This window comes from Budorcas taxicolor, chromosome 7, assembly GCF_023091745.1.
Source record: "Budorcas taxicolor isolate Tak-1 chromosome 7, Takin1.1, whole genome shotgun sequence".
NCBI classification, from domain to species: Eukaryota; Metazoa; Chordata; class Mammalia; order Artiodactyla; family Bovidae; genus Budorcas; species Budorcas taxicolor.
The window spans coordinates 3,591,188-3,735,366 of NC_068916.1; the positions used below are offsets into that span (position 1 = coordinate 3,591,188).

General features: G+C 42.7%; 2 protein-coding genes and 2 non-coding genes across 13 annotated transcripts in view; 2 read left to right on the forward strand and 2 right to left on the reverse strand.

The window, feature by feature from the left end:
- The window catches only part of HNRNPH1 (heterogeneous nuclear ribonucleoprotein H1), a 9,039-nt gene extending 1,615 nt beyond the window's left edge, over nucleotides 1-7,424 (forward strand). The window contains exons 2-13 of one of the 9 annotated variants that reach the window (XM_052642483.1): nucleotides 324-479; nucleotides 690-833; nucleotides 2,314-2,452; nucleotides 3,402-3,580; nucleotides 3,659-3,730; nucleotides 3,787-3,920; nucleotides 4,064-4,199; nucleotides 4,597-4,656; nucleotides 4,749-4,838; nucleotides 5,490-5,582; nucleotides 6,034-6,083; nucleotides 6,676-7,424. In XM_052642483.1, the coding sequence (XP_052498443.1) occupies nucleotides 324-479; nucleotides 690-833; nucleotides 2,314-2,452; nucleotides 3,402-3,580; nucleotides 3,659-3,730; nucleotides 3,787-3,920; nucleotides 4,064-4,199; nucleotides 4,597-4,656; nucleotides 4,749-4,838; nucleotides 5,490-5,582; nucleotides 6,034-6,083 (1,253 nt within the window). In that variant the 3' untranslated portion in view covers nucleotides 6,676-7,424. Of the gene's footprint in view, nucleotides 1-196; nucleotides 480-689; nucleotides 834-2,313; nucleotides 2,453-3,401; nucleotides 3,581-3,658; nucleotides 3,731-3,786; nucleotides 3,921-4,063; nucleotides 4,200-4,596; nucleotides 4,687-4,748; nucleotides 4,839-5,489; nucleotides 5,583-6,033; nucleotides 6,084-6,675 lie in introns of those variants that run through there. The other 8 variants (XM_052642484.1, XM_052642479.1, XM_052642480.1 and 5 more) reach the window with 8 other exon arrangements.
- A 2,545-nt stretch (nucleotides 7,425-9,969) lies between these two features.
- On the reverse strand, nucleotides 9,970-76,167 carry RUFY1 (RUN and FYVE domain containing 1). 2 transcript variants are annotated; one of them, XM_052642843.1, is made up of 18 exons: nucleotides 75,894-76,167; nucleotides 61,863-62,036; nucleotides 60,402-60,519; nucleotides 56,649-56,750; nucleotides 54,954-55,077; nucleotides 50,542-50,603; nucleotides 46,930-46,995; nucleotides 41,333-41,402; nucleotides 37,431-37,532; nucleotides 36,457-36,573; nucleotides 35,911-36,078; nucleotides 24,319-24,416; nucleotides 18,496-18,615; nucleotides 17,734-17,863; nucleotides 16,084-16,178; nucleotides 13,493-13,541; nucleotides 11,736-11,813; nucleotides 9,970-10,543 (listed from the first exon to the last, which is right to left on the reverse strand). In XM_052642843.1, the coding sequence occupies exons 1-18, from the start codon at nucleotides 76,165-76,167 to the stop codon at nucleotides 10,397-10,399; spliced, it is 2,094 nt and encodes a 697-aa protein (XP_052498803.1). In that variant the 3' UTR covers nucleotides 9,970-10,396. The 2 variants fall into 2 exon arrangements, with proteins under 2 accessions (XP_052498803.1, XP_052498804.1); XM_052642844.1 differs by lacking the exons at nucleotides 18,496-18,615; nucleotides 75,894-76,167 and having other exon boundaries at nucleotides 61,863-62,019.
- LOC128051828 (small nucleolar RNA SNORA11) lies at nucleotides 64,319-64,449 on the reverse strand. The gene has a single exon (XR_008199758.1). It is a non-coding gene; the product is annotated as a small nucleolar RNA SNORA11 (small nucleolar RNA).
- Nucleotides 76,168-132,367: 56,200 nt separating the features above from the next.
- LOC128051874 (U6 spliceosomal RNA) lies at nucleotides 132,368-132,470 on the forward strand. Its single transcript, XR_008199791.1, has one exon. It is a non-coding gene; the product is annotated as a U6 spliceosomal RNA (small nuclear RNA).
- The last annotated feature ends 11,709 nt before the right edge of the window (nucleotides 132,471-144,179 follow it).

Consider the following 144,179-nt stretch of genomic DNA (forward strand, 5'->3'; position numbering starts at 1 on the left):
ATTGAAAAATGTGCTGAGGAGTTATTAAAAGTATGTTTAATGGACACACATGAGTAATGAGTTGGAGATAAGTTCGGTAAGAAACTGCTTTGAATATTGGATTTTCTTGATGGATTGGGAATGTGTTTAGGGGAATAAAGTTTGGTCATGAGAGGAAAACTGCTTAATTACTAAGACAGCTTAGGAGTTAGTAACAATGTTGTTCATTCTAGGTTTTGCAAATGACTTCCTTTGTAGTGGGGGTATGTATAGGCATTTTATCTGTATCACCCAGAGGTGGTTTTTCGTTTTAAATTCTGTATTAACGGTTGTTTTCTTTCCAGACTGCAAAATTCAAAATGGGGCTCAAGGTATTCGTTTCATCTACACCAGAGAAGGCAGACCGAGTGGAGAGGCTTTTGTTGAACTTGAATCAGAAGATGAAGTCAAATTGGCCCTGAAAAAAGACAGAGAAACTATGGGACACAGATATGTTGAAGGTTTGATTTACGTTGCCCTAGTAACAGTAAATAAAACATTAAACAAAATAGAAATCTATCTTACCCCTTCTGAATTTTAGGTATTTGACCGCATGGAAATGGTCATCTAAGAGTTTATGGCAGCTCTTCCTAGATTATCTAAAGACCCAGGAAGTCTGAACATTGTTGTGTAACTTTCCGAAGTTGACTAATTCTAAGCACCTCTTTCAGTATTCAAGTCAAACAACGTTGAAATGGATTGGGTGTTGAAGCATACTGGTCCAAATAGTCCTGACACGGCCAATGATGGCTTTGTACGGCTTAGAGGACTCCCCTTTGGATGTAGCAAGGAAGAAATTGTTCAGTTCTTCTCAGGTATGTAGTCGTGTTTGTTGTTGAGCAGTGAGTTCTGGCTAGCAGCTGGCAACATGTGATTGAATAGACTTAAAAGTTGAGAAGCTTAGATATTTAAATAGGTTGTGAGTATATGCAGATGTTTTCTTCTTCCTGGAGACCGTCAAATAATTTAAGCTCATCTTAAAGGTGGATTTAAGCCCATCTTAAAGGTGGATTAATTATTTCCAAAATGCTAACTTTGCTTATATTTAGTATTGTAGTTCAGAGTAGATCTTTGAGGATTGTCCTCAACAACTTAACTACTTTCCTCACATTGCTGTTCAGCAAAATGCTTCACATTAAAGGTAAGATCCCTTAACAGATTAGTGTGTTAGGCTGCTGTAATTTATGGCAGGAGTCTGTATTGTAAGACACAGTAGGTACTGGGGCCAGAAATGTCTCTAATAATCTCATTCTGTTTATGCAAGAAAAAAATAGGGAAACAATTAGTTTTAGCCAGGGAATTAAACTTACTGAAAGGAAGTGTAGGTTGAATGTAGTCTTAGTATCTGAAGTACAGAAACTGTTTTGAAATTGTTTTGGGCCTAAAGTATTTGAATGTTTAGCAGAATGTTAGAGCATATATTTTAAATATTGTTGCTTAATATTCTTGATGTTATAAATTGGAATTAACAAATCCTTTCATGGTTTAGTGTAGTATGTATTAAAATTTTGACTATTAGATATGTATCAAGTCCTAATGTTTTGCCAGAATTTTTGAAATCAAGTCTATTTTTACTGTTTTTGTCTAAATTGGTGAGAATTGAATGCTATCTGTCAACATCGTTAAATATGAACATAATTTCATATCTTCTAGGAAAGTGCTTTAAGTCCTTTTTGTAAGCTTGGGAATGTATCCACGGAAAGGATTTTTCATAGACGGAATTTCCAGAAGTGAATCATACTACTATTAGAGAATAAGAGTGCATGATTGTGCTGTGTTAGATCAGTTGTTTGTTGAAAGCTTAGACTGTATGTTTGTCAATTGTATGACTAAGCAATGTTTCAATTTGTATATAAAATGTTTAAATATGTAATTTTTTAAAACTGAAGTTCCACTAACTTTAAAACATTGAAAAATATGAAATGAGGTAAAAGGTGTATCTTTGAATTTGCAAAACTATTGTATTTAATGCTTGAAAATGTGTATAATTCTTGTATAATTCAACATTAAGTTGCATAGATAAATAAGTGTTCTTAATTGTTGAATTCTTAATGCATCCTGTGTTCAAAGTGTTTTCTTTTATACCATGTCATGGGATGTGTTAAGAATTGAGTTATAGTTTGTAATAATGGAACTTCATATTACTGCAATGCTTTTTTAAAGAGTACTTGTTGAAAGCATACCATTCACCTAAAGTTAAAATTCTGGTTTATTTAAAGCTATAAGAAGAATCATTTCTGGGCTTGTGATGTTAATATTGCCCCCCTACTGGGGTTATTTGTCCTTGGGTTGAAGGGTTGGAAATCGTGCCAAATGGGATAACATTGCCGGTGGACTTCCAGGGGAGGAGTACGGGGGAGGCCTTCGTGCAGTTTGCTTCACAGGAAATAGCTGAAAAGGCTCTAAAGAAACACAAGGAAAGAATAGGGCACAGGTGGGGATGGATGGTTGGTTGGATTTGTCACTTTTCTTATGGTAAACAATTAAATCCATATTCTCTCTGCTTAGAATCAAGGGAAAAAAATCTGATTTCATAGTCTATTTGATATTTTGCCACAATTTTCAAACTTTTCCAGTGTCAAAAGTCTGATAGTACTTTCAGATTAAATTTTAGATTTTGAAATTGTCCCCAGTTAATTTGATCTACTTCACAATTTTGTAAGATTCCTAAGTAACCCCAGTCAGTGGAGTTGAGAGACTATGGTTTTAAAAATGTTAATGCAAACCTGGCTTTAGCTGTAATAACACCCACCTAGTAAATTAATATTACCATAAGAAAATGTGATACTTTCTGATCTTGTTTTAAAGTTGAAATGCAACAAACTTTTTCTTGCTGTATAAATATTCTGCATATGTATTAATAAGCATAGCTTTCAAGAAATTGTCACACAAGGTTTTATATTCTCTTTGCTTGTGACTATTTTTCATTGAAGCATGCGCTTACCTATGCTGATTCCTACTAAAAGCATAGGCTGGGGAATTTATTGGCGGAAGGATATGTGTAGTGTGGGCTAGACTGTTGGTGGAGGCTGGCTTTTTAGCCCACTTGCTATACATGATGCCAATGGATTTAAGACATGAAATGTTGAAAGTTGAGTGGAATTCTTTCCCTCCTAACACATGTACAGTACTCCTCTCTACCCCTAAGGTTGGGCGCTCTGCCTCAGAGGAGGATGTTTTTCTCCTATAAAGTTTACATTAAATCTTAAAATTGAGTGAATTTCTGGTCATTGCCTATGCAAATATAAGAAATCTGGCTTTAAATATTAGTCAGTTTCATGGCTATGACTTCATTGTTTTCTTGTGTAACTAAATACCTGTATGAAATGAACTAATGTTTTCTCTCCCTTCCCCACCTCCCTTCCTCACGAACAATGCTTTAGGTATATCGAAATCTTTAAGAGCAGTCGAGCTGAAGTTAGAACTCACTATGATCCACCACGAAAACTTATGGCCATGCAGCGCCCAGGTCCCTATGACAGACCTGGGGCTGGCAGAGGGTATAACAGCATTGGGCGAGGAGCTGGCTTTGAAAGGATGAGGCGTGGTGCTTATGGTGGAGGTATGTAGACTGCACGTGTCGTGAGGCCTGTTCTTTGTGAGTGTTTTCATGTGGTGATAGTACTTCTCGTCTTTTCAGGTTACGGAGGCTATGATGACTATAATGGCTATAATGATGGCTATGGATTTGGGTCAGATAGATTCGGAAGAGGTAAGGTAAGAATTGAATTTCTCTTCTGAGGGATACTTACACTCTTGTTCATCTAGACCTCAATTACTGTTTTTCAGGAATGTCTGATCACAGATACGGGGATGGTGGCTCTACTTTCCAGAGCACAACAGGACACTGTGTACACATGCGGGGATTGCCTTACAGAGCCACTGAGAATGACATTTATAATGTAAGTGGAGGACGGGTTGGTGCATTGTCTATTTCAGTATAGCAGTGAAAACGTGGTGGTTCTACTTAAGTGAAGCAGCATGTTAGAATTTTGTTTCTTATAACAAGGTTTGATTTTGATTCTTTGAAATACCTTGTATTTAGTTTTTTTCACCACTCAACCCTGTGAGAGTACATATTGAAATTGGTCCTGATGGCAGAGTAACTGGTGAAGCAGATGTCGAGTTTGCAACTCACGAAGATGCTGTGGCAGCTATGTCAAAAGACAAAGCAAATATGCGTAAGTGTGATTTAAGGATTTTGGGGTCTCTTTACAGGTAGTTGTGTGACTAATGATTATAATAGAGGAATACTGAGGATGTGAAAATTTTTTAATCCAGTGATAGGGTTCTGTGGATCTTTAAAAAGTTCTTGGGTTGCTGTGACTAAAACGAATTTGATAAGTTAATTTGATAAGAACACTGACTTAAGGTATATGCTTGATTGACAGACTTAAGCTATTTAGATGAATGCTTGACTGCTTTTTAAAACCTGCATGAATTAAATCACCTGAGAACAAGCAGCTAGGATTTTTATACTAAAAGTAATAAGTTCACAGATCTACTTATAAGAACTTAAAAAGAGCTTATTTTTCTTTAACCAACAAATGTTTTCAAACTTTTTTTTTCTCATTTCAGAACACAGATATGTAGAACTCTTCTTGAATTCTACAGCAGGAGCAAGCGGTGGTGCTTACGGTAGCCAAATGCTAGGAGGCATGGGTTTGTGTAAATATCACTTTAGTGTCTTTTTTTTAAGCTAACCTTGTATGCCTTTTCTCTCATTTCAGAACACAGATATGTAGAACTCTTCTTGAATTCTACAGCAGGAGCAAGCGGTGGTGCTTATGGTAGCCAAATGATGGGAGGCATGGGCTTGTGTAAATATCGTTAGTTTTTTTAAAAACCAAAACATTTATATCTATATAAGTGAATTTATATAAGTTATTTATAAGGGGTTTAGCAAAATTTAGGCAAAGAAAAGTTTTTATTTGAATAGTATGCTTTAAATGTCTGTGAGTTACGTAAAATGCTTAGAATAGATAAGTTGGTTTGAAGTACTTTTGGGGGAGGGGACTGTAGAAAGAAATTAGTTGAATTGTAAGTATGAAGTATAAGCCTAAAATATTTAGCAAAAAAGCACAGGATTAAAATAAATGGTTGGGCTTAATTAGGTGTTCAGTGATACCTGTGTATTGAAACACCCTTATTATATGGAATCATGGGGGGAAATCCCATTAAATCCAATTAAGCAGTTTCATAAGGTGTTGTCAAAATGCCTCTACTTAAGGAAATGTGGATTCAGTCCTGCTATGTGTACTTTTGGCCTTGTGGTTTTTAAGTGTTTGCCTAGCTCATACGATGGATAGAAAGGTAGTCTGGTCATAGGCAGTAGGCAGAAGGCGGTACAGCAGGCTCTAGTGGTACTGAGATCAAGACTGGAAAATGATAGATCTAGAATTGCAAGCCGGGTACCACCAGGTACCACGCTACATAAGAAACAGGGTTCTAATGTTGTCTTAACTTAACAGCAAACCAGTCCAGTTACGGTGGCCCGGCTAGCCAGCAGCTGAGCGGTGGCTATGGAGGCGGCTATGGTGGCCAGAGCAGCATGAGTGGATACGGTAAGTGTTCTTCTTTATATACTTAGAATGAGTTTCAGGCAGGTTTCTTTAGTGGGGAATGTTCAGGCTCCTTTCTTGGTAAAATTGGGCTATTAAATGTATGTTCTTGATCCTAATATAAATATTCAAATAGTTTAATTTTCAGAATCAATCATTGGGAGGGGGAAGTATTCTGTGAATTCAAAATAGTCAATATTGCAACTTTGAATAATGTTGAGCCAGAAAACATCTGCCTCCGTTTGTTAAAACATTAAAGTCTTTCTCTTTTTCTGTCTTTTTGTTAGCAGTAAGTCCATGTTAGATGGAGGGAAAATTTAGAGTGGTGGTTGGGTTCAAGACCGTATTTACTAGTCAGTTAACCTAGGATTGGTTTTATTAATTAATTTTTTCAGTTGGTCTAAAGAATGGTGATTTTGGTATTATAGTCTTACCCTACAAAATCCTTTTGCAGACCAAGTTTTACAGGAAAACTCCAGTGATTTTCAATCAAACATTGCATAGGTAAATATTTTCTCAAAAAATATAATTTAAATTCCCAATAGCAAATATTGATATGTTGTAATAACACTTTCTATAGCAGTCAATGGCTCTTACTTAACTCCATGGAGGCTGCCATCTTGGGCACAGTGAGTTGCCTTTAGTCCAACCTTGTTGTCTCACTTCCTGCCCACCATGAATAGGAAAAGCAAGAGATTGCCCCTGTGCTCCCTATTCACACATGCCATTCGATGGACACATTGTGAATGTTTACGGTAAATTCTTTTTAAAATGCTTTGTTTAGCTTTAAAAACGACATGAAGTAATTCTGCAATTTTTGAAAAACACTAGTTTTCCTTTAAACTTTTTTCAACGTTGATCCTGAAGCATCCAAATAAATGGTAGCACAAGAGTCTGGCAAGTTGGTACTGCAGAGAAAAGGGGTTTATTGAGACTTGTTTGCAGTCGGGAGTCCCTTTTCCCAAACATGCTTCTCGCCACTTGGACAGCAGCCATTTGTACTCGTATACTTTTTAAACTTTTTTTTGGAATGCTGTATTTTAGTTGACTGCTAACCTGATGCTTATCCTGACTTGTCCAATCGATGTCTTTGCAGGCAGCCCAGGAGCAGTGAGCAGCAGCTACTACAGTAGTGGAAGCCGAGCATCTGTGGGAGTGAGCGGAATGGGAGGGACACCTAGCATGTCCAGTATGAGTGGGGGGTGGGGAGTGTAACCGCCCCTGGTCACTGCCTCTTGGTCAGCGTTTTTTAAAAGAAAAACTTAAGTTTTAACCGTTTTGCAATACAAGCTTGTGATTTATGCTTACTCTAAGTGGAAATCAGGATTGTTTTAAAGACTTAAGGTTCAGTATTTTTGAACACATTCATCTAGGATGTAACAACTAGGTTGAGTAAACTATTACTGTTAAATAATTTTTCTCAAGTTAGTTCTATTGTAGGATGTACTTAAGCAGTAAGTGTATTTAGGTTAAAGCAGTTGAATTATGTTAAATGTTGCTCTTACATCACATTACATTGAACACTGTCTGGATGCATGTTGAAAGACATGCTTTTTTTTGTAAAACTCAATATAGGAGCTGTGTCTACAATTAAAAGTGAAACATTTGGCATGTTTGTTAATTCTAGTTTCATTTAATAACCTCTATGGCACGTAAGTTTAAGCTTTTTTTTAAGTTAATGGGGGAAATTTGACACGCAATACCAATACTTATAGGATTTTGGTCTTGGTGTTTGTATGAAATTCTGAGGCCTTGATTTAAATTTTTCATTGTATTGTGATTTTCCTTTTAGGTGTATTGCGCTAAGTGAAACTTGTCGAATAAATCTTCCTTTTAGAAACTGCACTTTGTCTGGTCTGTGCTTCAGTGTCTTGTGGACTGTTTCTTGGTGCTTTCTTGCTGCCTGGGGCGTAGGTGAACAGTGGCCTGCATCTCTGGCTGTGGCAGACAGGCTTGGCAGTTGTGGCTGTTGTGTAGATGTCTTCAGACTTTTCCTTCCAGTACAACTGAAGGTAAATTAAGCTTTGGGGTCCCGTGGAAGGTCGGTATGTTTGGCCTGGCTGCACAGGATGTGATCTGAATTGCCTTTGACTTGCTAAGCACTTGCACAAGGCCAAGGGGGAGGCAGAAGTGTCTTCTGTTATGCTCTGCATGTCTGTGGAAGCCTTAGCATGGCTGAGTAAGTGCCAGAGGCAATCTTGTGGCGTCTTTTGAATTTTGCTCCTTCTAGAAGGAGCTAGCTCATAGAGGACTTTGAAATGAGATTCAGTCTTTTGTTTTTGCTTCGCTCCTCAAGATCAAGTCTGCTTGGGAGCAAAATTACTTTATAAAGTATAAAGCTATCAAGTATTGAGAACAAATGATTACTTTTAACTCTAATTGAAATCTTTATCCATAGGTAAAACTCAGTGTCATTTGCTAGGAAGGTAGTAAGCAATACAGATACAGTTCTAGAATTACCTTCAGACACTTAACACTGGGAATTTGGGAATTGCCACTCATTCATCATCCCCCTAATGTAAACTGTTTGCTGCATGGAGGTTAGAATTCAGAATTGGAGCTGTGAACAAAGGCTTGTGCTGTTCAAAGCCATTTTTATTTGCTGACAGTGCTGAAGCGGGTGGTTAGTATGGTGAATGTAGAAAAACTGCTTAGAATGACAGCATTTCTTGACGATTGCAGTTGGCAGTGCTGCACAGAGATACAGTGAAGTACTCTGCGTATCCTCTTGCCCTTCCACATGCTCTGAAAACTGGGTGCATACCTTCAGTTGGGTTGGGGATACAGAAGTATTCTAATGTTTTATAAATTGTCTTCTGCAGGCTTGGAGAGAATTTTCTGGGGGTGCACTGTTCTAAACCTAGTAATGCCCTTGAGATCTTTACTTGGTCTGTGTCCGGGGAAATCAGGCACAAGGAGAGTGTTCCTTCATCTTCCCTAGACCTTTAGGTTTTGGTTTTTTAACAAGGAACATCTTTGTTGAAACTTGAAAAAATGCCTAGAAATATTGTGTTTGTTTGGAACACTGTACTCCATGGACCAGCATCTTCACCTGGGAGTTTGTTAGGAATGGTCAGAGTCTTCAAACTTGGTGTCATTTATCATGACCCTTAACCTTCCACAATCTGCATTTAAGCTGGAGAAACACTGCCTTTTATCTGTCCCTTGTTTGCCCAAGTAAGGGAAAGTTTGCCAAACCAGAAACTCAGGGTTCCAAAGTTCAGTTACATAATGGATGTCTTAAATTTTTCTCCATGCAGCTAGATATTTAGTATCTGGCACAAGCACCCTTTGTGAGTGGTGCTTGGGGCATGGGGGCAGGGTCAGGTTTTAGAAGAAATCAGGATGATGAAGTGAGGTAGTGGTGGGAACTGTCAGAACTGTCTTGAAGCAGGAAGGTATCCTGTTCCCCTCCCGTGTGCAGATAAGACAGGCTGAGAAGTGACAACCTAAGGCTCCTCGGCAAGGTGGAGTAAAAATTGGGCACACTGCAAACAAGGCACAGATCTAGTGCTAGAGCAGTTGGCGGGAGGGTGGTATGTCGACTTCGGGAAAGTTGCACCCTGAATGAGGCTAACAAAGCTGCTCAGATTAGGGTAGGGAAGAGGAGAAAGTCCCTTTCTGCTGCCATGTGCTTCCTTAAATAGGACTAAAAGAATCTGCACTTTGGAATGAATGTAGCTTTGAAGCAGGGCACACGGTTTTGGAGGCTGGTCACACAGATCTGGGACCTAAGGTCACCGAATCTTCCATGTTTCCCATCCATAACGGTGTATTTAGCTGAGCGGATGTGGAATCGGCTAGGCTGTGGGTGTGCCTTGTGCTAGGACAGAGTACAGAAGGAAGAGAGCCAGGCTCTCAAGCAGAGGCTGGACAGCCAAGGTCAGAACACTGGTGGGAGATGGCCTCGGGCACTGAAAAGAGGCCTTGCCTACAGATGGGCTGACCTGATTGTGTTACAGTACTTGTTAAACTTCTGTAACCTGAATACTCAAGGCCATTAACTGGTGGAGGGAAGTTAGGGGTGTGTGTGTGTGTGTGTACCCTGAAATCCAAAATGACTGCCTGGCAGGTGTTTTTCTATGGGTGCCTCCATCTGTAATTAACTACACTAACTCCCTATTAGAGAAGGGAAGACATTCTGAGCTTTGGTGAGATACTTCCTCTAGGCCTGTTGATGAACTTGAACAGCTCGGCTTGTCCTTTATTCATCTGGGCAGCAGCCTGCACCCCAGAACCCAGCAAGCTCAGGCCTCTTCCTCAGATGCAGCCACCCTCACTGAGGGCCTCTAGTCCTGAAACGGGGCTTGTTCTGGGCATCCTGTGAAGCTGACATAAGCTTCCTTATTTATACCAGAATGGAAAATAAACAGTTTTATTGCAGGGCTAATGATGGATATTCACAAGGGTGTGAATTCTTGACTCTGAAGCAGGGGAAAGCATGCTGGAGTAGGAGGGAGGAAAAGGACCTGATTACTACAACTAGTTGGGCTGTTGCAAAAGAGGTTAATTCTTTGGAAATTGAAAAACGATAATAGCAAAATCATGAAGTTAGATCTGAACCAAAGCCGGTGGTGTCAAGTGAGAATTTCAATCCAGAGGAGTTGATTCCGTACAGCTTGGAAAGGAGAGGCCTGTGTAGCTTCCAGTCCTGCGTGCTGCGTTCCAGAGGGCCAGCAGCTCAGCTTGGGAACCAACCTTCCAAGTCCCGGACCAACTCAAGACCCAGAGAGTTTGGCACTGTTCTGAGGCTGCCCACAGGCATGAAGGTAGGCTGGCAGCTGGTCTAGAAGGCAGGCCCTGCGGAGGCCCCTGCCTTAGGAGCTGGTGGAGGAGGAGCACCGCTGAAGGAGCAGGGTGTGGCAGCTGTCGCACACGCGGACTGGTCTGGGGTAGGAGGGCAGGGCCAGCTCATTGCTGGAGCACGCGTTGCAGAAGATGTGGCCGCAGTTCCGGCAGTGGTGCTGGAGGGTGAAAAGCGGCAGTTACCGGCTGCTGTGCTGCCTGGGCCTGCACACCCACTCTAGCTGACCAACCTTTAAAAGCTTAATACGCTACCATCCCTCCTCCAGAGGCTTGTATCATTTTGAAAGGGGTTCTTGTAGACCTCGTGTTTCCACATTTCTGTTCCTGGAAAATCGGAAGTGTTGGAGGGGGTGTCCAATGGCATGAGTAAGGTTCTTTTTCTTTGTGTTTATTGGACTTGACAACTCTCAGTGAGTTGGTAGTCAATGATACTTCAAGTGCCTGGATATGTTCCCTGTAATTGCTGCATTCCATGGTGATGACCCAAGGTTTCTTTATCCAGCCACTCATGCTGCTACTGCTAAGTCGCTTCAGGCGTGTCCGACTCTGTGCGACCCCAGAGAGGGCAGCCCACCAGGCTCCCCCGTCCCTGGGATTCTCCAGGCAAGAACACTGGAGTGGGTTGCCATTTCCTTCTCCAATGCATGAAAATGAAAAGTGAAAGTGAAGTTGCTCAGTCGTGTTCGACTCTCAGCGACCCCGTGGACTGCAGCCTACCAGGCTCCTCTGTCCATGGGATTTTCCAGGCAAGAGAACTGGAGTGGGGTGCCATTGCCTTCTCCAAGCCACTCATGAGAAGTCCTTTAATAAAGGCTCTCTATTTTGTGTGGCATCTCTATCTTGCCCTGCCCAACTGGTCAATCAAGGCCTGGTCAACCTTGGACTGAAAGCTAGGCCCAAGATCACGTGTTCCTGGAACCTGAAGGCGGGCTACACAGGCGGAGGCAGATTCGCTGGACGCAAGTGCCCTGCCCAGATTGCCACCGGGATGCCTGTCTTAAGACTAACTGCCCATAGGTTCCTTATAGATTCTGGTTTTGCCTAACTAGGCCAGATTTTGGTCCTATTGCTCTCAAAGAATTTTCAGCTTATACACACACACACCTAGACCACTTCTGCAAACAAGCAGCCCCAACTCCCAAATTACTGACAGGACTGTGGTGGAGACAAGGCCTGTGCTAACGGGCTGAGGTCCCTGACGGGGGCAGGCTGGGAAGTCATCTGCCAGCAGACCAGTCAGCATGAACCCAATGCAGCGGGCCTAGTCCTACGGGCCTTCTCCAGAACCAGGGCCCAGGCCAGGTACCAACTTAGTCCCTGGGCGAGCAAGTGGAGGGCTACCCCACATACCTTTCTCCGGGAAATGGAGAACTCCTTTTCACACTGCTTACAGTGTGTTGCTTCATCGTCTTTCAGCCAAGTATGGCCCTGAGGAAGAAAGAACACACAGTCCTATTTTATGGCTTGGCTCCTGACGAGCCTTTAGCTATGTTCATCCTTCAGCCCAGCAGCCACTGTCCCTAATAGCGCCTGGTTTGCCTTTGAGGGACTGCCTCTTCTCCACTAGAAGTGGTCCCAGGATTGTCCCCCACCCTGACCACAGCTGGAGCTCATGTGCTGCAGCCTGCCTGTCCTGGGGCTTCCTTGTCTCCGCAGGTTGCCAGATTCTCCAGCCTCGCATTAACCTGAGACTCCTCCACTCCCTAAGGCCGAGGTGATCAGAATCAGGGTCTGGTGCTTGTAGCTCCATTCCTGGCTGAGACATTATCCAAACTGCCCCCTAAACTGGCAGGAGGAAGATGGGCCAACCCTGGTTGCCAGACCAGAAAATCTGTGACAGCAGTCCCCGCTAAGAAAGAAGGGCAACGTGCTGCGGAGACAGGAGGTGCTTCTCCACACGCACTGACGTCCTGATTCTCAGAGCTTCCTGGGGAAGCAGAGGAGGCAACTGAGGCTTAGAGAGATGCCTTTCTGGAAGTCTTTCTAAGGGAAAACCGAGATACGCGTTTGCTCGGCTCAGAGACTGAGCTGTTCGAGGGTCAAGCGCCCCAGGCACCTTAATGGCGCCGTGGCTTCTGCTGACTGTCGCTTTCTTGATGACGCAGAGATATGACTAGGAGGTGCAGCACAGCCCCACCATGCTTTCAGCCGTGGGCTCCACCGCTCCAGGAAGCTCCAGGGTCCCATTTCATGACTTCTATCCTCCCTCTAGCACTGTCAGCTGACATTATGTGCAAACACTTATTTACATCTGCAGGGGACAAAAACAGCTCACAGCAATGACATCTAAGGAGCTTTTCAGTCTACAAGGGAGGCTAAAATAAAACTGATGTGAACTGCAAGTCCAGGCTGCTGTTGGTTGCTATGACAACTTGCTGCTTCTAACCTGAGGCGGGCTGGAAATCTAGTGCCTAGAGACAGAAGGGTCTCTGCCCCAGCGTGCGCTGCAGGGTCCCTTGGGAAGAGGGCTGTCTGTACACTGCTGCCAGAGCAGAGCTCAGGCCAAGGGTGAGAAACTCCTGCCCTCTCCCACTCCACTCTTGGCCTCAGCAGGCTAGCTCCGCACCACACTGGGCCACCCGGCCCACATGTCCCTGCTCTCTTAAGTGGCGTGTGCCGTTCTGCCCTCCCCAGAATGGTTCGGAAACGTGGCCCAGCTGAGGGCTTAAGTGGTCCCCGGAAATGGCCCAGGGCACTTTAACGGGACAATGTGGCCTCTAGCACCTTACCTGGAGGGAAAGGTCTTACTCTGATCATTAAAAAAAAAAAAAAAAAGACAACCTGGATCTCTTTCTACCACGTTTCATTTCCTTCATTAGGGCACCTATGATCTAGGTCTAACGTCAAACTGCAGCTGATGGCAGAGAGACCAGAACCAGAGGAACTTGATTCCTCCAGGACCAGTCCAGGCCCTGCCGCTTGTCCGCGCCACCATCTCAGCCTAGACACACAGTTCTAGGCAGCGTTTTCTTATCTGTAAATAAGTGATGGGAGCCAGGACTCAACCGCATATTCTCACCTGACTGCTGTGAGAAAACCTAAGAGCATGCTAAGAGCTGGCTGATAGCTACCAGTAGTGGTTCTTAGTAACATTAATAGTCCAGTACCTTCAGTGCCTTATTTACTTCTTTGATGTCTTCCATCTTCAGCTTTGACCTTAAAAAAAGAGAGAGAGAAATTCATAGCCTCACTAAGAGAGACTTTCAAGCTCTCATGAAGTAAATCGACAGTCAACTTTTTGGCTTTGTGAGGGCAACAAGAGGAACGTGATAACATGAGTTCTTACAGAATAACTTCTTCCCACCTTTTTACCATCCCAGAGTTATCTCACTGTATTGGCTCATGTCTGGGGCGGTCTTGAGGCTGAGCCTCTGGACTGAATCTGGCCCAAGATATACGCTATTGAGTTGCGGCAGGGTTTTAAAAGGCTTTGAAACAGTTACAATCATTTAACACCTGAGAATGACCTCATCAAAGCCCATGTTTCTGGCTTCTCTGAGCAACTGTTCCCGCCTGTGACATGTGCGAGGGGCAGGGGCACTCCCTCGCCAGGTGCGGGACCCCTCATCTGTAGGCCCCTCTGCCCCTCCTGCTGCCAGCTCTGTCTAGAACAGCCAGGCTCAGGGGGCACGGTTGCTTGTTCTTGTCCCATTCTCAGTCATTAATGGAAGAATAATTCCTTAGTTCTCCACATAGAAGACAGGACCGAACATGGTCTAAAATGGCAGAACTGAGCCAGATAGAGCAGAACACTAAGTGTATGTCAAAGCCCTTCTTGAAGAGCTGAGGTTAGCTTAAACTGTCACCGGATTCGCCTAGTCTAAGGGTCAGAGAGGAAGGCTCTAAGTCACAGGTTAGACTTCTAGGGAAGGACAAGGAACCCAAACATCAAAGCCTTTGAAAGGAAACACCCTGTGGCCTCCAGGAATGCTGGCAGGGGCTCCTCCCCTCCCCGCCCGGCTGCAGAAGCAGGCGGGTAGACCGACAGGGCCAGAGGCTGCCCGAGACACAGAAGAACTTCCCTGGGAAACACGATTTGAGCATCCAGATGTGTGTCTGCAGCTGGTGGAGGCATCTGACAGGAGGCTTTCCCTTCCCTGTTGTCTGGTGGGGGCTTGTACAAAGGAGGGAACGGGGAGAACCCGCGTCTCGCTGGCAGCGCTGACCCGCCCCGGCTGTGAAGGGCACTCGGAAGGTGGAGGCTGCCTTTCCAAGGGGTGCAGGGGTGCCTTTCCAAGACCAGCCTTTGTCTGCTTTTCTGAGGCCTCTGCCTTACTTACTAGGAGTGTCTCTCTAACTCTGCCGTTTGTCCAAGGTGAAGAGGACAGGCAGGAGAGAAATGGGACGAGCCATGTGAGAAGTGGGAGGGCGCCCTGAGGATGCCTCCCTCTCTCTCTAAATAACGCTCGCATCCAAGAAGCGGTAGCATGTCAGCGTCCACAGCTGGTTCTCAGTTTCAGGGAGCGCTCAGAGCTGGCCGGTGCTCTCTGAGAACTGCCCCCAGGCGGGGGCGGTGCACGGCAAGCTCCGCCTGAAAGGGGGGTAGGCAGCCTTTAGGAGAAGGGACCAGTGGCCCTAAGCTGGTGTAGAAAGAGCGGCTGAATGGGAAAGGAGGGCAGATGGGCAGCATCATCACATTAAACTACTGAAAAGACCACCTTTTCATCAGAGTCATAACATTCTTCCTTATACTTTTGTGGGCCAGCCCACCGCACTGCTTGAGGCCTTCCAGCTTTGCAGACAGAAAGCTCCCAAGCTTGTGAACACCTGTGCACTACTCGAGTGTGTCTGATCTCCTCTCCACTGAGTTTCTGTCTCTGGCCAGTGTGTCCTGCTTCGGGCCTGAGCCAGGCTCTGCTGCTCACTGAGTCTGCACCAGGACTCAGGTGGGCCGTGAGTCAACCTCGGATCTCTGTGGAGGGACAGGAAAGAGGAACTCTCGCTCCTCTGACAGACAGCCCTGCTGGGGGCCAGGCCCACCTGCAAGGCAAGTGACAGAGAGGTAGAAACTGACTCCTGATGATTTTTTTTGCTTAAGCCAGTTTGAACTGGATTTCTGTCACTAGCAACCAAAAGAGCTGTGACTTGAGAAAAAGCAACCCACTTTGTTTAAAAATGCAACAGTCACACAAATGGGCAAGTTCCACCGCCCGCGGTGTGACCTACCAGACTGTCCAGAACAACCTGGCAGGACTGGGACGTCAGGGAGGAGACCTGTGCAGTCAGAGGGCAGACGGAGCCGCAGGGTGTGCACTCCCGCAGTATCACCCACCCGTCGGAGGCAGACAGACAGACTCTGGCAGATGCGAGTTTACAGGCTCCAGGGAGGGACGCGGTCGCCAGACTTGTACTGTGGCGGGCTCACAGTCTCAAGACACAGCACTCCCTCTGGAGCTAAACACACAACCCTCTTATCTGGTTCCCCTGCGACATAGACAGTTTGTGACCGTAAGACTTCCTTCCGGTCACTAGAAAAGGGTAACCCAAACCAGTGCTGTGTCCCTGAAGCCTGACTTCCTGGGCAGGGGGTTCCCCCTGAATGGCTGGCAGGCCTCCCTGATTGCCCTTCCCTCCTTGGACAAAAGGACACAGGTTTGCAGCTCGAGCGGTGCAGTGGGCGGGCTGGCGCGACTCTCTAGGGGGAGGGGGGCCCGGTGGCCCTGATGCGGGTGGCAGACAAGGGGAGCGGGTTTCTTACTGGCTGAGGTGCAGACCCATTTCCTGGAGGGCTTGTTCCTGCTCATCACAGATCTTCTGTAACTCTGCCTTCTCGTCCTGGAGCTCCCGCAGCTCCTAAAACAAACAAACCAGGTGCCTGACACAGAACTCAAAGTCCTTTTTAAAAAAAAAGGTTTAGTCATCACAGTGACAAGCAGGTCGGAATGGTTCTTTTCTTTTCCTATTTTTCACTTTGGTCATGTTGCATGGCATGCAGGGTCTCAGTTCCTTGACCAGGGATGGAACCTTTACCCCTCTGCAGTGGAAGCATGGAGTCTTAGCCACTGGACCACCAGTGAAGTCCCTAGAAACAGTTTTGTTGTATCAGTCTCATTCACAACAGGGTTATTTCGAGAAACACTTGCGTGTTTCTCCAGAATGGACAATTGGAAGAGAAGCGCTTCATGAGTGGCTCTGCAGTGTGGAATGTGGGGCAGGAAACATTCAAAACAGATTGGCACCGTGCAAAAAAAGTTATTCTGTTTCTATTAAAAGTCAGATTTGTATCAGGGAAAGCTAGTTTATAGGATAAACTGTTTTTTGGAAAGAGCTGGTCAAAATTTTCTGAAAATAAATGAGCAAGGCTGATGAAAGCCAAGATCTGGGATCTCCTTCATGGCCCTGAGGGTGGCAAGTCCTTCCAGGGGCCCTGAGCCATGGAGCGAAGCTCAGCGGGGACAATGCTGATGACTGTAAACTGCGGTGAGCGCACCGTGGACACAGGCTGGTGAGGGCAGAGACGAAGACCCGGAAAAGTAACTTGAGTGGTGGGCAGTTCCCACCTCAGCCACCCCTTGGCCTTCTGCCCCGGAGACCGTTTAACAAGGGCTCACAAGGCTTCCCAGTGAGGTCAGATATGCTGTTTCGTTCCTTTTGCAGGGTGTGTGTAATTCAAATCTTAGACCAAAGTATTCTGAAGTGAAGGGGGAGTGTTCCATCATGCAGAACTTTCTAGAAGTCCTTTCCTCCCATCTCTGAGCTTGAGTAGCTCCTGGAAAGCTCTCTCCTCACTAGCAACCCCCATGCTGGTCCTAGCAGGCTCTCCCATGAGGGACTCTAGGTACTCTCCAACAGAAATCAAAGGGCTTTTACCTCAGACTGCAGTGGTGCCTGTTACCGTGCTCAACAAGACAAAACCCGTATCTGGGAACCGCCCCAGCGGCACGGGGAGGCCGTCTGGGGTCGCTGCCTAAGCCCTCCTTCCTCTGCTGCCACACCTGGGGCACACAGCCCCTCTCTGGTCTTTCACCGTGACGGTCCCTCGCACTTCCTGGCGGCTCTGCACGGCTGGCCCTGGCCCACCATCCAGTTCTCTGCCTGACTGTCACTCTCTTCCCAGGCCACCCTCCACCCCAGTGTGGGGACACGCTCCTGTTTTCTTCTCTTCGTAGCCCTCAACACTGAATCTCTCTGGTTTGCTCTCTCTGTGTCTTTTCCTCCTGAAGCAGAGGCTCCGAGGATGTGGGAACAGGGTCCCAGACCCAGGGCCGGTGTGTGCACAGCGGGGACAGGCTCTGCAGCCACAGGTTGAAGAGCCGTGCGTGCGTCTCACTTGCTGGCTGGGAGGCTCTTGGGCAGGAGTTTCTGGAGATCTGGAAGCTCTTTTTCTCCCCAAGACAGCCCACCTTACCTTTTTTAATCCTTCTACTTGTTGTAGCTCTGCTCGGAGTAAAGAGGAAGTGTCTTTCTCATGCTGTAACTCTCGCTGAAGAGCTTGTCTTTGTTCTTTTTCTGATTTCAGCTCTTTCTCTAGACTTGCGCTGTTTTTGCACAGGGAACTTGAGTTAGTTTCAATGAGAGATCTTCATGGAAAAGCACAATCCACAACCCGAGTCACCACATCAGAGACAGGGGATTCACAGCAATGTGAACTGTGATGTGAGCATACAGACCCTTCCACAAAGCATAGAAATAAGGCTCCCGCTCCCCCAGGGCCATCTGCACCTCCGTAAGAAAGACCAGGAGCATGCCAAGGAAGGCAGGCACAGGCACACATCTGACAGTTACACAAATGGAAAGGGAGGGAAAGAGCGCTCACACTTGTGGCTGCACACAGAACCTACTACTGAGATGGAGATATTTATTCTGCAACACTCATCCTGCTTTTTAAAGGGGCCAGCTAACAGTGGAGGATACTGGGGGGCTCGGGACAAGGAGGAAGCTACTAAGGGGTGGGGGTGAGTTTCAGTTTAATCCTGATGCCTTGCTCACCAGCTGAGTAGCCTTGGGGACTATACTGAGCCCCCATGAAGTCATTTTTCTCATTTGTGAAGCGGGGAATAGACACTTCATCTCTCATCCTAGTCCTAGCCTTGTAGGGGCCCCACTTGGGAGATGGCCTCCCCAGTCCTTGCCACACCACGAAGCCACCCGCTGCCTCTGGGGCTCCTACCACTGCTCATGCAGCTGGGCAAGCTGCTGCTGCAGGGCGCTGCTCCTCCCACCGAGCTCCTGCTGCAGCTTGCGGCTCCGCTCCTCGGCCCCCTGCCTCGCGCTCTCTGAGTGCCGTAACCTAGGCCAGAGGAACCAAATACTTGAAAGGAAAAGACCACGCCTCACATTTACCATGATTTTTGCATATCTTTGCTGGCTTTCATTTTTAAAAATTAATATATGATAAAATTGACTCCTTTGTGTGTATAATTCTATTTATACAGGTATAAATTCATGTAAGAATTACCACAATCCATTCTAACAGGTGACATAGACTATTTCCATCACCCCGCAAAACACCTTACCACTGCCCCTTTGAGTCACACCTCTCCACCCCAAATGTCATATATTAATACACAGAATTATATTTCACACAACCTTTTGAGACTGGCTTCTTTCTTTCAGCATATCTTTGAGATCAATCCGAGTTTTTGTGTGTATTAGTGGCCATTCCTTTTTATGGCTGGGTAAAATTTCACTGGGTAGATGACCCGTTTATCCATTTGTTTGATGAAAGACATCTGAGTTGCTTCTAGATTTTGGCAATTATGAATAGAGATGCTGTAAGCATTTGTGCACAGGATTTTTTTTTGTGAACATGGGTTTTCACTCCTTTCGAGCGAACAGTCAGGAATGGGATTGTTGGACCATATGAGAGGAGCATGTTTGGCTTTTTGCAGAGACTATTTTCCAAAGCGCATTCCCACTAGTAACGTACGAGTGCTCCGGTTGTTTTGTAGCCTCACCAGCACCTGGTATTGTCATTAAAAAAATATTTCGCTGTTCTAATATGTGTGCAGTGGCATCTAATTGTGACTTTAATATGTACTTCCCTAATGGCTAATACTGAACAATTTTTAAAAGTGGAAATATAGTTGATTTTGGGAAAAAAGTTATGACCAACCTAGATAGCATATTAAAAAGAAGAGACATTCCTTTGCTGACAAAGGTCCGTCTAGTCAAAGCTATGGTTTTTCCAGTAGTCATGTATGGATGTGAGAGTTGGACTGTAAAGAAAGCTGAGTGTCAAAGAATTGATGCTTTTGAACTGTGGTGTTGGAAAAGGAAGACCCTTGAGAGCCCCTTGGACTGCAAGGAGATCCAACCAGTCCATCCTAAAGGAGATCAGTCCTGAATATACTTGGAAGGACTGATGCTGAAATGCCAGTACTTCGGCCACCTGATGTGAAGCACTGACTCACTGTAAAGCCCCTGATGCTGGGAAAGACTGAAGGCAGCAGGAGAAGGGGATGACAGAGGATGAGACGGTTGGATGGCGTCACCGACTCAATGGACATGAGTTTGAGTAAACTCCAGGAGTTGGTGATGGACAGGCAAGCCTGGCGTGCTGGAATCCATGGGTTCGCAGAGTCAGACATGACTGAGTGACTGAACCGAACTGAACAAGATATTGAATACAGCTCCCTGTGCTATAAAGTATCAGAAAATCACCGTGTTTATCTAGTTTAAAGTGGTATAGATCTATTAATCCCATTCTCCCAGTTTATCCCTCCCCACTTTCCCATTCGGTAACCATAAGTTTGTTTCCCTGGTCTGTTTCTGTTTTGTAAATAAGTTCATTTGTAACATTCGTTTTTTTTTTTTTAGAAAGTGATATCATATATTTGTCTTTCTCTAACTTATTTTACTTGGTATGATAATCTCTAGGTTTATCCATGTTGTTCCAAATCAATATTTCGTTATTTTTTATGGCTGAGTAATATTCCACTGTACATATGTACCACATTTCTTCATCCATTCATTAACTGATGGACACGAAGTGTGCTTCCATGTCTTGGTTATTGTAAACAGTCTGCTATGAACACTGGGGATGCACATGTCTTTTTGAATTAGAGCTTTCATCTTTTCTGGATATACGCCCAAGAGCGGGACTGCCGGATCACACGGCAACTCTACTTTCAGTTTTTTAGAGAATCTCCATACTGTTTTCCACACTGGCTGCACCAATTTTTCATTTCCACCAGGTAGAGGAGGGTTCCTCTTTCTCCACACCCTCTCCTGCATTTATCTGTAGACTTTCCACGTTGGCCCTTCTGACTGGTCTGAAATGACGCTTTATTGTAGTCTTGATTTGCATTTCTCATAATTAGCCATGTTGAGCATCTTTTCATCTGTCTTCTTTGAAGACATGTTTATTTAGGTCTTCTGCTCATTTTTTTTTTTTTTAAATGCAATAATGTCTCAACTTTTATTGGCCTCCTGCTCCACAGGGCACACTGCTTCTATTGATTCAATGCCTCGAAACTTCAGCGTCTGAGGCTTCAGACACCACTTTACTACCCACAAGCCTGAGGGTGGTGGTCTTCTGGATGGCTTGCATAGAGTTGCTGCTGTCCAGAGCATCATCAAGACTGATGTCGTCCCCATTTTCCAGCAGGTGGCAGGAGGTGTTGATCTCAGCCTCTAGCTTGACCTTGATGTTCAGCAGGGCCTCATATTCCTGGGTCTGGCATTACCCCTCTGCCTCGGTCTGGGCTAGCTCTGACTCCAGGTGCAGGAGGACCCCGATGGCCTGCTCCATCTGCATGGCATATCGGGCCTCCACCTCCCTCAGGCTGTTTTCCAAGCTGGCCTGCAGATTTCTCATGGAGGCCAGGTTGATCTCCAGGGACTAGATGGTATCTCTGCTCTGAGAAAGTCATCTCAGGAGCTCCTACCTCAGACTGTGTCTAGTGACCACTGTGGTGCTCTCCTTGATCTGCTGGGACCAGTACTGGTCTGGCTCCTCCTGGTTCTCCTGAGCCAGCTCATTGCACAGGGCCCAATGTCTGCCATGATCTTGTTGAGGTCCTGAGGTTTGAGGGCATCCAATTCTACGGTAACCCAGAGTTGGCAGTCTGGTTTTGCAGACCCTTTACTTCCTCCTCATGGTTCTTCTTTATGAAAAGCAGCTCCTGCTTGAGAGCCTCTGTCTCAGTCTCTGGCTGAAGCTGGGTGACACAGTGTCATCAATAACCTGCCGAGTCTGTGGATGTCACTTTCAACAGACTGGCGCATGGCCAGCTCTGCCTCATACTTGACTCTGAAGTCAGCAGCAGCAAGATGGGATGGGGCATTGTCAATCTGTAGAACGATGCGGGCATTGTCCACAGAATTTGGAAAAATCTGAGCCCCTAGGTCCTCAATGGTCTTCAAGTAATTCTGCCCCACCCCCCCCGCCACCACTTCCCTGTCTCCTGAGAAACCTATATGCAGGTCAAGAAGCAACAGTTAGAACCAGACATGGAACAACTGATTGGTTCCAAATCAGGAAAGGAGTGTGACAAGGCTGTATATTGTCACCCTGATTATTTAACTTACATGCAGAATACATCACACAAAATGCCAGGCTGAATGAATCACAAGGTGGAGTCAAGACTGCTGGGAGAAATATCAATAACCTCAGATATGCAGATGAATCCACCCTATTGGCAGAAAGTAAAGAGGAACTAAAGAGCCTCTTGAAAGAGGAGAGTGAAAAAGCTGGCTTGAAAAAGATTAGAAAAACTAAGATCATGGCATCCAGTCCCATCACTTCATGGCAAATAGAGGGGAAAAAGCAAAGCAGTGACAGATTTTATTTTCTTGGGGTCCAAAACCACTGCGGATGGTGACTGCAGCCATGAAATTAAAAGATGCTTGCTTCTTGGAAGGAAAGCTATGACCGACCTAGATAGTGTATTAGAAAGTACAGACATCACTTTGCTGACGAAGGTCTGTATAGTCAAGGCTATGGTTTTTCCAGTGGTCACATACAGATGTGAGAGCAGGACCATAAAGAAGGCTAAGTACCAAAGAAATGACGCCTTTGAACTGTAGTGCTAGAGGAGACTCTTGAGAGTCCTTTGGCCTGCAAGGAGATCCAACCAGTCCATCCTAAAGGAAATCAGTCCTGAATATTCATTGGAAGGACTGATGCTGAAGCTGAAGCTCTAATACTTTGGCCACCTGATGCAAAGAGCAGACTCACTGGAACAGACCCTGATGCTGGGAAGAATCGAATGCAAAAGGAGATGGGGGCAGCAGAGGGTGAGATGGTTAGACAGATAGCATCACTGACTCAATGGACATGAATTTGACAAACTCCAGGAAATAACAGAGGACAGTGCCACAGTCTGTTGGGGTTGCAAAGAGTTGGACATGACTTATTAGCAACTGAACAACAACACCTTACATTTAAGTCTTTAAACTATTTTGAGTTTATTTTTGCATATAGCGTGAGGGAGTATTCTGACTTCACTGATTTACATGAGGCTGTCCAGCTTTGCCAACCCTTGCTGAAGAGACCATCTTTTCTCCATTGTATATTCTAGCCTCCTTTGTCAGAGATTAATTGACGTAGGTGTGTGGGTTTATTTTTGGTCTCTCTATTCTGTCCATTGATCCATGTCTGTTTTTGTGCCAATGCCATACTGTTTTGACTACTATCACTTTGTAGTATTGTCTGAAGTCTGGAAGGGTTATGTCTCCAGCTTTGCTCTTTTCCCTCAGGATGGCTTTGGCATTCAGGGTCTTTCATGGTTGCATATAAATTTCAGGATTATTTGTTGTAGTTTTGTGAAAAATGTCATAGGTAATTTGACAGGGATCACATTAAGTCTATAGGTTGCTTTGGGTTGTATGGTCATTTTAACTACGTTACTTCTTCCAATATAAGAACATGGGATATCTTTACATTTCCTTGAATCATCTTCAAAGTCTTTCACCTCCTTGGTTAGGTTTATCCCTAGGGGTTTTTTTTTTTTCAATGTGATTTTAAACAGCAATTTTTTTTCTTACTTTTTCTTTCTAATATTTCATAGTTAGTGTGAAGAAATCCAACAGATTTCTTGACTATCTTTTTGTGTGCTTATTTGCCCTCCATATGTCCTATTTGATGCAGGGTCTTTTCAAGTCTTTTGTCTGTGTTAGACTGGATGGTTCACTGAGAGTTCTTTATATATTCTAGCTATGAGTCCTTTGTCAGATATGGGATTTTTATTCTCTTAGCGGTGTCTTCCACTGAACAAAAGTTTAAAATTTTGAGGAAGTTCAATTTATCAAGTTTTTCTCTTATGAACAGAGCTTTTATGTCACATCTAACTCTTTGTCTAACCTAAGGCCACAAAGATTTTCTCCTATGTTTTCTTCTAAAAGTTTTTAGTTTTAAGTTTTACATGTAGATTCATGATTCTTTTTAACTTTTATATAAAGGTGTGGTCTAAATTGAGGTTCACTGTTTGGCTTATGGATACCCAATTGTTTCCAATATCCTTTATTGAAAAAACTATCCTTTCTCCATTGAAATGCCTTTGTACCTCTGTAAAAAGAAAAAAAACCAGTCACCTATATTTGCAGGAGTCTTTTTTTTTTTTTTTTTTTTTTTTACTGTATTCTGATCCCTTACTGACCAGCTATTTATTTATTTAACTTTTATTTTTTGGTCATGCTGTCCAGCATGTAGTTCCCTGACCAGGGATCGAACCTCTGCCCCTTGCAATGGAAGTGCAGAGTCTTATCCACTGGACTGCCAGGCAAGTCCCTGACCTGATTTAAATGTGAGCTCACTGGATAGTTCTGACTCCCTGAGATGTCAAAGTGATACAGTAGCCCCAAAGTTGAATAACTGAATACATGCTTAGGCAAAACTAGGGAATCCAGTCCCCTTTCTGGGCAAGACTAAAGACCTGAAGGAAGGTCATTCCAACTTGTCTATACTTTTGAGAGAGACTCTGAGTAAGTCTCCAGGCCCAGACCATGCCTAGTACCTTCTAGGGAATATCTGCCCGGAGGAAGTGTTTACCTTTCTTCCATTTGTTTCATGCTGGACATGACTTGATTGGTTTTTTCTTCAAAGGATGTAATGACTTCATTCTTCTGTTGTAAACTGCTCTCTGCATTCTATAAAAGCAAGGAAAGAGGGTCATTTTCTGCTTCTGTCTCACCCCCCTGCCTGTTCTGCATTACAAGAGGGTTCAACTGTTCTCTGTGTACTTTTAAAATAACACTTTCAAGAGTGTTCCATTGACTGCGGCTCTTCACTACAGCGCTGGGAGACAAACTAGGCCAACGCTCCCAGTGTCATCAACGTAAAGAAAGGCAGAGGGGGACCGTCCTAGTGGTCCAGTGGGTAGGACTGGGCGTTTTCACTGCTGTGGCCTGGGTTCAGCCCCTAGTTAGGGAATTAAGATCTCGCAAGCCAAGCAGAGTGCTGGAAAAAAGGCAGAAAGGGAGGGAATGAAGCCCTGTGTTGGAACAGGCCAGATCCCTTTTTGAAAAGGAACTTCAGAGTCAGACCTGACTCAACACTGCTGAGCCTTCTCATGTGCCAGGCACCTCCATGAGTTTCCGTGAGTCTTGCAGAGTTCTCATGGTGGGCATTGTGAGCCCCCACTTCTCTGAGCAAGAGACGGAGGCTCGGGAGGAGAAAGCACCTGGGTAAAGGTTACAGCACAAATGCGGTGCAGCTGGGTTGGTACCCACACCCCCGTGACTTTCTCAGCCAAGCTTTCAGCTGTGGCAGACGCTGAGTGATCAGGAGGCAGCAAAAAGACAGACAAACAAACATGTTTCTGTGTGTCTACAAGAGACACTCTTAAATACAAGGAAACAGAAAGACTGAAGACAGAAAAAAGTACTGATATATTCCTAGGAATACAGACTGTATTTTCTGGCTTTAACGTAATAAAACTAGGTGTAAGCAACGCAAGAATAGCTGAACACCTCACATCTGGAAATGGAATAGCATATAACTAAAATACATTGAGCTAAAAAAAGCAGAAGAGAAATTATGAAATAGAGCTGAAAGACCATGAAAACACTGCAATATTTCATTACATTGAAGATGCATCCTAATTTTATATACCACTAAGAAAGGAAAAGACTGCTACTTGAAACACATCATGACATTGACTATAAGACGTGTCCTAATTTCAGAGATGATATGAAAAATATGCTTTCTATTGGGTTGGCCAATAAGGTACTTTGGATTTTAGGTAAGAAATAAAAGACATATTTTTCATTTTCAACAAGAACTTTACTGAACAACATGTTATTTTGTTCCACTACCTTCTGCCATTTTTCAGGCAACTTCATATTCCATCTTCCCTAAACTTTTTATCTTTTTGAGCAAAGAAGTGTTGCGGGTGCCTTTTACATTCTTCCAAGTAACTGAACTTTTTTCCATGAAGAGAATTTTGTAAAGATTTAAATAAATGGAAATCCGAGAGTGCAGTGTATGGTGAATACAGTGCATGGATCAGAAGTTCCCAGCCAGGGACTTTGCTGATGATCCAGTGGCTGACAGCCCAGTGCAGGGGGCCCAGGTTTGATCCCTGCTCAGGGAACTAGATCCCACATGCAGCAACTAAAGATCCTGCATGCCACACTTAAGACTTGGCGCAGCCAAATAAATAAATAAAACCAAACAAAACCCTATCTTTTTTTTTTGTTTTCAAAGAAGAACTTCCCAACCAAGCTGTAACAGTTTTTACCTGGTCATCAAAGAAACATATGGTCTTGTGTTATCCTGATGGAAGACTATGCGTTTTCTGTTGACTAATTCTGGACACTTTCCATCAACAGCTGCTTTCAGTTGGTCTAACTGAGAGCAGTATTTATTGGAATTAATCGTTTGGCTTTTCTGGAAGGAGCTCATAATAGAGGACTTCCTTCTAATCCCACCATATATATAACATCACCTCCTTTGGATGAAGACCTGCCTTTGGCGAGGTTGGTGGTAGTTCATTTTGCTCACCCCATGATCTCTTCTATTCTATATTATTGTACAGTATCCACTTTTCACTGCCCTTCACAATTTGTTTTTAAAAAGGAATGTTTTTATTATGTTTCAGAAGAGAATGACATGTGGAAATATGGTCAAGAAGGTTTATTTTGCTTAACTTATGTGGAACCCAAGCCATTAAAATGATTAACATAACCAAGGGTTGCAAATAATTTTCAACACTTAATTTGGATATTTTGAGTATGTCAGCTATCTCTCATGTAATTCAACACTGATTGTTGTCAATTGATGTCTTGATTTAATCTCTATTGACTTCAACAGGTCCATCTAACTGGGGAACATCATCCAGCAAGAAATGTCCAACAGGAAACTTCACAAACCACTTCTGACACAATTGACCAGCACTTTCTCCACACACTGCACACATACATTTTTCTGCATTTCAGTTGCATTATGACCTTCCTTGCAATAATAAATAATAACAACACGCTCCAAATGCTGCTTTTTCCCTTCCATCTTCAATATTAAAACAGCTTTATAAAAATTCACCAATTTTGCTAAGTTTCTTTGAAAATGCAGGCCGATATGACAACTGTCATGATACAATCTAACAAAACTGTTTTGAGTGAAGTTAAAGATTAAATGTTGAGAGAGCTGTCTAATGGAAAAAACCAAACCAACCTTTTGGCCAACCCAATCAATGAAATACTTTTCTCACAATTTGAGTGCCATAGCTAAAGCAGTGAAGTGAAGTGAAGTCGCTGAGTCGTGTCCAGCTCTTTGTGATCCCATGGACTGTAGCCCACCAGGCTCCTCTGTCCCGGTATTTACCAGGCAAGAATACTGGAGTGGGTTGCCATTTCCTTCTCCAGGGGATCTTCCTGATCCAGGGATCAAACCCAGGTCTCCCGCACTATAGGCAGACTCTTTGCCGTCTGATCCACTGGGGAAGCCTAGCTAAAACAGAACTTGTGGGCAATTTTAAACTTTAAATAAAATATTTAATGAAATAAAAAAAAATAAAACAGATGAGGTAAGTATGCATTTCAGAAGCTGAAAATGAGCCACAGAGTAAACCGTTAAGAAATAACAAAGAATATAATAGAAGTGAAGGTAGAGATCAACGAAATAAGAGACAATAACAGTGCACAATAAGGAATATTAGAGAACAAGCCAGTTCTTTGAAAAGACTATTAGAACAGACACAATTCTTGCCAGATTAGATAAGGAGGAAAGACAGAAAATGCAACAAGAAAACACTGAATTAAAGAGATTTAAAAATTCTGCAAAAGAATATTATAAACAATTATGAGCTAGAACACTTGAAAACCCAAATAAAATAAGACACATTTTGTGGAAAAGTATAAAATATACCAAAATTGGTCTGAGAAGAAATGGAAAATATGAATAAACCAGTAAGCATTCAATTAATTGAAATGGCAGTCATAGTCTCCTTGACCCAAAAAGCCCAGCCCAGATGAACCCTATATTATGGATGGGATTCTCAAAACTTTTGGAGAATAAATACTTGCTATCTTATAAGAGTTACTTCTAAGAAAGAGAACAGGAAACCTTATTTTACAATACCAGTCCAACCATGATTTTGAAGCCAAATAAGGTTAAAGAAAGTTAGAGGTCTGTCTCATGTATAAACATACATATCAGTTACATATTTAAATATATCATAATCAAGTAGGAATCTAGGAACGTTAATCTATAAATTGCCACATAAATAAGGAAGAAAAAGAACTGTTCTATCACAATAGATAAAATGCAAAAAAGCCTAAAACATTTAATAAAGTTCAATTATTTATTTATGAGAAAAATCTCTGAGCAAAGAAGAACTTCATGGACTTCCCTGCGGGTCCAGTGGTTAAGAATCTGCCTGAAAATGCAGGAGACATGGGTTCCATCCCTGATCACGGAAAATCACTCACGCCATGAACAACTAAACCCGAGCCCCACAGCTGCTGAGGCTGTGCTCTAGAGCCCACGCACCGCAGCTACTGAAGCCCACGCGCCCCGTGCTCCACGACGGGAAGCCACTGCCGGGAGAAGCCTCTGCTCCACGCGGCGAGAGGGAGCCCGTGCACAGCAACGTAAATAAACAAATTTAAAAAAAAAGAACTCCTTTAATTCAGTAAAGATTACACACCAACCATCTAGTAAGCATTATTCTTGATGGGAAAATCTTTTTTAAAAATAATTTTATTTACTTATTTTTGGCTGTGCTCAGTCTCGTTGCCGTGTGGGCTTTCCTCTAGTTGCAGAAAACAGGGGCTACTCTCTAGCTGCGGAGCACAGGCTCCAGGGCGTGTGGACTTCAGCAGCTGTGGCTCCCAGGCTCCAGTGCACAGGCTTCATAGTTGGGGCACACGGGCTTGGTTGCTCCGGGGCATGTGGGATTTTTCCCAGTCAGGGATGGAACCTGTGTTTCCTGCATTGGCAGGCGGATTCTTTTTTTTTTTGATTTACAATGTCATGTTAGTTTCAGGCATACAGGAGAGTGATTCAGTTATTTATACATACACATATTTTCTATTTCAGATTCTTTTACAGGTTATTACAAAATAGAGTATAGCTCCCTGTGCTATCCAGTAGATCCTTGCTGTTTATCTAATGGAGGGATTGGGGGCAGGAGGAGAAGGGGACGACAGAGGATGAGATGGCTGTGAGTCTGAGTGAACCCTGGGAGTTGGTGATGGACAGGGAGGCCTGGCGTGCTGCAATTCATGGGGTCACAAAGAGTCAGACACAACTGAGCGACTGAACTGAACTGAAGTGTATATATGTTAATCTCAACTTGCTAATTTGTCCCTCCCCTGCTTTCCCTTTTGGTAGGGCAGGCGGATTCTCTACCACTGAGCCACCAGGGAAGGCCTGATGGAGACAGTTTTACGTGCATTACCTTTAAGATCAGAATCACAAGTCTGCTCACTATTTCTGTTACTATTTAATGTAGTCATGGAGGCCGCTGCGAAGAGAAACAAAAAATAATGGGCACAAGACTTGAGAGTGAAGAGACTAAACTGTCTTTATTTGCCTACAATATGATTAATTACAACCAACAAGATCAATAGACTAACTATCAGAACCAGGTGGTGGGCAAGGTTGTCAAATGCAAGGTCAACCTATAAAGCACAAAAGCACTTCTCTATATTAGTAAGACCTCACTTGAAGATGCAGCCAAAATAAGGAAACAACCTCGCTGCCAGCAAGAACTAGACAGAATCAAGGAGCTCACCTGGAGAAAATGCGACTCTTACGGAATAAAAAGGACAAAAGGAGAGAAAGCTTTGAATTCAATGTAATTCCCACTTAGGAAATTCAGCTGGAGTTTTGAAAAAGGAAGTTTATACCTTATTCTAAAATATTTATCAAGAATCAGACTACACTACAAAGTTACAGGAACCAAAGCAGCATGATGCTGGCACAAAACCAGAGAGAGATCAGTGGAACAGGAGAGAAAGCCCAGAAATAAACCCACGCACTTATGGTCAATTAATCTACAGCAAAGGAGGCGAGAAAATGGAGAAAAGAACTGTCGCTTCAATAAGCGGTGCTGGGAAAGTGCCCAGCTACGTGTAAAAGAATGAGAATAAAACATTTTCTAACACTATATACAAAGATAAACTCAAAATGGATTAAAGATCAAGGTATAACACTGGAAAACACAGGCAGAACACTGACATAAACTGCAGCAATATTTTTTTGGATCCATCTCTTAGAGTAATGGAACCAACAGTGAAAATTAACAAATGTGACCTAATTAAACTTATAAGCTTTTGCACAGCAAAGGAAACCATAAACAAAATGAAAAGACAACCTATGGAATGGGAGAAAATATTTGCTGATGATGTGACCAACAGAGGGATTTTGAAAATACACCAACAGCCAGCTTTATAGTTGTTGTTCAGCCCCTAAGTCGTGTCCGACTCTTAGTGACCCCATGGACTGCAGCACGCGAGGCTTCCCTGTCCTTCACTGTCTCCCGGACTTTGCTCAGATTCACGTCCACTGAGTCAGTGAGGCTATTTCACCATCTCTTTCTCTGCTGCCCGCTTCTCTTTTTGCCTTCAATCTTTCCCAGCATCAGGATCTTTTCCAGTGAGCTGGCTCTCCATATCAGGCGGCCACAGTACTGGAGCTCCAGCTCCAACATTTATGTTTCCTCTTTGTGGCTTGCCTGTTCATATTTTTTGCCCCTTTTTCTTTTGGATTTCCTATCTTTCCCTTGTTGATGAGTAGTAATTCCATGTATAGTCTAAATATTAGTCCTTTACTGGTCTACAGATGGTAAGTATCTTCTAGTCATCTCCTATCCTTAAGTCCCTCGTTTTGATATAGTCTAATGTGCTGATTTTTCACATATGGTTTGCACTTTGGAAGTTCTGTTTTAGAAACATTCTCATGCTTAGGTGACAAAGATATTCCACACTAGTTTACTCAGCCTCTCACATTTAGGTGTGTAATGTATCAAGAGTTAACTTTTGTATATGGCATTACCTAGGGATCCAGTGTTCTTCCAATGAATATTCAGGGTTGATTTCCTTTAGGATTCACTGGTTTGATCTCCTTGCAGTCCAAGGGACTCTCAAGAGTCTTCTCTATCATCACAGTTTGAAAGCATCAATTCTTTGGCACTCAGTCGTCTTTATGGTCCAACTCTCACATCCGTACATGACTCCTGGAAGACCAGAACCTTGACTATATGGACTTTTGTCAGCAAAGCGATGTCTTTGCTTTTTAATACGCTGTCTAGGTTTGTCACAGTTTTCCTTTCAAGAAGCAAGCATCTTTTTAATTTCATGGCTGCAGTCACTATCTGTGGTGACTTTGGAGCCCAAGAAAATAAAATCTGTCACTGTTTCCACTGTTTTCCCATCTATTTGCCATGAAGTGATGGGCCTGGATGCCATGATCTTTGTTTTTGAATACTGAGTTTTTTTTTTTTAAATTAACTTATTTATTTTAATTGGAGGCTAATTACTTTACAATATTGCGGTGGCTTTTGCCATACATTGACATGAATCAGCCACAGGAAAGGGGACTCAGGATGGGGGAACACATGTGTACCTGTGGCTGAATGCTGAGTTTTAAGCCAGCTTTTTCACTCTCTTTCACTTTCATCAAGAGGCTCTTTAGCTCCTCTTCACTTTCTGCATTAGAGTGGTATCATCTGCCTATCTGAGGCTGTTGATATTTCTCGTGGAAATCTTGACTCCAGCTTGTGATTCATCCAGCCCCCAGCATTTTCCAAGATGTACTCTGCATAGAAGTTAAATAAACAAAGTGACAATACATAGCCTTGTTGTACTCCTTTCCCAATTTGGAAGCAGTTATTTCACGTCAGGTTCTAACTGTGGCTTCTTGACCTGCATACAGATTTGTCAGGAGGCATGTAAGGTATTCTGCTATTCCCGGCTCTTTAAGAATTTTCCAGTTTGTTGTGATCTACAAAGTCAAAGTCTTTGGCATAGTCAATAAAGCAGAAGTGGATGTTTCTCTGGAATTTCCTTGCTTTCTCTATGATCCGATGAATGTTGGCAATTTGATCTTTGGTTCCTCTGTTTTTTCTAAACCTGGCTTGTACATCTGGAAGTTCTTGATTCATGTACTGCTGAAGCCTGGCTTCATGGATTTTGAGCATAACCTTACTAGCTTGCAAGATGAGCACAACTTACTGGTAGTTTGAACATTCTTTGGCATTGTCCTTCTTTAAGATTGGAATGAAAACTGACCTTTTCCAGTCTTGTGGCCAATGCTGACATATTGAGTACAACACTTTTACAGCATCATCCTTTAGGATTTTAAATAAATAGCTCAGCTGGAATTCCACCACCTCCACTAGCTTTGTTTGTAGTGCTAAGGCCCACTTGACTTCATACTCCAGGATGTCTGGCTTTAGGTTAGTGACCATACCGTCATGGTTATCCTGGTCATGAAGATCTTTTTTGTATAGTTCTTCTGTGTATCCTTGCCACCTCTTCTTAACCTCTTCTGGCTCTGTTTCTGTCCTTTATCGTGCCTATCCTTGCATGAAATATTCCCCTGATATCTTCAATTTTCTTGAAGAGTTCTTTAATCTTTCCCATTCTGTTGTCTTCCCCTATTTCTTTGCATTGTTTATTGAAGAAAGCCTTCTTATCTCTTCTTGATATACGAAAAACTTACATAGCTTAATATCAAAAAACCAAACAACCCAATCAAAAAATGGGCAGAAAACCTAATCAGACATTTCTCTGAAAGACATACAGATGGCCAACAGGCACATGAAAAGATGCTCAACATGGCTAATTATAGAGAAACGCAAACAAACACTACAGTGAAGTATTACCTCACACCAGTCAAAATGGGCATCATCAAAAAGTCTACAAATAATAAACCCTGGAGAGGGTGTGGAGAAAAGGGAACCACCTGCACTGTTGCTGGGAATGTAAATCGGTACGCTGGAAAACAATATGGAGATTCCTTAAAAAACTAAAAATAGAGTTACTATAAGATCCAGCAATTCCATTCCTGGGCATATATCTAGAAAAGATGAATGGTCTAATTAAAAAAGATATATGTTCACTGCAGTACTATTTACAATAGCCACGGCGTGGAAGCAACCTAAATATCTATCGACAGACAAATGGATAAAGAAGATACGGTGTGTGTGTGTGTGTGTGTGTATATACATATAGTGCATACAGACGCACATACAATGGAATATTGCTGTTGTTAAGTTGCTAAGTCATGTCTGACTCTCTTGCATCCCCATGGGCTGCAGCCCACCAGGCTCCTCTGTCCATGGGACTTCCCAGGCAAGAATACTGGAGTGGGTAGCCATTTCCTTCTCCAGGGATCTTCCTGGCCCAGGCATCAGACCTGAGTCTCCTGCATTGGCAGGTGGATTCTTTACCACTAAGTCACCAGGGAAGCCCTACAGAGCCATAATAAGAAAGAAATAATGCCATCTGTAGGAATATATATGGATGGACCTGGAGATCATCACTCTAAGTGAAGTCAGTCAGCCAAAGACAAATATCATACCACTTATATGTGGAATCTAAAAAAAGGATACAAATGAACTTATTTACAACACAGAAACAGAGTCAGACTTGGAGAAAACACTTATGGTTACCAAAGGGGAAAGGGGTAGGGAGGGCTACATTAGAAATTTATGGTTAACGGATATATATCACTATATATAAAATAGATAAAGACCTACTGTATAGCACAGGGAACTATATTCAATAATTTATAATAACCTATAATAGAAAAGAATCTGAAAAAGAATCATTTTACACCGGAAACTAACACAACATTGTGAATTAACTACACTTCAATTTAAAAGAAGATAAAAAAGAACAAACATTTATAAATAGATAAGTCAATCGGAAAATGAAGACAGAAAACGGGGAAACATGGGCAGGCCTGACCAACATTATGGGCTGAGTCATGTCCCTCCCAAACCTGTTATGTTGAGGTCCTAACCCTCAGTATGACCCAGGACCTCATTTGGAAGCAGGGTCACTAACTGCAGACATAATTAATCAAGATGAAGTCACAATGGGGTTGGGTGGGCTCCCTATACAATATGACTGGTGTCCTTATACAAAGGGGAGACGCGGACAGGCATGCGCACACAGGGAAAATGCTGTGTGGAGAGGAAGGCAGAGATGGGGTGGTAACTCCTTCAAGTGAAGGAACCCCTGAAATTGACAGCAACCACCAGAAGCTAGGAGAGACGGCTGGGACTGACGTTCTCACAACCCTCAGAGGAAACCACCCCCGCCAATACCTGACGCTGAAACCTCTGGCCTCCAGCACTGTGAGGTGGCAAATTCTTGGTAAGCCACTCAGTTTGTGGTGTTCTATCATAGCAGCTAGAGCAAACTAACAGAACCAACCAGACATTAAGACCTACTACGAAGCTATGGCAATTAAAATAAACAAACCGTCAAGCAGAACAGAGACCTCAGAGACAGTTCCATTTATTTGCATGGAACTTGACACATGATGAAGGCGGCACCACACGCCAATAAGTGAACTTGAAGCAGTTTACTAGATGGACCAAAAAAACACGGGATCCCTGGGTAATGCCATATACAAAGGCTAACTCTTGATAACAGTACAAACCTAACGTGAAAGGTTGAGACAACTCGCGTGGACTATCTCTGACACCTAGGCATGAGAAAGTTTCTAATACAAATCTTCTGAAGTGCAAAGAAAGAAAGTGAAAGTGCAAGTCGCTCGGCCGTGTCCGACTCTTTGTGACTGCACTGACTATACAGTCCATGGAACTCTCCAGGCCAGAGCACTGGAGCGGGTAGCCGTTTCCTTCTCCAGGGCATCTTCCCAACCCAGGGCTCCTGCATTTCAGGCAGATTCTTCACCAGCTGAGCCACAAGGGAAGCCCAAGAATACTGAAGTGGATAGCCTATCCCTTCTCCAGTGGCTCTTCCGGACCCAGGAATAGAACCAGGGTCTCCTGCATTGCAGGTGGATTCTTTACCAACTAAGCTATCACGGAAGCCCCCAAAGTGCTAACCATATGTGAAAAATCAACACATTACCCTACATCAAAACCAGGGACTTAAGGAAAGTAGATGACCAGGAGAAGATACTTACAATCTGTAGACCGGTAAAGGACTAATATTTACACTATACATTACTCCTCCTCAACAAGGAAAAGAGAAAACACAAAAGAAATAAAGGACAAAAAACATGAACAGGTAAGCCACAAAGAGGAAACATAAATGGCTAACTGCCACATGAAAGGATGCTCAAGCTCACGAGACTGAGAAATGAATAGTAAAACAATTGTACACTCACTCAGAATACAGGTGCCACATGGCACAGCTGGAGGGAGTGTGCGTTGGTGCAGCCCTTCTGGAAAGTAGGGTGGCTGGACTTGTGCAAACCAAGAACACAAAGGAAGAAAGAAGCGTCTGGCTGGGAGGACACTGCGATTATGTCTGCCAGAGAGATTCTCCCAGGTTTCAAAGGGAGATGGGTACACTACTTGCCAGGGTGTGGCTTGTGCTAGCATAGTGAAGGAAGACCGTTTGTCCGTCACTGGGCAAGAAAGTGCAGTGGGTACACACACTGGGAAGCTAAACTGTATTAAGAAGCCAACACCAGACAAGTACGCAGATGAATGTCACACTGAGGCAGAAAAAGGAAAAAGAGTGCCACAGCACAATACCACTGATGGAAACTAAAATTTGTATCTCCAAATGGTACACATTTTAGAGTGATAAATACAAATGAAAAGATAAACGCTTTCGAATGTTGGGCTACAGAAAAGAGGATGGGAGTGGGGTGGGGGGTAAAAGGAAATAAGAAAACAGGCGGGATGTTTCTTTCTAGGGCTCCAACCAGGGATCCAAGTGTTGACTCAACCTTCTGCATCTGAAGCCCAGAGGGAGAAAGAGTGAAACAGAATTCTAGCAGCGCTAGAGGGACGTGGGGGTGGTCCTTGGAATCCAGCTATGCGGTGCTAACTCTGCAGACAGGCGTTTGGCGATGCCAAAGCAGATATCATGAGCCTTGCGAGTTATGGCTGACATTAAGTCAAACTGTCACTTGCCCAAACTTGGAAGATGGAATCCATGCCCACTGTGTCAGGGCTCTGTGTGATATGGACACAAAGCCAATTCCCACCTGGACTTTGTGAAACATCTGTAAATTAATGGCTTTGACTTCCTCCAGCTGCTGGCGCAGGGCGACTAGAGTGTCCTGCTTTTCATGGGTGTCCTTTTCTAGCAGCTTCATTGCAATCTCCATTTCGGTTTTCATTCCAATTTGTAACTCCAGTTCTTTCTCTAGTTCCTTAAAGGATATTAATAAGGAGAATATTGTTAAAGTAGGTCCGAGAAATGAACTTAACTGATACTGTATTTTGGGCCGTGCTGAAAATACGAAGGTCAGAATAGGTTAGGGAGATGCAGACAAGTCTGTCTGGAGCATAACTAGATTTAATTTTACCCCTTTTCTCATTTTACAGTGAACACCGGCTCAGCATCAACCCAACAGAAAGCGGGTAGGTGGCAATGAGGAATACTCCAGGAATATTTTTTTTTAACATGTTAAGAGCCTTATTTCCATAAAACTAATTCATGTTAAAGAAGGCTGAACCAGGTGTCTGCAAAGTGCTGATAGAAGTTAGCTCACAGGGAATGAACTGGGAAATCTTCCCGACACACTCACCAAGCGGGCTTTCCTCTCCTGCTTCAGCTGCTTCCACACATCGTTGTACATTTCATCCAGACCTTGCCGAGTCTGCTTGTAAGTCTCCAGCTCAACTTTTGTATCTTGTTTTGTTATCTGTGACCAAACAAGAGCACCAGAGGAATGGTTTGTTTACAAAGCAAGCTAACTACTGGGTTGGCCAAGTACAAAGTATTTTAACGCATTATTGGCTGGGGAATTATTGCAGAAACTAATGCCTGTGACTGGCGATTTGTTATGTAAGTGAGTAATGAAACACTCTGGTCAATCACGTTCAGGTAACAAAAGATATATTAATACATCTCTGGTCAGTAAGTTGCTAAAATATACCAAATATATGTTTTAAAAAGTAGCATAATTTCTAATTTCTATTTTTTAAAATAATAATAGAGAAAAGTTAAAATTTTAAAGATATTTTAATGTGTTTGAACTTGAAGGGTGAAAGCAAACTAGTAGATTTTTGAAAAGGTGGGCTCAGAATCTATTTAATTTTCCTTAAAACAGAAAAGTTGTTCTGAGTGGGAAAGGTCCCCATTCAATATTTATCTAGCATAATTTTTGGCACTGGGTAAATTTCGAGATGAATCAGATACAGTCTCTACCCTCAAGTCACTGGGTGAGACAGCTGCAAGTCAGCAGTTCTACAAAACAGCAAATGGCTTCTATAGTGGAGGGAGACGCGACGAGTGATGAGAACACAGGAGAAGGGCCCAGGACCACTGCTGGGCACCGGGGTGGCACCACAGGGGCCTGGGCGCACAAGAGGAGCTGAGAAGGGAACAGTAACTTTCACTTACAAAGGCCTAGAGGCACTTGGGAAACCCCAAGTGGTCCAGGTGGCCTGAGAGTGACATGAGGGTACCAAGGCATCTTTGAAACAGAGCATCTTTGCACGTTTCAAGCTTGAGGTCTGTGATGGACATGTCTGAGTGCCTGCAAGGCCCATTTCTCACCTCTACGCTTTTTTCACTTTTCTCACGAATTAATTCATTTTGTTCTCTTAATTGTTGCTGTTCTTCTTGGAGTGAACAAATTCGGTCTGTTGCAGCTGAAAGCTTATTAAGAAAGATTTTTATATCTCTTAACATCAAAATGAATCTTACTGCTCAAATTAAAAGCTAACATTTAGCATGCTCAAAATTGACAATGTATTTTTACATATGTGAAATTTTGTTTTTATCCTTGTTTTGAATTAGGTAATACAGTCACAAAATTCCAAAGATAAAAAAACAGACAGCAAAATCTCTCTCCCACCCTTGCCCCAGTGATGTCTGCCCTTCCCAGGTACTCTTTCACAAAAATGACAATATACCATCTATTTCACATGGGCAAAGATTTATGGACACCAAATATTAGAAACGGCCTGAATGTCCAATACTAGAAATGGTTTAACAAATCACAGTGATGGCAAAAAAAGAAACAAGTAGTTATTAAAACTTTTAATGACTTGAGAACATATTTATGATATAATAAAATAAAGAAGGTTATAGAGTATGTTCTCATGACTAGTTTAAAAACAACAACAACAACAACGGACCTCCCTGGTGGGGGTAAAGACCTGGTGCTCCCAATGAAGGGGACACGGTTTTGATCCCTCATTGGGGAACTAACACCCCACGTGCCACATGGCACGGCCTAAAACAAAACAAAACAAAAACCCCACAACTTAAAAATGCTTAAGAAGAAAATCAAAAGCAAACAAACAAACAAAACTTAGGACACGATGGGGATGCTATATACCAAGTGTTAAAAAGAGCTGTCATTTAGCCAAGGGATTATGGGTTTCCTGCCCCCTCCCCGCCATTCTTTTTAGTTTTTCTAGCCAATGAGCAAAAGTATATCTTATCACTAGAGAGATAATTAATGAATGTGGGAGTATAATCACAACCAAACCACTAAAGATGTGCCTGAGGAAAACATCTTCCTTGCCTTGAATGAGTTAACATAGTTTAGGGAAAAGTATATAGGAGCAGGTGCCTTCATGGGTGCCTACATTCACAAGTAGTGAATGCCCCAACCAGCTTGGCCTTATCCAGCCTCTGAACCAGCCTCGAGAGAGAAGGTGAGGCTGGGTAAGGAAAAAGAAGCAAGATGTGTGCCCCCAGTGTGTGGCTGTGCTCTTAGCGTCATTCACGAACGGGGGGCCCTGAAGCCTTCTCTTGGTCAATGCATCTAGGTCCACTCGGACTCAGAAGCCAGGACTGAGGTTTCTAAACATAACTTCTGTGCCCAAGCTAAAAACTGTAAGGCTTGAAAGGAGGTGCTACTTGCTACAAGGGAAGAAGCAGGCAAAAACCATATGGTAATTCCAGTCCTACTCTCTGAGGACACAGAGAGCACGCCCTGAGTGAGAGGTGTACTGTTCTCTAAAGCATATTTTCTATTACAACTGTTTGCTTTTGAAGAAAAAATAACCCAGTTGTTCAGTTTCAAAAGCTAAATTAGACCTTCATTCAAAGTGTGCCAACTCCCCTCGGAGTGGGAGAAAATATTCGCAAACAAAGTAACTGATAAGGGATTAATCTCCAAAATATACAAACAACTCATGCAGCTCAGTATTAAAAAAAAAAAAATCCAATCAACAAATTGGTAGAAGATGTAAACAGACATTTCTCCAAAGACATACAGATGGCCAAAAAGCACATGAAAAGATGCTTAACATCACTAATTACTAGAGAAATGCAAATCAAAACTACAGGTCAGAATGGCCATCATAAAAAACCTACAGACCGTAAATACCAGAGAGGGTGTGGATAAAAGGAAGCCCCCTTACACTGTTGGTGGGAATGTAAACTGGTGCAGCCACTGTGGAGAACAGTGTGGAGGTTGCTTAAAAAACTACTCCTAGAGCTGCCATGACCCAGCAATGCCACGCCTGGGCGTGTAGCAGAGAAATCCAGAACGCGAGGTTCATGGACCCAGTGTTCACTGCAGCACTGACAAGAGCCGGGACACCGAGGCAGCCTGGATGTGCAGCAAGAGAGCAGGGATAAAGAAGGTGCGGGACATGTACACAATGGAAAAGAAAAGAATGAAATGGTGCCAACTTGCAGAAGCATGGATGGACCTAGAGACTGTCATATCGAGTGAGGTAAGTCAGACAGAGAAAGGCAAACATCACGATACTGTTTATATGTGGAAACTAAAAAACGGGTACAAATGAACTTATATAGAAAATGGAAAGAGTTACAGATGTAGAAAACAAACTTATGGTTCCCAGGGGTAAAAGGGGGAGGAAAGGGGTAAACTGGGAGACGGAGACTAACATATGCACACTGCTGTATATAAAACAGTTAATAAGGACCTACTGTATAGCACCGGGGAAGGCAATGGCACCCCACTCCAGTACTCTTGCCTGGAAAATCCCATGGACGGAAGAACCTGGTGGGCTGCAGTCCATGGGGTCGCTAGGAGTCGGACAGACTGAGCGACTTCACTTTCACTTTTCACTTTCATCCATTGGAGAAGGAAATGGCAACCCACTCCAGTGTTCTTGCCTGGAGAATCCCAGGGATCGGGGAGCCTGGGAGGCTGCCCTCTATGGGGTCGCACAGAGTCGGACACGACTGAAGCGACTTAGCCGCAGTGAAGCACAGGGAACTCTACTCAATACTATGCAATGGTCTATACGGGAAAAGAATCGAAAGAGTGGGTGTGTGTATTTATATAACTAATCCACTTCGCTGTACACCTGAAACTAACATACCATTATAAACCAACTACTCTTCAATAAAAATGATTTAAAAAACCCTAAAACAACAACAAAAAACAAAGCATGCCACCTCATCTGGGAAAGAGTGAATCTGCTTGTTCTAAAATCAGCTAAGGTCTCTCTGAGTGCCTCTACATGCCAGGTGTCAGGCAAGGCACGTTTATGTAATCTATACAGCACTACGGTAAGGCATGACTTATCACCCAATTTGGAGATGAGGAAGTGAGGCCCAAAGGCCCCCTCCATCCCCAGAGGAATCTGAGTGCTCCAGTCCTAAATGCGATGAAGTCTCTCCTGTGACGCTCATCTCTGAACTTCCGCCTCCTCTCACAAATCTGAGCTCCTCTCCTGAAAGCTGTTGGGTCACGGCCCTGAGAAGAGTGCAGGAAGTCTGCAGTGAGCCTTACACTGGAGTCCTCCCTAACAGGCGTGCTGCGCGACTCCTCCCGGCCGTGAGCTGCCCCACGCCATGGGCGGCCGTCCTCCGGCCGCTCTCGCAGCGCCTCCCTCCCAGTGAGAGCTGGGGGGCCCGAGCAGCCCGGGACCGCTACCTGCGGGCGCGCACCCCTCCTGCTAGCAGGAGGCGAGCTGTGTCCACCGAGCGGACGGCCGGGCGCGGGCAGCAAGCCTCTTCCTCGGCCTCAGCCCTCCTTCTTCCTGGCCCTTCATTCTCTCTCTTCCTAGTGAGAAAGCAGAGAAAGACCACACTGTGGGGAGACGGGCTCCATGCGCCAGCGAGGCCGAACCACCAAAGGGGCGGGTAAGGGTACTTCCACCGCATGGCAGAGCCTGCGCCTTCCGACAGCAGCAAGACACACTCATCAAGGCACACGTGGTAAAAGAGGAAGAGAAAGCACGTTCACAAGAGGGCCTGCACTTGTCTCCTACTGGGCCACTGTGGCGTGACGAAGCCTAAGTCACCGAGAGCTGGCTTGCAGTCAGCTACACTGGCTCATGGGAGTCCTGGCCAGGGCAGAACAGACATTCCGAGGATGAGAAATTCTGAGGGCGCCTGTCTGCAGCTCCACCCAAGGTGAGCACTTCCCATTCCTGCCGGGGAGCAGCTCTGGTCAGATATACCAACCATACCATTTCTCTTAGCCTTGGGTCATTCTGGTTTAAGCATTTCAGGAAGTTACAAACCTCTTCTTGAAGCTTTGAATTAGTCTTTTCCAAGCCATCTATCTTGGTTTGAAGATCCCCAACTGTGCAGCTGTAAAACACAAAATATTAAGTAAATGTGAACCGATGAAGGTTGTCTTCCCAATTTTTAAACAATGAGACTAGAGATTTCCAGATTTCCTGTATGAAATAGAGAGTCAAAGGGTTTCCAATTAACTCATAGATGAGGATTCTAAATATATACGTATATTAATTGAAAAATTTTCAATGTTTTCTTCCCCAACTATGCTACCCATTTGTTTTTTAGCCAACTGAAAAGAAAACAAGAGTTTCTCCCAACACAATAGATGGGAACCAAAATGCCCTGGCAGTCATCCATCTAAAGTAATATTCATACCAAGATATTGGTACTTTTGGGTAGTAGGCTCAAAGTTGATTTTTAAATCTTTTTATACTTTGTCCCATTTTTCACATACTCTTCAAGTAACATGCTCTACTTTCATACTGAAAAATATACAAAAAGCTAGTGTAGATTTCATAAACAACAACAATAGCTACAACAATAATAGTAGTAATTTTCTTTTTGGATGATGGCTCTCTTTTGAGGCTCTCTTTTGGTTTAAGCATTTTAAATGCATCAACTTATGTAATCCTCCCCACAATTCTGTGAGGCAAATTTTATTGTTAATCTATATTACAGATGAGGAAACCATAAATTTGCATTGAAAAACTAAGTTCATACCCCTATGAACCCAGGAAGTCTGCCTCTAGAACCTGTACTTTTAGGCAACAGATCCTACTACCAAAAACTGATGTTTTTTGTGATGGGGATGTGTACCAAGAAACAAATCTTTCAAGGCTAGTGAACCAAGACTCAAGAATTGGGTGGGAAAAAGATAAAAATACAAATTGACACAAAATGAACAGGCACAAAACAAAAGATATGGAAGGAATTACAAGTTTAAAGAGTATGGCATTTTCAATTCTGTACTGACTATATAACTCACAAAGTATCAACAAAATTGCTATTTTTTCTTAGGAAACATAAATTTCCAAACATAAATCTTAGAACAAATCTTAGAAAACATAAATTACCAAAAAAGATATATCCTCAAGAGGAGAATATCCTCACTAGAGAAGGGAATGGCAAACCACTTCAGTATTCTTGCCTTGAGAACCCCATGAACAGTATGAAAAGGCAAAATGATAGGATACTGAAAGACGAACTCCCCAGGTCGGTAGGTGCCCAGTATGCTACTGGAGATCAGTGGAGAAATAACTCCAGAAAGAATGAAGGGATGGAGCCAAAGCAAAAACAATACCCAGTTGTGGATGGGACTGGTGATAGAAGCAAGGTTCGATGCTGTAAAGAGCAATATTGCATAGGAACCTGGAATGTCAGGTCCATGAATCAAGGCAAATTGGAAGTGGTCAAACAAGAGATGGCAAGAGTGAACGTCAACATTCTAGGAATCAAAGAACTAAAATGGACTGGAATGGGTGAATTTAACTCAGATGACCATTATATCTACTACTGTGGGCAGGAATCCCTCAGAAGAAATGGAGGAGCCATCATGGTTAACAAAAGAGTCCAAAATGCAGTACTCGGATGCAATCTCAAAAACCACAGAATCATCTCTGTTCGTTTCCAAGGCAAATCATTCAGTATCACAGTAATCCAAGTCTATGCCCCAACCAGTAATGCTGAAGAAGCTGAAGTTCTATGAAGACCTACAAGACCTTTTAGAACTAATACCCAAAAAAAGATGTCCTTTTCATTATAGGGGACTGGCATGCAAAAGTAGGAAGTCAAGAAACATCTGGAGTAACAGGCAAATTTGGCCTTGGAATACTGAATGAAGCAGGGTAAAGGCTAATAGAGTTCTGCCAAGAGAACACACTGGTCATAGCAAACACCCTCTTCCAACAACACAAGAGAAGACTCTGCACATGGACATTGCCAGATGGTTGATACCGAAATCAGATTGATTATATCCTTTGCAGCCAAAGATGGAGAAGCTCTATACTTAAGTCAGCAAAAACAAGACTGGGAGCTAACTGTGGCTCAGATCATGAACTCCTTATTGCCAAATTCAGACTTAAATTGAAGAAAGTGGAGAAAACCACTAGACCATTCAGGTATGACCTAAATCAAATCCCTTATGATTATACAGTGGAAGTGAGAAATAGATTTAAGGGCCTAGATCTGATAGATAGAGTGCCTGATGAACTATGGACAGAGGTTCACGACACTGTACAGGAGACAGGAATCAAGACCATCCCCATGGAAAAGAAATGCAAAAAAGCAAAATGGATGTCTGAAGAGGCCTTACAAATAGCTGTGAAAAGAAGAGAAGCGAAAAGCAAAGGAGAAAAGGAAAGATATACCCATTTGAATGCAGAGTTCCAAAGAACAGCAAGGAGAGATAAGAAAGCCTTCCTCAGTGATCGATGCAAAGAAATAGAGGAAAACAATAGAATGGGAAAGACTAGAGATCTCTTCAGAAAATTAAAGAGATACCAAGGGAATATTTCATACAAAGATGGGCTCAATAAAGGACATAAATGGTAGGGACCTAACAGAAGCAGAAAATATTAAGAAGAGGTGGCAAGAATACACAGAAGAACTGTACAAAAAAGATTTTTATGACCCCGATAATCACGATGGTGTGATCACTCACCTAGAGCCGGACATCCTGGAATGTGAAGTCATGTGGGCCTTAGGAAGCATCACTAAGAACAAAGCTAGTGGAGGTGATGGAATTCCAGTTGAGCTATTTCAAATCGTAAAAGATGATGCTGTGAAAGTGCTACACTCAACATGCCAGCAAATTTGGAAAACTCAGCAGTGGCCACAGGACTGGAAAAGGTCAGTTTTCATCCCTAAGAAAGGCAATGCCAGAGAATGCTCAAACTACCACACAATTGCACTCATCTCACATGCTAGTAAAGTAATGCTCAAAATTCTCCAAGCCAGGCTTCAGCAATATGTGAACCGTGATGTTCAAGCTGGTTTTAGATAAGGCAGGGGAACTAGAGATCAAATTGCCAACATCCAATATATCATTGAAATAGCAAGAGAGTTCCTGAAAAACATCTATTTTTGCTTTATTGACTATGCCAAAGCCTTTGACTGTGTGGATCACAATAAACTGTGGAAAATTCTGAAAGAGATGGGAATACCAGACCACCTGACCTGCCTCTTGAGAAATCTGTATGCAGGCCAGGAAGGAACAGTTAGAACTGAACATGGCACAACAGACTGGTTCCAAATAGGAAAAGGAGTATGTCAAGGCTGTATATTGTCACCCTGCTTATTTATCTTATATGCAGAGGTACATCATGAGAAATGCTGGGGTGGATGAAGCACAAGCTGGAATCAAGAGTGCCGGGAGGAATATCAATAACCTCAGATATGCAGATGACACCACCCTTATGGCAGAAAATGAAGAAAAACTAAAGAGCCTCTTGATGAAAGTGAAAGAAGAGAGTGAAAAAGTTGGCTTGAAGCTCAACATTCAGAAACTAAGATCATGGAATCTGGTCCATCACTTCGTGGCAAATAGGTGGGCAAACAGTGGCTAACTTTATTTTTCTGGGCTCCAAAATCACTGCAGATGGTGATTGTAGCCATGAAATTAAAAGACGCTTACTCCTTGGAAGGAAAGTTATGACCAATTTAGACAGCATATTCAAAAGCAGAGACATTACTTTGCCAACAAAGGTCTGTCTAGTCAAGGCTATGGTTTTTCCAGTGGTCATGTATGGGTGTGAGAGTTGGAATATAAAGAAAGCTGAGCGCTGAAGAATTGATGCTTTTGAACTGTGGTGTTGGAAAAGACTCTTGACAGGCCTTTCAACTGCAAGGAGATTCAACCAGTCCATCCTAAAGGAGATCAGTCCTGGGTATTCATTGGTAGGACTGATGTTGAAGCTGAAACTCCAATACTTTGGCCACCTCATGCAAAGAGCTGACTCATTGGAAAAGACCCTGATGCTAGGAAAGACTGAGGGCAGGAGGAGAAGGGGACGACAGAGGATGAGAAGGTTGGATAGCATCACTGACTCAATGGACATGGGTTTGGGTGGACTCCGGGAGTTGGCCATGGACAGGGAGGCCTGGCGCGCTGCGGTTCATGAGGTCGCAAAGAGTCGGACACAAGTGAGCGACTGAACTGAACTGAACAAGAGGAGAAAAGCTAGATGAACTAACAACCAAGGAAAGACTGAAAAGCTGGCAAAGTATTGCCACTATACAGGCGCTTCAAATTTTCAAGGAGCTCATGAAGCAGAAGGTATTCCTAGGCACAGAAATAAGGCAAAGCTTTCTGATTCATTTTGCGAGGCTGCATTGAGACCATGCCAGAAGGAAAACGATGGAACAATTACATTAGATTATGCCTTAAGAGAATGATTAAATCATTAAAGCTATGATCAAGTAGTTTATCCCTGTGGAAAAAATACATTAGTAAACTGTATCATGTCAATAGATTAAGGGACAAAAGTCAAGCTTAACTTAATGAATGCTAAAAGGCATTTGATAAAATTCAACATGTATTTCTTACACAAGTTCTCAATAAACTAGGAGTGAATTAAGAATCTCTCTCTCAAAACAATAGTCAGCATCATACCTCAGAGAGTTCAGAAATACGCTTCCTTACGTATTCCTTCCTTACGTAAAGGATCTGAACACGCCAGATCCTTTGCCTGATTCATTGGCTTTGGGGGGTCACAGAGGGTGCTCCCATAGAGCACTGCTAATGTGCACACTAAATTTTCTAAATGGGTTGAGGGTTCAGAGAGAGAATTGTATCTCCCAAAAATGTTAGGCTGAGAATCTCCATCAATTCCCCTCAACACCTGCAGCAACTAGTGTTTCATGACACACAGGAGCAGCTTTCCAGTTAAAAAGGGAGAGGGAGAGGGTGGGATGATTTGGGAGAATGGCATTCTAACATGCATACTATCATGTAAGAATCGAATCGCCAGTCTATGTCTGACGCAGGATACAGCATGCTTGGGGCTGGTGCATGGGGATGACCCAGAGAGATGTTATGGGGAGGGAGGTGGGAGGGGGGTTCATGTTTGGGAACGCATGTAAGAATTAAAGATTTTAAAATAAAAAAAAAACAAAAAAAGAAAAATAAAAAAAATTAAAAAAAAAGAAAAAAACTCAAGATAAAGATCCCTGCTTTCAAAAAAAAAAAACAAACTTGCTATTAAATCACTACTGAATTGCTTTCAAAGGTCTAACCCAGTGGTTTTCAACTCCTTTTCCTGCTCAGCACACTGGAGGGATGTGTGCTGATTCCCAGCAGCAATAGTGCTTTCTAGGCAGTGATCTCCAACTAAGTTGTTGTAGGCTGATGGGTGGAGAGTCAGGTTTCATTCATTACTCTCTAAGTTGCATAACTACACAGAACAAGGGACCAAAGGATTCCCCAAAGCTCTTTATCAAGAAATCATACTTCTATAACCTGTACACATGAGCACTGAATGACAATCTTTCTTCCTGATTAGGAAAAAAGTTAGTTATAAATATACGGCAACTCAAGAAAGTCCCATGAGGCAATCATTGGGCACTAAGAATGAACACTGGACAAAGAAGGGAGTCCTACCTTAAGTGCCGGTTGAGTTCTTCCACATAATTTTTTTGATCAAGGACATCTGTGATTCTTTCGTGCCTTTAAAAAAGGGCATAAAAATAGAGAAATTATTTTTTTTTTGCAGTGAACAGGTTTAAAAAATGCATTTACTTATTTGGCTGCGTTTGGTATTTTTGATGTGGCATATGGACTCTCCAGTTGTGGCGCGCGGGCTTAGTTGCTTCCTGACATGTAGGATGTTAGTTCCCTGACCCAGGATGGAACCTGTGTCCCCTGCATTATCAGATGGATTATTTTTACCATTGGGACACCAGCCAAGTCCCAAGGAATTCCTTTTACTCAGGGCTAATACTCTGTAATTGTCCCCCAACCTTCCAATTACATTGTCTGAGTACCAACATCATTAATGCCATCAGGAGACCAAGAGACAGTCAGAGTGGAGTCACGTCTACACGGTCCTGAGTGAACCAGCACGACTGGCTGGGAAGACATGGAACACACTGGAAACGCTGCCTGGAAAGGACCCTCCCTAGAGATGGTCCTCCCACCTCATCCCTAGTATTTGAGAATGCCACCAGGATGCAAGGTGGAAACACCAAAATCCATACGCGAATGGCTCCCGAGGTAGGAGATGAAGCAGCCCTTGGTATGCTGAAGGAAAAGGAGTTGGCTCATAAAAGAAGATCACAAGACTCTTCAAAACACAAAGCTCATTAGTCTGGGTTTGAAAAAAAAAAAAAGACATTGGGAATTCCTTGGTGGTCCAGTGGTTAGGGCTCTGTGCTTTCAAAGCCAAGGGGGTGGGTTCAATTCCTGGTTAGGGAACTAAGATCCTCAAATCCATGCAGTGTGACAAATAAAACAAAACAACAACAAAAAATGCCATATATATTTATATATATTAAAAAAAGACTAACATTTTAAAGTTAGCCTCCCCCCACCAATTTCTTTACATACATATGTACGTAAATGAGATTATTCAACCCACACTCATGCCACAGGTGCTGGATTTATTGGTCAGTTTAGTTTATTATTATTATTTTAACCTTTCTGCCCTCACATAGCTTTCCCAGGTGACACATACTGAGAGCCTGTTGAGTAGCCTCTGTGCATATAATCATAACATCGATCTATATTTTTATATATAGTATACGCAATTAAAATATAAAACAGATTTGGAGGTTTAAAAAAATGGAATATATATACTTCTCAGTATTATACTTTTCTCACTCAATAATACCTGTGGAAATCCCTCTAAATCTACTATACACTAGGTAAAATTTGCTTTTTCTCATGTCTGTGTAATATACCACAGTGTAGAATATTTTGGATTTTCCACAATTCACTCAATTACAGATGTCCCTAAGTGTCCACAGGGGACATGTTCCAAAACCTCTGTGGATACCAAAATCTGCAACTGCTCAAGTCTCTCACACACATGGCATAGCACGGCTGACCCTCTCTATCTGTGGGTTCAACATCTGCAGGTATGAAAGGCTGACTGCGTTCCGTTCAAGGTGGATCATCAGCTCATTTCCAGTTCTTTTCCGCATTAAGAATATATTTTTAATTCCAAGTGAGCAAATCTTAGTACTTTGTGTGCATAAAGCATGCCTTCCTTGGTAAGGTGCACTGCCAGGACACTGAGACCAGAAGAGTCCTCAACACGAAGATGTGTGAAGGACAAGTGGTGGATGTTTCTGGTAGAGGATTCAAACACAGCCCAAGGGTTTACAGTGAGACCCTCCCACACCTGTGCTCAGGTCTGTGTGCCTCTCTAGAAGTGTCCCATGTATATGGAAGTACAACATAGAAACACAAGTGTTATGTCTTCTTTATTATAACATAGATTTTAGCATGTTATACACATTGTTTGCTTTTCTTTGTTTTCTGTCTCTTTTTTCAGGGTGACTTCTCTTAATGCTCTTGTTAACAAGATGCATCCTTGTTAACAAGGATGAAGTAGTTACATGCGGCGTGAAAAGGCATCCAAGACCCACTGTGATCTAAGAGTAAGTCTAGTGGCAACCTAAATATGTAATAGTGCTTTTCCATTTACATCCAAACAATCTATAAAGCAAATTACACTACCAACAAATATTCATCTGCAAGGCATTTAAAAAAAAAGACTTGGAAGGAGTCATGCATGAGTAGCTTCCTCTGAAGAAGGAGGCGGGGAGTGGGACTGAGATGGAGACTGGGGGATAGTGTGGATGGGGAAATTGCCCTTGTACTCTCTATTCTTCCTCAGAGCCTAATTCCTTAGACAATAAGAACAGTCACGTATTACCATTGTAATTAAAAACAGCTAAATAAAAACTAAAATTTCAAACAGTGCAAAAACAAAAGTAGCATTTTTTGTCAGCAGTTACATGAAAGGATGCTCAACGTCACTAATTATCAGGAAATGCAAAACAAAACTGCAATATGGCAACACCTCATACCTGTTAGAATGGTTGTCACTGAAAAGACAAGAAATAATACGTGTTGGCCAGGAAGCAGAGAAAAGAGAACTCTTGTGCAGTATTGGTGGGAATGTAAATGAGTACAGCCACTATGGAAAACAGTATGGCAGTTTCTCAAAAAATTGAAAATAGAACTACTAAATGATTCAGCAATTCCACTTCTGGGTATTTACCCAAATAAAGTGAAAACTTACATGAATACATATATGCACCCCCATATTCATGGGAGCATTACTTACAATAGCCAAGATACAGCAACAACCTTCCTGATAGCTCAGCTGGTAAATCAGGAATCTGCCTGCAGTGCAGAAGACCCTGGTTTGATTCCTGGGTTGGGAAGATCCACTGGAGAAGGGACAGGCTACCCACTCCAGTATTCTTGCCTGGAGAATTCCATGGACTATATTTTCCATGGGGTTGCAAGGAGTCGGACACAACTGAGCGACTTTCACTTCACTCCTTTAGAGCAACAACCTAAGTGTCCATCAATAGATGAATGAAGAAAATGTAGTATATTTATATAATAAAATAGTATTCATCCATAAAAAAAATCCTACCGTTTCTGACAACATGAGTGGATTTGAGGGCATTATGCTAAGTGAAATAAGAAAAATAGTGAAAGACAAATACCTTATGATCTTACTTATATGTGGAATCTAAAACAAACAAACACAGAACCAAGCTCACAGATACAGGGACTGGTGGTGGTTGCCAGAGGCTGGGGAGTGGGGGAGAAGGGGAACGGGGTCACAAGGTACAAACTTCCAGTTATAAAATAAAGGAGGCTTAGCGAGGCAACGTGCAGCATGGTGATTACCGTTAACAGCATTTTATATATATAGTGAATGTATATAATTAAGTATAGCTAGTGACCATAGCTAATAGTACAACTGCATATTTGAAAGTTGCTAGGACAGTAGATCCAAAAAGCTCTTGTCACAAGAAAAAAATTCTTTTGTAACTATGTTAAGGTCATGGATGTACGCTAGATGTACTGTGGTGATCACTTTACAATACATACAAATATCAGACCATTATGTTGTACACCTGAAAATAATAGAATGTTATATGTCAATGACACCTCCGTTTTTGAAAGGGTAGCATTCTTTGCTAGAATTTCATTAAAATCACGAAGAGCAGCATACAATGCAGAACTTACTCTTTGCCGCCATCTAGATCCTGCACGTCTTTAATGTAGAGAGAAAAGTCGATCACTCCAACCTGATTGAAAGAAAAGGCACCAGTGTAAATGGAAGATAATTCCCCCTTTCCACAAACCTTACTACCTTTAAAATTCATGGTGTTTATACGCCTATCTCGTTCCTAAATAGTCAGTTAGATGGATGAGCTTAAAGTAGCAATCAAGCAAACAAACCGAAAGAAAAATAACCCCATCATCTTCTAGAAGAAAAACTTACTAAAAATCAGAATTCAAGGGAATATTCTGAAGTTTTACCACTTAGTAATGATTAGTTTTTCTGTCTTTATTCAACAATCAAATTGTTGACAAAGATCAACGAAGTTCTTTGGGTACAAAGTAATTGAAAAAAAAAAAAAGGAGAGAGAGAGACCTGGATCTTTAAAGTGGTGACCTCAGCTGATAACTCTGACTCCTTCTTTCCCCAAGTTGGGATGAAAAGGTCCAGTCTGTATTTCAGGGAAAATTCTCTGCTATAGGGAACTAGGGAGGTCCAAGATCCCTCAACATCTCAAAGTTAGGCGCTTTGTCCAGAAATAAAGCACCTGAGACAGAGTGAATGAGAGCCCTAGCCTGCCACCACGGACTCCAGTGAAAGTGAAGCCATTCCTTTGAAATACCGGATAATTGGGTCCATCAAGACAGAAATATGTAAATCAATCACATTGTAGCCATATTGCAGAACCCTCTGCAACCATAACAAGGAACACAGGGAATGAAAATGTAATGAAATGAAGAAAGCTCCAGGATAAAATTTTAAGTCAAAGAATACTATGTACAGCATTAACCCCAATTATATATATATAGTATAGCAACCCCACTTATGTTAAAAGCCAAAGCTGTATATGACGTCTTCTGCAACTTCCCTGTTGAGCCTCCCACCAATCTCCATTCCCAACCCTTGAACTTGGGTGGCCTTACTACCTGTCTTAATGAGCAGAAAGCAGCAGGAAGGAGGCTGTGACTTTTCAGCTAGGTTAGCAAAGGCAGTACACACTTCGTCCTGGCTCTTTCCCTTGGGCACATGCCTCTGAAGTTCTGAGCTTCTACGGGAAAAGTCTGGCTACCTTGAGGCACCACGCTGGAGACCATGTGGAGAGACCAAATGCAGACAGAGATGCCCAGGAAACCCCTGCTGCCCCAGCGCCTGCTCACTGCCCTTCTCAACTCAGAGGGCAGCGACAGCACATGCCTTCAGCCACTTCAGTCCTAGCCACCAGCTGCCTATAATCACAGGTGTCCTTCAGAATCAACTTGCTAAGCCCAGCTAACCATCAACTCTGAGTGACTGCTATTTTTAGTGTGACTGTTAATTTGTTACACTGCAATAGAAAGCCAGGAAAGATTTAGTCAGAAACAAAAACCTATGTACACATAAATGCATAGAAAAAGTAGTCCCTCAAGTTTTTACATCACCTGTGGGGACAAAGTGGGACTGAAGGAGGAGGAGAAAAGGGAAGCTGAAATGGTAATACCAGCAAGTTTTAACAAACATTTAAAGAAAAATAATTCTTGCTATAACCAACTTTTGCAGAAAATAAGAACGAAAAGAATATTATCCAGCTTATTTTATGAGGTTATACAATCCTGACACTGAAAAGTTACAAAGACAGTTTAGAAAGGGAAGATTCAGACAAGTGTCGCTTGTAAGTAGAAACACAAAAATCCCCAATAAACCACAGACATTAAGTCTAGGAGTACACTAAAAGTATATGTACGATGACCAAATAAGATTTATTTTAAGAATGCAGGAATAATGTCACAATAGGAAGCCCAAGAATTAATTCAAGTATAATTATGGGCTAAAAATGGACATGACATCTCAATAGATGCCAGAAAGTGTTGGACAGCATTCAATATTCATTAAAAAAAATTAATTTCTTTATTTTAATTGGAGGCTAATTCCTTTATAATACTGAGGTGGTTTTTGTTTTAGGGGTTGGGACGGCGGCACACACGTACACCTGTGCCTGATACATGTCAATATTCATTTTTAAATAAAAATGCAAAGTTAGAAGAGAACAGCACTTTCTAAACATGAGAAAGAGGGTCCCTCAGACAGCAGCAGCAAATACTCATGCTTCATAGTGAAAATGCAAGAGGCATTATGTGGACGATAAGAATAGGCCAGGGGCTCAATCACATCTATTATTTAATAAAAATCCCAGACAAATTTTTATTTTGGAATCCGACAACATAAATGATGTTCAAGGTCATCTGGCAGAATAGAAAATGGACAGCCTCAACTAAATCTGGAAATGTGGCATAACTAAGTAGGCAGGAGGTAAACTGCCAGAGCATAAAACACACTATATGGCTTTGGTAGTTAAAAGGCTATGTTACTAGCATAGAAATAAAAAGATCCAGAGACTAAACAGAGAGTCTACAAATAAGCCTCTGAGTATAATGGATATTTCAACACATGATACAGGTGGAATTTCAAATTAGTAGGCAAAATAATGATATTTGATACATGATACTGAAAGAACTGGTTTACTACTGTACTTACAGGGAAAACAAACCCTGAGAGAGCAGAAAAAAATTTTATAACAAATATTCTGACAAGCGGTAAATATCCTTATCTATAATAAAGGAGTGGAAAAAGATGGAATATTCAAAAAAATGGGCAAAGGATATGAACAGGTGAACCACCGAGGGCTTGTTTAATGTTTGTAGTACAAAATGAAAAAACCTTGTATGATATTTATAATAAAACATGAAAAAAAAAAAACCAACAACTCCATCATCCTAGTTTCAAAAACACAAATTTGAGATGAAGAGTTTTTTCTGTCTGGTTGAAAAAGACCAAGAACGCTCACATGCTTTCACAACACTCACGCAGAACTTGTACAGTCTGATGCAGCAATCTCAAAACTTATCCTGAGAAAATAAACGGACAAGACTTAAACACAAGTATAAGGATATTCATAACACTGTCATTATAACATGAAAATGACATACATTAATAAGTACTGGTTAGGGAGGGAGAATCAAGGAGGGGATATATATATTATATATATAATTATATGTGTATATATATAAAATTATGACTGATTTGTGTTGTTGTATGGCAGAAAACAACACAACACTGTAAAGCAATTATCTTTCAATTAAAAAAAAGTATTGGTTAAATAAATTATTGTCTATTCATAAAATGGATGACTCACATGGTCATTTAAAATGGTTTATATCTCTTGACATCAAGAGCTGTGTGGAACACATTGTTAAATAAAGAAATTGCAAAATGGTGTTCTTGGAATAATCACATTTTGGTTTAATGAAAAAAGAAAGCTCCAAACATCTGTCTCTGAGATACAAAGATACACACACACACACACCTTTTATTCATGTGCTGGAAGGATATATCCCAAAATTTAACACTGAATCAGCTGTTTCTATGAAATGGGACAATATGTGATACTTTGTTTCTTTTCAAAAAAACTTCTTAAAAAAAAACCAACTTCTTTATATTTTTTGAAAAATAGTCAACAGGCCAAAACAAGAAAACTACTGGGGAAAAAAAGAAGCTGATCTGGTCATGGAGGGATTGGGGAAGCTTTAGATTCATGTTCAAACACGTAGTGGGAAGAAGGCCGGGCAGCGGCCCAGCCACAGTTCCTGATGCCCTGAAGTGGGGTGGAGGTTATAATGGGGCAGTGTCCGGATTTACAGCCTCCAGCACCTCGAGCTTAGGCCTCAGCCCTGGCTACTGGCTCCCGTGCAGGAGGAAAAGCCCATCACAAGGCTGTCTCCAGCAAGCGGCACTCTGCACCTCACGGCCTGAAAATTCCTGCTCCGTTTTACCATCTGACTTTCCAAATCTCTCCTGAGTCTGTTTTCCCACTCCTCATGCAGACTTGTCTGCCCTAGACTTCCTGACTTATCTGCTTCATGTTTCTCCATTCCCCATTCTTGGCTGCTTCTAACTCATGACCCGGATAGTTGCTAGCTTCAACTTTCTCAGTCTCAGGCCTGACCATTCCAGTGTACTGCCTAAAAACCTCCAATGGTTCCCGAAGTTCCAGGGACAAAAGCTGAAGCCTCTAACATGGCGCTGATGATGTAACACCTGGGCCGGCCTCCACCTCCACCTCACTCACTGAGCAGGCTGTGTCCTAGCCACGGAGAACCATTTCCTGTTCCCAGGCATGCCCTGCTGTCTGTGTGTGCCTTTGTGCCTTTGTCCGAGCTATTTTTCTCTCTTCCCTGAGACTTTTGCCAGCTGTTCCAGCTTTGGGCCAGCACAGCACCCTGCACAGCCCTTTACCAGATACCCCCTGCCATCTGCCCCTTCTTGCACACATCTGCAAATCCAGTGTAAAATCCCTGGCCCAAATAAGACATTTGATCTAGAGTCAAAAGTCCCATCTTACCTGAGAATCCAAGTCTTCTCCTTTTAAGCAGAGGTTGGCATCAAGCACATTGAGTCCCACCAGCAGACCAACAATCACCGTCCCTTCTTCCTCCATCATTAATGCCTCAGGCTCATAGAACTCACTGAAAGAGATGGGTAACACAGGAACACCTTCACCACCTTCTACTGGACCTATCCTGACTTTTCACCTCTTAGCTCGTGGCCTGGCTGCCAGTTTCACCAGGAGCCAGAGGCTGCCTTGTGCGCATGCCCTTCTGCCTTTTATTCCCTCTCTCACTTTAAGTTCTGTGATCTCTTCCCTCTCCTCTCTTCCTCGGGCTTAGAATGGACCCCTCCCACCTCTGGTCTAAGGTTAACTTCTCTGGCTGGACCCTGGACCCCAGCTCTTCTCATTAGGCCCCTGTGTTCCTAAACGCCACTCTGTCCCTCTTGTCCACCTGGCTGCTTCTTTCGTCTTCCTACGTGAACTACTTCTACACTCACATTCATGTCAACATGAAGTGCAATCCTGCGATCTCCACCGCCCCCGACCCGGAACAACACTCTTCCCTCTCTCCCGCGTCCCGGGGAACACTGCCTGCTTTGACTCCCTTCCCTCCCAGTCCCCCTGGCCACGTGTAGTGAGGCTCCATCCGTCAACGTGCTGGTCACCAGCGATTAGCTAATATACCAGCATGTGTGTGAGTGCATAAGAACTTGCTATCCTCAGAATTAGTTATTTATTTATTATCGTTTATTTTTGGCAGTGAGCCATGTGGGATCTTGGTTCCCAGGCCAGGGGCGAAAACTGTGCCCTCTACAGTGGAAGTGCGAAGTCTGCACCACTGGACCAGGAGGGCAGTCCCAGAACTAGCTGTTTAGAACAAAATCCGTACCTCAAAGTTACTCAGTATAACGGTCAGAAAAGAGTACAAGGTACGTAAATTATCTGAAATCAGTATTTATCATGAAAGCATTTGTTCAGTAATAAGCCATGACTTGAAAACAATAGAAAATTTTGGATTACAGGCCATACTGTAAAAGATATTTTTATTTCAGTTAGATAAGAACATTACCTCTATAAAGATTTTTTCCTCATAAATTCTCATATCATAGAGAAAATTCCTCTTATAATGATGTCCTTTGTCTAAAAAGTTATAAATATAAAAAATGAACCCAGTCATAAATTTCAGAGATAGTTTGTCTTTACTGATGCCAAGAGATATAAAAGTTTACAAACTGAATATGGAATCCTAAAGTAGGTAATCTAGGTATGTTCTCTTATAAAAAGCAGGGTTTTACAATATAAAATTGCCCACTGAATCTAGCTCAAGCCATTTCCCACCTATTATCACCCAATCAAATACTATTTTGTTGAAACTTAATGGAGTATGCTGTCAGTTACCCGATCTTAGGTATTTTTGAAGAATTACCTTCAAAATGAAAATATGAATCTTCATTCATAAAGATTTTGGACAGTGCTCAAAAAATAAAATTCTGCTATTTAAAAAGTAAGCCACAGAATAATTACACTTCATAATAATCTGAATAAAAACTGTACAGGCTTGTTCAGGTTTTTGCATTAACATCTTACAGAGAAACATGAATGAACCATTTGGCCAAGTCAATACATTCTTATTTTAATTCCTAATGATGTACAAAACTATGTCCTAATTACGAAGCAAAAACTAAGCGAAGATAGGTGATCAAATACCTCAAGAGATTTTTATTGTCTACAAGCACTTTCAGATAATCTGCCAGTTTCTTCTGCATGAGTGCAAGATAAAGCCAAGCTCTGCCCCTTCCCACAGCCGTCCTGTAATTCAAACAGAGGATCAGCCTATTAAAGCATTACAACAGCAAAAACAAACGGAAAAAAAGCCAACTTGGCCAAGGGGAAATATATTCACACACACACACACACACACACACACGCTTGTGAATGCAAAGCTTCCCTGGGGGTTGCAGGAACACTCTGGGAAGGCTGAGGAAATGGTTCACTGCATTTTTTGGGGGACTACTTGAAGTCTATATCATAGGCATACATTTCCCTCCCTCCCCCTCAAAAAAAAAAACACACACACAACAAAACCAGCAAAATATTTAAGCCAGAAACATCTGATTTCTGGAACAAATACAATTACATAAAACTTTTTATATGTATTCATAAATTTCACAGGAAGCCAGGAAATACCAGGTTAGATTGTATCATGGATAAACATGCTTTTACATTTATTAAAGTACTGAACTCACAAGATTTCTAAGGCATTAGCTTGAAATTTATCACGTTGAGTTTATTTTTGGCACAGTAAAATACACACAATATGAAGCTTACCACCTCATCCATTTCTAAGTGTACTGTTTAGTACTGTTGGGCACATTCACGTAGCTGTGCAACCAGTCTCAAAGGTACAATTTTGATAAGATCTGTTTTAAAAGAAAAACATAAAAGCCTCCCAAATATAGACCTAGCACTATTGAAGGAAAAAAAGATACTGTTCTAAGCAGAGTAACTGCATTTGTAATGTCCAAGAGAGCATTAGCGGTACTGCTGTAATCAATATCTGCCTCAAAGGGCTAGAAGGCACACAACTTAATATAAAAGGCTTTGGATTCCCCCCACCTTTCAATAAATGATGTGAAGTTAGAGTAAAAGAAGAAAAGAAATAGGAAAAATGCACACTGACATGTCCTGCTTGGTGGGAGTACAAACTGGCACAATCCTTCCAGCAGGCAACTTAATGCCAGCAGGTTCTCAAAGTTCTGCATCTAGCAACGTAAGGCAGTAACTGAGGATGTATACAAAGATGTGTGTTGGGTTTGGTCAGCACTGCAGTTTGGAAAATGAGGATTTGAAGACAACCACAAAGCCCAAAGTGGGAGGGGCAAAACAACAGAATGCTATGTGCTCACTTCAAAAACAAAGTTGTGGATGAATATTTAATATGGAAAAAGGTTTAAAGTCTACTATTAAATGGGAAAAAAGCTACAATATGTACAGTTTAATACTTGGTGTTTTCCCCAGTTCTCCTTCTCTGTTCATTAATATACTGCTCCTAGTTAAGTTTCACTTCCCAAACATTTTTCTGCACTAGAAATAAACGTTATTTTTCTTCCCTTCTTACAAAAATATTAGTATGCTACATATGCCATTCACTGAATATCTGTCATTTTGCCATTCTTTCTGTACACAAAGAATTTCCTGTTTATGTTTTCATAGCTTTAAGGTGTTTCACTATTGGACTGTGCCATGACTTATTTACCTAGGTTTTAATCTAGGCCATTTCTAACCTTCTGCTGTTACAAATAATGCTGCAACAGACATTTCTGTACATGTGTCATTTTCACATGTTAGGTCTATGAGATAAAAGCCCTAGAAGAGGAATCACTGGGTCAAAAGGGAGACGCACTGGTGGTTTCCGTGGTTAGCGCCAAACTGTCTTCCATGAGGAGCGCAACAGGGATGCCACTGGGGGAAGGAAAGGCGAATTAAAATAGAATCTTCTTTATTTGTCTGCCTGACTTTGTACTGAAAGGATCTACAAGGATATTGACCAAGATATTAATTGTAGTTTTGTTTTCTCTGAGTAGTAAGCTAATAGAAGCACCTTTTTTGCTTGTTCTTATTTCCTAATTAAAAATTATGTAATAAGAAAAAAGACTGTTTTTAATTTCCAAAAAAGGAGAGAACCTTGTCTGTTGTCTGGGTTTAAATGCCAATACGTGAAATCGTATTCATTGTATAACAGTATGTTTAATAATGAACCATGATATGAAAACAATGAAAAGTTCTGGGTACTGGGCCACACTGTAAAAGACATTTTTATCTCAATTAGACAAGGAAATTAAACTCCAGAGAGAGGACTCTCAGGACTCAAAGTCTGTCCTGCAAGTTTCAAACTACCTCAGAGCAAACAGTCTCTATTCTCCAAAAAATACTAATCTTAACTTCCAAAATACTGTAGAAATTTTAGAACTTTTGCTCCTGTTTCATGAAATAGTAAAAACACCGCAGCTCTTTATGGAGCAAAGCCAGTAGTCTTTTCTCCAATGGCTCCCAAAAGGCTACTACTCCAGAGGCATCAAGAAGAGGGAGCTACTCTGTATTTTCTTTTTGGCAGTCAAAGGGAGGATTTTGATACTTAAAACTAGTTACTTGTTTAGCATCCACAGTGTTAATAAGGGAACAGAAGCAGTGAGTTCAGCTGAAAAGAAGCTCTTTGTTAGCATAACAAGACTTCAGAAATGCCCCTGTGCCTAAGTGGAAGTAGAAGCCTGAGTGCAGGAGAAGGCAGAACCCTGCTCCATCCGATCAGAGCACCCAAGGACAGGGTCTCTAGAGGGAGCGAGCTGGCTGGAAGGGATGGACAGTAGGACCACACACAGAACAACTGAAGAAACAACGCAGATGTGGGAGGCTCGTGACAGTGAAAAGTAAAAGGGCTAGTTGCTCAGTCACGTCCAACTCCTTGCGACCCCATGGACTGTAGTCTGCCCATGCAATTTTCCAGGCAAGAATACTGAGTTGGTATCTATTTCCTTCTCCAGGGGATCTTCCCACCCAGGGATCGAACCCGCATCTTCTGCATTGCAGGCAGGTTCTTTACTATCTGAGCCACCAGGGAAGCCCAGGAAGATCACAGCTGGTGGGGGTGGCGGGGTGGAGTGGTGTCGCCAAATAAATATATGAAAGTCTGTCACCTGCTATAGGCTTTCACCTTAGGTGGCACAGGCCCACAGGGCTGAACCCAGGTCAGAGACAGAAGGCTTAAATCCTCAGCAGCAAATGAGTTTAGCAAGATGCAGAGGGTTTCAGAGGCCAGGAGACCTGTGTTCTCTTCCTGGTTCCACCGCTCAGTTGCCAAAGGACCTTAGGCAAGTTACTTAACCACTCTTGAGTCTCAGTTTCTGCACTTGCAGATGGGAACACCAACAGCTTAGCTCCTAGGGACTGGTGGAGGATGAAATGAAATAATGAAGTGCTAAGGCATTGTCCTTAGCACAATGCCTGCCACTTGGCAGGGCCTTAGTCATGGCGGCTAATGCAATTACCCTAAAATGGAATGGGCTGGCTCTGCAGGAGAAGGTCAAAGAGAGCCTGGACAGTCAGGTTCCTTGTGGAAGACTCTGCAGGGGGCTCTTGTATCGACCCCAAGATCTCCTTCTCCTCCTGGAACTGCTCTTGCAGTGACAATACTTTTTCATTACAGAACCTTGTATGACAAGCAGGAATCACGGTCCTCATTTTAAAGAAAAGGAAACTGAGGCTCAGAATGGGGCAAATTTTGCTCGAGTTTATGTGGAGGTTGAGCAGCAGAGCTGAGGCTAAAGTCTAAGTAAAGTGTGGCTTGTGCTACAGTTCGTTCTGAATTAGAAGATGCTTTATTAGCAAGGAATTGAGAAATGGGTAAATACAAGGGAGTTTTTTTTTTTAAACATCAAATTGATGTAACTACGTCTCACTCACTTTAATTCTGGTAGATTTCTGACACTAGTGGCTATATCTGATGCTTCTGGACAAAGTTTCTCCACCAGCTCCAAGGGACCAAAGAAAGATTTATTTTGGCCAATAAAACTCTTCTTAACTAAAAGGGAAAACAGAAGCATTATTCATAAGAACAGTTTGCAAAACGTCTTCAGGCGCCCTCAGTCTCTCTCCCAAAAGCCAAATGAAAGCTATGGAGCTGCCCTGCTCACTCCTTCTGATTCAGTCTTGGGGACTGGGAGAAGCCAAGTACCAAATGAGCTCTCCCTGCTTCTGATGACAGGGTTTCTCTGTCATACCCATTATGCTCCCTCAAGTATTCATTGCCCACAAAATAAAACAAGTGCTCAAAGAATCATCTATGAAATCCTTGCCCTTCTCCCTCTTACCTGATGCCAAAGTCAATTCTTGATTGACTTTGTCAAATCATCATCACCATCCCTCGTCTGAACTGCTGCAATAACCTCCTAATGGGTTTCCTTGCTCCTAATATTGTTACCACCCCACCTTTCTAACCTGTTCTCCACATAGGTGAAAGTTTTTTAAAAAAATGTAGGTTAGATCTTATTTTTCCATGGCTGAAAATCCTCCAAATACTCATGAAATAAAATCCAACTCCTAACTTGACCTTTAAAGGCCGACGTGATTCAGCCCATCCCAACTACCCTGACCTCCTCTCCTCCTGCTTGGCATGCCTCACTTACCTGGTGTCTTCAAACCAAAGTTGGTCCCACTCAAGACCTCTGCACCTGTTTTGTTTTTCTAGAAAGGCTCTTGCCCCAAACCTTTGCATAGTTGACTCCTTCTCTCCTTTAGCTCTCAGCTCACAGTTCACTCCCCAGAAAGACCTTCCCCCTTTACCCTAACTGGAAAGATTTTCCCTTGATTCTCTATCTTTTAAGCAATCTTGCATCCCTGAATTAGTAGCATTTTGCAACTATTTTGCTTCTGAATTTGTTGTCTTATCTCCTCTCTAGAACTGTGCTGTCCAAGGTAGCCACTAGCCACAAGTGGTACTGAAATGTAGCCAGTGCAATTGAGATATGCTGTTAAGTGTAAAATACACAGTGGATCTTTAAGCCTCACTTTAAAAAAGAATGCAAAATATCTCACTAATAAGGTTTATACTGACTATATATGTAAAAATGATACTATTTTGGCTATATTGGGTTCAATAAAATAAATTACTAAAACTTCATGCGTTTCTTTCTGCTTTTTAAAAACGTGGCTACTAGGATCTCAGAAATTACACATGTGGCTTGCATGGCATTTCTATTGGACAGCGCTGCTCTAGAATGTCATGTCTTGTGGGCAGGGATCTCGTTTGTTTTGTGCACAGCTGTTATCCCAGCACCCAGAACAATGTTTGGCATTGAAGACGCTGAGCGAGCTTAGCCTGAATTTTCACGCCCCGAAGCCCCCCGCCCCACCGCCGCGGCTCACCTCTCAGCCCATGTTTGAGGCAGTGCTCCAGCACTACAAAGAACTGCTGCAGGGGGGCATGATCTGCATCCAGGCTGCGGCCCAGGCTCAGGGCAGACTGGAGCAAGACCTTGATGCTGAGTTTCATCATGTGCATCAGGTTGACACGCTCCTCCATCATCTGGCCCTTGGAAGCTGTGGAGCGGAAGCAGGGACAGCTTCGTTAGTGCACTGAATGCAGTCCCGGGTGAGGAGGCTAGACGCAGAACAACCAAGGGAAGACCCGTCGGCTGGTCTGCTCTGAGCACTCACGCGCGGATTAACTAGAGTCCTCAGCCAACCGGCCCCTAACCCCGGGAGGTCACAGGCTCCCCGGGCGGCTGAGGAGGTGGGTCCCTCTCCCAAGGCTTCTCCCAGGTAGCTCCGCGCGTTGCTACGGCGACGGCCCTATCAGCACTCACTGCTATTGGTGTCTCCCACGCCCTTATTCCATTTTCGACCAATGGAACGATGCATACCCCAGAAAGCCTTGCCCTGACCTAGAAGGCTTGCTGGGAAAGTGATCTACCCCCTCCCGTTCCTATTGGAGGAGTCCAGCTCGAGGCCACGCCCCCAGAGCTCGCGGGCGCCATTTTGGCTTCTCTGCCAGGAGGGAGCTGGCGGCTGCCGGGCTTGCTTGGGGTGGGTCGTATACTAGCCAGAGGGATTCTTGAGCCAGCTGTTTTGTCTGTGAGTGCCACCCGGAGCATTCGGGGAAGCATCCATTCCTTGGTACAGGGCTCAAATTCTCGTTGCCCGTCTTTCATACACGATTAGTGGACTGCTAGTTTCCCAGTTCTTTTGTAAGGTAAAACAGAATAAAATGCAAGCACTGTAAACTGGTTCAATTAATAAAAGTTCAATCATTCAAGGTTTTTTTTATCTTTATTACTATTATAAATAATTATAAAATATAATGTGCTATGAAGTTTCTTTGTATTTGTATTTACACTTAATAAGCACTGGAGTTCAGCAATCTTTCATTAGATTATTTTTCATTTTGTTAGGTCACATTTCAGTTCTCCATCTCCCCTGTCCCTGGGATTCTCCAGGCAAGAATACTGGAGTGGACTGCCATTTTCTTCTCCAGGGCATCTTCCCAGCCCAGGGATCCAAGGCCCGTCTCTTGCATTGGCAAGCGAATTCTTTACCACTGAGCCAAGAGGAAAGCGCATTTAATATGTAAAAATGTATAAAGGTCAAACAAAATTTTGCTAAAAAGTCTACCCTGAGTTAATTTTTTTTTAATAGTTGTTTAAGTTTATAACAAAATTGAACGGAAGGTACAGAAATTCCCTTCCCTCTCACATGCATCTGGAGAAGGCAATAGCAACCCACTCCAGTACTCTTGCCTAGAAAATCCCATGGACGGAGGAGCCTGGTGGGCTGCAGTCCATGGGGTCCCTGCGAGTCGGACACGACTGAGCGAGTTCACTTTCACTTTTCACTTTCATGCATTGGAGAAGGAAATGGCAACCCGCTCCAGTGCTCTTGCCTGGAGAATCCCAGGGACAGGGGAGCCTCGTGGGCTGCCGTCTATGGGGTCGCACAGAGTCGGACATGACTGAAGCGACTTAGCAGCAGCAGCAGTGCATCAGTCCAGTTCAGTGCATCAGTTCAGTTCAGTCGCTCAGTTGTGTCCGACTCTTTGCGACTCCATGAACCGCAGTTCGCCAGGCCTCCCTGCCTATCACCAACTCCTGGAGTTTACCCAAACTCATGTCCATTCAGTCCGTGATGCCATCCAACCATCTCATCCTCTGTCCTCCCCTTCTCTTCCTGCCCTCAATCTTTCCCAGCATCAGGGTCTTTTCAAATGAGTCAGCTCTTCACATCAGGTGGACAAAGTATTGGAGTTTCAGCTTCAACATCAGTCCTTCCAATGAACATGCATAGCTGTTACCAAGACTGGAACTTTTTTTTTTTAAATAAGGATGAACTGCATTGACACATGATAACCAAGGTCCCAGCTCATCCTCTATATTCACTGATTAAGTAAGTAGTATTGTGCCTTCTCTGGGTTTGGACAAAAGTATAACATCATTATATTATAATGACATCATCATATTATAATGATGTCATCATATTATAATGAAATTCAAATACTCATTTGAAAGTCATTCAAAGTATTTTCACTGCTCATAAAAACTTCTGTACTCTGTCTATGCATCTTCCTGCTAACTCCAGGCAACCATTGATCTTTTTATTGTCTCCATAGTTTTGCCTTTTCCAGAATGGCATTTAGTTGGAATCTATTTTTCTTTTTTCTTTCTCCTTGACAGGTTCAAAGCCTTTTTAAGACCACTCATGGCCGACCCATGCATGGATCAGAAAGGCTCTAGGTGGTAAGCTCCCTGACTAAGCACTGCAGCTCTTCTTCCAATATCGAGCCCTGTCCCACTGGTCCTGCCCACAGCCACATGGAGGTGAACAAGGACACAGTTTGGATATTTGTTCATTGAAACACTAGAAGATTTTGTGCCTCTTGTCACAGTGAACCCAGATTCCTGTCTGGTGGGTTGCAAACAGACGAGCCATTTATTTAGGCCTTCTGCTCTACGTGCAACCCAATCCATGACAAATTCTTACCAAGTGACCTCTCAAGCCCTGGAAACTGTCACTCTGGAAATTAAAACTATTATAGACCCTCAAACTATAACCTACTTCCAGCAGGAAAATAAGCCCTGGTTGGTGCACCCCTCTCTCTGCACCAATGCCACCTTTTGGTCTTTTAAATGTTTGCCCCTTGGATTGGAGGATGGGGCGGGGAGTATATGGTTGTTTACCAGTTGTTCATTATATATGTTAAGCAGACTTTCATGTTTATTGTTTCTTAGTATTATTTCTATGACTTGCCTGTTAAATCTTTTAACTTTCTTGATTTATTTGCTTTTGTCTTATGGGTCTGTGTATTGTGGATATTAATCCTTTGTTTACCCACTTTCTTTCATCAGCAATAATTAATATGGATATATAGTTAAAAGAGCATATATGTGTATAGCTAAATTGAAAAGAATGATACTATGACTGAATTTATAATACAAGTATTAAGTAAATATGAATGAAACTCAAGACAGCTTGGGATTGAAAATTCTAGATTCTCAGCAAAACCCAAGAAGAAGCTATTGGGAAAGAAAAACTGGTCTAAATATTTCATCTTGCTTTTGGAAAAAGAAAAACGGATTTTAAGTAAAGCATCTGGGTGGGGATGGTATATTTTAAATATTGAGAGACTCCTATGTATTGTTTATAAATTTGAAAAGTTTAATGAGATGGGTGATTGGTGCAGTCTCAAAAAGGCAGAATGATCTCTGTTCGTTTCCAAGGCAAACCATTCAATATCACAGCAACCCAAGTTGATGCCCCAACCACTAATGCTGAAGCTGAAGTTGAATGGTTCTATGATGACCTACAACACCTTCTAGAAGTAACACCAAAAAGAGATGTCCTTTTCATCATAGGGTACTGGAATGCAAAAGAAGGAAGTCAAGAGATACCTGGAGTAACAGGCAAGGTTGGCCTTGGAATACAAAATGAAGCAGGGCAAAGGCTCACAGAGTTTTGCCAAGAGAACTCACTGGTCATAGCAAACACCCTCTTCCAACAACACAAGAGACGACTCTACATGTGGACATCACCAGGGGGTCAAAAATGAAATCAGACTGATTATATTATTTGCAGTGAAAGATGGAGAAACTCTATACAGTCAGGAAAAACAAGACTGGGAGCTGACTCAGATCATGAACTCCTTATTGTCAAATTCAGACTTAAATTGAAGAAAGTAGGGAAAACCACTAGACCATTCAGGTATGACCTAAATCAAATCCCTTATGATTATACAGTGAAAGTCACTCAGTCGTGTCCGACTCTTTGTGACCCCATGGACTGTCCATGGAATTCTCCAGGCCAGAATACTGGAGTGGGTAGCCGGTTCCTCCTCCAGGGGATCTTCACAACCCAGGGATCAAACCCAGGTCTCCTGCTTGGCAGGCACATTCTTTACCACTGAGCCACCTGGGAAGCCCCTGATTATACAGTGGAAGTGACAAATAGATTCAAGGGATTAGATCTGATAGAGTGCCTGAAGAACTATGGATGAAGGTTCATGATGTACAGGAGGAGGTGATCAAAACCGTCCCCAAGGAAAAACATGCAAAAAGGCAAAATGGTTGTCCGAGGAGGCCTGACAAATAGCTGAGAAAAGAAGAGAAGTGAAAGGCAAAGGAGAAAAGGAATGATATATCCATCTGAATGCAGTTCCAAAGAATAGCAAGGAGAGATAAGAAAGCCTTCCTAAGTGATCAATGCAAAGAAATAGAGGAAAACAATAGAATGGGAAAGACTAGAGATCTCTTCAAGATAATAAGAGATACCAAGGGAACATTTCATGCAAAGATAGACACAATTAAGGACAGAAATGGTATGGACCTAACAGAAGCAGAAAATACTAAGAAGTGGTGGCAAGAATACACAGAAGAAATACACGAAAAAGATCTTAATGACCCAGATAACTACAATGGTGTGATCACTCACCTAGAGGCAGACATCCTGGAGTGTGAAGTCAAGTGGGCCTTAGGAAGCGTCACTACGAACAAAGCTAGTGGAGGTGATGAGATTCCAGTTGAACTATTTCAAATCCTAAAAGATGATGTTGTGAAAGTGTGGCACTCAATACGTTAGCAAATTTGGAAAACTAGGCAGTGGCCACAGGACTGGAAAAGGTGAGTTTTCATTCCAATCCAAAAGAAAGGCAATGCCAAAGAATGTTCACACTACTGCACAATTGCACTCATCTCACACGCTAGTAAAGTAATGCTCAAAATTCTCCAAGCCAGGCTTCAACAGTACAGGAACCAAGCACTTGCAGATGTTCAAGTGGATTTAGAAAAGGCAGAGGAACCAGAGGTCAGATTGCCAACATCTGTTGAATAATCGTAAAAGCAAGAGAGTTCCAGAAAAACATCTGCTTTATCAACTGCACTAAAGCCTTTGACTGTATGGATTACAACCAACTGTGGAAAATTCCTAAAGAGATGGGAATACCAGACCACTTGACCTGCCTCCTGAGAAATCTGTATGCAGGTCAAGAAGTGAGTTAGAACCAGACATGGAACAACAGACTGGTTCCAGATTGGGAAAGGAGTATGTCAAGCCTGTATATTGTCACTGTGCTTATTTAACTTCTATGCAGAGTACATTATGTGAAATGTTAGGCTGGATGAATCACAAGCTGGAATCAAGATTTCCAGAAGAATTATCTATAACCTCAGATATGCAGATGACACCACCTTTATGGCAGAAAGCGAAGAAGAACTAAAGAGCCTCTTGATGAAAGAGGAGCGTGAAAAAGCTGGCTTAAAACTTAACATTCAAAAAACTGAGATCATGGCATCTGGTCCCATCACTTGGTGGCAAATAGATGGGGAGGTAATGGAAGCAGTGAGAGACTTTATTTTCATGGCTCCAGAATCACTGCAGATGGTGACTGCAGCCACAAAAAACACTTGCTCCTTGGAAGAAAAGCTATGACCAACCTAGACAGCATATTAAAAAGAAGAGACATTACTTTACCAACAAAGGTTCATCTAGTCAAAGCTATGGTCTTTATGTAGTCATGTATGGATGTGAGAGTTGGACTATAAAGAAAGATGAGCACCAAAGAATTGATGCTTTTGAACTATGGTGCTGGAGAAGACTCTTGAGAGTCCCTTGGCCCGCAAGGAGATCAAACCAGTCAATCCTAAAGGAAATCAGTCCTGAATGTTCATTGGAAGGACTGATGTTGAAGCTGAAACTCCAGTACTTGGGCCACCTGATTCAAAGAACTGACTCATTGAAAAAAAACCCTGACGCCAGGAAAGATTGAAGGCAGGAGGAGGAGGGGACGACAGAGGATGAGATGGTTGGATGGCATCACCAACTCAATGGACATGAGTTTGAGCAAGCTCCAGGAGTTGGTGATGGACAGGGAAGCCTGCCGTGCTGCAGTCCATGGCGTTGCATAGTCAGACTCAACTGAGCGTCTGAACTAACTGATCCTTAAAGAAGATACCATCCCTAGGCCTTAAACGAAGTCTAGTGGTCTTCGAATGGGAATAAATATGCAGGAAGCCCTGCAGAGGGCTAGGCAGGTCCAGATATTTTGAGGAAATTGATTTTTAGATCCTCAGGTTTCACAGGCACTCTTTCTTTACCCACTCTACAGAAGAATCACAATTCACTCCTTGTCCCATATCTTCCTCCTGAGGCACTGACCTGAGGTACAGAAAGTACCACATACCAGATAGGGGTGAAGCTTCCTTTGATAATTAATCAAATCACTAAAAACTATTCCAGTCTTTCATTTGCTGAACTTAGTTAAAGAAACTTGATCTTGGGGGTGAGGAGTGGTTTCTACCCATCTGCTGGGTATCCTGAATTTAGAAAGTTTTTTTAAAAATTTATCTACAAGTAAAAATATATGTAATTGTTTTTGGTTGGTCTCAATACTTATTCCTTGGATGTGCCATTAACTTGATGGACATGTTCTCTAAATTAAATAAGCCAAGCTGCAGCCCTTGAAGAACATGTACACTAACTCTTTTTTATTAATTCTGGCCACATCTTGGCATATGAAACCCTAGTTCCCTGATCAGGGATCAGACACGTGTGCCCTGTGGTGGAAGTGCTCAGTCCGAACTGCTGGACCACCAGGGAATTTCCTAAAGTCTTTTTGTCAAAACACAATGTATTGGCAAGATGTAATGATATAAGCAATGTTTAGATGTCTCCAACCATTTTGAGTGTCTAGGTTAAACAAAGTAAAAGAATTATAAGGCATAATTATAATTTGATAGGTCTTGGTAAAGCCTTTTTTGGAGAACTTCCCAGAAAGAGAAATATCTTTAATGTTTGCAAGAAAGGTGATTTTCATTCGAACAAAATGAAAATCTGAACAAAAATTTTTTTGATCAAAAAAATGTTTTTAGATCAATGTGATTTGGGGCATATAGTTTAGAAGGAGTTCAAAGACCTGAATAACATTACTATAACAAAGCTGTCCATTTCATATCTGAGTTACTTTATTGTACAGGAGAAATTAACACAAGATTGTAAATCAACTGTACTTAAATAAAAAATTTTAAAATGTTTGGTAGAATTTACCAATGGGGGAAAACAAACCAACCTGTTCAGTCCTGTTTTTTATTTATATGAGTTAGAGTTCTGAAGGATCACATCTATTAAAAAACCAAAAATAAAATCGATGCTGAGTTCCATCACATTTACATCAGTAAATCATGTATATTCATCTGCATTTTTTTAATTAAAAAAGACACCATTCAGTTCATTAAGAGAAGTAATTCCAAGAAAAAATTATGTATAATTACTTATAAAATTATATTTGTATCCCTTTCCAGTAGTCATGTATGGATGTGAGAGTTGGACTGTGAAGAAGGCTGAGCACCAAAGAATTGATGCTTTTGAACTGTGGTGTTGGAGAAGACTCTTGAGAGTCCCTTGGACTGCAAGGAGATCTAACTAGTCCATTCTGAAGGAGATCAGCCCTGGGATTTCTTTGGAAGGAATGATGCTAAAGCTGAAACTTCAGTACTTTGGCCACCTCATGCGAAGAGTTGACTCATTGGAAAAGACTCTGATGCTGGGAGGGATTGGGGGCAGGAGGAGAAGGGGACGACAGAGGATGAGATGGCTGGATGGCATCACTGACTCGATGGATGTGAGTCTGAGTGAACTCCGGGAGTTGGTGATGGACAGGGAGGCCTGGCGTGCTGCTATTCGTGGGGTCGCAAAGAGTCGGACCCGACTGAGCGACTGAACTGAACTGAATCAACTTAGGATTACTAATAATTTTAATGGTAATTCATTATAGAAGAAAAAAATTTTTATACACACAGAGCTCAAGTCACAAGAAAAGTTTATTATATTTCAATTAATTTACAAATTTTTTCTGAGATGTATGATAGGATGACCAATAAAAAAATTTAAAACATACATTAAGTGGATTGGAAATTCAAGGAATAAACGGGAAAAGTGCAAAATTTACAAATATTAAATAATTTTATTATTTATTAACAAGATAGATGGCAGAGTTACCAAGTTGTTAAGGTACTGATCACTTGATACACTTAAAATAATGATACAGTGGTTTTATTTTAAAAAGTCAATTTTTACAATAAACCAAAATGTTTATTGAAAATTATGATGAATTTTATGTATCATCTTTAAAAGTTGAAGTTTTTTTAAGGGGGTCATGTGAACAAAAAATGTGAAGACTAGTGTTTCAGGAAGTGGCTCCTACAGTCATTCTTGGGAACACAGTAGTGTTTTGCAGCCATCTCATCCATTCCCCAGTTAGGTTAGTCACCAGTTCCCATTCGAGCGCAATTTAGAGTCATGGAAAATTTGATTGGAAGGACCTTTAAGTTGTTTCATTTCTCCATATTACTAGCTTTGTGACCTTGGCTAAGCTATTTACATCTCTAAGCTTCATTAATAATAGTTCAACACAGCACACAGAATATCATAAAATTCTACACTTATTGAATTGCCAAGTAAATGGTCTGATCAGGGATCTTGACCTTGACTGTTACAGAGGGGCTGAGCCTGTAACATAGAAGAGTGACCCAGTGAGAGGAAAAGTTGGAGAAGACATAAAGACACCTTGCTAGAAGAATGCTAACTGATCATGTATGCCAGATGGGAGTTAGAAGAAACTGGGATCTGGATTTTTAATAGAAAACCTGGTAATTGGCTAAAAAAAAAAAACCTAAATGCTTTTACACTGTGCAGGATGGGAAAAAAAATGCAGCTACCAGCGCAAACATCTCAGAGGGATGCCAGTGTGTTGTAACCTTGGTATAGAGAATACATATTCAGGAGAGTGGGCTCTACAGAATTTTTTTATTGGGTTCTGAATTAAAGAGAAGTAACTAGAGTCTTTATAAATTTGAGTTTTCGTTTTGATTAGCCCTTTGGTGTCTCAAAAGATCTTATAATACAGTATGGTGTTACGCTGTACTGACAAGAAAACCATTTTACACTTTCGTAATTTTCCAGAATTTTCACTTATCATCTCAGTGGTAACTTAAGGAGTTCAGCAATATGAAATGAAAAAGGCACTGTACTTCATTTTAGAAGGAGGCATATTACTTTGTGCAGTGGAGCTCTCACACATGGAAAATAAAATTTGCCAGTGGAAGACAACAAAGAAAGGCATAATATAATCCCACTTACCTAATGGCAAATATATACCTAAATACTTTTAAAATTAAAGAGTGACTTCTTCAGTGAGTTTTGTTACTCATCCTTTAGAAAAAGAATACCCCCAAACCAAACAACTACAGAGAATGCAATCATCGTGGCAAGCTGTGCTACCAGACCCATGTGGGTTAACATTTTAATACAAGTCATTTCATGACATTCCACAGCATCTTCCTTAAACCTGGATCACCACAAAAGCTATCTGGCAAGAGCGCTGCTCATATGCAGTCTCTGCTCCTTTACCGCTCCCTCTGAACTCTCTCTGACCTCACTGCTTTTGTAAGCAGATAAGCAGATCAAAGGAAAAGAAATGAGCCAGCCCTGGCTGGAGTGGTGACCACTATCTTCTGACCTGCTTTTCTGAGGCCTCTGCAGAGCATGTTACCTGGGGTTCAGTTCCTTTTCCCCATTCCCACTCCTGCTCCGTCTGATGACTTCAAATCTGGCTTACCATTGGGAAACCGGTCACATAGCTCACGCCAGCTGTTCCCCACCCTTTCGCCCTCAGTAAGCCATGCTCACGACTTTTGCCAGATTTCAGTGGCAGCTGTTTACTTAATTGACTAAAAAATCCATATGTATATTATAGCATATTACAACATTATTTAAAAACATCAAGGCATTGAGGTGATGTAACTAAGCACTGGCTTGAGAGGTAGCTTGTCTTGGTTCAAGTTCTGGCTTTGCCATTTCTAAGTAACTTGGTCAATTTACTTTTTAATTCAGCCTCCCTCTTTATAAACAAGGAATAATAATGGTATCTATCACATGGGGCAGGCTATATGAGTGGAGGCACGAAGTCCACCACTCCTTCCCATGGCCCTGCTGCTGCTGCTAAGTCACTTCAGTCGTGTCCAACTCCGTGTGACCCCATAGACGGCAGCCCACCAGGCTCCCCCGTCCCTGGGATTCTCCAGGCAAGAACACTGGAGTGGGTTGCCATTTCCTTCTCCAATGCATGAAAGTGAAAAGTGAAAGGGAATTCGCTCAGTCGTGTCCAACTCTTCGTGACCCCATGGACTGCAGCCCACCAGGCTCCTCCGTCCATGGCATTCTCCAGGCAAGAGTGGGGTGCCGTTGCCTTCTCCAGTGAAAAACGCACTGTACTTCACTTTGGAAGGAGGCATATTACTTCGTGTAGTGGTGGTCTCATGGCCTTCTCCCGTGGCCCTAAGGGACTGCAATTTCCTGCAGGGATGCAGTCCCCATACGGTTGGGCGGGTGAGAAGTCCCTGCCCAGCTCCTGTCTAATGTGCTGTGGTGCTGGCAGCCTGAGGCAGGCCAGTGGACACCTGGCCCCGCCCTGAGAGTCAAACGGCATGACATCAACCCTCCCTGGGGCAGCATGGTCATCCAGTATGTCACTGACAGGTAGGGAGAAGCCCGAGGGAAGTTCAAGTGGACCAGAGTGGCAGAGAACCTGTCCCACGGAGACAGTGGGAGATGGGACCACACAGGAGCCCACCTCCAAGGCCCCACACCTGTTCCTTTGTCCCATCAGACTTCACTTAACACAAATTTAAAGATAAGAGTTTCTATCGTGGGTACTTCTGAGGGCCTGGCCCTGCGCAATCATACTGATTAAAGCCTGCACTTCATGAACATCATGAAGCCAGTTCAGCTATCACCTAAGATTACTGTCAAGATGAAATGAACTAATACATGTACAGATTTAAGACTAATATCTGTCACCTAGGAAGCACTATATAAGTGCTGCTTATTATTTATAGCATTACCATAAATAGAAAAGTATTTTTCAAATATTTGTTCAACAAATATTATTCTGTGCTAGGCACAGTTCTAGGCACTGGCACATTTCCTCGCCAAACAGCTAACATTATTTGCTTACTAACAAGCCTCTAAGAAGACCTTGGGCCTTGACTCCCTGGACTGAACACCAGTGGGTGGGCATACAGTCAAAACGTGTAAAGGTGGCAATTTAGTGGGAACCAGATTCCTGACTTAAATAGGTTCCTTCATTACCTTCTAGTCCTACTTTTTATTGCCAGAGAGATACAGTTTCCTATCTCAAAACAAGTGAGATTTTAAACTTTATCAATCTTTCTTGGCCATTGAAACTATCACAATTCACTATCTGTGCTTTCTACATCAAATATACATTGGATAGGATGGAATCAAGAAACCTCACAGGCACACTATAATACTTCTTAGGGAGTACTTCACAGTCTTTAGTGAGCTCTGCCCCTTAGCACTATGATGAAATGTTCTCAGGTCACAATCCCATACAGTAGCCTCTAGCTACATGTAGATTACTGAGCACTTAAAATGTGGCTGTTGTGACTGAGGAACTGAATTTTTAACCATTAAACATCACCTGTGGGTAGTGGCTATTGTATTGGTTGGCAGAGCTCTAAATATTTGGCTTCACAGGACTTTCTAAGTCACACTGTGTCAATCACTTAATGTTTCCATTCTTACTCGTGTGCTGAAGTATTCTAGATGACAAAGGCTTAAAAGAGATGACTATAAGAGATCATTGAAGGCTATAAGAACTTTGTGAATCACAAAATTCCTATTTTACAGACTGGAAAATGTGATGACTTGCCTGTATCATACAGCTTGTTGGTTGTAGTGGTCGCCTGGAATTAGAATGGGAAAGACTAGAGATCTCTTCAAGAAAATTAGAGATACTAAGGGAACATTACATGCAAAGATGAACACAATAAAGGACAGAAATGGTATGGATCTAACAGAAGCGGAAGATATTAAGAAGAGGGGGCAAGAATACACAGAAGAACTATACAAAAAGATCTTCATGACCCAGATAACCACGATGGTGTGATCATTCACCTAGAGCCAGACATCCTGGAGTGCAAAGTCAAGTGGGCCTTAGGAAGCATCACTATGAACAAAGCTAGTGGAGGTGATGGAATTCCAGTTGAGCTATTTCAAATCCTTAAAGATGATGCTGTGAAAGTGCTGCACTCAAGATGCCAGCAAATCTGGAAAACTCAGTAGTGGCCACAGGACTGGAAAAGGTGAGTTTTCATTCCAATCCCAAAGAAAGGCAATGCCAAAGAATGCTCAAACTACTGTACAATTGCACTCATCACACACACTAGTAAAGTAATGCTCAAAATTCTCCAAGCCAGACTTCAACAGTACTTGAACCAAGCACTTCCAGATATTCAAGCTGGATTTAGAAAAGGCAGATGAACCAGAGGTCAAATTGCCAACATCTGTTGGATCACTGAAAAAACAAGAGAGTTCCAGAAAAACATCTACTTCTGCTTTATAGACTACGCCAAAGCGTTTGACTATATGGCTCACAACAAACTGGATAATTCTTAAAAGAGATGGGAGTACCACCAGATCACCTGACCTTCTTCATGAGAAATCTGTATGCAGGTCAAGAAGCAACAGTTAGAACTGGACATGAAACAACAGACTGGTTCCAAATTGGGAAAGGAGTATGTCAAGGGTGTATATTGTCACCATGCTTATTTAACTTATATGTAGAGTACATCATGCAAAATATCAGGCTGGATGAAGCACAAGCTGGAATCAAGATTGCTGGGAGAAATATCAATAGCCTCAGAAAGGCAGATGACACCACCCTTATGGCAGAAAGTGAAGAAGAACTAAAGAGCTTCTTGATGAAAGTGAAAGAGGAGAGTGAAAAAGTTGGCTTAACTAAGATCATGGCATCTAGTCCCATCACTTCATGGCAAATAGATGGGGAAACAATGGAAACAGTGAAAGACTATTTTTACGGGCTCCAAAATCACTGTAGATGGTGACTACAGCCATGAAATTAAAAGATGCTTACTCCTTGGAAGGAAAGCTATGACCAACCTAGACAGCACATTAAAAAGCAGAGACATTACTTTACTGACAAAGGTCCGTCTAGTCAAAGCTATGGTTTTTCCAGTAGTCATATACGGATGTGAGAGTTGGACTATAAAGAAAGCTGAGTGCCGAAGAACTGATGCTTTTGAACTGTGGTGTTTAAGACTCTTGGGAGTCCGCTTGGACTGTAAGGAGATCAAACCATTCAATCCTAAAGGGAATTATTCCTGAAAATTTATTCAAAGGACTGATGCTAAAGCTGAAACTCCAATACTTCGGCCATGTGATGTGAAGAACCGACTCATTGGAAAAGACCCTAATGCTGGGAAAGATCGAAGGTGGGAGGAGAAGGGGACGTCAGAGGATGAGATGGTTGGATGGCATTACCAACACGATGGACATCAGTTTGAGTAGGCTCTGGAGTTGGTGATGGACAGGGAGGCTTGGCGTGCTGCAGTCCATGGGGTTGCAAAGAGTCCTACACGACTGAGCAACTGAACTGAACTGAACCGGAACCCTCACACTCAACTCCACCTGGTGTTCTGACTCCGCGGTGAGTCGCTTTGCGCCATCAGCAACTGGAGATGTGAGCTGGGATGGAAGTTCGAGATTTAAAGCAGAGAAAAGTACATTTTCATTTCCTAAGTAAGTCTTTTAAACTTAAATCCGTCCATTTTTTAGTATGAAGTTCACCAATGAGAATAAGAATGCTGTCTGGGGCACACCATAGGAAGTGAAATCGCTCCAATCTCAGGCCACCCACGCCCAGGTATTTATCTTGACTCGGACGCACGGTGTAAAGAAAACTGACGAGCAGTTACGCGTGTTCACAAGCTGTCTAACAAGCTGAGTCAGTTCAACAGCCTTGCCAGCCTGGCACCCGTGGCAAAACAACCACCCGTCCGGTGGAAAGCTCACGCCGCGTGCCCGGCTGGAGCCTACCTGCGCGCATCGCGTCGTCCGCGCCGCCGTCCGCGCCGCCCAGGCTCGCGGCCGCGCGCAGCGCGCTCCCGCAGCTGGCCGACAGGGTGCCGGTGGCCCTCCGCGCCAGGGTCAGGATGGGTGCGGACCAGGCTTCCGTCGCCGCCCGCGACTTCGCCGCCCTCCGCAGTTCGCCTGGGCCCGGCACCTGGCTCCGGTCCACGACCTCAAACTCTTCTCCCGGCTCCGGCCCCGGCTGCTGCTCCGGCCGGCAGCCGTCGCCCCCGTCAGCCATTTTGGCCGTGTCACGTGCCCCCGGCGGGCGCGCTAGGCGCTGGCGGGCGCGCGCGCGGGCGCTTTTACGTCCTCGCCGCTCGTTTTCGTGGTCGCGCCCGGTTTTCTTCCTCTTTCCAGTTCTACTCTCGTTTCTCTCGGTTTAGAAAAGCTCGGGAAGGCGCAAGTCGTAAAATAAGCATCCACGTTCTCATCAGCTGGGGGGACTTGTGTCCGTTGAAGTTCCTCTTGGGTTTTCTCCCTTTTTCGTGGTGCCTCCTATAACAGCCCCAAAGGCCGTAGTTTTCTTTGTGACAGAATTCCCTCTTTTAAATTTTCATTTCATATTTTCCTTTGCTTAGCCATTATTCTGCGGTAGTTTTCAGAACAAGCCCTAAAAGAGCGGGTAAGGAAACTCTGGAACAGTTCAGGCAGGAAGGCAGGACTTAAAAAAAAAATTAAATAACGGAAAACGGACAACTTGGCAGTGTTCTTTTGAACACACTGTGGTGGAATGGGAAGCAGAAGGTCCGGTTGCTTTTGCTCAGTCGCTCAGTCGTGTCTGACTTTTTGCAACCCTAGGGACTGCAGGACATAGGTTTCCCTGTCTTTTACTGACTCCTGGAGTTTGCTCAAACTTGTTCATTGAGTCACTCGATGCCATCTAACCATCTCATCCTCTGTCTCCTTTTTCTCCCTTCAATCTTTCCCAGCATCAGAGTCTTTTTCCAGTGAGTCAGCTGTTCCCATCAGGTGGCCAAAGTATCGGTGCTTCAGCATCAGTCCTTCCCATGAATGTTCTGACTGGTTTGATAACCTTGCTGTCCAAAAGACTCTCAAAACTCTTCTCCAACACCACAGTTCAAAACCATCAATTCTTCAGCACTTAGCCTTCTTTATGGTCCAACTCTCACATCCATACATGACTATTGGAAAAACCACAGCTTTGACTATATGGCCCATTGCCAGCAAAGTGATGGCTCCGCTTTTTAATACGCTTTTTAGGTTAGTAGTTGGAGAAGGCAATGGCACCTCACTCCAGTACTCTTGCCTGGAAAATCCCATGGACGGAAGAGCCTGGTGGGCTGCAGTCCATGGGGTCGCTGAGGGTCGGACACGACTGAGCGACTTCACTTTCACTTTTCACGTTCATGCATTGGAGAAGGAAGTGGCAACCCACTCCAGTGTTCTTGCCTGGAGAAGCCCAGGGACAGGGGAGCCTGGTGGGCTGCCATCTATGGGGTTGCACAGAGTCAGACATGACTGAAGTGACTTAGCAGCTAGGTTGGTCATAGCTTTCTTTCCAAGGAGTGTCTTTTAATTTCTTGGCTGCAATCACCATCTGCAGTGATTTTGGAGCCCCTCAAAATAAAGTCTTCCACTGTTTCTCCATCTATTTGCCATGAAGTGATGGGACCGGATGCCATGATCTTTGTTTTCTGAATGTTGAGCTTTAAGCTAACTTTTTTACTGTCCTCTTTCACTTTCATCAAGAGGCTCTTTAGTTTTTCTTCACTTTCTGCCATAAGGGTGATGTCATCTGCATATCTGAGGTTATTGATATTTCTCCTGGCAATCTTGATTCCAGCTTGTGCTTTATCCACCTGACATTTTGCATGATGTACTCTACATATGAGTTAACTAAGCAGGGTAACAGTAAACAGCCTTAACGTACTCCTTTCCCAATTTGAAACCAGTTCATTGTCCATGTTCAATTCTAACTGTTGCTTCTTGACCTACATACAGGTTTCACAGGTGTTGGGTAAGCTGGTCTGGTATTCCCATCTCTCTATAAATTTCCACAGTTTGTTGTGATCCATACAGTCAGAGGCTTTGGAGTAGTCAATAAAGCAAAAGTAGATGTTTCTCTAGAACTCTTGTTTTTCCTATGATCCAACGGATGTTGGCAATTTGATCTCTGGTTCCTCTGCCTTTTCTAAATCCAGCTTGAACATCTGGAAGTGCTTGGTTCATGTACTTTTGAAGCCTCGCTTGGAGAATTTTGAGTGTTATTTTACTAGCGTGTGTGATGAGTGCAATTGTACAGTAGTTTGAACATTCTTTGGCATTGCCTTTCTTTGAGATTGGAATGAAAACTGACCTTTTCCAGTCCTGCGGCCACTGCTGAGTTTTCCAGATTTGCTGGCATATTGAATCCAGCAATTTCACAGCATCATCTTTAAGGATTTGAACTAGCTCAACTGGAATTCCACCACCTCCACTAGCTTTGTTCGTAGTGATGCTTCCTAAGGCCCACTTGACTTTGCACTCCAGGATGTTTGGCTCTGGGTGAGTGATCACATCGTCGTGATTATCTGGGTCATGAAGATCTTTTTTGTACATTTCTTTTGTGTATTCTTGCCACCTCTTCTTAATATCTTCTGCTTCTGTTAGGTCCATACCATTTACATCCTTTATTGTGTTCATCTTTGCATGAAATGTTCCCTTGGTGTCTCTTATTATCTTGAAGAGATTTCTAGTCTTTCCCCTTCTATTGTTTTCCTCTTTTTCTTTGCATTGATCACTTAGGAAGGCTTTCTTATCTCTCCTTGCTGTTCTTTGGAACTCTGCATTCAGATGGGTATATCTTTCCTTTTCTCTTTTGCCTTTCACTGCTCTTCTTTTCTCAGCTATTTCCAAAGCCTTCTCTGACAACCATTTTGCCTTTTTTCATTTCTTTTTCTTGGGGGTGGTTTTGATCACTGCCTCCTGTACAGTGTCATGAACCTTCATCCATAGTTCTTCAGGCACTCTTTCTATCAGATCTAATTCCTTGATCCTGTTTGTCACTTCCACTGTATAATTGCAAGGGATTTGATTTAGGTCGCAACTGAATGGTCTAGTGGTTTTCCCTACGTTCTTCAATTTAAGTCTGAATTTGGCATAAGGAGTTCATGATCTGAGCCACAGTCAGCTCCCAGTCTTGTTTTTGCTGACTGTATAAAGATTCTCCATCTTAGGCTGCAAAGAATATAATCAATCTGATTTCGTTTTTGACCCCCTGGTGATGTCCATATGTAGAGTTGTCTCCTGTGTTGTTGGAAGAGGGTGTTTGCTATGACCAGTGAGTTCTCTTGGCAAAACTCTGTTAGCCTTTGCCCTGCGTCATTTTGTACCCAAAGGCCAGTTTTACTCCAGGTATCTCTTGACTGTCTGCTTTTGCATTTCAGTCCCCTATAATGAAAAGGACACCTTTTTTAGGTGTTAGTTCTAGAAGGTCTTGTAGGTCTTCATAGAACCATTCAACTTCAGTTTCTTCGGCATTAGTGGTTGGGGCATCAACTTGGATTACTGTGATATTGAATGGTTTGCCTTCGAAACAAACAGATCATTCTGTCATTTTTGAGATTACAATTCAGACTCTTTTGTTGACTACAAGGGCCACTCCATTTCTTCTGTGGCTTCCCTGATAGCGCAGATGGTAAAGAATCCACCTGCAATGCAGGAGACCCAGTTTAATTGCTGGGTTGGGAAGATCCGCTGGAGAAGGGATAGGCTACCCACTCCAATATTCTTGGGCTTCCCTTGTGGCTCATCTGGTAAAGAATCTGCCTGCAATGCGGGAGACCTGGGTTCGATCCGTGGGTTGGGAAGATCCCCTGGAGAAGGGAAAGGCTACCCACTTCAGTATTCTGGCCTAGAGAATTCTATGGATTGTATAGTCCATGGGGTTGCAAAGAGTCAAACACGACTGAGTGACTTTCACTTTCCATTTCTTCTAAGGGATTCTTGCCCACAGTAATAGATATAATGGTCATCTGAATTAAATTCACCCATTCTGGTCCATTTTAGTTCACTGATTTCTAAGATGTTAATGTTCACTCTTGCCATCTCCTGTTTGACCACTTCCAGTTTATCTTGATTCATTGACCTAATATTCCAGGTTCCTATGCAGTATTGTTCTTTGCAGCATCAGACTTTACTTCTATCACCAGTTACATCCGCAACTGGGCATTGTTTTTGCTTTGACTGAGCCTCTTTATTCTTTCTGGAGCTATTTCTTTGGTCTCCTCCGGAAGCATATTGGGCATCTACTGACCTGGGAAGTTCATCTTTCAGTGTCATATCCTTTTGCCTTTTCATACTGCTCATGGGGCTGTCAGGGCAACAATAATGAAGTGATTTGCCATTCCCTTCTGCACATTTTGTCAAAACTCTCCACCATGACCTGTCCATCTTGGGTGGCCCTACACAGCATGGCTCATAGTTTCATTGAGTTAGACAAGGCTATGATCCAAGTGGTCAGTTTGGTTAGTTTTTGTGGTTTCCATTCTGTCTTCCTTCTGATGGATGAAGATGGGAGGTTTGTGGAAGCTTCATGATGGGAGGGACTGGCTGTGGGAGAATCTGAGTCTTGCTCTCATAGGTGGGGCCAGGCACAGTAAATCTTTAATCCAACTTTCTGTTGATGGGTGGGGCTGTGTCCCCTCCCTGCAGTTTGGCTTGAGGTGACCTCCTTTGAAATATGAAATTCATATTGTAGGTTTATTTCTCTTTCATATTATGCTTATGACATTGTATTAATTTTTTTGGTAATTTTGAGTGTTCATAGGTTTATTATATATGTTTCATTTCAGAATAGCAAGTGGAACATTATAAAATCTGTATTTTTGATAGGTGGGCAATTGAGTTTGCATGAATTTATCTTAATGGTCCTAGCAAAGTGAAAGTGAAAGTCACCTAGTCGTGTCCGACTCTGCGACCCCATTCCATATAGTCCATGAAATTCTCCAGGCCAGAATACTGAAGTGGGTAGCCTTTCCCTTCTCCAGGTGATCTTCACAACCCAGGGATCAAACCCATGTCTCCCACATTGCAGGTGGATTCATTACCAGCTGAGCCACAAGGGAAGCCCCAAAAGAAACATGGCGATTCCAGGTTCTTTCAATTTTTACTGTATACGAGATCAACTTTGGATAAAACTTGCTGAGGGTGTTTTGGTGAAGAGGATATGTCTGACTATTTTAGGCACAAATACTGAAATTTAGATGATACTCTAATGTATTTGTTATGTTTTTTTCTATAATTTTCCATGTGCTAGAAATATTCGATAATGATTAAAAAGTTCCAACCCCAAAATAGTAAAGCAGAAGTAGATGTTTTACTGGAATTTGCTAGCTTTTTATATGATTCAGTGAATGTTGGCAATTTGGTCTCTGGTTCCTCTGCCTTTTCTAAATCCAGCTTGAATATCTGGAAGTTCTCAGTTCATGTACTGCTGAAGCCTGGCTTGAAGAATTTTGAGCATTACTTTGCAAGTGTGTGAGATGAGTGCAGTTGTGCAGTAGTTTGAGCATTCTTTGGCATTGCCTTTCTTTGGGATTGGAATGAAAACTGACCGTTTCCAGTCCTGTGGCCACTGCTGAGTTTTCCAGATTTGCTGGCATGTTGAGTGCAGTACTTTCACAGCATCATCTTTCAGGATTTGAAATAGCTCAACCGGAATTCCATTACCTCTACTTGCTTTGTTCGTAGCGATGCTTCCGAAGGCCCACTTGACTTCGCACTCCAGGATATCTGACTTTAGGTGAGTGATCACACCATAGTGGTTATCTTTTTTTTATAAGATCTTTTTTTCTGTAGTTTTTCTGTGTATTCTTGCCACCTCTTCTTAATATCTTCTGCTTCTACTTCTGCTTTATTGACTATGCCAAAGCCTTTGACTGTGTGGATCACAACAAACTGTGGAAAATTCTTAAAGAGATGGGAATGCCAGACCACCTTACCTGCGTCTTGAGAAATCTGTGTTCAGGTCAAGAAGCAACAGTTAGAATCGTACAACAGACTGATTCCAAATTGGGAAAGGAGTACATCAAGGTTGTATATTGTCACCCTGCTTATTTAACTTATATGCAGAGTACATCATGCAAAATGCCAGGCTGGATGAAGCACAAATTGGAATCAAGATTGCCAGGAGAAATATCAATAACCTCAGATATGCAGATGACACCACCCTTATGGCAGAAAGTGAAGAACTGAAGAGCCTCTTGGTGAAAGTGAAAAGGGAGAGTGAAAAAGTTGGCTTAAAACTCAACATTCAGAAAATTAAGATCATGACATCTGGTTCCATCACATCATGGCAAATAGTTGGGGAAATAATGGAAACAGTGAGAGACTTTGTTTTCTTGGGCTCCAAAATCACTGCAGATGGTGAGTGCAGCCATGAAATTAAAAGACACTTGCTCCTTGGAAGAAAAGTTATGACCAACCTAGCCAGCGTATTAAAAAGAAGAGACATTACTTGGCTGACAGAGGTCTGTCTAGTCAAAGCTATGGTTTTTCCAGTAGTCATGTATGGATTTGGGATTTGGACCATAAAGAAAGCTGAGCACCAAAGAATTGGTGCTTTTGAACTGTGGTGTTGGAGAAGATTCTTGAGAGTCCCTTGGATAGCAAGGAGATCAAACCAGTCAATCCTAAAGGAAATCAGTCCTGAATATTTATTGGAAGGACTGATGCTGAAGCTGAAGCTCCAATGCTTTGGCCACCTAAAGGGAAGAACTGACTCATTGGAAAAGATCCTGATGCTGGGAAAGATTGAAGGCAGGAAGAGAAGGGGACAACAGAGAATGAGATGGTCAGATGACATCACCAACACGATGAACATGAGTTTGAGCAGCCTCCAGGACTTGGAGATAAACAGGGAAGGCTGGTGTGCTGCAGTCCGTGGGGTTACAAACAGTCGGATACAGCTGAGTGACTAAACACAAAGCACGTACATGTTCACACACATGCATACTACATCTTCTTTATTCATTCATCTGTTGATGGACACTTAGGTTGTTTCCGTGACTTGGTTCATGTGTCTTTTCAAATTAGAATTTTTGTCTGTTCTGAATATATGCCCAGAAATGCACCCCAACATTTTTAACAAATGCCTTTTTTGTAGTTAGGCCTAGACCTTTTTCTCCCTTCTCTGACTTATTTCTTGTGGCTTGGGTTTCATGCGTCTGCTCCCTCTTGAGCTTGATCCATCCTGTGCCCATTGCAGTCACTCTCACTTTAAAAAAATCCTTTGGAGGATTCTCATCACATTTCTTAGACTCCATCTCTCACATCAGGCCCTGCATTTCTTTGGCCAGTGCCCCTGCCTGAGTGGATTCTTGCCTGGTTTGTAGTCACTCTCCAGGATATTTCCTTGTGCCAAGAAGGCTGAGTGCCGAAGAATTGATGCTTTTAAACTATGGTGTTGGAGAAGACTCTTGAGAGTCCCTTGGACTGCAAGGAGATCCAACCAGTCCATTCTAAAGGAGATCAGTCCTGGGTGTTTTTTTGGAAGGACTGATGCTAAAGCTGAAACTCCAGTCCTTTGGCCACCTCATGCAAAGAGTTGACTCATTGGAAAAGACTCTGATGCTGGGAGGGATTGGGGGCAGGAGGCGAAGGGGACGACAGAGGATGAATGGCATCACTGACTCGATGGATGTGAGTCTGAGTGAACTCCGGGAGTTGGTGATGGACAGGGAAGCCTGGCGTGCTGCGATTCATGGGGTCGCAAAGAGTCGGACACGACTGAGCGACTGAACTGAACTGAATTGGGGCTTTACTTCCTGTATCTGTTCCAGCTCAGCCAAGGACTTCCAAGACCCAGGGCTGATCCTTTCCTTCCTGTCTTCAAACCTCCTTTTGCTTCCCTGTGGCAGGAGGCTGCAGTTTGCAGATTGCTCATTTTCTCCTTGGCATGGGCTAGATATCGAGTTATGCAGCATCCAATGGTGGTTGGATGATTTGTGAGTCTGAAGTGAGAGCCAAAGAGATGGATCCTTGTGGCTTCAGTAGGATTGCAATTGGCCTATCAGTAGACAGTGCTTTACTAATTGTGTCCCATGTGTGTATAATTTGTGCACTTTGATTGGCATTTTATAATCTAAGCGAGCCTCACTATCTGGACATAATTGGTACCCTGTGCCAAGAACAGCCAATTAAGGTCAAATCATTTTTCTGAATAACACAATGTGCCATTGGCTGTGGTCTTCTGCCAAAAGTGTTTACCTAAAGCAAAATATGCTTTTGAGCAGCACTGTCTGATAGAACCCTTAGCTGTAAATGTTCTGTACAGTGGCCTGTGACTGTACAGGAGTCACAGGCAGCTGCTGAGCACTTGCAATGAAGATCATGTGACTGGGTTATAGGAAATGCAAGGGAGAAAGGAAGAAGAGAAACAGCGCCTGTAGCAAGCAGTGAGACATTCCTACAATGGGCAGCATCTGCCATGACCTGGTAGAACAGGCAACCCTGATGAGACTAGAACTACCTTCTGAAAGACTTCTTTCTAGGACATCAAGAAAGTATTTGGTGTGAACGTGGCAAGATCTTGACAGTTTTGAAATCTAGGTAATGAGTGTAAGAGAGTTATTATTCTACTTTTTTGAATGTCTGAATTTTCATAATAAAAAGTAAAAAGATATATAAAAAAGTGAATCCATATGAAATGGGAACCAATGTGTCATAAAGACTGAGAAATCCTAGGGAATTTCTTGACAGTCCAGTGGTTAGGACTCTGCACTTTCACTGCTGTGGACCTGGGTTCAATCCCTGTTTGGGGATTTAAGATCCTGAAAGCTACACGGCATGCCAGAAAAAAAGAAGACTGTAAAACTCTCAAAACAGTCTTGACTGAGATGGACATAGATGCAAAAATCCTCAACAAAATTTTAGCAAATAGAATTCCTCAACACATCAAAAAGGTCATACACCATGATCAAGTTGGGTTTATTTCAGGAATGCAAGGATTCTTCAATATACACAAATCAATGAATGTGATATACCATATTAACAAATTGAAAGATAAAAACCACATGATAATCTCAATGCTGCTGCTGCTGCTAAGTCACTTCAGTCAAGTCTGACTCTGTGTGACCCAATAGACAGCAGCCCACCAGGCTCTCCTGTCCCTGGGATTCTCCAGGCAAGAACACTGGAGTGGGTTGCCATTTCCTTCTCCAATGCATGAAAGCGAAAAGTGAAATCTCAATAGATGCAGAAAAAGCCTTTGACAAAATTCAACGCCCATTTATGATTAGAACTCTTCAAAAAAAATGGGCATAGAAGGAACCTACCTCAACACAGTAAAGGCCATATATGATAAGCCTACAGCAAACCTTATTATCAATGGTGAAAACTGAAAGCATTCCTCACAAGAATAGGAACAAGACAAGGCTGTCCACTTTCATCACTATTATTCAACATAGTTCCAGAAGTCCTAGCTACAGCAATCAGAGAAGAAAAAGAAATAAAAGGAATCCATATCAGAAAAGAAGTAAAGCTCTCACTGTTTGCAGATGACATGATATTGTACATAGAGAACCCTAAAGATAGTACCAGAAAATTACTACAGCTAATCAGTGAATTTAGCAAAGTTTCAGGGTACTAAATCAATACACAGAAATCACTTGCATTTCTATATACTAACAATGAAAAATCAGAAAGAGCAATTAAGGAATCAATCCCATTCATCACTGCAACAAAAATAATTAAATATCTAGGAATAAACTTACCTAAAGAGACAAAAGACCTGTACAGAGAAAATTATAAGACACTGATGAAAGAAATCAAAGATGATATAAACAGATGGAGAGATATTCCATGTTCCTGGGTAGGAAGAATCAGTATTGTGAAAATGACTATACTACCAAATGCAATCTACAGATTCAATGCGATCCCTATCAAATTACCAATGGCATTTTTCACAGAACTAGAACCAAAAATTTCACAATTCATATGGAAAGACAAAAAGACCCCAAATGGCCAAAGCAGTCTTGAGAAAGAGGAATGGAGCTAGAGGAATTAACCTTCCTGACTTCAGATTATACTACAAAGCTACAGTCATCAAGACAGTATGGTACTGGCACAAAAACAGAAATATAGACCAGTGAAACAAAATAGAAAGCCAAGAAATAAGTCCACGCACCTCTGGGTACCTTATTTTTGACAAAGGAGGCAAGAATATACAACAGGGCAAAGTCAGCCTCTTCAATAAATGATGCTGGGAAAACTGGACAGCTACATGTAAAAGAATGAAATTAGAACCGTTCCTAACACCATACACAAAGATAAAATCAAAATGGATTAAAGACCTAAATATAAGACCCAAAACTAGAAAACTCTTAGAAGAAAACATAGAACACTCGATGACATAAATGAAAGCAAGATCCTCTCTGACTCACCTCCTAGGAAATAAAAACAAAAGGAAACAAGTGGGACCTGATTAAACTTAAAAGCATTTGCTCAGCAAAGGAAACTATAAGCAAGGTGAGAAGACAACCCTTGGAAAGGGAGAAAACAATAGCAAATGAAACACCTGACAAAGGATTAATTTCCAAAATATACAAGCAGTTCATACAACTCAATACCAGGAAAACAAACAACTCAATCAAATAGTGGGGAAAAAAGACCTAAATAGACATTTCTCCAAAGGAGACATACAGATAGCTACAAACACATGAAAAGATGCTCAAGATCGCTCATTATTAGAGAAACGCAAATCAAAACCACAATGAGATATCACCTCACACCAGTCAGAATGGCCCTCATCAAAAAGTCTACAAACAATAAATGCTGGAAAGTATGTGGAGAAAAGGGAAGGCTCTTGCACTGTTGATGGGAATGTAAATTGATACAGCCACTATGGAAGAGGGTATGGAGATTCCTTAAAAAGCTAGGAGTAAAACCACCATATGACCCAGCAATCCCACTCCTAGGCATATACCCTGAGGAAACCAGGGTTGAAAAAGACACGTGTATCCCATGGTTCACTACAGCACCATTTTCAATAGCTAGAACATGGAAGCAAGCTAGATGCCTATGGACGGATGAATGGATAAAGAAGTTGTGGTACATATACCCAATGGAATATTACTCAGCCATAACAATGAACGCATTTGAGTTAGCTCTGATGAGGTGGATGAACCTAGAACTTATTATACAGAGTGAAGTGAGTCAGAAAGAGAAAGATAAAAATCGTATTCTAACGCACATATATGGAATCTAGAAAAATGGTACTGAGGAATTTATTTACAGGGCAGCAATGGAGAAACAGACATAGAGACTAGACTTACAACATGGGGAGAGGGGAGGAGAGGGTGAGATGTATGGAAAGAGTAACATGGAAACTTACATTACCATATGTAAAATAGAGAGCCAACAGGAATGTGCTGTATGGCTCAGGAGACTCAAACAGGGGCTCTGCATCAACCTAGAGGGGTGGGATGGGGAGGGAGATGGGAGGGAGTTTTAAAAGGGAGGGGATATATGTATACCTATGGTTGATTCATATTGAGGTATGACAGAAAACAACAAAATTTTGTAAAGCAATTATCCTTCAATTAAAAAAAAAAAAAGTCTTGACTGAGATTTTGATACTATAAACAAAAATAAATTTATTTTATCTTATACTTAACAGAATTGAAAATGTTTGCAACCAGGTACTAGTTTGTATAATGAGTAAGGAATGAATAAGTGCTAATTTTCTTTGCACAATATTTCTGAAGATAATCACATTGTATTGCATTATTTATTTCACATCTGATTCACAATGGAGTGAGAAAGAGGGTCCAAAAATATTTAGGCTTCATATTTTTTCTCAAGGTCCCTTTAATCCTGAGGTAGATTAAACCACACCCTATTTTGGCTGCCTTTTCATTTTACTTGTATCTCTTTGCATGTACATAAAATTCAAGCTAGTTGGCTCAAAGTGGTAAAGTAATTATCCTGTTTATAATGCTATTCCTCCTTCTGGATATTTTGGTGGGATATCTCATAGGAAAAAACAAGCCATTTTGCCCATCTAAGCTCACTCTTCACTTGTCATATGTTTTAAATTTACTATTTCTTCCCAACTATTCTCTTTTGAAGCTCCTATTGGATCAGCAGCATTAATTTTCTTTTCTGCTGATCTTATATGTCGGTGGCTTTGTGTGGGATTGGCTGGGACTTTAGTATCACTTTTGTTTACTCCGTGAGATCTTGCATTGTGTGCAGATTTATAGCTTCACTGTACAATTGATTTGCTTTGTAGACATCTGACAACCAGCCAGAAACTGGCTAGCCATTGGCTCAGTACCTGAGGTATGGTACTTTGGGGTTCAGCAGGAAGTGAGCTTTGAGCAGGGATGGATTTTATAAGTGGTAATACTAATATTCTCATTAGTAAATATTTTAACATTTTAAAGACTTCGGCTTCTCTGAATGGCCTTGTAACTACAGGGATTTGGGTAAAATACCCTACGATGATAAGTTGAATCGTAGAACTTGCGGTGGTTGGTTGTAACTGAACGAGATGTAAGTACTCGTTGCTGAAATGGCATCAAAGTGTGACAGTTTAAAGGGTAACCAACTGAAAGGAAAACTTGTCTTTCTACTCACAATACTTCTGACACTAACTGTCTGGAGTTAGTGTGGATCCCACAGGGTGAGGCCTCAGTCCCACAAGACTGACCCCTCCTATGGCTAATTCATGTTGATGCTTGACAGAAAGCAAGAAAATTCTGTAAAGCAATTATCTTTCCATTAAAAAAAGATAAGAAAAGACTGTCCCCTCATTCAGAGGCCAATCTAGGCCTCCAGTGAAACTGAAAGTGAAGTCGCTCCGTCATGTCCGACTCTTTGCAACCCCGTGGACCATAGCCCACCTGGCTCCTCCGCCCATGGGATTCTTCAGGCAAGAATACTGGAGTGGGTTGCCATTTCCTTCTCCAGGGGATCTTCCCGACCCAGGGATCAAACCCAGGTCTCCCACATTGTAGGCAGACGCTTTAACCTCTGAGCCACCAGCGAAGTCCCCCTAAAACTGAGTTCATTTATCGAGTTTATGATTAATCTATTTAAAACTTTATTCCCTTTCTTTTCCCCTCTGACCTCAGTCCTATGCTAACTGAACCCTAGTCAACCAGAGTTGGATGACTAAAATTGCTCTTGTCAATAATATTGTTGAAGTACTCAAGTTGCTATTGTAGCCATCATCATTAATGTAAAAACTCAGGTTGCTTCTCCAGGGCAATATGAGCTCTCAGACCCCGAGCCGTGGACCACACATGGCTAGAGAATCTTAAACCGGAGATATCCTGACCTCTGAAATTAGGATGAAGAATTGTCACAGGATAATGTTTAAACACAGCTTCTTTGTTCTTCCCTTTAAAAAACACCCCCAACCCGAAGATCAGGTTGGAGTAGATCTGGGGCTTGCTTGATGCCCTGTAAATACACTCTCATTTTCCTGCAGACACCTGCTGTTAGGGTTTGGCTGTCTGTGCTGCGGGCACAGAAGCCCTTGTTTGGTGACACAAGTACTTCTAACTGACTGGCTATCAGTAAGCCGTTCCCACTAACCCCTCCTCAGGTTCCATAACTTGCTGGGATGACTCATGGAACTCAGGACAGTGCCTTCCTTAACTACCCTCTTTGTGGTAAGGATGTAGCTAGGAAACCAATGGAAATGAAATGAAAGAGATGCACGGGGCAATGTACATGGGAAGAGGTTTGGAGCGTCCACGCTCTGTTTGTGTGCATTACCCTGTCAGCACCTTGATGTGAATCCTGCTGCTTAGGGTTTTAGTGGAAGTTCAGTTAGATAGGTATGATTGATTATTAACCATTGGTGATTGAACTCAATCTCCAGCCCCTTACCCCTCCCAGGAGGTGGGGGTTGGGTAGGCATGAAATTTCCAACTCTCTAATCACAGGGTTGGTTCCTCTGGCAACCAGTCTTTATCCTCCAAGAGTCACCTCATTAGCATAAACTCAGGTATGGTTGAAACAGGCTTTTCAGAAATAACAAAAAAGATGTTCTCATCTCTCTTTCACTCAGGGAATTACAAGTTTTAGGAGCTCTGTTCTGGGGACCAGGAGCAGAGTATCAAATATGTCTTTCTTATTATGCAAGACAGTTATTCTAGGAAACTAATCTTGTATTAATTTAAAAATAAATTGTTGTTTAGTCACCAAGTTGTGTCCAACTCTTTTGAGGTCCCATGGACTGTAGCCCCCTAGGCTCCTCTGTCCATGGGATTTATTTCCCAGGCGAGAATACTGGAGTGAGTTGCCATTTCTTTCTCCAAGGGATCTTCCAGACCCAGGGATCGAAGCTACATCTCCTGCGTTGGCAGGCGGATTCTTTACTGAGCTGACATGGTGCTTGTGGTAAACAACCTGCCTCACAATGCAGGAGACAGAAGAGACACGGGCTCGAGCCCTGGGTTGGGAGAAGATCCCCTGGAGGAGGGCATGGCAACCTACGCCTGTATTCCTGCCTGCAGAATCCATGGACAGAGGAGCCTGGCTGGCTACAGTCCACAGGATCGCAGAGTCAGACATGACTGAAGTGACTTAACATGCATGCGTATCTTTGTGTACCTGTCTCCTAAGTAACTTTCTGGGAGTGGAATTTTGGGGTCAAAATGTTTCATTAAAAGTAGATTTTGGGACTTCCCGGGTAGTCCAGTGGTTAAGAATCCACCTGCCAATGCATGGGACACAGGTTCGATCCCTGGTCTGGGAAGATCTCATATGCCTTGGGGCAACTAAACCCATGCATCACAACTACTGAGGCCACACTTTGTAACTAAGGAAGCTTGTACACCTCGGAGTTGGTGTTTGCAACAAGAGAAGCCTCTGCCTGAGAAAGCTGTGCGCTGCAACTGGCGTGCAACAACGAAGGACTAGCACAGCCAAAAACAAATAAAAAAATTAAAAAATCTTGATTTGTAGTAGATGGCCAGATGAAGACTGCACACGTCTACCAACAAGTTATGAAAACGTCCACTTTCCTCCATCTTTCCAACACTAGACATTATCAGCCTTTAGAGATGTGGGCCAATTTGATAAGCGAGAAAGAGCTCTCCTTTTTGTTCATTTCTTTGTTTATTAGTATAGGTGTTCTTTTTTTTTTTTTTGCTAAATAAATGCTGATTTTGTTAATAGGCTCAACCCTAGGTGGGATACTGATGTTTATTACCTCCCTGGCAGCTAGGTGTGCCATGTAGCATAATTCTGACCAATGAACTATGACTAGTGTACTGGGGCTTTTGGGAAGTCTTTTGCTTTTCCTGATACGTGGGAAGCCATATAACATTTACCAGGTCTATCTATATATTCACCAGCTGCTGATCCACTTCCTTTCCCTTTTTTCCCTGCCTTGAATGTGGACACGATGCCTGGAGCTATGCCATTTTGGCATCATAATGTGACAAGCATGAGGGTAAATAACTCTGTTTAAGCCACAGTAAATGGCTTACTTTCATCTTGCAGCTGAAAGTATTCCTAAGTGATGTACTGGGTGAACCTGAACTTCATTTTGTGTGCTAGCTGCACAGTGTATTTATTACTGTATGAGAGTATTTGGTTTGTCTGTCTGGCTCCTCTCTACAGTGGGAGCTCCTTGAAAAAAGGGGCCACCTGACAATAACATTCACTTCTGTATGGCAGACAAGACACAGATTGAGTGTTCACTAAGTCTATTTGAAAGGAATGTATGATATTATTTAATTACACACGCAAATTGTTTTTAAAATGGAGAGCTCAGGGTGGACATTTACTTTTTCGGTAAATTTCAGGTAGACGGCTGCTCCAGGTCATCACACTCTGTGGCCTTTGTACTCCTTTATCAGTTTGAGAGATTCTCATTCCTAAAGCTGTGCTTCCTAACTTTTTTCATATCATGAATCACTCGGAACATGGTCATGTTTGTGGTAGAACACTGCACTGGAAATGAATGGAAGATTTCTTGCTGCAGAAGTAGCACCTGGGGAGTCTTGCTTCCTCAGACTTCACTGGGTCACCCCTGGGCCAAACATATCAGCATCTCTGAACAGCTAACTACTGAGTAGCCTTATTAGTCTGGAAGCTCTGCTCTGCGGACAGGGGAAGGCTTTTCTACTTTCCAGTAGGGAACATCATGAAGACTTAAATTTATGCCGTAAGACACGCATGACAATGTAACAAGGATCAGTGTTTGGCTCCATCTAGTGGTCTAAATGGAGCCAAACACTGATACATCTCCTGGTTTAATTGGAGAAGGCAATGGCGCCCCACTCCAGTACTCTTGCCTGGAAAACCCCATGGATGGAGAAGCCTGGTGGGCTGCAGTCCATGGGGTCGCTGAGGGTCGGACACGACTGAGCGAGTTCACTTTCACTTTTCACTTTCATGCATTGGAGAAGGAAATGGCAACCCACTCCAGTGTTCTTGCCTAGAGAATCCCAGGGACGGGGGAGCCTGGTGGGCTCCCGTCTATGGGGTCGCACAGAGTCGGACACAACTGACGCGACTTAGCAGCAGCAGCAGCAGTGGTCTAAATACTTCCTCAGATCTCAGTGATACTTCATTGCGACTGTGCTGCTAAGTATAGTTATCATCTTGATTTTACACACTTTCATCAGCCTTTTTGGAGAATGAAATGGCAACCCACTCCAGTATTCTTGCCTGGAGAATCCCATGGACAAAGAAGCCTGCTGGGCTACAGTCCATGGGGTCGCAAAGAATTGGACACGACTGAGCGACTAACACACACACAGAGTGGTCTAAAATGGATTTGGGTTTCTAACAATCCAGGCTTTGACAAGTTGCGTCAATCTATTCTTGTTGCTGTTCAGTCACTAAGTCGTGTCCGACTCATGGCAATCCCATGAACTACAGCACGCCAGGCTTTCCTGTCCTTCACTATGTCCTGGAGCTTCAAACTCATGTCCATTGAGTCACTTGATGTCATCCAACCATCTCACCATCTTCTGTCCACCCCATTCTACTCCTGCCTTCGATCTTTCCCAGTATCAGAGTCTTCTCCAATGAGTCTGCCCTTCGGATCAGGTGGCCAAAGTACTGGAGCTTCAACTTCAGCATCAGTCCCTCCAGTGAATATTCAGGACTGATTTCCTTTAGGATTGACTGGTTGGATCTCCTTGCAGTCCAAGGGACTCCCAAGAGTCTTCTCCAGCACCACAGTTCAAAAGCATTGATTCTTCTGTGCTCAGTCTTCTTTATGGTCCAGCTCACATCCATACATGACTACTGGAGAAACCATAGCTTTGACTATGTGGTCCTTTGTGGGCAAAGTGATGTCTCTGCTTTTGAATTGCTTTCTAGGTTTGTCATAGCTTTTCTTCCAAGAAGTAAGCGTCTTTTAACTTCGTGGCTGCAGTCACTATCTGCAGTGATTTTGGAGCCTAAGAAAAATAAAATTTGTCACTCTTTCCATTGTTTCCCCATCTATGTGCCATGAAGTGACGGGACCAGACGCCATGATCTTCATTTTTTGAATACTGAGTTTTAAGCCAGACTTTTTCACTTTCCCCTTTCACCTTCATCAAGAGGCTCTTTAGTTCCTCTTTGTTTTCTGCCATTACAGTGGTATCTGTATATCTGAAGTCGTTATTTCTCCCAGCAATTTTGATTCCAGCTTGTGATTCATCCAGCCCACATTTTGCATGATGTACTCTGCTATATGTTAAGTAAGCAGGATGACAATATACAGCTTTGTCGTACTCCTCCTTTCCCAATTTTGAACCAGTCCATTGTTCCATATCTGTTCTAGCTGTTGCTTCTTGTCTTGTATACAGGTTTCTTAGGAGGGGGCTTCCTTTTTGGCTCAGCTGGTGAAGAATCTGCCTGCAATGCGGGAGACGGGGGTTCGATCCTTGGGTTGGGAAAATCCGCTGGAGAAGGGAAAGGCTACTCACTCCAGTATTCTGGCCTGGAGAATTCCATGCACTGTGTAGTACATGGGGTCGCAAAGAGTTTGACATGATTGAGCGACTTTTGCTTCTTATGAGGCAGTAAAGTGATCTGGTATCCTCATGTCTTTAAGAATTTTCCACAGTTTGTTGTGATCCATGCAGTCAAAGACTTTAGTATAGTCAGTGAAGCAGAATTAGAAATTGTTTTTGAATTCCATTCCAAAATGAAAGGAATTCCTTTTTCTATGATTCAATGGATGCTGGTAGTTTGATTTCTGGTTCCTCTGCCTTTTTGAAATCCAGCTTGAATATCTGGGAGTTCTTGGTTCATGTACTGCTGAAGACTGACTTGAAGGATTTTGAAAATAACCTTGCTAGCATGTGAAATGAGTGCAATTGTACAGTAATTTGAACGCTGTTATTGCCTTTCTTTGGGATTGGAATGAAAACTGACTGAGTTTTCCAAATTTGCTGACATATTGAGTGCAACACTTTCACAGCAGCATCTTTTAGGATTTGAAATAGCTCAGCTGGAAGGGTTATGTAGGCATACATAATTTTCTTTCTTTCTTTATTTTTACTTTCCTCTTTTCCTTCCAAGATCCCTCGCTCCTCCTTCCCTCTCTCCCTTACTCTTCTCTCTCTTTCTTTTCATTTCTGTTATGGTTGGAGAACAGAGCTGTTATGATATTGAATTTTTGGAATTATTAAAGTGTACTTTAAGGTGCATTCATATGTTTAATTATTATAAATGCTCTGAATTACATAATTACATATGTAATTACATAATTCTGTTTATTGTGGATATAGACACATACATATAAATTTAAAAAGCATTTTGTAGCTCTGACCTAAATCAAATCCCTTATGATTATGCAGTGGAAGTGAGAAATAGATTTAAGGGACTAGATCTGATAGATAGAGTGCCTGATGAACTATGGACGGAGGTTCGTGACATTGTATAGGGGACAGGGATCAAGACCAACCCCATGGAAGAGAAATGCAAAAAAGCAAAATGGCTGTCTGGGGAGGGCTTACAAATAGCTGTGAAAAGAAGTGAAAAGCAAAGGAGAAAAGGAAAGATATAAGCATCTGAATGCAGAGTTCCAAAGAATAGCAAGAAGAGATAAGAAAGCCTTCTTCAGCGATCAATGGAAAGAAATCGAGGAAAACAACAGAATGGGAAAGACTAGAGATCTCTTCAAGAAAATTAGAGATACCAAGGGAACATTTCATGCAAAGATGGGCTCGATAAAGGACAGAAATGGTATGGACCTAACAGAAGCAGAAGATATTAAAAAGAGGTGGCAAGAATACACAGAAAAACTGTACAAAAAAGATCTTCATGACCAAGATAATCACGATGGTGTGATCACTCACCTAGAGCCAGACATCCTGGAATGTGAAGTCAAGTGGGCCTTAGAAAGCATCACTAAGAACAAAGCTAGTGGAGGTGATGGAATTCCAGTTGAGCTCCTTCAAATCCTGAAAGATGATGCTGTGAAAGTGCTGCACTCAATATGCCAGCAAATTTGGAAAACTCAGCAGTGGCCACAGGACTGGAAAAGGTGAGTTTTCATTCCAATCCCAAAGAAAGGCAATGCCAAAGAATGCTCAAACTACTGCACAGTTGCGCGCATCTCACATGCTAGCAAAGTAATGCTCAAAATTCTCCAAGCCAGGCTTCAGCAGAACGTGAACTTCCAGATGTTCAAGCTGATTTTAGAAAAGGCAGAGGAACCAGAGATCAAATGCCAACATCTGCTGGATCATGGAAAAAGCAAGAGAGTTCCAGAAAAACATCTATTTCTGCTTTATTGACTATGCCAAAGCCTTTGACAGTGTGGATCACAATAAGCAGTGGAAAATTCTGAAAGAGATGGGAATGCCAGACCACCTGACCTGCATCTTGAGAAATCTGTATGCAGGTCAGGAAGCAACAGTTAGAACTGGACATGGAACAACAGACTGGTTCCAAATAGGAAAAGGAGTACATCAAGGCTGTATATTGTCACCCTGCTTACTTAACTTATATGCAGAGTACATCATGAGAAATGCTGAGCTGGAAGAAGCACAAGCTGGAATCAAGATTGCCGGGAGAAATATCAATAACTTCAGATATGCAGATGACACCACCCTTATGGCAGAAAGTAAAGAGGAACTAAAAAGCCTCTTGATGAGAGTGAAAGAGGAGAGTGAAAAAGTTGACTTAAAGCTCAACATTCAGAAAACGAAGATCATGGCATCTGGTCCCATCACTTCATGGCAAATAGATGGGGAAACAGTGGAAACAGTGGCTGACTTTATTTTGGCGGGCGGGGGGCGGGGGGGCAGCGGTGGGCTCCAAAATCACTGCAGATGGTGATTGCAGCCATGAAATTAAAAGACGCTTACTCCTTGGAATGAAAGTTATGACCAAACTAGATAGCATATTCAAAAGCAGAGACATTACTTTGGCAACAAAGGTCTGTCTAGTCAAGGCTATGGTTTTTCCAGTTGTCATGTATGGATGTGAGAGTTGGACTGTGAGAAAGCTGAGTGACGAAAAATTGACGCTTTCGACTGTAGTGCTGGAGAAGACTTTTGAGAGTCCCTTGGACTGCAAGGAGAGCCAACCAGTCCATCCTAAAGGAGATCAGTCCTGGGTGTTCATTGTAAGGACTGATGCTAAAGCTGAAACTCCAATACTTTGGCCACCTCATGCAAAGAGTTGACTCATTGGAAAAGACTTTGATTATGGGAGGGATTGGGGGCAGGAGGAGAAGGGGACGACAGAGGATGAGATGGCTGGATGGCATCACCGACTCGATGGACGTGAGTTTGAGTGAAGTCCAGGAGTTGGTGATAGACAGGGAGGCCTGGCGTGCTGCAATTCATGGGGTTGCAAAGAGTTAGACACGACTGAACAAGTGAACTGAACTGTGGCTTTTCATATCTCTGCTTATGGTTTTATCTGCTATGTTAAAATTATTGATCTAGCTATTACTCCGTACAGTTCTATCAGTTTCTGAGAATGTATTATTAACTTATTATTTCTCTTAAAATTTCTTCCAGTTGTGGCTTTCTCCATAACTAGAGAACAAATTAAGCTGATTTTGCATACATATTTCAAGCCATTGTATTGTATGCTGCTAAGTTGCTTCAGTCGTGTCCAACTCTGTGCGACCCCATAGATGGCAGCCCACCAGGCTCCCCCATCCCTGGGATTCTCCAGGCAAGAACGCTGGAGTGGGTTGCCATTTCCTTCTCTAATGCAGGAAAGTGAAAAGTGAGAGTGATGTCGCTCAGTTGTGTCTGACTCTTAGCGACCCCATGGACTTCAGCCCACCAGGCTCCTCCGTCCATGGGATTATTCAGGCAAGAGTACTGGAGTGGGGTGCCATTGCCTTCCCCAGATTTGTATTGTGTACCTTAAACTAAAACAATGTTATAGATCAATAATATCTCAATACTGCTGGAAAATTTTCATTCATTTTTATGGTGCAACAGTATCTCTTCATCAGCTTTCATCTCAACAGAGTTTTACACTGCTCTGACACCACCTCACAATCTGTAACACCCATGGTTTAACTGCAGGTTTCTAGGGGGACATGATGTCCCAAGGAAATGGGTGGGTTGGGATCTGGGGGGTGGAGTAAAAAGCTCTACTCCAATATGCCTTCTCATTGCAACTTCTGCCTTTACTTACGTTTTAGTCTTTTCAGAGCTTTCTTGGGGATTATTATTTTGGTGGGATGGTTATTTCCTGGTATTCTTGTTTCCTTCTCCATTCTTGGGAGCAAGTCTGGCAGCCTTGGTTTGCTAAGTTGGCAGAAATTAGGGCTGTATGGCCCCTTGATTTAATTTTTAAAATTCCAATTTTATTGATTTATTTTTAATTTCAGTTTTATTGAAATATAATTGACATAGTCCATTGTATAAATTTAAGGTATGCAATGTGATAACTTGACTTACATATATTGCAATATAACTAGCATGATAAGTTTACTTACCATCCATCATCTTTTCTAGATACAAGAAAAAAAGGAAAAAAAAATTTTTTCTTGTGATGAAACCTTTTGTCAGCTCTCAAATAGATTACACAGCAGTGTAAACTAATCATCATGTTGCATATTTCATCCCCAGTGGATTTTGAATTACAATTTGAAAGGTCATTCTTCTAACTAGTGGGCACTTTTAATCTGAAAACTTGTATTCTACTTTTCTGGGAATGGTTTCACATTATTTCTTTGATAAACCTGACTGCTTAGTTTTCTTGGATTTCTCTTTCTAGACCTTATATTATTCTTTTCTTTTATGTCTTTGCGGTTTTTTTAACTCCCCCCTGCCACCATCTCAAGATTCTAAACACTGACTCCTATATTTTGCTTTAGTAGTATTACAAATTTATTCTTTATATTGATATATTGATCTGTATGGAATTTATTTTGGTGTCTGATATAATACAGGAAATTAACTTCTCCCCTAAATGTTAGCCATTTATTCAAACACTGTTTATTCAATAGTCTATCTTTCTTCCTCTTACTTGAAATGTAAAATTTTGATTATTTATTTATTTATTAAAAAAATTTTTTCTTTTTACTTTATTTTACTTTACAATACTGTATTGGTTTTGCCATACATTGACATGAATCTGCCACGGGTGTACGTGAGTTCCCAATCTTGGACCCCCCTCCCACCTCCCACCCCATATCATCTCTCTGGATCATCCCCGTGCACCAGCCCCAAGCATCCTGTATCCTATTTCGAACATAGACTGGCAGTTCGTTTCTTACATGATAGTATACATGTTTCAATGCCATTCTCCCAAATCATCCCACCCTCTCCCTCTCCCTCAGAGTCACTTTATTCTTTTATTAATTATTCACCTATCAATTGACCCGCTTGAATTTTGTAGGTAGGCAATCACATCTTTTGCAAAACAGTGTCAGTTCCCGCCCCCCCTCTTTTAAGATTTATGTCTTTGTCTTTTGCTCCTATTATTACTGATTGATTGCTTTCGACTATGGCATTAGTTTCTTGTTATAGATTTGTGGGGAGACTTTTTTTTTTTATTTCATGAAGTTAAATAAGCTTCTTTCTCTTCTTGAGCTTTAAAATAAAATCAGGAATGGTGTCAAACACTATAAAATGGTTTACAGACACAGGTATCCCCTGCTTTACACCACTTCACTTTTACAAAGACTTACCTTAAAAGACCTGTTTTTAACCTATTTTGAGGGCAGGAATAGAGAGGAACATGTAGAGAGAGGACTTGTGGACACAGAAGGGGAGAGAGAGGGCAGGACCAGTTGGGAGAGTAGCGTTGAAATATACACAGTGTGTGCACAGCATGCTCACTTGTGTCTGATTCTTTGCCACCCCACGTTCTGTAGCCCACCAGGCTCCTCTGTCCTTGGCATTTTCCAGGCAAAAATACCATGTGTAAAATAGCTAGCTAGTGGAAAGCTGCTCTATAACTCAGGGAGCCCAACTTGGGGTAGAGAGCCCAACTGACATAGAGGGGTGAGAGGCTCACGAAGGAGGGGATATGTATATACACATACACATATATATGTACACATACTTATGGCTGATGCAAGTTGTTACACGGCAGAAACCAACACAATAGTGTGAAGCAAGTATCCTTATTCAGTTTAAAAAAGACCTGTTTTTGCTTTGAACTGCAAGAAATCTGAAGAAGACTTTTGCTTTTGCAAAAAAAGGCAAGGAGCTAAAACAGCATTCAGCTTTTTTTGCTAGCCAGATGAGTCTGTGTGGAGGCAGCTGAATCCCAAACATAGAGTGCCCCGCCCAGCTCCCTCCCTGGGAACCGCTTGGCGCCTCAGCAAGGAGCTGCTGAAGCTGTGAACCATGTCTGTGAGCATCTGTGCTTTGTCTAGATGTATTTCATGTGTCCTTTAGCAAGATGTATCCTGAGGTAATCACTTCTGGCTTTATTGCCCTTTTGTAGTTTTACAAAAGTTTTCATAGGAATGCTCGACTTTTGGGTAGTGGGAAAAATGTGTTTATCAAGATAGTGGTGAAATTTTTCTCAGTAATCTGTTAATGTGGTAAGAATTAAAGATTTTAAAATTAAAAAAAAAAAAAGAAAAAAAAAAGAAAATTTCCACTCTTGGACCATTCCTATATTCTTTAAATAAGTTCCACTAGATTGTTATTATTATTCTTTTAATAGAATGCTGGATTCTATTTCCTGATGTTTTATTTAGAAAATTTGCATTTGGTTTATAAGGAGTTTTTTTTTCTCCTTTTGCATTCTTTTTCCTTTCTTCCTGGCTTCCCTTTCTTCCTTCCTCACTTCTTTCTTTCCTTCTTCGCTTACTTCTTTCCTCCTTCCATGTTTCTTCCTTTTAAAAAATATTCTAGTTTGTCTAATTTTGGTGTGATGGTTATAGGAGCTGCCAAGAATATTGCAGTTAGGGAAGGCAAATTCATACACTGAATCTATGTCAGTCTCTATTAGGACAAATTGCTGTCCCCTTCATGACAGAAGTGCCCAGTGTGCTCATCTGGAGTGGGCCGATCCCTTTCATGACAGAAGTGCCCAGTGTGAGCCCCTGGAGTGGGCCGATCCCCTTCCTGACAGAAGTGCCCAGTGTGAGCCCCTGGAGTGGGCCGATCCCCTTCCTGACAGAAGTGCCCAGTTTGAGCCCCTGGAGTGGGCCGATCCCCTTCCTGACAGAAGTGCCCAGTGTGCTCACCTGGAGTGGGCCGATCCCCTTCCTGACAGAAGTACCCAGTGTGATCACCTGGAGTGGGCCGATCCCCTTCCTGACAGAAGTGCCCAGTGTGCTCACCTGGAGTGGGCCGATCCCCTTCCTGACAGAAGTACCCAGTGTGATCACCTGGAGTGGGCCGATCCCCTTCCTGACAGAAGTACCCAGTGTGAGCCCCTGGAGTGGGCCGATCCCTTTCATGACAGAAGTGCCCAGTGTGAGCCCCTGGAGTGGGCCGATCCCCTTCATGACAGAAGTACCCAGTGTGAGCCCCTGGAGTGGGCCGATCCCCTTCATGACAGAAGTACCCAGTGTGAGCCCCTGGAGTGGGCCGATCCCCTTCCTGACAGAAGTGCCCAGTGTGAGCCCCTGGAGTGGGCCGATCCCCTTCCTGACAGAAGTGCCCAGTGTGGGCCCCTGGAGTGGGCTGAGTGCTCTCCCTGGGAACTGGTGCCATCTGCCTTTGGCAGGGTAGGCACTCAGCAGCCGTGTGGCCAGAGCCACCTCTCTGAGGGAAAGTCCACGCAGAGCCTCTGTCTGGTTTGCGTGGCCACATTGTACCCAGACTTAATGAACAAGCACTGGGCGAGTGGGGGCATTTACGAGAACAGTCTCTTCAGGAGACAGATGCTGGTTTCTAGGTATTCTACTTCTTTCCAAGTCCTAGACCAGCTGGCCAATCTATTAGCCACGGCACGCGAACCACTGTAGACCCATATCACAGGCCATCTTTCCTTCCATACAACATGGACCACCAGATGTCTTGCCTGAAGTTCCGTCTTTCGGAAGATCTCCAAATACTGTTTTCTAGCATTTTCCCTGAGCGGTTGTCCACTTTAGGCTGGTGCTGGCATATTGTGCTTTTTTCTCTTCATTTCATGGTCATAGGGAATACCCATGAGATCACAGAACAGTGGTGGGCCTGGCAGCGAAGCAGTAGGGGCAGGTCCTGTGGAATCTGACACACACACACACAGGTATTTTATTGGGTCTTTTGGAACCACTCAGACTTTTCCAGTATGTACCCCTTACATGTCATAATGAAATGCTTCTGAACACACCCAGTTTTTTGATTTGGTGGTTCATATAACACCTAGTTCCTAATGGGCAGTTTAGTAAAGTTATTTCACAAAGCAGATTATGGTTTTATTCAGATTTCTCATTCATCAGTATTCCTTGTATACACTGCCTTCTCTTGTCTTGAGGTCACTGTTCTGATTTAATTTTCATGTTCATGAAACTATTCTTGAGTTATTTCCTTAGAAAGGACATGTTTATGGAAGACCGTATGAGAAATGCATTAGAAGTATGGTTATCTTTGGCAGATAGCCTGTTCTTTCTTTCTGGAAGCTCCTGAGATTTTCTTTTGATAATCACAGTTCAAAAATTTACAGGAAATGTCATATTTATGACTTAAAAAAATTAACTCTGCTTGGTACTTAGCTTGTCATTTTCAATCAGAAAATTGAAGTCTTTTTTTCAGACATGGAAGTTTTCATGTATTATATCTTATATTATTACTTTCTCTACTGTTCCTTTCTTTCATTTTGGAACTATTATTATTCACTCTTTTTTCTCCATGCTTCTTTTCTTGTCATGAATATGTGTTTATGGTGTCATTTATTTATGTATTTACTTAACACACATTTTTGAGTACCTCCTCTTGCCCAAATTCAGGCACTTGGGTTATAACATGAGTAACACAAAGAACCCTGCTTGCAAGGAGCTTGCATTTTAGCGAGAAGAGATAGATGACAAAGAAGTAAATTCCATAATATATTTGGAGATGATGAGTACTAAAGAAGAAAGAGACAAGTAGGGGAGGGCAAGGAGAGTTAGGAGTGGTATTAATAATATAGAGATGATCTGCAATTTTAAATGGGTTGTTCAGGGTAGGCCTCTTGAGAAGGTGAGAATTAGTAAAACAAGGTGAGGGAATGAGCCTTGCAGGACCTGGGGAAGAACATTCTAGGAGGCAGCTAGTGCAAAGGCCCTGAGAAGGGAGTGTACCTTGTGTGTTGGATGAAGAGCAAGAATGCTGGTATGACTGGTATAGAGTGGATATGGAGGTTCTGATGGATAACAAAACCTATAGGGTCTTTATAGACCACGGTAAAGACTTTGGATTTACTCTGGCTAAAATGGGAAGCCACTGTAGAGTATTGAGACAGAAGAATAACTTGATCTGACTTATTATAAAAGGGGGAGAGCGTTGGGGGAAGGATGGAATAGAGGGTTGGAGTTAGCAGCTGTAAGTTATTATATGTAAAATGGATAAGCAATAAGGTCATACTGCATAGCACAGAGAACTATATTCAATATCCTCTGATAAACCATAATGGAAAAGAATATGAATGTGTATGTATATAACTGAGTCACTTTGCTGGACAGCAGAAATTTATACAACATCGTAAATCAACTATACTTCAATAAGATAAACATGTTTTAGTATAGTTTCATAAAAAATAAAAAGATCTCCCTGGCTAATCTGTTAGGCATATAGTATACAGGTATCAATTGTATAGGAATAGATTGTAGAGGCAGAAGTGGGAAAACTAATTGGAAGTGATTCTTTAACCAAGAGTGTGATAGTGGCTGGGATCAGGGTGGTAGCGGTGGAGTTTGGTAGCAGTGGACTGTAAAGGCTAGCAGAGTTTCCACTAGCTGAAATGAGGAATGCTATGAGAGTAAAATCAATAATTTGGCTTGGGATATGTTAAGTTTGAGACATCTAATGTTTCAAGTGGAGGTACTGGGTAGGTAGTTAGATATTTGAGTCTAGAGTCTAGGAGACAAATTTGGCAAAATCTATAAATTTGGGAGTAACTGGCATATGTAGTTAGTAGTTAAAGGTTTAAAATTGGGCGAGGTAACTGTATTGGTCAGAATAGACGAGGCCTCTGCCTTGGTAACAAATATCTCCCAAATATGAGCGATTGATACACAGATGTTTGCTCAATGATATGAAGCTTGAGGCATATCTGGGCTCATTTCCAGGACATCTGTCTTTTATAGAGTGACTCAGCGAACAGGCTGCTTTGGTTTTTTGGTCCCACACATCAACACGAGGAATTCTCTAAATAGCTACAGCAGGAGAAAAGACAGCTGGAAAATTTTATGCCAGGCTTTGCTGGGAAGTGACCTGTCTCTTCTTCTCAGTCTGTTGGCCAGAACTAGTCACATGCGGTCTTCTAGTTGCTGGGAAGGAGTGGGAGGAGATGTGGATGTCATCAGGGAAGTTAGAGGGGAAAAGAAGGTCATGGAGAGGAGGAGGAGATAGCAAAGGAGACAGGGAAGAAATGTTCAGGGGATGAAAGGAATTCCAGGAGATGGTATCCTGGAACCCAAGGATGAAACTATTACAAGGACGGGAAGGTGGCCTTGCTGGGACAGTGAGATGCAGACAGGCCATGGGATCTATATGGAAATGATCTGTAATCTGGAGGAGAGCAATTTATTACTGTCACGTGGAAAAGCCTGATTGAAGTGAGTTAAAGAGAGATGGTGGATGGAGAAGAATTTGAGACAAATACAGACAAGAAATGGGACAGATGTTGGCAGGAGCAGTAAGTTCGAGACTAGGGTGTTTTGAGGACTTCCCTGGCCATCCAGTGGTTAAGACTGCATGCTTCTGCTGCACGGGGCATGTGTTCGATCCCTAGTTGGGGGACTGTGATCCCACAAGCAGTTCTGTGTGGCCAAAACAAAACAAAACAAAACTGCAGTGTTTTTTTTTTTTTTTTTTGATTTATTTTAGTTGGAGGATAATTAGTTTACAATATTCCATTGGTTTCTGCCATATATCAACATGAACCAGCCATAGGTCCATGGAGTCACTAAGAGTCAGACACGACTGAGTGACTTTACTTTCACTTTTCACTTCCATGCACTGGAGAAGGAAATGGCACCCCACTCCAGTGTTCTTGCCTGGAGAATCCCAGGGACGGGGGAGCCGGGTGGGCTGCCATCTACGGGGTTGCACACAGTCGGACACGACTGAAGCAACTTAGCATAGCATATGTATGTCCCCTCTCTCTTGAACCTCTGTCCCACCTCCCACCTGATCCCACGCCTCTAGGTTGTCACAGCACCAGATTTGAACTCTCTGCATGACGCAGCAAATTTCCACTGACTATCTAATTTTACATATGGTGAAAGTGAAAGTTGCTCAGTTGTGTCCAATTCTTTGGGACCACATGGACTTCTCCAGGAAGTCCATGGAATTCTCCAGGCCAGAATACTGGAGTGGGCAGCCTTTCCTTTCTCCAGGGGATCTTGCCAACCCAGGGACTGAACCCAGGTCTCCCACATTGCAGGCAGATTCTTTACCAGCTGAGCCACAAGGGAAGCCCAAGAATACTGGAGTGAGTAGCCTATCCCTTCTCCAGCAGATCTTCCCTACCCAGGAATCAGCCCGGGGTCTCCTACATTGCAGGTGGATTCTTACCAACTGAGCTCTCAGGGAAGCCCCTTGCACATGGTAATGTATATGTTTCAATGCTATTGTCTCAGTTGGTCCCACCCTCTCCCTCCCCGCTGTGTCCACAAGTCTTTTCTTTATGTTTGTAACACTAGGGTGTTTTTGCTTGTTTTTTCAGCCGGGAGAGGTAACAGCATTGTAATATACAGTTGAAGAAGATCTGAATGAAAGAATGAAGACTGATGATGTAGCAGAGAGAGCAATGTTGTTGGAGCAGGACCCTTGCATCGGTCAGGAGGGACTGGCTGTGGGTGGCAGCTTGGACAATCCATCTTAGATTGTGGGTGGAAGGTGGGAAAGGTGGACAGACTCTGGTGGAAGGGGGCTGGCAAAGGCAGAGTATTGGGGGTTTGCGGTGAGAGAGGAAAGGGAGAAACAGCCTCTGGAGACTGCAGAGTGGACAGATGAGGGACGTACATGACCTGGGCAGGACAAACTGCCTCTTGAGGCTCGCAGTCAGGGATTGGAGTGAAGCCTACCCATGCGACTTGTGAGTTTCCCAGCTATCTTCTGCTGGAGAGCTGGATTTAACATGGTTAAGGTTTCATTAAGAGAGTTCAAGGAAGTTAGGGGCAGGAGTTCAGGGTGTGTGTGGGAGTGATAATTATGATCATGCCAGAGCATCCATTTTGTTTTGCATTACCTCTACTGGTTTTTTATAATTTGAATTGATGTGTATATGTTCTGTATGTATATAGAATAAAAACTGTAATAATAATAAAATAAAAAATAAAGTACACAAGTATATAAAATGTAAAAATAAATAAGTTAAAATTATAACAAAAATCTAAAAAATAACTGTAATTAGAACTCTTAAGGAGAGTCAGGAAGATATTACCAAGAACCAATAAGAACAAACAAAGATTTTGGAGTATATCTATACCAAATCTGTACCTAATTTCTCTCTATCTATCTGTATGACATATTTCCTTAAGGGTTCTCATCACAGTCTCTTGTGTTACTCTTAGTACTGTTTTTGTTTCCTTTCTGAAGTCTGCCTCTGCTGGGGCCACCTCCTGTGATGGCTGGCCTCTGTCCCCTTCCTTCAAGCCACCTTGGAGGTCCTTTGAATTAGTGCTCTCACTGTGGCCCCGGGCCAGGGTATTAGCGTCACTTGGGAGCTCTGTGGGAATGCAGATGCTCAGGCTCTGCTGGAGACCCCCTGAATCAAATATTTGGGGGGCAGGGCCCAGGAACATGTATGTTTGCTAGCCCCCCAGGGATTCTGTTGAGAACTGCTGCTTGTATCCCTGTGGCCTTTGCTTTCCTATTCATGTGAGGGATGTGGGCCCCTCCAGACCTGCACTGGTGAGATTCGGGGGCTCTTGCCCAACCACACTGGGGAGTTGGCATGAGGCATGAGAGCAAGTCCTTCGTTCCCTGGGGGCTTGGGGGCAAGAGAATGGTGAGTGAGCTGGCCAACAGAGGTTTGCATTCCCTTTTCTCTACTTCTCCATCTGTAGGTTTTGGGTTGAATCAGCACCCAGCCAGCCCTGTGCATATTAATTACCGTTCTTACCTCACTGTGGTCCTTGTAGGCTTTCTCGGGCCTCTTCCTGGCTCAGGGAAGAATGGAGGAAACTAAGATCTCAGACCCAGAGAGAACACAAAGACAGCCAAGTTTCTAAATGGATTAACTTAAACAACCAAGGAAAGACTAATCTGAAAATCATGATATTTTTGATTTGCTTAGGCAAATCCTGACAGACTCATCCAAACATTTTTTCTGCATGAAGAACTGAATGGGGAAGATTGCAGGTTGATGTGAGAAAGCCTTCCTCAGCGATCAGTGCAAAGAGATCGAGGAAAACGACAGAATGGGAAAGACTAGAGATCTCTTCAAGAAAATTAGAGATACCAAGGGAACATTTCATGCAAAGATGGGCTCGATAAAGGACAGACATGGCATGGACCTAACAGAAGCAGAAGATATTAAGAAGAGGTGGCAAGAATACACAGAAGAACTGTACGAAAAGATCTTCATGACCCAGATAATCACAATGGTGCGATCACTCACCTAGAGCCAGACATCCTGAAATGTGAAGTCAAGCGGGCTTTGGAAAACATCACTAAGAACAAAGCTAGTGGAGGTGATGGAATCCCAGGTTGAGCTATTTCAAATCCTAAAAGATGATGCTGTGAAAGTGCTACACTCAAGACGCCAGCAAATTTGTGTAAAACTCAAATTTGTGTAAAACTCAGCAGTGGCCACAGGACTGGAAAAGGTCAGTTTTCATTCCAATCCCAAAGAAAGGCAATGCCAAAGAATCCTTAAACTACTGCACAATTGCACTCATCTCACACGCTAGTAAAGTAATGCTCAAAATTCTCCAAGCCAGGCTTCAGCAATACGTGAACTGTGAACTTTCAGATGTTCAAGCTGGTTTTAGAAAAGGCAGAGGAACCAGAGATCAATTTGCCAACATCCGCTGGATCATGGAAAAAGCAAGAGAGTTCCAGAAGAACATCTATTTCTGCTTTATTGACAATACCAAAGCCTTTGACTGTGTGGATCACAATAAACTGTGGAAAATTCTGAAAGAGATGGGAATACCAGACCACCTGACCTGCCTGTTGAGAAATCTGTATGCAGGTCAGGAAGCAACAGTTAGAACTGGACATGGAACAACAGACACTGGTTCCAAATAGGAAAAGGAGTACGTCAAGGCTGTACGTTGTCACCCTGCTTATTTAACTTATATGCCGAGTACATCATGAGAAACGCTGGGCTGGAAGAAGCACAAGCTGGAATCAAGATTGCCGGGAGAAATATCAATAACCTCAGATATGCAGATGACACCACCCTTATGGCAGAAAGTGAAGAGGAGCTAAAAAGCCTCTTGATGAGAGTGAAAGAGGAGAGTGAAAAATTTGGCTTGAAGCTCAACATTCAGAAAACTAAGATCATGGCATCTGGTCCCATCATTTCATGGCAAATAGATGGGGAAACAGTGGAAACAGTGGCTGATATTATTTTGGGGGGGGCTCCAAAATCACTGCAGATGGTGATTGCAGCCATGAAATTAAAAGATGCTTACTCCTTGGAAGGAAAGTTATGACCAACCTAGATAGCATATTCAAAAGCAGAGACATTACTTTGGCAACAAAGGTCTGTCTAGTCAAGGCTATGGTTTTTCCTGTGGTCATGTATGGATGTGGGAGTTGGACTGTGAAGAAAGCTGAGCACCAAAAAATTGATGCTTTTGAACTGTGGTGTTGAAGACTCTTGAGAGTCCCTTGGACTGCAAGGCGATCCAACCAGTCCATCCTAAAGGAGATCAGTCCTGGGTGTTCATTGGAAGGACTGATGCTGAAGCTGAAACTCCAGTACTTTGGCCACCTCATGCGAAGAGTTGACTCGTTGGAAAAGACCCTGATGCTGGGAGGGATTGGGGGCAGGAGGAGAAGGGGACGCCAGAGGATGAGATGGCTGGATGGCATCACTGACTCGATGGACATGAGTTTGAGTGAACTCCGGGAGCTGGTGATGGACAGGGAGGCCTGGTGTGCTGCGATTCATGGGGTCGCAAAGAGTCGGACACGACTGAGCGACTGAACTGAACTGAACTGAACTGTAGGAGCTGAGAGATGAGTCCACTGGCTGGGAGCCTTGCAAGACTGCGGGTGGGCTGTGTGTGAGCACGGAAAGCCTGCTGACTGTGGGGTACCAGGGCCTCAGCACATCAGGACTTCGGGCAGGAAGTTCAGGTGAACAGCCTGGATCTCTTGAGAGAGGACCTCAGGGACTTTCTCAACAGGGACAAAAGCATGAAGAGTGCCTCCCCTCCCAGCAGGTGGCCATGGCTGGGGGTGGGCTCCTGGGAGGCACAGATGCTCGTCCGTCACGTGCTGTCTGGGAGGATGCTGGTGGAGCTGAGCCCAGGTGTCAGTCTTGCAGCCAGGGATCCACTCAAGAAAAGGAGGGCAGGGTGGGATGAATCTGCCTAAAGTGTCTGAGGGACCGAAGATGGGATCAAATTTTCCTTCAGGAGGCTAGAGGAAACTACAGAAACTGGAATCAGAAATTCAGATTGGAGAATTCCCTGGTGGTTCAGTGGTTAAGACATGCGCTTTCACTGCTGTGGACCCAGGTTTGATCCCTGGTTGGGAGATCCCACAAGCCATGCAATGTGGCAAAAAAAAAAAAAAAAAAAAATCAGACTGCATTATGAAAAATAGAGCTAGGTTTTGAACATGTGATTTTGAGGCTGAAAATCTGTATTTGTTACATTTATACTTGAATGTGAAAATATGCTCAGTGCCTGGCATACAATCGGTGCCCAGTAGGTGCTAGTTAATACCTTTTCAATTATTCATGTAGCCTACATATGTGCCCACAGACCAGTGGAAAGGGTAATGGAGCAGAGAAAATGCCCAGGTGATGCTATTTTCATTTGGAAATTTGTTTGCCTTTTAACATGCTGCTGCTGCTGCTAAGTCACTTCAGTCGTGTCCGACTCTGTGCGATCCCATAGACGGCAGCTCACCAGGCTCCCCTGTCCCTGGGATTCTCCAGGCAAGAACACTGGAGTGGGTTGCCCTTTCCTTCTCCAACACATGGAAGTGAAAAGTGAAAGTGAAGTCGCTCAGTCGTGTTCGACTCTTGGCGACCCCATGGACTGCAACCCACCAGGCTCCTCTGTCCATGGGATTTTTCCAGGCAAGAGTCCTGGAGTGGGGTGCCATCGCCTTTGCCTTTTAACATATTTTGGATCATATCATAGAGATGATTTTTACAACTTAGAGGCAATCATTAGTGCAGATGACTAAATTCCAAGTTGATCAGAAGACCCAGGTCTGAATCCTAGGTCTACCACTCACTGGGTATGGAACCTTGAGCCAGTACTTTACCTCCAAGAATCTTCCTTGTCAATGAAGATAAAGCCTGATTCATGAAGCTGGTGGACACCAATGAATGTCTCCTGAGGGCTTACACCTGTCTGGAGCTGTGCTAGGCAATCTAAGAGCAAGTGTTCTCTCGTGTTCACATACTACACAACAACACACGCACATGCACAGCACACACACAGTATGGGCACTGCAGCAGGACACACTGCAGGCACACACTCCACACACATACTCACCATGCACACGGTGTGTTCACTTACACAGGCCCCACACATGCCTGTCACACAGACACCCAGACGCACAGCACATGCACAGCACACACACACACACACACACACACACAGTATGGGCACTGCAGCAGGACACACTGCAGGCACACACTCCACACACATACTCACCATGCACACGGTGTGTTCACATACACAGGCCCCACACATGCCTGTCACACAGACACCTAGACACACAACACACGCACAGCACACACATGCAATACGTGCACACAGGCCACAGCCTCACGTGTACCACATGCCTGCCACCCACACACACACTTATGTCACTTGCATGCTCAGTACACTGCATCACACACATGACCTATGTGAACACATACCTGCACACACACTCCACACACTAAATGCACACACACATGTGGTAACCAGTACTTGCAATAATTAGAGATACCACCAGGTGGCACAGTGACACTTTTACTTGGGTGTTTTTACTTGTCTATATAGTAGTTCTCCCAAGTGTAGCCAAGACTATCTTCATAATAATACTAAGATGTCATTTGCCTTTTTAAAACTCTTTCTCCCAGGTGTATACAGTGGAGTTTTCAGGAGACTACAAGATGTGTGACATGGCAACAGACTGAAGGCTGAAGTAGATCTGAGAATCCAGCTGTCATCTGCAAAGCCAGACCTTAAAGAGATTTGTAAATGTAAGACAATACCACTACATTTTTAGAAGATACAGTTAATTTTCATAAAACGTATTTTATATTAACATGCACTAAGTTCATTAATGCTATTTTAAAATAAATAAATATCTCAAGATCTCCTCAGTTTCACTATCTAATACAGTTAAAATTGATAGATACAAACTCATAACAAAAGTTATTTTGGGGGTCTGCAATATAGTTTTTTAAGAGTATCCTGAGGCAAAAACATTTGAAATCACTATTTCATATGTAATCACATATCCAGATACATTTCAAAGTTTTTCTTTTTTTTTAAGTCTTTATTGAATTTGTTACAACACTGATTCTCTTTTATGTCATGGATTTTTGGCCTGGAGGTATGGGGGATCTTAGCTCTTTCACCAGGGATTGAACCCACACTCCCTGCATTGGAAGGCAAAGTTCCAACCACTGCACCACCAGGGAAGTCACAAGGATTTTCTTTTATTATAAATTTGTAAAGAATCAAAACATTACAGAGAAGAGGAAAATCACTTTTAAAAGTACATATTTCATTTTTTATTACCAATAAAAAATAAATTCCATAAGTATGTATGGTATGGGTGTCCTCAGTCGTGTCTGACTCTGCAGCCCTATGGCCCGCAGCCCGCCGGGTCCTCTGTCCATGGGATTTCCCAGGCAAGAGCAGTGGAACAGCTTGCCATTTCCTCCTTCAGGGAATCTTCCTGACCCAGGGGTTGAACCCATGTCTCCAGGGTCTCCTGCACTGCAGACGGATTCTCTATTGCTGAGCCACTGGTGAAATCCCTAAATTCCATACATTGTTTCGCTGTTTTGTGACAAAAGAGTCACACTCATGCCAGGGCCAAAGTAAATCACAAAATTATACAAATTAAGGTCTTATGCAAGACAGATATGAGTTATCTGCTATGCTGGCTGTGTCTTGCCTGTCCATTTGGAGGCCCCTTGGGAAAGTCTGCTCATGGGCAGACACAGGGGGTGGGCTGGCTCCAGGGCATGGCCAGGAGACCAGAGACGATCACTGTTGATGTCTTGCCATGTTTTGTCCCAGTGTTTCTGCACGTATTTCTGCACAGTTGGGGTGTTCTGAGTATAAACTCAGAGTCCCGGGTTGTGTCAGCCGAGTCTTGTTTTGCTGACATTGCCATGTGTATGTGACAGCTCAGAGCCTTCACCTGCTCATGCTGCCACCCGGGGCCCAGGTGGGCCCTGCCCCTCAGTGTCTTTATGGGTCTTACTTGAGTGACCCAGCTGCCTCTAAGGTGTCACCTGTGGATTCTGGCTAAGGTGTGTCCCCAAGTGTTTCTGCCTTCGAACAGAAGCCCGTGGCCCTCCCCCTGGGGCCCTCTTGGCCTCTGGGCCGTGGCGGCCATCTCCCATCCTGTGCAAGGCTGTGGCCTGTGGTGCCCTGGTCCTGCTCCTCTGGCCTTTGCTCGCTCTGCCCTCTCAGGTGAGGGGCACCGGCGTGACCTGCTGCTCTGCTGACGCTATTTTCAGACTCTGTATGGGCCTCAGTGTGTCCACTTCGTTAGTACCTGTAGTAGGGCCAGCTTCCAGGAGCTTCCCATGCATCTCCCTCCTCTGACAGAGATGAGAAGAGCCTGGATGGGCCACGTTCCCCTCTCACACGGGAAGGACTGCTGGACTACAGACTTACATAAGTCTCTTGGCGAGCCAAGGTGGGAAGGGGGTTCACTGAACAGAGCAGCCTGTGAAGCAGGCTCTCCCCTGCCTCCCCAGGGCCATGGGACTCCAGGCAGGACTCCCCCGGAGGGTTCAGCCATGCCCTGTTTTCGCTCTGCTCACCCGCCTTCTTCAGCCTCCTTCCCATGCAGCAGATACGCTTCACTGCAACTGTCAGCCCAGTTGAACTTCTTTCCCAAGATTCGTCTGGGCCCTCAGAAATATCTAGAGGTGTGCCCAGACCCCAAGCCCATGAAATGTGTTCCAGAGTCTTCATAAGAGTGCCAAGCTTTGTCTACCTGGAGCCTGCTGAGTGTTGGGGGCTGTCCAAGTCCACAGATGGGCCTTTCTGTCCCTCAGCTTTAGCCAGATAATCATCTCCAACTCCACACACATACATTTTAAAACTGAGGTATAGTTCAGTTAAACGCACACACCTTAAGTATATTTAGATCAATGACTTTTTTTTTTACAAATATTTGCATATCTGTGTGGCCAACACCCCAGTCAACTTAGAGAACATTTTTATCACCTTAGAAAAAATCCTGCCTGTTCCTTTCCCCTCTGTCTCCCTCCTGCCCCCATCTTGCTCCCCAAGCAAACACTGTTTTGATTTCTATTCCAAAAGATTAGCCTTTTTTTTGTAGTTTTGAACTCCATATAAACAGATCATAAAGTACGCACTCCTTTGGATCGCATTTAGCTCAAAGCACACTTTTTAAGGGTATTCTGTTTTTGCTTGTATTAGTAGACCATTCCTTTTGGAAACTGTCAGGTAGTGTTCCGCTGTGTTGTTGTCACTGTTGTCTAGTTGCTCAGTTGTGTCCGGCTCTTTTGCAACCCCGTGGACTGTAGCCCGCCAGGCTCTTCTGTCAGTGGAATTTTCCGGGCAAGCCTACTGGAGTGGGTCGCCATTTCCTTCTTCAGGGGAATCTTCCAACCCAGGGACTGAACCTGCGTCTCCCTGCACTGGCTGGCAGGTTCTTTACCACTGAGCCACCAGGGAAACCCATACCACAATTTACTTATTCATTTTCTTGTCGATGAGCATTTGAGTTGTTTTCAATTTTCCCATTATGAATAAAGTTGCAATAAACATTCTGGTACAAGAATTTGTGTGGACACATGTTTCCTTTCTCTTGGGTCAATGTGTAGGGGTGGAATTGCTGGGTCATAAGGTAAGAGAGGGCTTCCCAGGTTGCACTAGTGGTCAGTTTATTTCATCAATGTCTTCTACTTTTCAAGGCCTTTTACTTCCTTAGATAGGTCTATTACTAGGTATTCCCAGGGATACAAGGATTTTTCAATATCCACAAATCAATTTATATGATACACCACGTTAACAAATTGAAGAATAAGAAGCATATAAGCATCACAATAGATGCAGAAAGACTTTTGATAAAATTTATGATAAAAAATTTCCAGAAAGTGATCATAGAGGAAACATACCTCAAAATAATAAAGACTACATATAACAAATTCACAGCTAACATTATACCCAATCTGAGATGCAACATGCACATGCTAAGTCACTTCAGTGTCTGACTCTGCAATCCTATGAACTGTAGGCCCACCAGGCTCCTCTGTCCATGGAATTCTCCAGGCAAAAACACTGGAGTGGGCTGCCATGCCCTCCTCTAGAGGGTCTTCCCCACCCAGGGACTGAACCCGCATCTCCTATGTCTCCTGCGTTGGCAGGCGGGTTCTTTACCACTAGCACCACCTGGGAAACCCTGACACTATACCCAATGGTGTAAAACTAAAGGCCTTTCTTCTAAGATCAAGAAAAGGACAAGGATGCCTACTTTTACCTCTCTTATGCAACATAGTTTTGGAGGTCCTATCCACAGCAATCAGGGAAGAAAAAGAAATAAAAGGAACCGAAATTGGAAAGGTAGAAGAAAAATTGTCATTCTTTGAAGATGACATGATACTGTACATAGAAAATCCCAAAAGTGCCAACAGAAAACTGAAAAATTCATCAGTGACTTTAGTAAACAATAAATAAAATTAGGAAACAAATTTGGTGCATTTCTGTACACTAACAGTGAACTATCAGAAACAGAAATGATAGAAACAACCTTGTTTAGCATTGCATCAAAAAGAATAAAATTATTGTGTGTTTTAAAATGGCTGCATAACAGTCCAGAGTGTGAGTGAACCGCATGCTTTCTTCTGGCTGTTTTAGGTGGGACGGCATGGAGGTTAGGACCATGGGCCCTGGAGCCAGCAGTCCAGGTTTGAAGGGGAATGCGCTGGAATGCTGGTTCCCGGGCCCATGGTCCTAGCCTGCATGTTATACTGTCTACAGCAGAAACTAACAACTATACTCCAATTAAAAAAAAAAAGAAAATGCATGTGGAAACCTTACTGGGATAATTGCAGTAAATGCTTCTTTTTTCTTTTGTTATAAACCACATTAGTATCTTGCACAAAGCTTGTTTCCTTATTTAAGATTACTCTTTTAGGATCAATATTCAGAAGTAAAATTACTGGGCCAGTAGATGTGAGTATTTTTAAGAATCTTAATATCTATGCTCAAATTGCTTTCTAAAAGGATCCGTTTACCCTCCCACCAGCGGCATATGAGAGTGTCCTTGCCACCACAGTGTTCCTGAGAAGTGGTGACTTTTTACGATAGTGCAATGTTCTGTCTACAATGGGAGAAGTCATGTCAATAGGCAGTGACTCAGAAGTCACTCTTTACACCTGCTGCAGTAACACCCAACACCTACCCAGTATTAGGTATTGCTACAGTGATGCTGCATAACAGCATAACTTATATGTAAATGACATGCAGTAATACATATTCATTTTTTACTCATGAGTTTGTGGGGCTTCCCAGGTGGTAAAGAACCCTCCTACCAATGCAGGAGACCTAAGAGATGTGGGTTTGATCCCTGGGTCAGGAAGATCCCCTGGAGGAGGGCATGGCAACCCACTCTAGTATTCTTGCCTGGAGAATCCCATGGATGGAGAATCCTGGTGAGTTACAGTCCATAGGGTCGCAAAGAGCTGGATACGACTGAAGTGACTTAGCACCTGCTGTATATGACCTTAGGCACCATGAGTTTGCAGGTTGCCTGGTGTGGCTCCGATTCATGCTTCTTGGGACTCTTACCCTCCTCCTGCACCAGCAGAGTCATATTCATCTCTAGGTGGTGGCAGGGGTCTGAGAGAGGGCACTCTTGACCACTCAAACATATTTCAAATTTTTCTTGTGTCAGAGCTGCTAATATATCATTCAGTTTAGTTCAGTTCATTCGCTCAGTCGTGTCCAACTCTTTGCAACCCCATGAATCACAGCATGCCAGGCCTTCCTGTCGATCACCAACTCCCGGAGTTCACTCAAACTCATGTCCATCGAGTCAGTGATGCCATCCAGCCATCTCATCCTCTGTCATCCCCTTCTCCTCCTGCCCCCAATCCCTCCCATAATCAGAGTCTTTTCCAATGAGTCAACACTTCGCATGAGGTGGCCAAAGTACTGGAGTTTCAGCTTCAGCATCAGTCCTTCCAGTGAACACCCAGGACTGATCTCCTTTAGGATGGACTGGTTGGATCTCCTTGCAGTCCAAGGGACTCTCAAGAGTCTTCTCCAACACCACAGTTCAAAAACATCAGTCCTTCGGGGGTCAGCTTTCTTCACAGTCCAACTCTCATATCCATACATGACCACAGGAAAAACCATAGCCTTGACTAGATGGACCTTTGTTATATCATTGAGTGAGCCCAAAGTCAATGGGAAAGTCCAAAGGGGTGGGGAAGTGCCTCCCACATGGAGCCTGTGACGAGGGTGTGGGTGCAGGGGGAGGGGAACAACTGGGGAGATGGTTCAGGCTACTACTCCTTGCATCCTGTTGTTACAAGTTAAAAGAAGCTTCTTTATTGGACTTAAAAGGATAGAGGAGAGGTTTCTTTTAAGCTTAATATGCTGATATATTAATAATGTATTTATTAGTGATTTTAGAAAATTTTCATGCTCAGCAACTCAACACTCTTTAAGAGAACCTGTCAGGATACAACTTTTCCTGTACAGTTGCTGATCATATACGATTTCTGTACCATCTCAGGCAGCTCTCCACCTAGTATGACCTGATTTACTGAAAAGTATATGCGACAGTTTAAATCAGTATCTTAGTTGTACTCCTCACTTTGCTTCTGGCCTGAGTTAATTCAATGACAAACTTTATAAACACGTTCATTAGCTTAATAAAAAGCAACACTGGTTTACTAGTCCAACTATTTAGTGAATCTGAGCAATTTATTAAAAATACATATTTGAGTTATTTTTATAGAATATGGCAGTTATAACAAGATGTTTTGTTAAAAAAAGATCTGTTCTTGCAGTCAGACAGTATATACACTTTGAGAATAGTTTCACTTCTTTCTCTCCTAGCTGTTTCCCATTAACCCCGCAACCAGTTCCTTACCACACTGAGCTCACTGAGATTTTAATTCCATATTGAAATGTAACTTTTTGTTAAAACTAGTGCACCAACTTTAAGTTTTTACTTTACCTCTTCCTCCATTATTTATTGGGTTCTATATCTTCCGCTTTCTTTGATTCTTTGGGGCAAGTTTTACCTGGTACGAGCTGACACACGCATGAAGATGTCTTTATTTAGCATCCCCACTTGAATGCTAGTTTGGCTGGGTATTACATTCTAGGTTAAAAATGCTTTTTCTTTCAGATTATTAGAGAAATTGCCCTACTATCTTCTAGCATTCAGGGTAATGGAGGTGTCTGATGTCAAACTGCACTCAATGTGTACTCAGTGTGAAAGTGCTGCACTCAGTATGCCAGCAAATTTGGGAAACTCAGCAATGGCCACAGACCTGGAAAAGGTCAGTTTTCATTCCAATCCCAAAGAAAGGCAATGCCAAAGAATGCTCAAACTACCACACAGTTGCACTCATCTCGCACGCTAGCAAAGTAATGCTCAAAATTCTCCAAGCCAGGCTTCAACAATATGTGAACCATGAAATTCCAGTTGTTCAAGCTGGATTTACAAAAGGCAGAGGAATTGGAGATAAAATTGCCAACATCCCTTGGATCATAGAAAAAGCAAGAGAGTTCTAGAAAAACATCAATTTCTGCTTTATTGACTATGCCAAAGCCTTTGACTCTTCCAAAGCCTTTGACTGTGTGGATCACAATAAGCAGTGGAAAATTCTGAAAGAGATGGGAATACTAGACCACCTGACCTGCCTCTTGAGAAACCTGTATGCAGGTTAGGAAGCAACAGTTAGAAGTGGACATGGAACAACAGACTGGTTCCAAATAGGAAAAGGAGTACATCAAGGCTGTATATTGTCACTCTGCTTATTTAACTTATATGTCGAGTACATCATGAGAAACACTGGGCTGGAAGAAGCACAAGCTGGAATCAAGATTTCGGGGAGAAATATCAATAACCTCAGATATGCAGATGACACCACCCTTATGGCAGAAAGTGAAGAAGAACTAAAGAGCTTCTTGATGAAAGTGAAAGAGGAGAGTGAAAAAGTTGACTTTAAGCTCAACATTCAGAAAACAAAGATCTTGGCATCCGGTCCCATCACTTCATGGGAAATAGATGGGGAAACAGTGGAAACAGTGTCAGAGTTTGTTTTCTTGGGCTCCAAAATCACTGCAGATGGTGATTGCAGCCACAAAATTAAAAGATGCTTACTCCTTGGAAGGAAAGTTATGACCAACCTAGACAGCATATTCAAAAGCAGAGACATTACTTTGGCGACAAAGGTCTGTCTAGTCAAGGCTATGGTTTTCCCAGTAGTCATGTAGGGATGTGAGAGTTGGACTATAAAGAAAGCTGAGCACTGAAGAATTGATGCTTTTGAACTGCGGTGTTGGAGAAGATTCTTGAGAGTCCGTTGGATTTCAGGGAGATCCAACCAGTCCATCCTAAAGGAAATAAGTCCTGAATGTTCATTGGAAAAGACTGATGTTGAAGCTGAGACTCCAATACACTGGCCATCTGATGCGAAGAACTGACTAATTTGAAAAGACCCTGATGCTGGGAAAGATTGAGGGCAGGAGGAGAAGGGGATGACAGAAGATGAGATGGTTGACTGGCATCACCAACTCAATGAACATGAGTTTAGGTAGGCTCTGGAAGTTGGTGATGGACAGGGAGGCCTGCCTTGCTGCAGTTCACGGGGTTGCAAATAGTTGGACATGACTGAGTGACTGAACTGCAGTGATGTCAAGCTATTTTTCACTGTATTGGAATAACTTATTTTCTCTCTTTTGAAGCTAGTAGGACTTTCCTTTTACCCTTGGTGTTCCAAAATTTTACCACAATATGTCTAGATTTTTGAAATTCAATTGTTTTTTCATTCACTCTGCTTAGCACTTAGTCTGAAGACTAATAACTTTCTTCAGCTCTGGAATTGCCACCCACCATCCCATTATTTCTTCACTTTCATTTTAGCTGTTCTTTCCTTTTGGAACTCCTGTTACACACACAGTGGAACTTCTGGGTCTACCCTCCATATCTCATGACTCATGTTTTCTTTTTCTTTGTCCTTCTAACTTAGCTTTAGGAGAATTCCTTGTTTTGATCTTCATGTCACTAGTTTCCCTGATCTGTGTTATTCTGATAACGCCTTATTTTGGAAGTTAATCTTCAGTTTTTGCTAAATATTTGCAATTAATTTTTAATGGGTAAAATATCCCATCTCTCTAGAAGTAGAAATTCTAGTTATTATAATTTTTTAAAAGGAATAATTTAATTTGTTTATTTATGACTGTGCTGGGTCTTCGTTGCTGTGGGGGCTTCTCCCCAGTTGTGGGGAGTGGGGGCTACTGTTTCCTCACTGCAATGTGCAGGCTTCTTATTGTGGTGGCTTCTCTTGCTGTCTCCAGGCTCTAGAGCACAGCCTCAACAGCTGTGGTCCACGGGCATGCTCCAAGGCACGTGGTTCTTCCCAGACCAGGGGAAGAATCTGTGTCTCGTGCGTTGGCAGGCGGAGTCTTCGCCAGAGAAGTCCTGTGATGTCTTTGTGTCCTCTATTGATTGGTTGTAGTTCTTCTGTGCTATGTTTGATTTTATCATGGCATTGATTTTTCTCAAGAGTTTGTAGATTCTTGGTTACCATTATGTACTTCTTTTTCCTTTCCTTTTCTCCCCTCTCTTGTTTTTTGCTTCTATTAATTAAATGAGTCTTTTCTGTCATTTATAGGATTTTGATTAGGAAGGAGGTCAGATGGGGGTGCTTGATCTTCCATCTGGATCTGATCTGCATTTTTAGCAAAGCAACTAAGTTTGGAAGTTTGAAACTAGAGACACTAGGGCTGAGAGATTTCTTAGTGTAAATATATTTCAGCAGAGTTAATGAAAACTTGGAGTACTTGCAAAGTTGGATATATTACATGTGTGACAAATTATATATAAACCAGATTTCATTTCCTGTTTTTTTTTTTTAATCAGCAAAGGAAAAATGGCAAGAGACCTAAATCTCCTACATTTTAGCAATACATTTTAAGGGATAATATATACTTGAACATTTTCAGCGTTTGCTGTTAAAATGAATAAACCTTTACAGTAAATCCCCTCTGCCAAGCCTAAGTTCTAGCCAGCGATGAGCCCCTCATTGGCTACAGCCCAGGTTTTGTTCAGAGGGCCTGTCGGCCGCAGGCTGCTGCTGTTAGCAACCGCAGAGCCATCTTTCTCACTTGTCTCTCATCACTATGGTGATTCTTGTTAAATAAAGTGAACAGTCCTGATCGTGTGCACTGGTACCTTATTTCGTGTATTATCTGTGGCTGTCAGTTTCTACAAACAGCCGCCATCTAACCAATAAATACTTGTGAATGCCTACTATGAGCTTGGACCTAGAGACACAAATAGGGCAAAATGCTTTCCCTCAAGGGAGGAAAATGCAAAATCCATAGATTTCATGGATCATCCAGCAAGTGAAGCCCAACTTGATACATTTTTGTGGTTCTTGAATTTAAAAATGTTTTGTTTGCATAGGTACAATCCTTTAAAAATCATGCCTAATTTCAAACAGGAGATAACTTATAGGGTTCAAAAATCAAAATGACATGAAAAGTTATCCCCATTCACACTCTTTCCTCATCTCCCACTCCTCTAGGTGACTTTTTTTTTTTCATTAGATTCTTGTTTCTACTAGTGTTTCCTTATGCATTATGTATGGATGCATATTTAGATTTTTCTCTTCTTAACAAGGGTGACATGCAATGCACTTACCAATATACCCTGGAGATCTTTTCATATTGGTTCATAAAGATCTCCCTCATTTTTTTTTTCACAGCTCTAGGTAGTCCCCTCGGTTGATGTATCATAGTACATTAATGACTCCCCTATTGAGGGACACTTGGGAAGTTTTCAATCTTTTGCCATTACAATGAACACCCCAATTAATAATCTTATGTCTGTCATTTCTATGTATGCAGGAGTATTTGCAGAATTGATTTTCAGAAGTGATACTGGTGCATTAAAATGTACTTTCATGTATACTTTTGGTAGATTTTGCCAGCTGTCCCTTTAGAGCTGCCCTTTACATCTTTCCCTCTCTCAACAATGTCTGAGAGCACCTCTTTCTTCTGGGTAAGACTATGTCTGATCCTTTCTCATCTTCTCAGTTAAATTGCTTGGTCGTGTCCAAGTCTTTGCAACACCAGGCTTCCCTGTCCATCACCAACTCCTGGAACTTGCTCAAACTTGTGTTCATTGAGTTGGTGATGCCATCCAACCATCTCATCCTCTGTCGTTCCCTTCCACTCCTGCCTTCAATCTTTCCCAGCATCAGGGTCTTTTCCAGTGAGTCAGTTCTTCGCATTAGGTGGCCAAAGTATTGGAATTTCAGCTTCAGCATCAGTCTTTCCAATGAATAGTCAGGACTGATTTCCTTCAGGATTGACTGGTTGGATCTCCTTGCAGTCTAAGGGACTCTCAGGAGTCTTCTCCAACACGACAGTTCAAAAGCATCAATTCTTCAGTGCTCAGCTTTCTTTATGGTCCAACTCTCACATCCCTACATGACTACTGGAAAAGCCATAGCTTTGGAATAGATGGACCTTTGTCGGCAAAGTAATGTCTCTGCTTTTTAATATGCTGTCTAAGTTGGCCGTATTTTTGCTTCCAAGGAGCAAGCGTCTTTTAATTTCATGGCTCCAGTCATTATCTGCAGGGATTTTGGAGCCCAAGAAAATAAAATCTGTCACTGTTTCCATTGTTTCCCCATCTGTTTGCCATGAAGTGATGGGACCGGATGCCATGATTTCATTTTTTGAATGTTGACTTTTAAGCTTGCTTTTTCACTCTCCTCTTTCACTTTCATCAAGAGGCTCTTTAGTTCCTTTCCAGTTTCTGCCATAAGGGTGAAACTGCATATCTGAGGTTATTGATATTTTTTGGGGCAATCTTGATTCCAGCTTGTGCTTCATCCAGCCTGGCATTTTGCATGATGTGCTCTGCATATAAGTTAAATAAACAGGGATACAGCCTTGATGTATTCCTTTCCCAACTTGGGACCAGTCCATTGTTCATGTCTGGTTCTAACTGTTGCTGCTTGACCTGCATACGGGTTTCTCAGGAGGCAGGTAAGGTGGTCTGGTATTCCCAGTTCTTTAAGAAATTTCCACAGTTTGCTGTGATCCAGACAGTCAAAGATTTTAGCATAGTCAGTGAAGCAGAAGTAGATGTTTTTCTGGAATTCTCTTGCCTTTTCTATGGTCCAAGGGATGTTGGCAATTTGATCTCCGATTCCTCTGTCTTTTCTAAATCCAGTTTGAACATCTGGAATTTCTCAGTTCACATACTGTTGAAGCTTAGCTTGAAGGATTTTGAGCATTACTTTGCTAACATGTGAGATGAGCGCAACTGTCAATAGTTTGAAGATTCTTTGGCATTGCCTTTCTTTGGGATTGGAATGAAAACTGACCTTTTCCAGTCCTGTGGCCACTGCTGAGTTTTCCAAATTTGCTAGCATATTGAGTGTAGTACTTTCACAGTATCATCTTTTAGGATTTGAAATAGCTCAGCTGGGGTTCCATTACCTCCACTAGCTTTGTTCATAGTGATGCTTCCTAAGGTCCACTTGACTTCTGGCTCTAGGTGAGTGATCACACCATTGTGGTTATCTGGGTCATTAAGATCTTTTTTTGTATAGTTTTTCTGTGTATTCTTGCCACCTCTTCTTAATATCTTCTGCTTCTGTTAGGTCCATACCATTTCTGTCCTTTATTGTGCCCATCTTTGCATGAAATGTTTCCCTGATATCTCTAATTTTCTTGAAGAGACCTCTAGTCTTTCCCATTCTATTGTTTTCCTCTATTTCTTTGCATTGATCCCTGGGAAGACTTTCTTATCTCTCCTTGCTATTCTTTGGAATTCTGCATTCAGATGGGTATATCTTTCCTTTCCTCCTTTGTCTTTCACTTCTCTTCTTTTCTCAGCTATTTGTAAGGGTGAAACCATGTCTAATCCTTTCTTGTCTTCCAGTACCATATAATACTCGCAGATTTCCCCCTTTCCCTCACAGTGTTGTCTTTTTTCTCCAATATTGTGCAAGTCTCTTGTAGCAGAAGTTTCTTTTTTTTTAAATTTTTATTTTTACTTTATTTTACTTTACAATACTGTATTGGTTTTGCCATACATTGACATGAATCCGCCATGGGTGTACATGAGTTTCTAATCCTGGACCCCCCTCCCACCTCCCACCCCATATCATCTCTCTGGATCATCTCCGTGCACCAGCCCCAAGTTTCTTATAGACACTTGTAAGTAGACAGAGTGTTACATTTACTGTGTGGTGTACCAGATGAAGAATTGTTGAAGGAAACCCAGAATATTTAAGGGATGATGTGGAATGCAGGTGGCTGGGGTCCAGGTTCAAGCTGCTGAGTAGTGTGAGGGAAGCTCAGGGACAGATTGTGGAGAACCTGGGCTTCCAGACACCAAAAGATTTGGATTTTTCCTTCAGGCAACAAGCAGCCATTGAAAGTTTCAGAGTAGAGGGAGAAGATGGCCAGAGCCATGTCAAGGCAGATTAATTCCAGTGGCCTCAGGATGGGAAGAGACTAAAGAATGCAATTTTTAATTCTGACACGTACCTGCTGTGGCTTGCTATGATAAGAAATGTGCAAAATTGCTATTTACCAGCTGTGTGTTACCTCACATGCAGCGGTTTGGGGGAGAATTCCTTAGCCAGAAGGGATAATGTCTCCTTTAGCTTTCTGACTGGAAGAGGGGAGGGGTCACTTTAGCTTTGGCCCCTCAAGGGTTGTCCTCATCATTGTCATTCAACTCACAGTAACTGAAACACCAGTCCCTTTAAGCTCACAGAGCAGCTGCTGCCTTTGAGCCGAGGTTTCTTACCTACGATTCTTTTGATATTATTTCCCGGGGAGAGGCGGTCCCGCTGAGCAATCCCTCCTTCCAGACATAAGAAGAGAGGTGTCACAAGCACGAGAAGAAGGCGCGCTTCCCAAGGCTCTTTCAGCTGTTTTCTACCCACCGGGTGGCCTCGCGGAACACAGTCACCGGCTTGGTGCGGGTGCGAGGGACAGCGATGCTGTGCGCGGTTTCCATGGCAGTGAGCTCCCGAGGCCCGCAGCGACCCGCCAGGTGGCTGGTTCACTCCCACTCCGCACGGGCTCAACTGCTTTGCTGTTGGCAGCCGCCCTCCCCGCTCCTCTTAGTTCCTGGAGCTTTAGAATTTCTTTGGTTACTCCCTTTATGAGTCTGGTTTCTGTGTGAGAGACCTGAAGTTCTGAGCTTATGAAAAGTGCGACTTTGTCTCTGAGCAATGCAATGGCAGGAATTCAGAACGTGAGGGTGGAAAAGTACCAGGAGATGGACCTCTCTGGAAGGAGGCTGGAACTTCGAGGTGAGGCCGATTCTGAGGCCTGAGCTTCCTGCGAAGGGTGGTGGGAGGACGCATCCCAAGGCAGAGAGGGTCCCCCGGAAAGGGCCACGGGATTCTCCTCCCAGAAGTCATCGGCACACAGGTTGTTAGAATTCAGAGTCTGTCCGTCTTCGTTTCATCTGATCTCTTCATTTCATTAACTTTAGGGAATTTCCTGGCTGTCCAGTGGTTAGGACTCTGCCCTTCTGCCACAGGGGGCCTGGGTTCGATCTGCAAGGGGTTCAATCTGCAAAGGTAAAGGTTAAATTTAGCGTTAGAAGATTGTATGTGTTGCAGTTGCTGACAGAAATGTCTGCTCAATCGTTGTCCATAACTTTTCAGTGAGGACACAGTATCACAGAATTACTAGGAATTCGGGGTCACCGAAGGGAAATGAAGGACCTTAAGTAGAGAAGGACGTCAAAGTCAGGCGCAAGTTCACGCATGCTCTTTCAGCAAGTGCTTCTGGTGTACCTGTCAGCCGTGTTTCCTGATGCTGTGTCTTCAGCTCCGTGGTGTTGGGGACCAGGCAGCTTCACAGGCCTGGGACCCTGTGGGCTCTGCCCATCAAGGACACCCGGCTCTGGGCTCTGCCTTGAGGGTAAGTCCTGGTTAACCAGGCTTATCTCCAAGTCAACACTTAGAAGAGTTTCATGGCGGGGATGGAGACAAAGGCTTAAGGCTTAAGGGTTAAGATTCTGTTTGGGAAATGAAGATGCTTTGGATGGGCTCTATCCGAAACAGTCACGATGGCAACAACGGCAGGGGCTGCCGGGGCGTGGAGTTCTTCCAACTGCTTAAGGCTCTGAAAAAGTGGCCCCGAAGTCACATTTTCTTCTAGGACATACTGAAGAATCACTGAACAGAATGTATTTTAGTATCAAGTGCTACTGGAAAACAAAAAAGTTAAACTCAATTTGAGCCCCGAAATGAGTCGAAGCAATTTATTTAGTTTTCTTCAGGGGCAAAATATTCTTTGTCCTAAATCATCTGCAGTTAAGTCATAAACATAGAATGAAATTCCCTTTAGTAACCCCCTAAGCTAATTAAATGCATTTCTTTGGTTCCATATCACAAGCAGCAAAAGGGAAAGGAAAGAAGGAAAGAGCGAGTAAATTAGTCCACGTGATGACTCTGTGGTTAGACATGTTTTTCAGCACTTACTGTGGTTCTTGACTCTGAAACAGGAAGCGAGTGAAGCCAGCCCAACCCCTTGCCATCAGGGGCTGAATGTGCTTGGTATTCAGGGAGGCGGGCAAACAGCCAGGTGATAGTCCAAGGCTCGGCAACCTGGGTTTGGCCCACTGGGGTAGTTGGGGAGGTGGGGGAAGTGGAGGCAAGGTGCAGAGGTGAGAGAGGGAGGCCCACCCAGGTGTGGAACCGAGGCTGGAGGAGCTGAAGGAGGAGGCCTGGCGAGAGGCGGGCAGAGCCCACTGGCTTGGAGACGTGGGCCCCACGCTGTGTGTGCAGAGGCCTTCATTTAGGGGAAGTGGGTTTCTCAGATGACTCCGGCTGGTGAGTGAGTAAGGAAGGTGAAGTTGTCATGGGTGCAGGGAGTCCAGGGAGGCAACTACTGCCAGATCCAGAGGGAGAAGAGATTGGAGTGGGGTTGGAGGGCTGGGCACAGACTCGAGAGAATTATATTCCCCTGTTCTCTCCTTCCACCCAGCTGACGGAGTGGAGGAGGAGCAGCAGGGAGGAGTCAGTTCACACCCCAGGGCTTCTGACTTGGGGAGCTGCCAGCCAGGCCATGCAGTCCATCAGGATAGCATCATGGCAGTGTGCCTGGGTGGGCTTGATGGTGGGGCAGAGGCAACAAGAGTAATGAGTTTGTGTTTAATTAATGGTATTAGGCACTGTATCAGTCAGGGTTCTGCCAGAGAAACAAAATCAGAAAGATATTTGAGAGAGAGGTCGATTTATTGCAAGGCTTACGTGTAGGGCTGCCAAGGCTAGTTGAAAATCCACAGGGCAGGCTGTGAGGAAGTGCGGGCTGGGACCGTCAAGGAGGAGCTGACAGTGCTTCTTCCTCAGGGAATCCTCAGTTTTGCTCTGAAGACTTTCATCTGACTGGATGAGGCCCATCCAGGTTACCAAGGATAATCTCTACTTAGTTTCTGAAGAGTGTATGGCTTCCCTGGTGGCTCAGACAGTAAAGGGTCTGCCTACAATGCGGGAGACCCGGGTTCGATCCCTGGGTTGGGAAGATGCTCTGGAAAAGGAAATGGCACCCCACTCCAGTACTCTTGCCTGGAAAATCCCACGGATGGAGGAGTGTGGTAGGCTACAGTCCATGGGGTCTCAAAGAGTCGGACACGACTGAGTGACTTCACTTTTTCACTTTCACATTTAAGCAAAGTTGGTACATAACACTAACCTTCACGGATAGAAAACTATAGAATTGTGAAATATTCAAGTAGTAGGGAATGAGTAAAGGAAAAATGGTATTCCTCCCATCCCAAACTCCTGGAACTTCTCCCCAGAGGAAACCATAGTTAAGAGTTCCTGTGTCTTCATTCAGATGGACGAGGGACCTGGGCAGGAAATGAGGGTTTTTCAGCATTTGGGTAGGATGCAAAGCCATACGACTGGGTGGAAGCACCCAAGGAGAGTGTGAAAGTCACACAGGAAGAGAAGGGCAGACTCTGAGGATGCCACAGATGGGGACTTGGCAGGCAAGAAACAAGAGAGGGGTATATGGAGGCTTGTCCTGCAGAATCCCAACCAGCTTATGCATGGCGAGTGAGTCCAGAGCAAGCACCCAAGAATTCACGCTGGGCGAGCAGCAGAACAGGCAGCGGAGCGCTGGGGAGGATGGCCTTCTTGTCTCTGGTCTGGCGAGGGGAAGCACCTTACCCTCGCCTACCCCTGTGGCTGGGGCCCTGTGTTCAGGGAGGAGGGGTCGAAGCTTTCTCTATGCTGCTGACAGCAGAGACCAGGGGTTCTTGGCGCTTGGCTTAGGGTTCACCTTAGTGAGTTCTTAGTGGAGCAGAGGTTGTCCTGCAGACTCATTTGGGATTGTGTACAGGAATTTGAGGCCAAGAGGCTGGTACTGTGGGAGGAGAGAGGAGCAGACCCAGCCCGTGGCAAGAGGGAGGGTGAGGAGGAAAGATGGCCGGGGAGCCCTGGGCAGAGGGGCTTTTGCAGACAGTGCAGTTTTGATGCTGTACCCTGTCGTAAACCTGGAGGGGCAGAGTGAGCACAGACTGACAACACGCTTACTTGCTGTGTTTTACCCTGTGGAGCCTGAGGCTAGCTCTTGATTGTTAGCATCAGAGCTGAACTGCAGGATGCACTCTGGCTTAATAATCCCAGTGTAAATGCGGAATTGAACGTGCACGCAAGCGGGCAGCAGCCTCTGTTCCTTGGTGAGAGGCATGGTGGTATAGCCTAGGGCTCCCCCAATACCACTGGCTGGGATAGCTCCCTGTGCCCTCTCACGTGAGCCACGATCGAGACTGAGTTATCTGGTGAGAAAACCCCTCGGAAACCTGGGAAGGACTCAGGCAGCAGTTTGGCAGCAGTTTAGTTACAGACCTTCACACTTTTTGTCCTAAAAACCCTGCAGAAGAACACTGAGTACGCTGAACTTTCCTCCATATCTCAATAACAACATGGAACGGCACCTCTGGTGGCCCTAGGAGACAGGGGAAAGCTCCAAGCCGGAGTTACATTTAACTGCAGTCAGAAGCTCTCACACTTGATCACTAGGACTGGCAGAGAAGAAGGGCGAGTTGGGGAGAGTCTAACAAGAGCTTCCTAGAAGGAGAAGGTCTTACCCCGAGGAGGAGCTGCTGTTACAAAGATTGAAAATCAGTTGGAGGAGGTTGAGAGAAGATGTAGATGGGCCTGGAGGGTGTCTAGATGTGGCCAACCTAGCCATAACTGCTTTAGGAAAAGACTGGGTCCCTGGAAGGCAGACTCAGTGTTCCTTGGAGACAGCAGTTACTGATAAAGGAACTGAAGATGCTTAGAGGTTGGGAAGAAGCCCTTCTGCAGTTTAGTTTGCTCTCCTTTTTCCAGTGTTTTGAGGTAGACCACTAGGTTATTGGTAGGCTCTTTCTTCTCTGTTAATAAAGGAGATAATAGCTATAAGTTTCCCTCTAAGTACTGTTCAGTTGCATACCATAAGTTGCGGTATGTTGTGTCTTCATTTTTATTCATCTCAAAGCATTTTCTGGTTTTCCTTTTGACTCCTTCTTTGACCCATTTGTTGTCTAGGAGTGCGTTGTTTAGTTGTCATGTATTTGTGAGCTTTGGGGAGCCCTTCTACACTGGTGGCCTGGCTCTGCAGAGAGTAGGTGAAAGAAACTGTCCTTTGTAGTCACAGAGGAGGGGGCCCTGTACTACCAACATACAGGATTGCCCACTAACAGCTGGTCCAAGAAAGTAGAACTCACTGAAATATCAGTAACATAATAGGTATTACAGCACATTTATAAGAATATCATAAGAAAAATAGTGAGAAAGAAAAGCAGAATTATTCTGCATATGAAGAAAATACACCAGAAAAATGTTGCTAAAAGTGGGGGAAAATTATACCTTAACCTTCCAATATATATAAGGCAAAACCAATACAATATTGTAAAGTAATTAGCCTCCAATTAAAATAAATAAATTTAAATTAAAAAAATAAAGGCATTAGCCACACACACACACAATAATAATAGCTCAGTGAAGTAGTTGCAGCTTTGAAGAAAGACCACACAGCAGAAATTTAAGACCTTAGGAAAGAAGGAGCTAAATAAAAGGAAGATAGTGAACTATCAGGTCTTGGTAGAAATCAGGAGAGAAACAGAAGAAAATACAAAATCAGAAATGAACACTAAATTAAAAGGAGCTTGAAAGAGAGTAGAGCAGAAAGCACAATAAGGCATATAGAGGTTATCAGTGAGGGAAGAACCTGAAACAGCAATAAGGGAGTGAAGCAGGTTAGAGAATCAGTAAAAACTGTGAAAGACTTTGAAATGGGTCAAAAGGATTATGAGGTATCTTTAATGGAAAACTATACTTTGGAGTGGAATGGAAAGCTAAACACTGCTTTCTGGATTATCCCTTCCTGGGTCTGCACCTTTGTGCTATTTTATAATTTTGTAAATTGTAAATGGGGCTTCTCCGGTAGCTCAGTGGTAAAGAATCCACCTGCAGTGCGTAAGGTGCAGGAGATACGGTTCTTCCCTGGTTGGGAAGATCCCCTGGAGGAGGAAATGGCAACCTGCTCCAGTGTTCTTGCAGGGAAAATCCCATGGACAGAGGAACCAGGCAGCCTGCAATCCATGGGGCATGCGAACATACACATATATGCAAACTGTAAATAACCAATAGCAATGCAAGTGATTTCTTCTTTTCTTTTTTTGATGTGGACCATTAAAAAAGAGTCTTTATTGAATTTGTTACAATCTTGCTTCTGTTTTACATTTTGTTTTTTTGGCCATGGGACATGTGAGATCTTTGCTCCCTGACCACTTGCATTGGAAGGCAAAGTCTTAACCACTGAAATGCCAGGGAAGTCCCCAGTGCAAATGATTTTAATCTTATATATGCAAATTAATTATTTATGATGGAAGGAATAAATGACCCCCCATTTTTGTAAGCAGAATAATGCTCCCTGCAAAATGTCCATGTCATAATCCTTGTAACTTGTGAATATGTTACTCTACATGGCCAAAAGGGTTTTGCAAATATGATAAGTTAATGATCTTGAGATGAGGAGGGTCTCCTGAATTATCCAGGAGGGTCTCCTGAATTATCCAGAAGGGTCCAATGTAATCACAAGGATCCTGTTACCAGTAGGGTCAGTGTTAGAGAAGGAGACGTGACAATGGAAGCTGAGGCTGGAGTGACACAGTCATGAACCAAAGAATGAAGGCAATCTCTTGAAGCCGAAAGAGGCAGGAAACAGACTGGAACACCCGTATTAGATTTCCAACCTCTAGAATTGTAAGGTAATAAATTTGTTGTTTTAAGCCAGTAAATTTGTGATTGTAGCAATAAGAAACTAATACACCCCCCAAAACGTCAATTTTATTTATACCTGTTTGTAGATTCATTTAACGCTCTATGTATGTCTCTATCCTGTGAATTCTCCTTTAAGCTGGTTGCAAGATCTTATTGATTTATCATTAATCAATGAATTAAATATTTTGTATTTGCTTATTTTATATTTTATGAATTCATGATTTCACTCTTTTAACAAAGTAATTTTTGACAATATTGCCAAGACCATTTAATAGGGAAGAGCAGTCTTTTCAATAGTGCTGTGAAATGGTGCTGGGATAACTAGATATCAACATGAAAAAGAAAGAACTGTACCCTTATCTAACACCATATGCAAAAATTAAGTTAAAATGGATAAAACACCTAAGTGTAAGAACTAAAGCTGTAAAACACGTTTTTATTTTATTTTGTGTTCACTTGGCTTGCAGGATCTCAGTTCCCTGCCCAGAAACTGAACCTGGACACCAGCAGTGAAAGGGCATAACCCTAACACTAGAGCACTAGGGATCTCCCAGCTATAGGACTCTTAGCCTGGGCCCCAGAGGTGAAAGGGCAGAATCCTAACACTAAAGCACTAGGGAGCTCCCAGCTATAGGACTCTTAGCTGGGGCCCCAGAGGTGAAAGGGCAGAATCCTAACACTAAAGCACTAGGGAGCTCCCAGCTATAGGACTCTTAGCTGGGGCCCCAGAGGTGAAAGGGCATAACCCTAACACGAGAGCACTAGGAGGCTCCCAGCTATAGGACTCTTAGATGACAACATAGGGGACATTTCATGACACTGGATTTGGTAATGATTTCTTCGATACGACACTAAAGGCAAAAAAAGAAAACAAATGGCCAAACTAGATTTCATCAGAGTTAAAAACTTTTATGCATCAAAGAATACTACCAACAAAGTAGAAAAGTGGAAGAAAATATTTGCAAACACCTATTTGATAACAAAGTATATGGAGAACTCCTAAAATTAAATAACAAACCCTCCAAACAACCCAATTCAAAAATAAGCAAAAGACTTGAATGGACCTTTATCCAAAAAAGATATATAAATGTCTAATAAGCACTTGGAGAGATGCTTAATATCAGGAGTCATGAAGGGATTGCAGATGCAAATCACAGTGAGATATCACTTCACGCTTATCAGAATGACTATGATAAAACAGAAAACAAGTGTTGGTATGGATATGGGGAAAATGCAACCATTGTGCATTGCTAGTAGGAATGTAAAACAGATTTGATTATATTTAAAAAGAACCTTCCACCCTGCTTCCGGAAAGATGGAGTAGATGTACTTTTTCCTGTTCCTCCTGTTAAGTACAACTAAAACTCCTGGCAGTTGTGGATAAAATGAACACAGGAAGACTCGGAAAGGTAGAGAGATAGAAGCCGACAAAGTAAAGGACTCCACGAAGCCTGCTCCCTGAGGTCAAAGGGCCTGGCAAGACACAAAACTTTTAGACAATAACTGCTCTACTTCAGCCAGACTCCACAGACGCAAACGATGGCCCCAGCCCATCCGTGTCAGCACAGGCCGTGAGGAGCGCCTAGACTTCCGTTCTCGTGCGTGTGGTGTCTCTCCAGTTGTGTCCAGCTCTTTGCGACCCTCTGGCCTGTCCTCCTGTGTCCATGAGATTCTCCGGGCATGAATACTGGAGTGGGTTTCCATGCCCTTCTCCAGAGGGTTTAGACTTCTGTTCTTGCCATGCTGTAATGAGGTAGCTCCGTCTATGCCTCCATTAGTAGGGTGCTGGCAGAGAAGGCCAAGTGAGGAGCCAGGACTTCTATACTTGTTGGGTGAAACACAGAACACTGCCAAGGATGAATATGCTTGGAACAAATGAAAAAATAGGACGTCTCAGCAAAGAAATAGAAGATATAAAGAACTCTGAAAAATTTCGTACCTAAATGTGCAGTAACAACAACAAAAACCTCAAAAACTGGCCTAAGAGTAGGATGGAGAGGACAGGGAAAAGAATCAATTAAATCAGTTAAGTTAAAGATAGAATGATATAGTGCTTGCTTTAGCAACATATATACTAAAATTGGAATGATACAGGGAAGATTAGCACAGCCCCTCAACAAGGATGATGTGCAAATTTGCAAAGTGTTCCATATTTTAAAAAAAGATAGGATGAAATATATTATCCAATTGAAATAATGGTGAGAAAATAAAGTGGTGAAAAAAAAGAATAGAACTTCAGAGACATGTGGGCCTCTAACAGAGATCTAAAATTTATGCCATCAGAGTCCCAGGAAAGGAGAAGACATGGGACTGAAAATATTTGAAGAAATAATGTCTGAAAGATTCTTAAATTTGGCAAAAAAAAAACAAAAACAAAACAACCTAAACAAACAAAAACAAAACACCTGAATGTACAATAAGAAAATGAGTGAACTCAAAGGTAAACCTGAAGAAATCCACGTCAACACACATCAGTCAAATATCTACAAGCTAAAGACAAATTAAAAAAACCTTGAAAGTAGCGAAAGAGAAACAATGCGGAAACCTTTGGGGAGAAACAATTAAAATTTCAGCAGATTTCTCACCAGAAACCATGGAGACTACAAGGAAGTGGTACAGTATTGTTTCAAATGCTGAAAAAAAATGACTGTCAACCCAGAATTGTGTCAAGCCCATGAAAATATGCTTCAGCAATATAGGGAAAATCAGGATATTCTCAGATGAAGGAAAACTAAGAGAATTGGCTGCTAGCAGATCTACCATAAAAGAATGGCTAAGGTAGTTCCTCAAACAGAAAGGAGATAACAAAAGAGGGATCTTGGAACATCAGAAAAGAACAATGTAGATAAATACAGAAAAGAAGAAAAATGTACATGAATACAATAGACTTCCCCTCTTTATTTTTGATGATTGAAGTAAAAATTATGACACTGTCTAATGTGATGCTGGGAGGGACTGGGGGCAGGAGGAAAAGGGGACGACCGAGGATGAGATGGCTGGATGGCATCACCGACTCCATGGACGTGAGTCTGAGTGAACTCTGGGAGTTGGTGATGGACAGGGAGGCCTGGCGTGCTGCGATTCATGGGGTCCCAAAGAGTCGGACACGACTGAGCGACTGAACTGAACTGAACTGAACGTGGGGCTCAGTGTTTATAGAGATAATATTTAAGACAACTGTAAATGGTGTAAGGTAAAGGGACTTTAAAGGAGGCAAGGGTTCTTCCCGTCACTCAGACTGGTAAAGTGGCAATACCATTCAGTTCAGTTCAGGGTCTATTCCAATGAGTCAGTTCTATGCATCAGGTGGCCAAAGTATTGGAGTCTCAGCTTCAGCATCAGTCCTTGCAATGAATATTCAGGATTGTTCTCCTTTAGGATGGACTGGTTGGATCTCCTTGCAGGCCAAGGGACTCTCACAAGTCTTCTCCAGCACCACAGCTCAAAAGCCTCACTTATTCTTTATAGTCCAACTCTCATATCTGTACATGGCTACTGGGAAAAACCATAGCTTGACTAGACAGACCTTTGTAGGCAAAGTAACATCTCTGCTTTTTAATGTGCTGTCTAGGTTGGTCATAGCCTTTCTTCCAAGGAGCAAATGACTTTGAATTCACAGCTGCAGTCACCATCCAGTCTGTCACCAACAGTCACCCACAGTCTGACACTGTTTCCACTTTTTCCCCATCTATTTGCCGTGAAATGATGGGACCAGATGCCGTGATCTTCGTTTTCTGAATGTTGAGCTTTAGGCCAACTTTTTCACTCTCCTCTTTCACTTTCATCAAGAGGCTCTTAAGTTCTTCTTTGATTTCTGCCATCAGGCTGGGGTCATCTGCATATCTGAGGTTATTGCTGTTTCTCCTGGCCATCTTGATTTCAGCTCGTGCTTCATTCAGCCTGGCATTTCACATGATGTACTGAACCATGAACTTCCTGATGTTCAAGCTGGTTTAAAAAAGGCAGAGGAACCAGAGATCAAATTGCCAACATCCGCTGGATCATCGAAAAAGCAAGAGAGTTCCAGAAGAACATCTATTTCTGCTTTATTGACTATGCCAAAGCCTTTGACTGTGTGGATCACAATAAACTGTGGAAAATTCTGAGAGAGATGGGAATACCAGACCACCTGACCTGCATCTTGAGAAATCTGTATGCACGTCAGGAAGCAACAGTTAGAACTGGACATGGAACAACAGACTGGTTCCAAATAGGAAAAGGAGTATGTTAAGGCTGTATATTGTCACCCTGCTTATTTAACTTATATGTAGAGTACATCATGAGAAACACAGGACTGGAAGAAGCACAAGCTGGAATCAAGATTGCCGGGAGAAATATCAATAACCTCAGATATGCAGATGACACCACCCTTATGGCAGAAAGTGAAGAGGAACTAAAAAGCCTCTTGATGAGAGTGAAAGAGGAGAGTGAAAAAGTTGACTTAAAACTCAACATTCAGAAAACGAAGATGATGGCATCTGGTCCCATCACTTCATGGGAAATAGATGGGGAAACAGTAGAAACAGTGTCAGACTTTATTTTTTGGGGCTCCAGAATCACTGCAGATGGTGACTGCAGCCATGAAATTAAAAGACTCTTACTCCTTGGAAGAAAAGTTATGACCAACCTAGATAGCATATTGAAAGCAGAGACATTACTTTGCCGACTAAGGTCTGTCTAGTCAAGGCTACGGTTTTTCCTGTGGTCATGTATGGATGTGAGAGTTGGACTGTGAAGAAGGCTGAGCACTGAAGAACTGATGCTTGTGAACTGTGGTGTTGCAGAAGACTCTTGAGAGTCCCTTGGACTGCAAGGAGACCCAACCAGTCCATTCTGAAGGAGATCAGCCCTGGGATTTCTTTGGAAGGAATGATGCTGAAGCTGAAACTCCAGTACTTTGGCCACCTCATGCAAAGAGTTGACTCATTGGAAAAGACTGATGCTGGGAGGGATTGGGGGCAGGAGGAGAAGGGGACGACAGAGGATGAGATGGCTGGATGGCATCACTGACTCAATGAACGTGAGTCTGAGTGAACTCCGGGAGTTGGTGATGGACCAAGAGGACTGGTGAGCTGCTATTCATGGGGTTGCAAAGAGTCGGACACGACTGAGCGACTGAACTGAACTGTACTGAACTCTGCGTGTAAGATAAGTAAGCAGGGTGACAATATACAGCCTTGACGTACTCCTTTCCTGATTTGGAACCAGTCTGTTGTTCCATGTCCAGTTCTAACTGTTGCTTCCTGACCTGCATACAGATTTCTCAGGAGGAAGGTAAGGTGGTCTGGTATTCCCATCTCTTTGCAAATTTCCACAGTCTGTTTTGATCCACACAGTCAAAGGCTTTGGGATAGTCAATAAAACAGAAATAGATGTTTTTCTGGAACTCTCTTGCTTTTTGATGATCCAACTGATGTTGGCAATTTGATCTTTGGTTCCTCTGCCTTTTCTAAATCCAATTTGAACATCTGGAAGTTCATGGTTCACGTACTGTTGAAGCCTGGTTTGGAGAATTTTGAGCATTACTTTGCTAGCGTGTGAGATGAGTGCAATTGTGCGGTAGTTTGAACATTCTTTGGCATTTCCTTTCTTAGAGATTGGAATGAAAACTCACCTTTTCCAGGCCTGTGGCCAATGCTGAGTTTTCCAGATTTGCTGGCCTATTGAGTGCAGCACTTTCACAGCATCATCTTTTAGGATTTGAAATAGCTCAGCTGGAATCCCATCATCTCCACTAGCTTTGCTCATAGTGATGCTTCCTAAGGCCCACTTGACTTCACATTCCAGGATGTCTGGCTCTAGTTGAGTGATCACACCATTGTGGTTACCTGGGTCATGAAGATCTTTTTTGTATAGTTCTTCTGTGTATTCTTGCCACCTCTTAATATCTTCTGCTTCTGTTAGGTCCATAACATTTCTGTCTTTTATTGTGCTAATCTTTGCATGAAATGTTCCCTTGGTATCTCTAATTTTCTTGAAGGAATCTCTAGTCTTTCCCATTCTATTGTTTCCCTCTGTTTCTTTGCATTGATCACCAAGGAAGGCTTTCTTATCTCTTCTTGCTATTCTTTGGAACTCTGCATTTAGATGAGTATATCTTTCCTTTTCTTCTTTGCCTTTAGTTTCTCTTCTTTTCGCAGCTATTTGTAAGGCCTCTTCAGACAACCATTTTGCCTTTTTGTATTTCTTTTTCTTGAGAATGGTCTTGATCACTGCCTCTTGTACAATGTCATGAACCTCAATCCATAATTCTTCAGGCACTATGTCTATCAGATCTAATCCTTTAAATCTATTTGTAACTTCCACTGTATAATCGTAGGGATTTGATTTCAGTTATACATGAATGGTCAGTTTTCTGTACTTCCTTCAATTGAAGTCTGAATTCGGCAATAAGGAGTTCATGATCTGAGCCACAGTCAGCTCCCAGTCTTGTTTCTGCTGACTGTATAGAGCTTCTCCATCTTTGGCCACAAAGAATATAATCAGTGTGATTTCAATACTGACCATCTGGTGATGTCCATGTGTAGAGTTGCTCTTGTGTTGTTGGAAGAGGATGTTTGCTATGACCAGTGCAATCTCTTGGCAAAACTGTGTTAGCGTTTGACCTGCTTCATTTTGTACTCCAAGGCTAAATATGCCTGTTACTCCAGGTATCTCTTGACTCCTTACTATTGCATTCCAGTCCCCCATAATGAAAAGGACATCTTGTTTGGGTGTTAGGTCTTGTAGGTCTTCATAGAACCATTCAACTTCAGCTTCTTCAGCATTACTGCTCAGGGCATAGACTTGGATTACTGTGATAGTGAAAGGTTTGCCTTGGAAATGAACAGAGATCATTCTTTCACTTTTGAGACTGCATCCAAATATTGCATTTCAGACTCTTGTTGACTATGATTGGTACTCCATGTTTTCTAAGGGATTCTTGCCCACAGTAGTTGGTATAATGGACATCTGAGTTAAATTCGCCCATTCAAGTCCATTTTAGTTCACTGATTCCTAAAATGTTAGACTATAGAAATTATGCACATATAATGTAATACAGCAACCACTAAAGGGTATACAAAAAATACATTCAAAGACATTAGAGATATGTCAAGTGGAATTCTAAAAAGAGTCCCAGTAACCCAAAGGAAAGTGGGAATAAGAAAATGTAAATGAAAACCAGAGAGAATAAGAGGGAAATATAAAGTGGCAGACTTAAGCCCTAACATGTAAACATTATAAATAGTCTAAATATATCAACTACAAGGCAGAGATAGGCAAACTGGATTAAAAAACATGACCCAACTATGTGTTGGGTTGACAAGAAACTTATAATGTTTATAATGATATAGTTGAAAGTAAAAGGGTAAAAAAATGTATACTATGCAAACATTAATTAAAAACACAGAAATGGCTATATTTATATTAAATAATATAGACTTCAGAGTGAATACAATTATCAGGGACAGAGAGAGAAATCATGTGATGGTAATAAAGCTAATCCACCAGAAAAGGACCAGTCTGTCAAGAAGACATATCATAATAAACACATGAAAAGATGGTCAGCATTGCTCATTATTAGGGAAATGCAAACCAAAACTATAATGAGATATCACCTCACTACCAGTCAGAATGGCCATCATCAAAAAAATCTACAAACAATAGATGCTGGAGAGGGTGTGGAGAAAAGGGAACCCCATTGCACTGTTGGTGGGAATGTAAACTGATACAGACACTATGGAATACAGGATGGAGATTCCTTTCAAAACTAGGAATAAAACTACCATATGACCCAGCAATCCCACTACTAGGCATGTACCCTGAGAAAACCATAATTGAAAAAGACACATGTATGCCAATGTTCATGGCAGCACCATTCACAATAGCTAGGGCGTGGAAGTAAAGTACATGTCCATCGACAGATGAACGGATAAAGAAGTTGTGGTACAGATATACAACGGAATATTACTCAGCCATAAAAAGGAACATAATTGAGTCAGTGCTAATGAGATGGATGAACCTAGAGCTTATTATTCAGCTTATTATTATTATTTGAAGTAACTAAAAAAGAGATAAACAAATATACATTAATGCATATATATAGAATCTAGAAAGATGGTACTGGCGAGCCTGTTTGTAGGGTAGCAGTGGATATGAAGACATAGAGAACAAACCTATAGACACAGGATAGTGGGTAGATGGGGTGGGATGAATGGAAAGAGCAGCATGGAGACATAGACGTTAACATTTGTAAAACAGATACAGTGGGAATTTGCTGTATGACTTACGGAACTCAAACGTGGGCTCGGTGACCAGCTAGAGGGGTGGGATAGGGTGGGAGGTGGGAGGGGGTAAGAAAGCAAAGGCCGGTATCCTAAGAATCTGCACAGATGCGGGGGAGTCTGGCGGGAATCCAAGTGGGGAGTCACGTGAATAAAACGGGGGTGCGGGGAGAATCTGGTCCCAGCGGAAAGCTTCAGAGGCAGTTCTGACAGGAACAGAAAGAACGTGAGAGAGAAGGATGGAGTCCAGACCGGAGTGGTGGAGATAGCTTGGGTCACAGTGGAATGCAAACACAAATGCTTTTTCCCAAACTTCATCATTGGAGAGTGAGTACTTTGATTTTCTAGATGGACTGAATTTTTCTGAAAGTCCCTTTAGGAAAATGGCCATTTGAACCCCTCCAACAGACCCTTTCTCCAACAGCGTGCTAACTCCTGAAACTCCTCCACCACAAATGCTTCATATAGTAAAGTTGAGAATTAATTAGAAAAGGAAAAGAATTTCTCAAGTCAAAACACATATCTCACAACCTATTATAGCATTAAGATTAGCATTAAAGAAAGTTGGAAACTGTAACGTTTTAAGCACAATTTATAAGACAGATTTCCTGTGTGTCACTCTCAGATAATAAATGCTTTTCCTTCAAGTTGAAAAAAGAGAAGAGAGATCAGTCTTAAACGTATATGCATCAAACAGCAAAACTGTAAAATATGCATGGCAGAAACTGAAAAAATGGAAAGAAGAGACAACTCCACAATTTTAGAGACTTCAACACTCCTCCTCAACAATTAATAGAACAATTAGACAGAAAAGCATTACAGATACAGAAGAATTCAGTAACACCATCAATCAACAAGCTCTAAGTGGCATTTATACAACATCCCAGGCAACAACAGTGAACATACTTTCTTCTCAAGCACCCACAGATTATATAAGAAGACAGACCACATCCTATGTCATAAAATGAACCAAAGAAAGTATAAAATAACTGAAAGCATACAGTGTGTTCCCCAACTATGCTGGACTCAAACTAGAGATCAGTAACAGAAAAATCACAGGAAGATCTCCCAAACAGAAACTAAACAATACACTTATAAATAATCCCTGGATTAAAGAGGAAGTCTTAAAGCAAATTAAAAAGTACATTAGAAATGAAAATACAGCATCAACATTTGTGGGATGCTGCTAAACGACTACTGAAAATAAGTTTGTAGCATTGAATGCTTATATTAGTAAAGAAGGAAGGTCTCAAATCAATAGTCTCAGTTTTCACTGAAGAACTTAGAACAACAACAAAAATCCAAAGCAAGCAGAATGAAGGAAATAATAGAGATAAGATCTGAAATTAGTGAAGTTGAAAACAGGAAAACAACAGAGGGAATCAATTAACCAAAAGCTAGTTCTTTGAAAAGATTAATAAAATTCACAAAACATTAGCAGGGTTGACAAAGGTAAAAGAGAGATGCCACATATTAGTGATGTTACTAATATCAGGAATAAAACAGACTCTGCAGACACTGAAGGAATGAAAGGGGAATACTGTGAACAACTGTACACACATACATTTGACAACTTATATGAAATGGATCACTTCTTTGAAAACACAAATTTCACACTAACCCAACATGAAATGGGAGAAGGCAATGGCAACCCACTCCAGTATTCTTGCCTGGAGAATCCCATGGACAGAGGAGCCTGGTGGGCTACAGTCCACGGAGTCACAAAGAATCAGACACGACTGACTGACTAACACACACACACATCACTGAAGGAAAGAAGGAGGATGTGCTGCAGGATATAGTAAGTGAAAAAGGAAGGTGCACAATACTGTGCACAATTCTGTAAGGAAAGGATGGAAAACAGGAATAAATATATTTGCGTTTCCTTGTGTTTGCATAACAGAGAAGGCAATGGCAACCCACTCCAGTACTCTTGCCTGGAAAATCCCATGGATGGAGGAGCCTGGTGGGCTGCAGTCCATGGGGTCGCTGAGAGTTGGACATGACAGAGCGGCTTCACTTTCACTTTTCACTTTCATGCACTGGAGAAGTAAATGGCAACCCACTCCAGTGTTCTTGCCTGGAGAATCACAGGGATGGGGGAGCCAGGTGGACTGCTGTCTCTAGGGTCACACAGAGTCGGACACGACTGAAGCGGCTTAGCAGCAGCAGCAGCACTGAATCTGTAGATTGCTTTCGGTAGTGTAGTCATTTTCACAATATTGATTCTTCCAACCCAGGAACATGGAATATCTCTCCATCTGTTTATGTTGTCTTGGATCTCTTTCATCAGTTCAGTTCAGTCGCTCAGTCGTGTCCGACTCTTTGCGACCCCATGAATCACAGCACCCCAGGCCTCCCTGTCCATCACCAGCTCCCGGAGTTCACTCAAACTCATGTCCATTGAGTCGGTGATGCCATCCAGCCATCTCATCCTCCGTCGTCCCCTTCTCCTCCTGCCCCCAATCCCTCCCAGCATCAGGGTCTTTTCCAATGAGTCAACTCTTCACATGAGGTGGCCAAAGTACTGGACTTTCAGCTTTAGCATCATTCCTTCCAAAGAAATCCCAGGGCTGATCTCCTTCAGAATGGACTGGTTGGATCTCCTTGCAGTCCAAGGGACTCTCAAGAGTCTTCTCCAACACCACAGTTCAAAAGCATCAATTCTTCAGCGCTCGGCTTTCTTCACAGTCTAACTCTCACATCCATACATGACCACTGGAAAAACCATAGCCTTGACTAGACGGACATTTGTTGGCAAAGTAGTATGCTGTCTAGGTTGGTCATAACGTTCCTTCCAAGGAGTAAGTGTCTTTTAATTTCATGGCTGTAGTCACCATCTGCAGTGATTTTGGAGTCCAAAAATATAAAGTCTGACACTGTTTCCACTGTTTCCCCATCTATTTCCCATGAAGTGATGGGACCAGATGCCATGATCTTCATTTTCTGAATGTTGAGCTTTAAGTCAACTTTTTCACTCTCCTCTTTCACTCTCATCAAGAGGCTTTTTAGTTCCTCTTCACTTTCTGACGTGAGGGTGGTGTCATCTGCATATCTGAGGTTATTGATATTTCTCCCGGCAATCTTGATTCCAGCTTGTGCTTCTTCCAGCCCAGCGTTTCTCATGATGTACTCTGCATATAAGTTAAATAAGCAGGGTGACAATATACAGCCTTGACGTACTCCTTTTCCTATTTGGAACCAGTCTGTTGTTCCATGTCCAGTTCTAACTGTTACTTCCTGACCTGCATATAGGTTTCTCAAGAGACAGGTCAGTTGTCTTATAATTTTCTGTATACAGTCCTTTTTTCTCCTTAGATAGGATTATGCCTAGGTTTTTTATTCTCTTGGTTGCAATGGTAAATGGGATTGATTCCTTAATTTCTCTTTCTGCTTTTTCATTGTTAGTGTATAGGAATGCAAGTGATTTCTGAATATTGATTTTGTATCCTGCAACACTACTAAATTCACTGATTAGCTCTAGTAATTTTCTGATAGTACCCTTTAGGTTTTCTATGTGTAGTATCATGTCATCTGCAAACAGTGAGAATTTTACTTCTTTTCCAAAATGGATTCCTTTTATTTCTTTTTCTTCTCTGATTGCCATGGCTAGGGCTTCCAAAATTATGTTGAATAATAGTGGCAAGAGTGGTCACCCTTCTCTTGTTCCTGATCTTAGAGGCAATGTTTTCAGTTTTTTACCATTGAAAATAATGTTTTCTGTGGGTTTATCATACATGGCCCTTATTATGTTGAGGTTCAGTTCAGTTCAGTTCAGTTGCTCAGTCGTGTGTGACTCCTTGCAACCCCATGAACCACAGCATGCCAGGCCTCCCTGTCCATCACCAACTCCCAGAGTCCACCCAAACTCATGTCCATTGAGTTGGTGATGCCAGCCGACCATCTCATCCTCTGTCATCCCCTTCTTCTCCTGCCCTCAATCTTTCCCAGCATCAAGGTATTTTCCAATGAGTCAGCTCTTCACATCAGGTGGTCAAAGTATTGGAGTTTCAGCTTCAACATCAGTCCTTCCAATGAACACCCAGGACTGATCTCCTTTAGGATGGACTGGTTGGATCTCCTTGCAGTCCAAGGGACTCTCAAGAGTCTTCTCCAACATCACAGTTCAAAAGCATGAATTCTTCAGTGCTCAGCTTTCTTTATAGTCCAACTCTCACATCCATACATGACTACTGGAAAAACCATAGCCTTGACTAGACAGACCTTTGTGGCAAAGTAATGTCTCTGCTTTTTAATATGCTATCTAGGTTGGTCATAACTTTCCTTCCAAGGAGCAAGCATCTTTTAATTTCATGGCTGCAATCACCATCTGCAGTGATTTTGGAGCCTACCCCACCCCCCCACCAAAATAAAGTCAGCCACTTTTTTCACTGTTTCCCCATCTGTTTGCCATGAAGTGATGAGACCTGATGCCATGATCTTAGTTTTCTGAACGTTGGGCTTTAAGCCAACATTTTTACTCTCCTCTTTCACTTTCATCAAGAGGCTCTTTAGTTCTTCTTCACTTTCTGCCATAAGGCAGGTGTCATCTGCATATCTGAGGTTATTGATATTTCTCCTGGTAATCTTGATTACAGCTTGTGCTTCATCCAGCTGGCATTTCACATGATGTATTCTGCATATAAGTTAAGTAAGCAGGGTGACAATATACAGCCTTGATGTACTCCTTTTCCTATTTGGAACAGTCTGTTGTTCCATGTCCAGTTCTAACTGTTGCTTCCTGACCTGTATACAGATTTCTCAAGAGGCAGGTCAGGTGGTCTGGTATTCCCATCTCTTTAAGAATTTTCCACATTTATGTGATCCACACAGTCAAAGGCTTTGGCATAGTCAGTAAAGCAGAAATAGATGTTTCTCTGGAACTCTCTCGCTTTTTTGATGGTCCAGCAGATGTTGGCAATATGATCTCTGGTTCCTCTGCCATTTCTATAACCAGCTTGAACATCTGAAAGTTCGCGGTTCACATATTGCTGAAGCCTGGCTTGGAGAATTTTGAGTATTACTTTACTAGCGTGTGAGATGAGTGCAATTGTGTGGAAGTTTGAGGATTCTTTGGAATTTCCTTTCTTAGGGATTGGAATGAAAACTGACCTTTTCCAGTCCTGTGGCCACTGTTGAGGTAGTTTCCTTCTATGTCCATTTTTTGAAGAATTAGAAAAAATCACAAATGGGTACTGAATTTTGTCAAAAGTGTCTTCTGCATGTGTTGTGATTATCATATAGTTTAATATTTGAATTTGTTAATATGATATATCAGATTGATTAACTTGTATATATTAAAGAATTTCTGCATCCCTGGGATAAATCAGACTTGATCATGGTGTATGTTGGGTTCTGTTTGCTAGAATTTTGTTGAGGATTTTTGCATATGTTCATCAATGATATTGGCCTGTAATTTTATTTTTTTGTGATGTCTTTAAGGTTAAAGCATCTGCCTGCAATGTGGGAGACCTGGGTTCAATCCCTGGGTTGGGAATATCCCCTGGAGAAGGAAATGGCAACCCACTCCAGTATTCTTGCCTGGAAAATCCCATGGACAGAGGAGCCTAGTGGGCTATAGTCCACGGGGTCACAAGGAGTT

Bases quoted from the DNA above. Each gene is read 5' to 3' on its own strand.
- RUFY1 (XM_052642843.1), bottom strand. From the start codon at position 76,167: ATGGCTGACGGGGGCGACGGCTGCCGGCCGGAGCAGCAGCCGGGGCCG. The intron at 50,604-54,953 runs GTAAGATGGGAC...TCTTTCAATCAG, and splicing joins GAGAAGACTTGGATTCTCAG to GTTGGAGTGATCGACTTTTC. The intron at 36,079-36,456 runs GTGAGTGTGTCG...ATATCCTTTAAG, and splicing joins AGGAGAGGAAAGCCCGCTTG to GAACTAGAGAAAGAACTGGA.